This window comes from Calliphora vicina, chromosome 3, assembly GCF_958450345.1.
Source record: "Calliphora vicina chromosome 3, idCalVici1.1, whole genome shotgun sequence".
In the NCBI taxonomy this organism is placed as follows: domain Eukaryota; kingdom Metazoa; phylum Arthropoda; class Insecta; order Diptera; family Calliphoridae; genus Calliphora; species Calliphora vicina.
In genome coordinates, this window is record NC_088782.1 from 93124171 (window position 1) to 93254357 (window position 130187).

The window sequence follows — 130187 nt, forward strand, 5'->3', positions numbered from 1 at the left end:
GGCTTCAGAAAGTTGATTTCAGCACACAGACGGACAGACGGACATGGCTATAACGACTCCGCTATCTATAACGATTCAGAATATATATACTTTGTGGGGTCGCAAATGAAAAATGTAGAAATTACAAACGGAATGACAAACTTATATATACCCTTGCCACTCATGGTGAAGGGTATAACAAGTAAGAGAGCTATATTCGGCTGTGCCGAATTATACGTCAAAATAAAAATTTTAAATATTTTTAGGTAAACAAAATTTTTTTTTCCAAAGTTGTTTTTTAAATTTTTTGAGTAAAATTTTTTTTCGAATTGTTATTTAAAATTTTTTTTTTTTAAAAATTTAAAAAAAAAATTTAGTTTTTCAATTTTTTTTTTTTTGGGAAAAAAAAATCAGTTTAAAGTGGTCTTATATACGTCGTTGCAAAGGTCTTTGAAATATCTATCATTAGATATCCATATTGTCTATATTAATGACTTAGTAATCCAGATATAGGTCAAAAATCCAGGTTGTCCTGTTTTTTCCTCATGTCTCAGCCATTTGTGGACCGATTTTGCTGATTTTAAATTGGAAGCTTCTCGAAAGCTTGTCTGACAGAATTATTGAAGATTTGGATCCCGAAGATATCTGGGTCTTCAGAACATTGATTTCCACAGACAGACGGACAGACAAAAAAAAGACAGACAAAAAAAGTCTTAATCGTCTCCGCTATCTATAAGGATCCAGAATATATATACTTTATAGGGTCGGAAAATTATATTGTGGAAATTACAAACGGAATGACAAACTTCTATATACCCTTCTCACAGTAGCATTCTGTTAAGAAAAACTGCAGTTTTAGTTGAAATTATGAAATGACTAAAGTTGTTTATTTGTAAATTTGCTTAAATTTCATAAATACATTAAATTTTATGTAAATTTTATATTATAAATAAAGAAGAGATTGATGTTGGATTTTTATTTTTTAAAATTTGCTAAAATTGTACTTTTGTTGGAGTTTTGATGTGTTTTGTGAAAATGTTCGATGACAACATGAGAAAAATTTTAAAAATATGCTATATTTAAGATTTTCCAAATGGTCGTGTGTAACTTGCTTATATTATTAGCATTTTGTTAAAAATATCACTTGAACTAAGAGAGATAACTTGAAGATAATTTCAAGTACTATCTAAATATAGATATTCTTGACATTCGAATAGAACTGATCTTTTTTTTAAAATTTGTTATGCCCGAATTGAGCAGAATTGTATTTCATATTTAATAAATTTTCTCTAAATGTGTATATTCGTTAACTTAAATAAAACTCTCTAAGTTATTTTCACTATTATTTTTTCTGAAACCCTCCAAAAAAAAAAAAACTTTATTGCTAATTTAAAATTTCTTTTAGCTTTTATAGAAAGTTTTTACGTGGTTCATCTTTATTTTCCCTTTTCACTATTGCAATGCAAGCTAAAATGAATATTATTAAGTTTATTTTTTTTTGTTCGTTTTAAAGAATTGTAATAAAAGCCACTTTTTGAAAAGTTTGTTTCGATTTTTCTTTTGTTACTTTAATACGAAGGAGAACGTTAAATTTTAGCATGAGTTAAATAATCGAATTGCAAATTGTTTATAATTTATTGACAATATTCTTGATATTTTACTGACGACAAACTAATAAAACATTCAAGCTTATGGAAATTATATGAATAAAAATAGAAGAACTTAAACAAAATATTAATAATACTGACAGCCAGATAAAGGAAATATGAATTCTTGGAAACAAAATATGAGGGTGTAGGTTGTAATGTGAAATGGAAAGTTTACTACAATGATAAATTCGTTATTTAATGCAATTTAGACGAGTTTGAAGTTCTAAGAATTATGAAATATTTTTACTTGTACATGTAGTATGTAAGTGTGCTACGAATCATTTCTCATTTGTTAGCTTAGTGTACAAACGTGCTAAGTTCCTTTTCAGATATATTACAGGAGAGACAAACAACGTTGTGAAATCCTTAATTTTATATATTTTTAAAATCTGTTAATGCATTATGATTTATTCGTATGATTTAAAATGACAAATATGAAGAAATGCGTTTGCACTTTATAGATCCTTTTTTGGGACTTGGATCATTTTCTGTTCATATCAAAAAGTCGAAAATGATCAAATATTTAATTGAAAAATTTATGACATTTTTTGTTTGAGATTTAATGCATAAACCAATAATTAAAACATTTGACTTGGATAATAATTTTGAAATTTTTACAAAATAAAATAGACTTAGCACTTTTGCATATTTATAGTTATTATATATTAACCATTCCCAACTACTAAAAACTACAAACTTTAAAGCTATTAAAGCTTTATTGGATATTTTATGTTTTCTAAATATAAAATGTATTGCTTAAACTTTTAAAATAATTCCATTCAATTTCGGTTAACCGGGTTTTTCTAAGTCGGTTAACCTTTAATCCGGTTTTCTAATTTTCAGTTAACAGACAAACCGGTTTTTTCCAAACAAGAAATCGTTTTGTGATAATTTTTTACATGGACAATATTGTTTCTATAAGTCCTTCCCGCTAGGCCCTATTGTGCATTCAACAGACAGACTAACGCACACAGATGGTCTTAGAATTTTATACGGACTCATAATATACATACCTTTCGGTTCTACGCACAATATTATTACAAAAGGAATGACAAACTCAATATACCACCATATTTTTGATGGTGGGTATAAAAAATGATTTTAATTAAAAACATAACTGTCATTTTGTTACAATTAGCTCCTCTCAATCAGAATATTTCTGAGTGAAAGCACATTTATGGACACAGCATCAAAAGTGAAAGCAATAAATGTCGAATACTAAAATTTATGTTGAGATTACAATGTTTGCAATATAATCCTTTTCGTTGCTAAAACGTTAGTGGTGCTTTTGTTGATTTTAGAGTTGTTGCTTATTTATACACAATATTTTATCACAGTAACTAGTTACATGTAGCGATTACATCCTATAACAATTTTAATTTATTTTCATACACTTCAAAAAATTATGTGTTAGAGTTAATACAATATTATGGTATATGAATTTTCTTTACCAATTAAAATTTAAGCTTTAAAAGATAATTTAATTTACATATAACCATTTTTTTACCTTTTATAATTATTCATACATCATTAATTTACTATATTTTTTATTTTGTGAAGTTACCCTTTTACTTTTGACACATCCATTTGGTCGGGCTTGACTGACTATACTTTAAAATATTTTTCCTTTGGATGATTTTATAATAAATAAAACTTAATATCGTTCGTGACATACTGTACGCGACAGATTTTTTTATAGTAATAAAATATATATTTCTTTAAATATATCGATCCCTTAGCGCCAAATTATCGTATGCGACATTTTCTAAATTTTTTTTACTGCGTTCATAGAATATCAAAATTGTTAATAACTTCAAAATTATAGGGGGTAAGATTTTATCGTAAGTCAATGTTTACATTTTACAGTAAACGAATTTTATCGTAAGCGACACATAGTGGTATAGAAAAAAAAGGAAAATAAATCTGTTACTTCTAAATGGTTAGATTGGTTAGAATGAAATTTCACATGCGCAAAGAAGAAGTGTTATCGAGTTTAAGCGCGATCAAGGGTCCTCAAAGTAGGATACCTCGGGTATGTTACATTTTTAAAACGTTCCTATTTGTTCGTTTGTGTTCCGATTTCAAACGTAGCTATCAATTATCTCTTATAGATTAGGGGATATTCGCATTTGAAAATTAAATTTTCCAAATTTTTACCCAACCTACTAAAGTTTTTTAATAACAGCGTATTAAAATATTTCCCGATTTTCTCCAGTTTCCCTTCATTGGAGTAACAACATATGTATTCTCCTGTAAAATTTGTGTTTTGTCGCTTACGACAATTTGGAGCTAAGGGCTCGATATGTTTACAAAACCTAAAAAAAAAACGAATAAAAAAATATATTTTCGGTTTCAGAAAACAAGGTTCAGCAATTAAATATAGTAGGGCCTCATTTTATAAAACGAAACGACAAACGTTAAACAAATTTTGTATGGAAAATATTCAAGTTTCAAACCCTTTTCACAGTATTCTTCTTACAAATTGCTTACGTTTCTGAACGCTTTGTTTTACAAAATGAGGCCCTAAGTTTAAACTGCTACTTTTGTCCATAAAAAATTGTTTGAGTGTTTTTCCTATTCAACGCATCTTGAAAAATATTTAATGGTTTTTATTTGTCAGTCATATTCATGGAATTACCCATATGTAAATATGCTTTGAATAAAATCTTAGTCATACTTTTACCTAAGGCTTTAAAATTAAGTTGTAATATTAAATTAAATAGCATATTTAATGACAACTAATACCTAGGTAGTTAATAATAATTTAAATTCAAATATTTTTCATATTGCATGTAACAGTAAAATGTCAAAACTTGTTGAAATTTCCATAGATTCGTGCGTGTGCATAATCTTTTATTCGATGTTAGCATTGTACTAGTAGAATGTACTAGAGAGTAAATTATCTTATACATGTAGATTAGGGTGGCCCTTAATAAACGAAAGTTGGATTTTGGCCATTCTCACCCTCCAGTTTGGTGAACATTAGCAAAACAATCATCCTGAAAAAATTTTAGGTAAATCGGTTGGGGTTAAGACGTGCCACAAGCCCTCTGAAGTTTTGAGATGCATTTACAAGGGGAAAAAATGCATTTTTTTCAGTTTTTGTAAAAATTTTGCCATTAAAAAATTACTTTTGTAATTTAATTTAAAAGAATCGAAATGTGTACGTAATTGTCGTTCTAATGAGACATAAAAAACAGAAATCGGTCAAAAAATGTTAAAGTTATTAAAAATTCGCCAGGCCATTAACGTGTCTCAGGCCACTAGAACATGAAATGTAGGAACAAAATTAACATATTTTGAGAAATATTAAAATAAAAGCTCATTTTTACTTAAAATATGTCCATATTTACTTGTATATGAGTTTTTGTCTTCGTAGGATACCGTTAACCTATTCTTAGGTATGAACAAAAAAATTAAATTTTTTTAACGGCAGTTTCAAAACTCCATTTTCAAATTTTTAAAAATTTTGTTAAACAAATTTCAGAATTTTTTGATCATCTCATTGGGATTTATTAAGAGTATAATAGGGAATAAAAATGTGAAAAAATTATGAAAATATCTCTTATAGTTTTTCCGTACCTGCGATTTAAATTTTGAAATTTTCGAGAAAAACCAATTATTTGGCAATTTTTAGGCCAATGAGCTCTATTTCCTTACTCTTATGAATTTTAAGTAAAACCTATTCAGAATATTATAGTCCAGATAATTCAAAATATACTCTGAAACTTCTACTAAAATCGGAAGACGTTAACCCTTAAATCGTGAAGGTCAAAGGTAAAATTTTTCAATATTTGGAATTTCTCTTGGAAAGATTTCGAAATGATCGAAATGTTGTATATTTTTGGGCCGATTTTGATGAAATTTAACAAAAATATAACATAAACTCTAGGGTTTATGGTTTTAGAAGTTTGGGGTCATTTTAACACCAAGTGCTATATAGGGTTAATTTTAATTTTTCTGCTGCTTTTGTAAATACTAGGCTTTGTGTTATATTTTTGTTAAATTTCATCAAAATCGGCCCAAAAATATACAACATTTCGAACATTTCAAAATCTTTCCAAGAGAAATTCCAAATATTGAAAAATTTGACCTTTGACCTTCACGATTTAAGGGTTACCGTTTTTTGATTTTAGTAAAAGTTTCAGAGTATATTTAGAATTATCTAGACTATAATATTCTAATTAAGTTTTGCTTAAAATTCATAAGAGTAAGAAAATAGAGCTCATTGGCCTAAAAATTCCCAGTATGCAACATTTCGAGCCAGTTCTTTTTATCGAACTTATTTCGAATTAAAATCGAAAATATGAATTTATTATGATGCTCTATCCAATCTACATTTTTTAGAATATCGTATTTTAATATTTTATAGAAATGGCGAACAATGTTCGATTTTTTTTTTTAATGTCAAATTTTATTTTTTCACAAATTGACAAATTCATATCCATACATATTATTCTTTTGTCAATTTGTGAGAAAATAAAATTTTATTTCTTATCCTATCAATAACATATTCATAAAAATATAGATTAACACGAAAAATGGATCGAAGACGTCTTAAAAGAAAAGCGCAGCTAATTATTGATGTTGTTTTTGACAATTCGAATCTTCAAAATCAGCAAACATCAGAAATATGTGCAGAGTTTATTGCATTTGAAAACACATCTAACGCAACATTATTGGATAATAATAAAGGTATTGAATATGCATTATTTCAAGAAGAAATTGCTCGATGGTATAAAGTATACGAAATTGTTCATATATTTAATCGAAATCGAATCATTTTAGAACATTTTTAATACCGAAAAAGGTATAGTATATCGATAAAAATTAGAATCAGAATAATAAACGATTTTCGACTCTTTATCGCTCTGCACTCTACTTAGGAAAATACACACATTCTCGACATTATATCGAAATCGATATCGATAAAATTTTACGAAAAAATGATTCATTTTCGATATAACTTCGAATCATTTTGCATACTGGGTTGCCATATAATTGGTTTTTCTTTTTTTTAAATCGCAGGTACGGAAAAACTATAAGAGATATTTTCATAATTTTTTCACGATTTAATTCCCTATTATACTCTTAATAAATCCCAATGAGATGATCAAAAAATTCTGAAATTTGTTTAACAAAATTTTTAAAAATTTGAAAATGGAGTTTTGAAACTGCCGTTAAAAAAATTAATTTTTTTTGTTCATACCTAAGAATAGGTTAACGGTATCCTACGAAGACAAAAACTCATATACAAGTAAATATGGACATATTTTAAGTAAAAATGAGCTTTTATTTTAATATTTCTCAAAATATGTTAATTTTGTTCCAACATTTCTTGTTCTAGTGGCCTGAGACACGTTAATGGCCTGGCGAATTTTTAATAACTTTAAAATTTTTTAACCGATTTCTGTTTTTTATGTCTCATTAGAACGACAATTACGTACACATTTCGATTCTTTTAAATTGAATTACAAAAGTAATTTTTTAATGGCAAAATTTTTACAAAAACTGAAAAAAATGAATTTTTTCCCCTTGTAAATGCATCTCAAAACTTCAGAGGGCTTGCGGCACGTCTTAACCCCAACCGATTTACCTAAAATTTTTTCAGGATGATTTTTTTACTAATGTTCACCAAACTGGGGGGTGAGAATGGCCAAAATCCAACTTTCGTTTATTAAGGGCCACCCTAATGTAGATACATATACATGCAAAAAAATTACTTACATACAATTTCACATAAATAATTTTTATTACAATTAACCTAAAGGCAATTTTTCAATGGTTGTACCTAAATGGACAATTTATGTAGTGGTTTGTAAATTGTTTGTAAAATATTTCATCATCAAAGGCAAGTCAGTGAGGCGGTGTGAGTTGAACCATCACCATCCACAGCCACAAATTGACCACTTTGAGGTTGTTGAAATGGCCATAATATTGAAATGGCTTACTTTATACCTACGATATGTACAAGTGTACAAATGTAAGTACACTGTACATAATGTATACGTTATAGATACTATAATATTAATGTATAGATATGTACATTGTACATATGTGTTGCTATCTGTACAAATTGGCTTTAAGGCCTGTGATCATATTTTTATGTTTTCCATATATAGAAGAACATATGTATGCACGTACTTACTCGTTAGTTGATAAATATTTTATTACAACCTTCTGTTCATAAAACATGTAAATTTACGAAATATATTCTTATTAATAAACATTTATATACTAGAACAACTTCATTACTTTAAACATACATACATGAACACTCATCTTTGTAAATTAAAGGATACAAAGAATTATGAATATTTTCCTCAAAAAATGTTTGAATAATAACTTTTGAGGGCTTTTGAAGAATTAATTAACGATATACTCCCAAGATTGTTTTTTAATTACTGGTGGATCATTTTTTTGTAAGGAAATTTTGATTTGTTCATTCTACAAATACTTTTTCTGCGACACAAACAAGCATAAATATATTTAATGTCAATTTACGCAGTAGCGATTTAAATATTTAAATATGTACATATGTATTTGGATTGAAATGCTCAACAATTTGACCAAAGTAGAACAAAAAATTAATATGTAGATGTACAGTAGTGTCCAGCTAATTAGGGACAAAATTGTTTGCTAAATTCTATGTGATTCTCAATTAATTTTTCAACTATTTCCACAAATATATGTATATGGGCAATTCCACTATGTCGCACGGGACCATCGTACACATTTAAAGTGAAAACAGTCATAATCAGGGCAAGTGCCTGATTATGGTCGGGCTTGACCGACCATACTTTCTTACTTGTTTTCTTTTGGATATATTTTTATATTTTAGACATTAGACCGTACCTCAAAAAAAATTCCCCGTACAACCCCAAAATCACGGCAGTCTTGGTCAATAGTTGAAGGTTTACCTCAAGATGGTGTTGGATAGAAAAATAGAAAAACTATTACGGTGCGTAATTTGCCATGCCAGAGTACGTTGGCATTGCCAGAAATGCTTGAAACCACTTTGTGTCGAAAAATAATGTTTCGAAAAATTTCATACTTAAGAAGTCGGTGTACTTACTCATTTGAGTCTAAAACTCGTTTCCAAAAAAAAAATATAATTTTTTTTTCATTTTCTGTTTTTTATGCTTGTTTTTATAAATAAATAAATCTGAAATCAAAAACTTAAAGCCAGTTTTCATTTGACCTCTAATGGGTTATTCGCAGTCGCATGGGACATTATTTTCATCATGATATTTATGTAGCTTCTGTTGTTTTTTTTACGAAACAAGCTTAGTATACATTTTTTTAAATTAACAGAAGTATTCAATATGTTTATTTCAAAATATCAACTAACTAAAAACGTAACAAAAATATTTAGTACGAACAAGTTCCTGTCTATAATTCTCAAATACTTATCTTAGCAATAAATAACGTTTGTTTTCTAGATTAAGTTGTCTGAGCAAAAACACTAACAATTTTATCATAACGAAACAATAATACTAACAAATTTTAATTTTTTATCTGGACAACCATTTTGACGTTTATCATGCCAAAAATGTATCAAGTATAGACATAGGGTAAAGTATTGTGTAGTAAATACGATTAAAAAAAAATCAATTCATATGAAAGTAGTTTCAGGACTATCAAACGCAGTTTTTTCAAGAATACGCAATCCTATCTACTTTTCTTTCTTGACTATTGCAACAAAAGTAGTCCAACTGGGCTATACCTGGAATGCATTTCATTTCTCTCCATTTTTTGTCAAAATTATATAACAAGCAATGCTTTTCAATCTCACCAGACGGCATAAAATATATTTTTACCCCATTTATGTGATTTATTTATGTACGAAACAATAATTTTCAAATTTTTAAATTTCACACTTAGGATGTCACACAGGACCATCTTTATATACAGTGGGGAGCTCAAATGAGTACATGTTTCTATTTTGTGCACTTCTTATGGAATAAAAATAAAACTAATAAAGCAAATCCAAAACATTTTTCTGTCATTTATTTTATGTTTTAACAAAATGAATTACAATTCAAAACAAAAAACATCCAGTTCTAAATAAAAAAACAGACAAAACTAAAATAACTCGCATGTACTCAATTTTACACCCCACAATAACTTTGGGGAAGAATTGAATTTTTTAAAAAATTTTTCAAAATCCTTTATTACGTAAATAAAATTTTACACGCATTGGCATATTTTCTATAAATTTTTCATTAACTTTTTTTGGAATACTCTCTCTCTCTCGTGCTCAATCCGCTGTTAAAGCTCGTACAAATTGGTAGGAGTTAATCGGTATTGTTTCAACCGCCAATTCACGATTCACTAAAAATTCTCAATAGGATTGAACTCAGGACATTGAGCTGATAACTACATTAATAAGAAATTTTTCTAGGAAAACCATTTTTGACGACTTCTTCTGCAGGATTTTCTCTTTTATATACAAAAACGTGATGATGAGACTACAAAATCGGTATGGTGAGTCTGCAAAATACGCAGATGGTTTTATTTTGCCATTATTTCATTGATTCTTTGTATTGGTCCAAGGTGGCACCATATAAAGCAACCCCATATCATGATATATCATATATATATCATTACCGTGTTTTACTGTTTCCTTACTGTGTCACCAATTTTGAAAAAATCTGCGAAATAATGAGTTATGAAGACTATCTGCGTATATTGAAGACTAATCATACCGAATTTATAGACTTGCCATTCCGATTTTATAGGTAAGAGCTAATCATGTCGAAGAAGTTATTATACAGCAGGACGGCGAATTAAAGCACTCATCAAAAACTTTGAAAAATGGTTTAGTGAGCAAAATTTCTATCGAAATAGTGCCCAGTTCGATATACCGACCTCAATACGTAATCATCTTTGTATTTTTCACATTCATCTTTTGACATTGTAGATTATAACGCTTATCCTGTAGAAGAAGTAATTTTTCAATAGGATGGTGACCCAATACACACGTCAAAAATCGTAAAGAATGGTGTTCCTAGAAAAATTTCTTATTAATGTAGTTATCAACTCAATGTCCTGAGTTCAATCCTATTGAGATTTTTTAGTGAATCGTGAATTGGCGGTTGAAACAATACCGATTAACTCCTACCAATTTGTACGAGCTTTAACAGCGGATTGAGCACGAGAGAGAGAGAGTATTCCAAAAAAAGTTAATGAAAAATTTATAGAAAATATGCCAATGCGTGTAAAATTTTATTTACGTAATAAAGGATTTTGAATTTTTTTTTAAAAAAATGCAATTCTTCCCTAAAGTTATTGTGGGGTGCAAAATTGAGTACATGCGAGTTATTTTAGTTTTGTCTGTTTTTTTATTTAGAACTGGATGTTTTTTGTTTTGAATTGTAATTCATTTTGTTACATATTAAACATAAAATAAATGACAGAAAAAATTTTTGGATTTGCTTTATTAGTTTTATTTTTATTCCATAAGAAGTGCACAAAATAGAAACATGTACTCATTTGAGCTCTCCACTGTAAGTACCTACCAAGTTCATAAATCTTCTTATTTTTCAGTAAGGTTTCATTTATTTTAATTGTATACAAAACCTCTGTTTGGAATTTGATTAAGCTTTCAGCAAGTACTTTCGTCGCACTGATAACAGATGTTGTTTATCACTGTCGCACGGGATATCGAAATATGTGATAATAATGTCAAGCAAAAACTTACAGTTATTCGTAATCGCACTGTTTCTTATGCATTCTCTTTTGTCTCTTTGTACCCTCAGAAAGATTTTAGATATCAAAGGTCAATGTATAATGTCTCTCTTTAAGAACTTGTATCAAAACAAAACGTGCATTAAAAATATTCAAATGAAAAAAATCCCTTTGAGCGACTTTGCATTCGGATATCTCGAAATGGGTTATGAATTTAGATTGAAAATTTATTTACATATGAAAATATGATAAAACAAAGTGTTTTCAATCACCTCTAATATTCTGGTCTCGTTGCACCTTTCGGTGGAAATGCCCATATGCAAAAGGACTGTTTTAATACACAAATGTCTTTTATTCAGGTGTGTTAATTCATACTTATTCCCGAACCACGAACACATACGGGTTTTCTACAAATTGAAAATTTTTTTTTAAGTGAAAATATTTCCTAACTTTTATATAATTAAATTTTTATTTACAGAAAATATACAGACCAAATTTCGTATTTTTAGTTACATTTGCTTCGGCCATATCATGTTATTAACATCGAATGTTCGGTGAGGCTATATATGTTGTACCGAATTTTCCACACATTTTAGAGCAACTAAAAATATTAATACTAAATTTCATAACCCTTTGTTTTGGCACAATCGCACTTAAAATTCAGTCGATAAAGAAAATTAAAATATTTGTCTCTAAATAGCTGGCGACCACTGTATATATAAATACAATATCGATTAGTGGAGAATTTTGTAATTTAAACTGAAACGGAAATTAGTTGTTCTTTTACCAGGTGCTATAGTTCCAAACATTTACAAGTAGTTATGTGTCCGTATGTAAGTATATAATTTCATACATACACCCATATTTCTCAGCCATCTGCTTTAAATTTCTTATAAATATTTAATCAATACTCCTACAATATATGCCAGACACATAGATACATATGTACGTATACATTGATTATTCTCCTACTATCTGATTCCCTCATTCACTCACTCACTCTCTTACCTTTTTCTATAATTCTCTAGGTGGTCATTAAAGCCAGTTAAAAGTTCATATACTAAGAATTTCTTATTGGCTATACCAATTTGCAAATATAATTCAATGATACTTTTCAATGATTTTATAGTTTTCTTAAATACATGCATTTAAAAAAATATTTATAGATGTATATTCTGGGACTTAGATATTTGAATATATAAGTATTTAGACCAGAATTATTTAAGAAATAAATATAATTTATCTTACCTCATTAGATTTAAATTTTTTTTTGTTTCTTTTTTTAAGTATATGGGTAATTCCATATATAACCAACAAAATATACATTTTGGAGCTAACCCTCTACATGGGTAAGACAAATACAAACTTTTGGATTACTGGACCAAATGAAAAGTGAAAAATATTTATTACCGTCCGCGTGGGCGGTGGGCGTGACAGATTTTATTAAAATTCGATATGCGGCATGCGATATTTCTATGTTTCAGAAAATGTATGTACCAACTTTCAAGACTTTTGCTTGAATTCCTATCCAAAATTTTATGCGAAAAATCGGTTTGGATTGCATGGGCGGTATGCGGTAGGCATGACCGATTTTAATAAAACTTAGCATGCGTTCTTGTTTTGTTTCAGAAAATGTATGTAAAAGATGTCTAGACTTTTTCTTGGATAGAAAAAATTGTATGCGAAAAAATTTTTTGGATTTTATGGGCAGATTACTAAAACATACAACATACAATTATTTTTGTTTAATACATACCTTTTAATTAAAATGAAATCGTAAATCTTATTAAAAAATTATATATTTAATTATACTTGCTGAAACATGAGTTAAGTTTGAACATTAACAGCTGTGCGAATATTAGGAACAAAACAAAAAAGAAAACAGAAAAACAAAAAAAATTTATGACAAAAAAATTTTTTAGTTAAAAAAAAAAATTTATGACAAAAAAATTTTTTGGGTAAAATTAAATTTATGAACAAACAAATTTTTTGGTAAAAAAAATTCGGGTTAAAAAATATTTTTCCCGATTTTGACCCATTGTAGTTCAAAGCCTTATATACATACATCGTTGCAATGGACTTTGAAATATCTATCATTAGATATCCATATCATTAGTTACCCAGATATAGATCAAAAATAGGCCAAAAATCGAGGTTGTCCCGTTATCTCAGCCATTTGTGGAACCGACCCGGAAGAATTCCCGATATATTGATGTATCAATCATGTTTGTAAGTTATTTGGGGGCTACGGAAAGTTGATTTCAACATACAGCCGAATAGACGGCGATATCGACTTCGCTATCTATAACGATCCAGAATATATATACTTTGTGGGGTCGCAAATGAAAAATGTAGAAATTACAAACGGAATGACAAATTTATACCCTTGCCACTCGTGATGAAGGGTATAAAAATAAAAATCAAAGTCTAACAAAAAAATAAAAATCAAAAAATAACAATTATTTCTGACAAAAAAATTAAAAATCAAAGTCTGACAAATATTCCTGACAAAAAAAAAATAAAACTCAAAGTCTGACAAATATTCCTGACAAAAAAAAATCAAAAATAACACAGGAATAATTGTTATTTTTGATTTGATTTTTTTGTCAGGAATATTTGTCAGACTTTGAGTTTTATTTTATGAAAATGTTATTTGTATGCTTGACTTGACTCTCCGATATTATCCTGTGATGGATTTTTTTCTTAGAAATTTCAAGAATAATTACTATTTTCGGTACCTGCAATAATTTGATTAATGACTATTGATGTCCAATTTAATCATGATATTAATTATTATAAGACAATTATGAATGTTCAAGTCATTTTATGAGGGGTTAGGGACAAACACAGTATAATAGACATAGCGATATCGTCTTAGAATTTCATAAGGACCCAGAAAATATACACTTTTGAGGGTCTGAGCTAAATATTTCGATGTGTTAGAAACGAAATGACAAAATATAAAAACCAAAAATTACACAAAATTCAAATAATTTATTGGAAGACATAGAGTTTGCTAAAACTGGATACTTCACCAGTTTTCATTTAACGAAAACTTCGCATCGTTGTAAAAAAATTAAATGTCAAATTCTGTTTGTCCATCATTATTTTACTTACTAACACTTTATCAAAATATTTACTAAAATATAATAATTTTTGTTTTAAACAAAAATATCCAGTCATAATTCATTAAACTTAGTGTCACTAACTAAATTGTGAAAGAAGAACGTAGTTACTCTTACGAGCCAGCAAAAAAAAAAAAAAAAACAATCAAAAATGAAATTAAATTATGTCAAGCTGACATTTTTCAACTACTTACAACAAGCTGCAGGACATATTAAAAACTGTTATTGTTGTAGTTACGCGAATTTATGAAAAAATTAAAAACAAAAAAACTTATGTAAAAAATATGAGAAGAGCACGATGGTAACAAGGAAAATAGAGTATGTTTTTTCAGTTGTAAAAAGTTGTTACTTCGGTCAAATTAAAAGTTGAAAGATGACATTGCCACAGGGATATTGAACAGTTGTTGTCGACATTGTTAACACAGTTGTACGATGTTTTAGTTTAAAGTACATACATACATCTAATCGCAAAAACTCAACCAAAAAAAAACAAATTTTCAGCATTTCAACACTAGTCAGAAATTGTTACTAATCAAGCAGATTGCATGTACGAGTACATTTTCGTGTTTTCCAGTACCACCAGCTTAAAAAAAAATAATGGCAATTTTATGAAAAAACTGTGACAAGTGATATGAGGTCAGTATTAAATTTTCTACGCCAATTATCTAGTATGTACTTAACTCAATTGCTGTTAAACTCAACAAGAGCATCGGAAGCAACTCAACTAGTAATTTCAAAATGTTTGCGAGCAGCTGTATTCATCCAAAAGAACGAAAATTGATTGAAAATTGGATTGAAGTCGAGAGACCTTGAAAGACGATTTTGCATTTCGGCCAAACAGCCGAATCGACACCAAATCGAGCAAAAGGATCCCTCCTATCTATTATGAGCTGCTGAAATCTGTCCAGACCATCATAGCCATAGTCTACCAAACGTAACTGATTCGTTTGAATTTCTTCATGACAACGCTCAACCACATTATTCAATACCTATTCAAAATTATCTAATCAAAATGTGCAAAATTTAAAATTTATTCGATTTTGCTCAAATTTTCAGCATTTCATTTTCACATTAAGAAGATGGAGAAGAATCGAAAATCACAAAAGTTCAAAACAAACATTGATTACAAAGAGACTGTCTGATAACTGGTCCAAAGAAGTCAACGCGTGTGATTCATATACCGGTTACATAGAGTCAGTTACCATATTATTATACCCTTCACTTTCGAGAGAAGGGTTTATATAAGTTTGTCATTCCGTTTGTAATTTCCACAATATAATTTTCTGACCCTATAAAGTATATATACATATTCTGGATCCTTATCCTTAGAAATTTGTATTTTGACGTATAATTTGGTGAAGGATATATATATCTGCACAGCCGAATATAGCTTTCTTACTTGTTTTTATCCTAATATTAATTATATCAGTTGACCCGATATAATTAATATAAATTTAAGTGAAAATGATTGCACATACTGCCTTATATGCTTTATGGTGAGTGAAATGGATTATTCCTAAAGTCAAATAATTATTTTCTGAAGTGTAGTGTAAAAAAAAATTTAAATGACTACCCTCTAGATTACTAAGAGACACTAAAATGGCAACTGACTTCACATTAGATTACCTGGAAATATAAAGCAACTAATTGAATTCCCTTTGAGATAACATACTTGCCAAATGACCCAAAAATATATAAAATAATGTTTTTGGTTTTCTGCAATATTGTTAAAGTATTTCTCATATCAGAGCATAAAGTGGCGACAATAACAAACAACAAAATTGCGGTTGACAATTAAGAGCTCTTTAAATGAACTTAAACCGTTTCTTCTTACAATCTCTGTTATGTGAAATTGTAAATCCCTACATATTATCCCATTATCTATCACAAAATTTCTAAACACACATTCTTATTCTTATTAGAAATATTCATGCTGAGTTTATTTACAGAATAGCGAAACCATTAAATTGTTTAAATCCTTTGATGTGCAGACGAAATATGTATCTTGAAATGGTTTTTGGGCTGTCTGAGAAGTATTATGAGAAGCTATTAGCTGTATAAAATGTATATTTTAGATTTAATGTTTGGTATTTGATGTATCCAAACATTAATGTGCTGTTTTTCTATAGCGAACGAGTGCATTGAGTGGACGTTTTACATGTATTTTGTTTTTACAATAACAAAACACATGTTAAATTTCCACTCAAAGTACTCGTTCGCTATAGTAAAACAGCTCATAAGTTGCCTAGCAAAAACGTTCATTGTCAAGTAATGTATTCAAATGCTAAATTCTGGCCCTTCTCTACTTACGCAATATCATTTTAACCCATTATTTTAACACAGTGATGTTATTGGATGCAAGTACATACCACAACTGCTTATAGATCTAATAAATAAAGGATCTTCCGATAGGGACTTCCGAACTTTGCCTATTTCTTAGCCTATTTTATGGACACCAGCGACATGTGGCTTCAACAGGACAGCGCTACGGGTCACAGAAGCATGGCTTCATACATTTTCGTGCAAAACTTATAAGGAGTGGTCGTAGAGCATTGAAATTTGCACCGAGAATTATATGGACTCGTCCACGCCTAATGCCCATACAATCCAAATCGATTTTTTCGCATAGAATTGTTTATATCCAAGCAAAAGTCTAAAAATTTAGCACATACATTATTTGAAATAAAAAAAGAACGCATGCCGTTCGGTCACGCCCACCGCCCACTCGTACAAAGATAATAATTTTTTTGATATTTCGTTTATTATTCGACAAAATATGTTAAGTTTTCATCCTGTTTCGAAAACTTCCGAGAACTATTTTTTTTAAATCGAAACAATATACTCCCACCTTTCATTTTATTAAGACAACAGCTTGGGGGAAAGTGGGGCTACATTATTTTTACAATTGAAATTTTAGAGGCTTATAGATATGGCCACATCTTCTTAACGGTTTATGATATCCCCATAATTTCTTTTTTTGTATTTATGAAGAAATGCTATATATTTCTCAAATATGTTAAAAGTAAATTGTATTATCACGAAAATTATACACATATAAACCACTGACTTGCGTGAAAATATAAGTAAATTTTTGTTTAACACCCCTGCATGGATTTTACTTCAATTTTATAAAAATAAAATACAATTTTTCTTAAAACTATAAATGCACATTTCATCTTTAAACATTTCTCTACTAAACCACATCATTTGAGTTTTGGAATTGAGTGGTCGAAAAATAGGGTTTTTGATACAAAAATCCCTCTGTGCGGGCCACAAAGCTCATGCCACATTGAACATTCTGATATTCCATACATAATGGCATCGATAGGCCTTTCAAACGAATAAAAATCTTTGATGATATCTCACACATATTGTTGTATTTAAATTTATAGATAGGAAGCGCTTAATGAATGATCCTTTATAATAATAATAAAACTAGTTACAAGTAATGACTTAAATAACACATTGATAGTTAGGCCTCACAGAATACGTTATCAGTAAAAAGAAAATATATTCATGCAAATGACTAGAAAGTAAGCAGTTATTTAACAGATAATAAACATGTCATTATACAACTACTTCTAGGTAATGCAGACGGTATGTTGTAGTTATTGAAAAGTAACCTGAAACACATTACCAAGTTTTTTCTGGATAATGAAATCGGAAACATTTTTAATTTTAAGATACTATAAACTTTTTCAACAAAAATTATCTAATACTGACAGCCTGTCTGATGTATTCATTATGTATATGTATACATATGGGCAATTCCACGATAATGACTACCACTACCGAAAACCCAAAAACACTTGAAACTTTTTTTCAAGATGATTTGAATAGGAGAAAACACTAAAATATTATTATGTGTAAGTATTTAGAGCTTATTACATTTTATTGGCATAATAATAGTTTAAACTGACTATATTTAATTTTTTTATTTAATTGCTATGTTTTATGCTAAAATTGTAGTTAAAACTAAGTTCCGAATTAGCATATAGTATGAAATGAATTTGACTCTGATTGTTTATTTGCTATTATAAAGTTGTTTATTGAGACTGAATGTATATTTTCCATTAATTTTTTTAGTTTTTGTATACATATATTTACAGAATATGTATTGTTTTAGTTATTATAAGAGACAAATCTGTCACGTACGGTATGTCACGTACGATATTAAAGTTTATTTATTATAAAATCATCCGAAGATTATTTTTATTTAAATATGATAGATTTTTAACGAAAAATATTTCCTTTAGTGCAAGAAATTAAAAGAAAACTTAACGCCTCTCACGATTCGAAAATGTTTCCATATTTCTACATGTACTTCAAAATTACTTCCGTTTTATGTCACGTACGATATCCCCTATTTCGCTCGATATTTTTGACAACAATGTTTGAAAGAACTTTTTATTATTTTAAAATATAATACCCTCTGAATGGAACATAAAGACCAAATTATTTTTCAGATACTCTTATTTTTGCAAAATCTTTTTCACTCTATAGGCGTACAAATGTCACGTACGATGATATGGAATTGCCCATATATGTATGTTACTTATGTGTGTGTATTTATTTCAATTGTTTAAAGCATGTTCACCATTTAATACATTTTTCTCATTTTATTTTCTGTTTTGTTTTAATAAAGTATTATCCTTTTGCTAGTAGACATGCAAATTATTATGCAGCCTTCATTTATAAGTATTTATTTAATGTGTGCATGTATTTATGGAAATGTGTAAAACTTATATGTTACATATGAGCTGAAACATACACATTTGAATTATTTATGACATTTATTTACATAAAGATTATCTCTTAACCAACATTGCAACGATATCAAATATTTAGGTTAAATATCGTTTGTACTCTTCTCATTCGTTTAGGTTTTTTATACAAATTAAACGCAATAAAATATTTATTTTGATGTTGAAGTTTATAAACATTAAAATAAATATATAAATTCTTTAGTGGATTATGATGAACGGCTAACATGAAAGTGAATAAATATTGTTTTGTTTGTTTTTCATAATTGTGATCTATAGTTTTGAATAGGGTCTGAAAAGGGTAAATAGAATTTAAATGAAACCAAAATGAATTTGATTAAATGTTGATTTTATATGTTTATGTTCTTAATATCATATCCTATTATGGTTTGGGGTTTCCCGGATATTTTCATTTCCCGGGAAACGGGAATGAAAAATTTCATTTACCGGGAATCCCGGGAACTTCTTTTCAACTAGAAAAGTAAGTGAAAGGGAATATTACTTTACAAAATTGTTTCATTTTATTAAAAGAAAATGAAAAACAATACGTTACAATTCAATTCTACTAACATAAAACAAAAAAAAATTTTGGATAAAATATTTGGAGATCATTTGTTACTATAAAATTAAATATGGTATTCATGATGTAGAGCTCTAGTCCTTGTAATAGAGCAAAAGAGCAATTAAGTGTCAATTTTATAAATTGTGAATGATTGTGAATACCGCTATTATTTCATATAAATAATGTTGTATGTTCGTCATAGAACTGTTTTTTTTTTTTAAATTTAGTTTTCAAAATGCATTCAGTAAGTCATTTGACGATTTCTTATTTTAGTGGCAAAACTCTTTCGCTTTAAACAGGTGGTGGCTTTATCATTATTAAAGCATTATAAAGACAATTTAAATTTTTTCTCCGATTGCTACTTGCTTCAAATAATTCCAGCTTAAAACGACTTTCAGCATTTGATTTTAGATGTTTAGGATTTTCTTTTTCAATATTGATTGAATTATCTAATTCGTTTTTAAAATTTTGCTCCATTTGTATTTCGTAAACATCATAGTCATCGGTTTGAACTGATGAGGGAACATTGCGGTCAAATAGGCGTATGTATGAACATTATATTTTTGTATTATAATTTAGCTTATTATGTTGTGAAGTTATTAGGAAATTTACATAAGTCTGCTGTTATATTGTTTTACATTTTATTGCAAGAACTATTTTTTGAGAAATCGTAGAATTTTTAGATAACAGCTGTTCATAAAGAGTGCTCATCATAGCAAAATATCGGCTTAATGCTTCTACTGTATCCTTAATAGGGTTTAAAACCTCCACTAATATTTGGAACAAGCCATTCATCAAACAGATGTTATATTTAAATGTATTAAAGTATTTTTAATTAATTTTAAATTTCCCGTTTTTCCCGGGAAAAAAATTTAAATTTCCCGGGAATTCCCGGCAATAATTTTACGGGAATTCCCGAGATTTCCCGGGCGGGAATTCCCGGACCCCAAACCCTATATCCTATATATGATTAAGGTAGGAGTTAGGATTGTTTTTTACCAATGAGTTTGTCAATAATTTTAAAATGTGTACAATACTCATTTGCATCTATTGTAGATCCTTATAGATAGATAGGTTTATATAACGATACCCGTCTGTTGAAATTAACATTATTCGGAATAATACAGTTTTCGCAATTGAAATCACATTTTACTTATTGTTTGTGTTTTCAATTGCCAAAATTGTATTTTCAATAATCGTTTTATTAAAGTTCCGCCAATAACGAAAATTGTGTATTCAATTATACGAATTATCACATTCAATACTCAAATTTTAGTAGAAAATATTAGTTTTTGAGAACATGAATACTTGATTAAATTACGTAATTATTAAAACTGGTTGAATATCTGATAAATGTATAAAAGTGTAAAATATATGTATATTCAATTGTCTGTTTTTATCTAATAAAATATTCACCAATATAGTTTTCCACAAAAATAAAATTTCAAATATTTTATGTTATTTTTTAAAAAAAATGTGATTTTGTAAATTTGATCAGAAGTAAATTATCATTACTCGCAAACTATCATCGATAATTGGATGATTTTTTGTTATGTTGGTAGGATAATATTCTTTAAGAACTTGTATGATTTGTCACTGTACCGTTTATACCTACTGTGTTATTAAATTTTTTCTCAGGTACTATATTTTAGTCAAATTTTAATTTCAGTGGAATAAAAGTGCTTAGGGTCAAAAGGGGTCAAACAAATTTTACTACCAGGAGAAAGGCCAAAGTTTACTCTTTTAGCCCACTTATACTTGTTGACCTGTTTTGACATGCTTGTTGAACACTTTTTCCACTTGAATGAAATGAAATTACTCCCAAATTTTTTTCTACTTTTATTTTACTAGTTCATATGACTGGCGCAAAGTACAAGTCGCAATTTTGAAGATATTGCTATAAAATATACAAATGTTCTCCCGAAATTGGACTTTATCGGTCGTAAATGGTTAATTTATATAGGTATTTCCACAAATTATGCTCCAAATAAGTTTTATATGTACTGAATTCATGTCACCTAATTTTATGATGATGAGTTTATAATTAGTCATAGCTCCCATATAAGGCCCGCTTCCAAAAATCACTTTAACGAGCATAAATCTCTTAAAAATGCTGGTATAAACATAAAATTCAACAAAAAATACACTCAGATAGACATAAATCACACGACCTAATTTCATGGCTATAGGTCCATAATTAGTCATAGCTTCCATATAAGTCCCTCTTCCGAAAATCATTCACGAAAATAAATTATAGTGTAGGGTATTATATGGTCGTGCTTGACCGAACATACTTTCATACTTGTTTTTATCAGCTTTTAACTTTTTTATAAGTAAAGCTGATGCAAAAAACAAACAAAAAAATCCGCTTTAGCTTTAAATTTCGCAATAACTGCTGAACCGATTTTCATGAAAATATCTGTACATCAAAAAAAAATTCTAAATTATCTCTATCGGTTCAAAAGTTACAGAGTTTTGGCCGATGAAACGTATTAGGTCCAGCAATAGTATCCCCGAATGTATCTGTCCCAATATCATTGATAATTTCTTTAAATTTTCATTAAATCTTGGTGATCACGTTCACTTGACTCTCTCCAAAATACTGGAATTGAAAAATCGAAATATATCTTCTAGCCATTTGACCACTTGTATAAAACAGTTCTGCAACTATTGTAAAACATTGTCGGTGTCCAAGAGAATCTCAAAAATAAAAAAACTCGCACGCTAATTAGTCTCCTGGTTTTCACCAGTAACTCAAGATCTTGGGGGTGTTTGACAAATTTCCAAAAAATATTCTTGGTCTACTCAACAAAACCTACCAGAAAACAAGTACATATAACTTCATTCTTTTTTCACTGTGTTATTCTACTATCAGAAATTCTTAATTACTTGCATTTATTAATTAAAAATCTTTATTTTCGTCTTATTACAGATCACATCAATAACATGGGCTGTTCCTATGAAGCAGCCAATCAAACAATTCGGATAAATGAAACTTCTACAACAGCAATAGCCACTAGTTATAGAACAAGAAATTGCAACATAAAAACGGGAAAGCAACTCCTTCAACACAACAATAGTAAATTGAATCAATACTTTACAAATAATCACACTAACGACGACTGCCAACTTGTACGAGTACAACAACAACAAAAGCTACCAACTATTAATACCACAACTACAACTAAAGCCAATAAGACTTCAACTGCAACAGTTAGTAAAATTTACAACAATAGCAACAGTGACAACACTGACAACAACAAGAAAGAGGAAAATACTAGTAGAAGCAACTTTTATAGTTTAGAAAGGAACGAGTACATAAACCGGGGCAATTACACAGTTCCGCAAAAAGCGAACAATTTCGAAAAAGCGGAAGACAACCCCGTTCTAGCTCTACCAGAATCCTGCATACATTGTTATCCACTCGCCTGCCACAATAGATTTTGTTGTGAACTGCAAAATAAACAACAACCGCAATTTGTTGTCGACGAAATTGCAAAGCATACAAGACAAAACCTAAAGCCCTTAAATTATATCAACGCCAACAACAGTAACAGCTACAGTTACAGCAGCAGCAGCAACAGCAATAACTGCAACAACTGTACTAGTAGAAGCAACTGTAGCAACAATAATTACTGCCGCTGTCATTTATCTTTTTTCTATCCAAAACACACACAAAACACGTTACGCAATGGACAACAATGCGAAACGCATTTGTGTCACGGCAACTGTGTTGCCCCTCAAACCAACGACTATGCCACACTTGCTAACGCACGCAGTGCCACCGGCCATTGTTTGCAAAAGACAATTTCACATGCAAGAACCTCCTTAGCATCGAATGCCCTCGATTTAAAAAACAATTTAATGGAGGTGATGGCCAATTGTGCAACAGTGGCCGAGTCTTTGAAGGGCATTAATAGACTGTTTATAAAAAATTGCCTAAACGATGGCATCGTCAGCAACATTAACAGTAAGAGCAACAGCAACAGCATCATCAATGCAAACAACAACAAAAACAACAACAACAACCATAATAAGTCTGAACCATATAGAGGCTATAGTCAGCGAAAACATCATTTACTAAATAAATCCAATTACACCTCCTCCTACACTAGTTCTACTACTACTATTTCTACTTCTGCCACTACCACAACTACTACTAGTAATTCTTCTACTTCTATTTCGAATTCCTGCTCTCTCCACGATGCCATTAGCTCAAACAGTCGATGTAATAACATTAACCATGACATGAACATGAACATTAACATAAATAACACTAGCGACACTAGTAGTTGTAGTAGCAGCAACAGCAACAATAACAACAGCAGCAAACGTTTCAGTAACAACAACTACAATTGCCAGGCATCCTCTGCTCATACAGCTGCCTTCAATTATATTGGTCAAAATTATTATAATTTTCTACGCAATACGATCAATTTCTATACCGCCTCCAGTGTTATTCTGGTCTTATGTTATTTGACATCAACCACATCAGCTGCAACCACCAAATCAGATACCACATCCGTAGATAAACATCCCATGTAAGTTGTTGCCTCCATTTTCTTCCATTTACCACCACATTTGTGTCATTTGTGACGTGATCATCATTTTATAAAACAACAATTGAATTTAAAACACATACTTAATCGCCACTAAAGTTTAAATTACAATTAAAATATTGAATATGAAATACTACAACAAATTTTCAATAAATTAAACTAGTTATTCCAAGCATGATTAATGTAACGTATTCCTTTTTTTTCTTCTAAGTACTTCTATATTGAATTTAGATTATTGAAAAATGTTTCCGTTTAGTTTACATCATTTGTTAAGAGCACTTTTATAAATACTATTTCATTTCGTATTAAGTTTATTATTATTTTTTCTCATCCTACACTATTTTAAAATTGTATTTTTTATATTTTTTTTTTACATCAATTTCAGTAAAGGCATCGATTGGTCGAAGTAAGTGCACTCTACAAATAATTTCCAAAATTTCTAATCATTCTTTTGTTCGTAATTGGCTGTAAATTTGTACGCATGTAATTTTATTTAATTTAGTTTTTATTGTTTGTTGTCAATTTATACTTTTCTCAAATACATTTTCAATTTAACAGTGACAACGAATCGTAAATTTTTTTAACATTTTGATAATTCCTTATTTGGTATTCGGTATCAAAAAACAAGTAAGAGAGCTATATTCGGCTGTGCCGAATCTTATATACCCTTCACCAAATTATACTTGAAAATACAAATTTTAAATATTTTTAGGTAAACAAAATTTATTTCTTCTTCCAAAGTTGTTTTTTAATTTTTTGGAAATTTTTTTTTTTCAAATTGTTATTTTAAATTTTAAACTTTTCTTTTTTTAAATTTAAAATTTGTATTTTGTTTTTTAAATTTTTTTGGTGAAAAAAAAATTCGGTTCATCGATTAAAATTTTATAGTTTCGGTTTCTTGAAGATTGGGTTGAATAATAAATTCGGTTTTGGAAAAAAAAGATTTAAGTCGGAATATAATGATTGTCATAATCTTAAAAAAATCAAAAAATTCGCTGGTGTTTACTCACTTTTGAGGCTGTGTGTAGGTCAAAAATTCGATTCTGCTGATTTTAAATACGAAACATCTCGTAAGCATGTCTGACAGAATTATTGAAGATTTGGATCCCGAAGATATCTGGGGTCTTCAGAAAATTGATTTCAACAGATAGACAGACGGACATGGCTTAATCGACTCCACTATCTATAAGGATGCATAATATATATACTTTATAGGGTCGGAAAATTTTATTGTGGAAATTACAAACGGAATGACAAACTTATATATCTTTTAAACCAATCCAGCAAAGCGTCAAACTGTGAAAATTTTAGTAGAGTAGTTAATAAAAACATGTTTGATGGAGGATCAAGTCATATTTTTCAACAACAATTAGAAACAAATTAACAATTTTATAAATTTCTAAATTTTTCATTTGCGACCCATTAAATTATATACAGTAGCCCAATAAAGTCTACATACAGGAATTCAAATTAAATTTCTTTCGTTGAAAGCTGTATTTGTAAGTTAAAAGTAATGAAATATATTTGTTAAAAGAATAAATTCACACCAAAAAAATTAAAACAACATCACTTAAGTCGGGTTTAGCAACATTTCCTATCACGTCCAAAAAATTTCACCGTTATTTGAATTTTTGATTCCGAGTCAAAAACATTTTTTTTTGGTTTTTTGGGCTTTTTTATGAAACATAATAGCCCCGCCCACCCAAAAGTAGGCGTGACCGAGAATAATTTTTTCGTTATTTTACTCAGAATCAATAACTCTAATAACGGTGAAATTTTGGGCGTTATTTGAATTTTTTTTTGCTATAATCGACATAAGCCATGTATTATTATATATCTCACAAAAAAACTGCTTTAAATTAAAGTAACATAATAATTTTTACTGTATGTAGACTTTCTTGGGCTACTGTATATTTTGGAACGTTCAAGATAACGGATAACGTAGATATAGCCATGTCCATTTGTACGTCGAAATCACCTTTCCGAAGACCCAGTGGTTTATAATCAGCTATACAAAAAAGGTTTCGGCGGCGCACAGTGGTATGAGAATAAAAAAGAGGGAAATAAATCTGTAACTTCTAATTTATTTGACACGTAAAAAACATAAGGTAGACATGTTATATATCAATGGATAGAGGATTTTATCTACTTTTCAAAAATGTATATAACTTTTGACAATTAAATTCATGGAATACTTTTTTGAAAAATATGACAAAAATGCTTTTTATTGAATCTTGCATAGATACCAATATTTCAAATTGAAATAAAATTTTTATTTATGAATATTTTTTAATGAAATTCCACAGTTATGTAGATTTTTCTATTTAAAATGGAAAAATAAAAACAAATTTTGAAATTTGTAATCAAGTATCCCGCAATTTCCAAAAAAATCTTGAAAAATGCCAAAAATGGAATTTTTTCGTTTTTTGGCTATAATAGGCATTTTTTAATGGACCTGATCCCGTCGGTATCAAAAATTAGAAATGTTTTTTTCATTTAAAATATTTCGCGTAAAGTTAGCTTTTCAAAAAGTACAAATTCATTATACATCCTCTTAGAAAATTTTTAGATAACTTAAAAAGAATAAAAGTACTTTTTTTTTAAAATTCAAATGCATGTCACTTTGGACTCAGTCATGGGTTTTAAACACTTCTTTCTTTATTTGATATATAGATCTATTGTTAATCCTATAAAAGAAAAATGGATAAAATCGAGGAATATTTGGAACCGCGGTCACCAAAAAACTGGAGTAGGGTGGGTAAAAATGTTGAAAATTAAATTTTCAAATGCGAATATCTCCTAAGCTATAAGAGATAATTGATAATTGTAAGTTTTTTTAAATCGGAACACAAACTAAGAAATAGGATCATTTTAAATATTGAACATAACCGAGGTGTTCTACTTTGGGAACCCCTGGTCCTGCTCCTGGTGGGCTCATGAGGTCCAAATTCAAAACTTAAACTCGACTACACTTCCTCTTTGCGCGTGTGAAATTTCATTAAAATCGGCGTAAGGGTTTAGAAGTTACAGATTTATTTATTAAAATTTACCGACTGCTCGGTTAGCTGCCACACAGTGGCTCAGAATCGTTTTTCATCTGAAAAAACTCTCTAATATTAGAATTTTTTATGGATTTGATGGATATTTTCTCCAGTTTAAATGTTATAAAAATCGACTCAGCAGTTGTTGAGAATTTTGAAGCTGAAATTGTACTTTTAATTTTTGTATAGCATTTATTATGAAAATGCGATTTTTTTTGTTTTTTAATCAGCTTTACTTATAAAAAAGATATAAGCAAATAAAAACAAGTACATACTAAATTATGGTCGGGCTTGACCGATAACACCATACACTATAAATTATTTTCGTGAATGATTTTCGGAAGCGGGACTTAATGGGAGCTATAACTAATTATGGACCGATCGTCATAAAATAAGGTGACATAAATTCAGTATATGGGGGATTCCATGTCAAGTATACCATCTTTTAAAATCAGTGTCTTCCGATCAGGATCAAATTTGCAAAATGGTTAGACCTATTGGATAGTAATTCCGACATATTTTTTCAATAAGATCGGTCAAGAACTCTCTGATTACAGGGTGTCAAAATTTAAAATGTTGTTTTTTAAATATCAAGTTTTGACCCCCTCTAACTCAGAGTTCTTGACCGATCTTATTGAAAAATTGTGTCTTAATTAATATCCAATAGGTCTAACCGTGGTGCAAATTTCATCCCGATCGGAAAACATGGATTTTAAAAGTTGGTTCACTTAACATAAAACTTATTTGGAGCGAATCCTATATTAATAACCATTTACGACCGATAAAGTTTAATTTCGGGAGGACATTTGTATGGGTGCAAGGTGAAATATTCGACCAGTTTCAATAGGCTATTTACCAAATTTTATCGAAATATCTTAAAAATTTCGACTTTACTTTGCGCACTATATTTACATGGACAACTAGCCAACAAGCAAGCCAGTCTATGAACGGGTAAAATAAATATAGAAAAATGTTGGGAGTAATTTCATTCAAATGGAAAAATCGTTCTACAGATGGGTGCAAAAGAATATATGCGGTATAAAAGGACATTTTCGCCTTTCTGCTTTTAAAATTTTACTAAAATATAGTATCTAAGAAAACATTTAATAACACAACAAGTATAAATGGTACAATAACACATCATACCATTTCTTAAAGAATATTCTCCTACCAAAATAAGAAAAAAATGCATCCAATTTTTTTATCAAATTTACAAAAATCACAATTTTTGTGAAATAACATAAAATATTTGTCTTTAACAGAATGCCATGACCACAATTAAAAATATTTTTATCTAATTTTTTGGCTACATTAGTTTCAATATGATTACTATTGAATGACATTAAAATTTTGGAAAATGGTGTTAACAAAAAATTGGACTTTTGGCCGGTGAAATTAAGTTCTGAGTCAACGTGAGCCGGTGGCACGCCCCCATACATGACTGATACATCAATATATCCGCTTAGGCCGGTGAGGCCGGTGAAATTAAGTTCTGAGTCAACGTGAGCCGGTGGCACGCCCCCATACATGACTGATACATCAATATATCCGCAGGTTGCTATTTAAAATCGGCCCACAAATGGCAGAAATATAAGCAAAAAGCCGCGATTTGTTCAACAATTTTTGTTTGTGCACCACATTTTTTACCAATTTCTTTTTTTCAAACCAAATTATTTGGTGTCATCGAATTTTTTTTTCCAAAAGTTTTTCAATATTTAAGATTCGGCAGATCTGAATATATCACACTTATTTGTTTTTAAACATTTAAAGATAGTTATTATTGCGCAAATTTTGCGAGTCAGGAAGAAAAATAATAACTGACCAGTTCAAGACCCTAACCAAAGCAACAGCATGGTATAAAGTCGTCCATCCTTCTGACGTCCGCCTCCTTCTATAAAAGTCTATAAGGGAAATTAAATTCCTTTGACGATCATATGAAATTTTTATCAGTATTGTGGTCCTGCAACAGTCGTAATTGGACCAATGACCCTTGTTTTCGCACATGTAGTCTAAAGCCACCATCTGGTTTACGCGCAATTATAGACTCCATGCTGGACCATTCGTTTACACGATGAAAGCGTAAATAGCTAATGAACCTCCAATGCAGTTTCTAGAGATATTCTCGTGTCACGATATCCAGAAGAGTCGTGCTGAAGAATGTCTCATGTAGACACCGAGAAGAGATGTAAATCCGAATAACTACACTGTATATGTATTCAGTTCGCGGAGCTAACCACGACATAGATCTCTACCTGAGGAACACTACACTAGTTCGTTGTCTAAATGACACACGCATATCAGTCTGTGCGATATAGCCTTCTCTCCATCGTCACACACCACATACGATTACGGGGCATCAGTGAAAATTTCAAATCGGATCTCCTGGATGAGATAATTAATATGTCCGAGTTCGACATATTAATTAATTACACAGTGCAACAGTGCAAAAAACACACTATCATGATAGTATACATTCGACTCTACTACCAAAGGGTAGTAAAACCCTATACTCAGTTTGTCCATTTTGGTAACTAATTTTTTTTTTATGTGCCCACAAAGATTCTGAAAATCAGTGGGCCCTCAAAAAATGGTGTCATCAATTTTTGGCCAATAGCTAATTCAGACTTGGTGATACCGCTTAACTTTATATGGCAATAATATAGCTAAGAGTTCGCCAAACAAATTTGGTTAACATTGTTTCCCAAAAAAAATAGCTTTTTCGTGCTTTTTTGAAAAAAAAAATATAGGAAACATGTTTTTTTACAATTACTTCCAGGGACTCCTAATTTTTCACTAACAATATTTAGCAAAGTTGTAGCTACGGCAAAGCTGGATAACTCTTGTGAACATATCAATGCATTATGAACGTGCCTAGTCACTCTAAATCACTTTGTACCTTAACAATTTTCGTTTTTACTATTTTTTATGTTTGTGCTGTATTATTTAGACGGCTGAGGTGTTCGGAATGGGTATCAGTGGGTGGACACTTAAAGTCACACATTTAAAAAAACGTCGCCAAAAAGCCATTTATGATCCAAATGAGCTGAAATTAGATAGTCCTTGAGAAGGTCTACAAAAAATATGCATATATCTGTAGGTTATATCTTTTAGTTCAAGAGATATTTAGGTTTAATTTTTTTTTAAAATTTTGCTCGATCTTTTTTTCGTATTTTCGAAATTTGTTTTTTATATATGACGTATATTTGCGATAAAATTCTAAAGAAAATAAAACAAACCTGATAACAATTATCTCGTCCCTATAAAAAGTTACACACATCCAAAGTTGAAGCATCTTTTTATATATTTCAACTTTGTATGCGTGTGTTTTTTAAGATTTTTCCCAAAAAAGTCCCCATATTTTTTCTTTTATAGAAAACAAATTTTCTTCGGGACTATATACATTGTTTTATGATCTGGAAAGAGAACTTAATGTAAAAACTTATAAAGTAAAATTTAAATCACTTAAGCTGACCTTGTGCCCCCCAGCCCTATCCAAACTTGGCCAATTTTGAAACAAAATTTTGTGTTTGATTAAAAATTCTAAAAACGCAAAGCTCAGTTTTTGGAACACATTTTCCCCGTTTTAGGAATTTTGGTGTTTGAAAACAAAGAATGGCAACAATAGTAATGCAATTGACTTAAGAACATTTAGAACTATATTATTTCCAAATTTTATTTTGATGTCTGTAATGTTCAAATTTCACATTTGAGGGATTCAAACGGTCTGCTATTAAGTATGTCGTAAAATATTTTTTTAGTTTAAAAAAATTCTTGGTGTGCTGCATAAAAGTGTTATTATATGACAAACTAATAAACATAGTTCATAAAGTCTTATTAGTCACAACTTTTTTGTTTGGGCCTTCTCTCAGCCCTCTAACAGCAGCGAGTATGCAAGGCCTTGGCTCGCAATGACACGCCGTGTAAAATTGAAATGATTTTGCAATGCGGCAAAATGATTTTGCAAGTCCTTGTGTCTGCAAAATGAGGCATTTAGGAAGGCCTCTTTACTGCATCTTTTTCCCGCTGGGAATGAAACCAACACACATCCAAACATACGTTTAATTGTATAAAAAACAACAACAACGCCAAAAGAAACAAAACACAAAAGAAAAACAAAATACGCAAAGCATGCACATTCAAACATACGATTTGTTGATTTTTTGTCAAAAAAACCAACACACAACCAAACAAAAGTTTAGTTGTATAAAAAACAACAACAACGCCAAAAGAAACAAAACACAAAAAAAAAAACATAATACGCAAAGCTTGCACATCCAAACATACGTTTTGTTGTTTTTTGTCAAAGCATGCAATACATTGTGTTTTTTGATGAAATTTTCAGAGGTTGTCTCGGATTTTTGCTCATATCTCCGTTATTTATGGACGGATTTTGCTGATTTTAAATAGCAAAATTCTCGAAAGTATGTCTGACAGAATTGTTGAAGATTTGGATCCCGGAGATATCTGGGGCCTTCAGAAAATTGATTTCAACAGACAGACAGACAGACGGACATGGCTTAATCGACTCCGCTATCTATAAGGATCCAGAATATATATACTTTATAGGGTCGGAAATGAAAAATGTAGAAATTACAAACGGAATGACAAACTTATATATACCCTTCTCACGAAGCTGAAGGGTATAAAAATATATTTTAAGACATTATGACAATACGACCTAATAGGAGACCGTTTGAATTCCTCAATTAATTCAAATTTTATATTTTTCTTGATGGAAAATCACCACTTTAAAATCTTTTTAGTTTTTAAGGTAAATGACGTCCGAAAAAAACACAACATTAATTTATTTCACTAAAATGTCAATCTTCAAATCATAGGATTTCCACCGGTATCAAAAACTTATAAATTAAAGCCTTATATTAACTTTTCAGAAGCTCCACAAACCTTGCCCACTTTGAAAATTTTGTTCATATCTTGCATCAAGTCGGCCTTGCGTGATCAAGATTGGGTAACGTGATGGGCCCGGATCATACTGATAATTATTTGCCCACTCTTCGTTATTGCAGTGCAATACACTCTATACACTCGAACATACTTTTTTCACAACAAATCTTTGTTTAAGCCTAGTAATCTGTTCATAAATCATGGTTTTTTCATGCGAAAAATTTTATATGCTGTTTGACAGCTAGCTTTTGCTTTTAATTTCGTACGAAAAAAGTGCTGCGTATGTTATTTCGTGTGCAAAAATAAGGTTGCCAGATATATTTCACATGTTTTCCACAATAAAAACAGAGTACAACTTTTGCGAAATTATTTCGCATATATTTCATTCCAAATATTTTATATGTAGTTTGACAGCATTTCGCACGAAATTTTGAACAGAGTACCTAGCTTTAGCGTCAAAAAATAGTAAATAATGTGAGCTATTTAGAGTGCCTAGATGTGTTCAAATTGCATTGTTATGTTCACAAGAGTTATTCGGATTTACCGTAGTTACAACTATGCCAAATAATGTTAGTGAAAAATTATGGAAATTATTCTAAAAAAGTGAAAAATCTATTTTTCTTCCTATATTTTTTCAAAAAAGTGCACAAAAAAGGTATTTTTGGGAAAAAAAATGTTAACAAAATTAGTCTGGCGGACTCTTAGCTATATTATTGCAATATGAAGTTAAGCGGTATCACCAAATCTAAATTAGCTGTTGGCCAAAAACTGATGACACCATTTTTTGAGGACCCACTGATTTTCAGAATTTTTGGGGGCCCATAAAAAAAAATTCGTCACCAAAATGGACAAACTGAGTATAGAGTATATACTACCCTTTGGTAGTAGAATCGAACCTATACAGTCATGATCGTGTGTTTTTCCATAAGTCTTCATTTGTTGCATAGTGCTATCAGTATAGAGGTACATAGAATCCTTTGCCAAGATCCATATACTAGACGAGCTTGACGACCACGTCGAACAGCCATTTAGTATTCCTGGAGGTGATGACCCACCCTCGTATAATATGTTCATCGTCAGACGCAATACGCAAATATATATGAGTTATTTAATCCTTTATATTTTGTAAATAATAAGACATTAAATGAAGGGTTTATGGTTTATGATGTACATATAACAATTTTTGCTATAATATTTCGAATTTACAATTCGATTCCCGAGAATCAAAAAGGTCAGCAAATTAAGACCCCTAGTATGAAGACAAAATGTTTTTGATTTGATATTAACATTTGCAAAACAAAATATTTAAGTTTTATATTTATTTAATTTTTTACAATACTCTCTACTGTGTTTTAGCAATTTGTATACATAATTCATCTTTCTATCTTTCCTGTGCATCACTGTATATAATTTAATTTTATTTCATAATTACTACCTTAAAAATGTGTTTTTATTTTTGGCAAACTTTAAATGTATGTATTCACACATTAACTCTAACACATTGTATTTTTATTTAAAAACTGACAGTATGTAGCAGAAAAGTGGCCAGATAAAATATTATACACGATTATTGTTTTGTAACCTTTAAATATTTGTTTTATTTTATTACATTAAATCATAAGAATTACTTCTAAAGCTGGGTTACTCTGTTCAAAATTTCATGCGAAATGCTGTCAAACTACATATAAAATATTTGGAATGAAATATATGCGAAATAATTTCGCAAAAGCAGTACTCTGTTTTTATTTTGGAAAACATGTGAAATACATCTGGAAACCTTATTTTTCCACACGAAATAACATACGCGTCACTTCTTTCGCACGAAATTAAAACCAACAGCTCGCTGTCAAACAACATTTAAAATTTTTCGCATGAAAAAACCATAATTTTTCGCAAATATGAACAGAGTATGAACTAGGCTTAAGGCAAAAAAAGAATCGGTCATCAGTTTAACTTGACTTTAAAATATAAATTTTGAAACATTGAATTTTATTTTAAATAAGTCTATAGTTCGATTGTGATTATAAATGTTCAACTTTTAGTAATAAAATAAGAACTAGATCATCAAGTTATTCCATTATTTTATGTCTATTGCCTCAATAATCTCATTATGTATAGTTTGATATAAAAATGAATCTGGCCACCTTAAACTGTTTGCATTTGTATTCATATTGACTGTCATATCTTTTACCCAACTAACACTTTAATTGTTCAATTGTTAAGCTTTCAAATTTATGTTATTTTTTTTTTGTTTCGTCACTAACAATGGAACGAACTTTTTTCTTTTGCCATTGCCTTTCAATGATTCCTTTTCAGATTTGACGAGTCAAGTTCAGACAAAGAAATTTTGGATTTATTGTTGGAGAAAAAGCGTTATGATAAACGATTGTTGCCGCCAGTAAATGGTAAGTTAATATTGTGTAATATGTATCTGTGCAGTTTTGTGTATATAATTTTGAAAATGTGTAAAAGAAAACATATTGAAGTATGAAGAGGACATATTTCAAAAGAATTAATTGTGGGGCAAAGTGTTGTTGTATAGATATCATCTTCAACGCCATAAACTATTGTTTGCATTGCACAAATTATTGAAAAATGTCATTTACTTAAGTACTTGCTATTTTCATTATGTTGCTCTCTAGAAACTGCTCGAGTTAAAAGTGTTTGCACCTACACACTTACTTGTTTTGCGTATTTATAGAATACAACAAATATACAAGTTTTCAGTTGTATTTGCCGTAGACCAATGATATGATGGCATCCATTATGGTTACATTAAAATAAATTGACCGGATGTATTGTTATTTCCGGTTTCATGAGTTGCACATTGAAAATGCAGACATACTTAAAATGTCCATACAAAAATACAGAAGAACTAAGTACTCATGTTTCAACAATTATGAGAAAAACATTAAACAAATAATCAGCAATAATTATAAAATTTAAAAAATATCACCAGTAATGAAACCAACGTAATAAAAAAATATCTGAAGGTGCTTTTACACGCCAAGACTTTACTAAAAGAAAATTAAATGAAAATTCATCCGTATGACAAAAAACATATATTATTTATAATTACGTATGTATATGTGACACATGGTGGAGTATCAAACAGAACCCAAGTTGGATTTTTTTTTTTGAACTCAGGAGTTGAGTTCGAGAATTTCGGCATGCTATACGAAGGTATAGGTCGAGTGGCTGTTCCCGGACGAAATTCTTCTTAGACATAGGCCGTAATTGGTTATGGCGTTATGAATTATTCAGTAAAAAAATAAAACTTAAACAAAATTTCAAAAATTCAAAATTTTTTAAACGAAATTTCAAAAATTAAAAAATTGTTTTCGATTCTAATAAAATCTAAAAGATTAAAAATGTAAATTTCAACAATTTTTCCCATTTTGCATTATAGTGGGTACCAATTTGTGCGGAAATATTTTGGTAACAAATTAGTTACATTTATTTTTTTTAATAAACATAGATTAAATATGTAATAGATAATTGTGGAATTCCCCTTTTTTGATTTTTGTTGTAAGGAAGCACACATATTTACAGATGCTTGGTTCATTTTTTGAGAAGTTTTTTTTAATAAAACAGAAGTGTTTTACTTACGACATGGCAAATTTGAAAGAAAACCAAGGAAAATATACTATGGACCAAATGGTCCCTTAACCTAAGATTCGTAATTTTTTATTTTTCTCAGTCCTGTTTTAAGTCAGATCCTTGAATCTTTGTATAAGCATTGGTTTTTAAAAAGACCACATGAGCTAAAAAACTAAGTCAAAACTGGTAAAAATTGGACCAATTGGGATTAACCTAACAGCAGGTTTTAAGTATACCGCTCGACTCAGAGTCAATTTCTTAGACTATTTAAGATATTATCAGATATAGAACTAATCTCGGTGCAAATTTCAATCCGATAGGAAAACATCGGTTTCAAAACTTGGGTCACTTGAGATGATATACATATGTATGTATATTTACTTTTGATGTGTTGAACAATTTTAACACCAGTTATCAATATCCTAGAAAATAGAAATACTTTTAAAAAATTTGTGACCAAAACAAAAATTACATCGAAATCCGGCAATTTCAGTTCGTTCCCCACGGAATTTTAAATATCTATCATATTTTATGAATTGTTTCAGTATAAAGTTATAATGGCTTAACGATGTCAGAAATGTTTATATTTTATTTTTAAACGTCTATGGATAAATGAAATAAAATTAAATAAAAATAATTTTTAATTCGATTTTTTGCAATATTTAGTTTTTTAATTAAAACTTCAAATAAAATGTGTTCAAATTAAATGTGTTAGCTGAAATTTTCAGTACTTGATTTTTATATTACTGCGAATTTTATGCATATTTTTCGCTTCAACCGGAAATTTTTTTTTTAGAATTTCCCGGAAAATTTTAGGAATCTCTTTATAAGTATTCTTTTTTAAATTTACTGTACTTTTAACTGCACAGAAAAGCTAGATTTGTTGCTATCGCCAAATTTGTTGGAAGAAAAATTCCATTATATCGGTTCTAGTAATCGATAGTTAGTTGACAAACATTGAAATAACGGAATTTTTGTCACCCCACCTAAAATGTTTCATCCACAACAAATTTACACAGGCAAATCGAAAAAATTTTGGAAGCTTTCTACACAATTTTGATGTATGTGGTTCCAGTAGTACAAAAATGATAAAATTTTTTAATTTATAGATAGATTTATTTTAAATTTTTTTTTTTGCTAAAATTGTGAACTTTTTTAGATGTTTCTGCACATAATTTATGATAACTCAAAAAGGGTTAGTCCGATATTATTAAAGTAAACTTAGAAAAGCTCAAATTAACATAGCCTTTAATATGTTTATTTATTGCGTTTTAATCTGTTCAGTAGTTTCGGAGTCACAAATTGAAGCAAAAATATATTTATATTTTTAATATGTTTATTTATTGCGTTTTAATCTGTTCAGTAGTTTCGGAGTCACAAATTGAAGCAAAAATATATTTTTTATGTGAAAATATAGATTTATTGCTTTATCGGAAAGCCACATGTAATGGAAACAAAATGAGATATCGATCATAAAAATCGATGGATTATTTTGGAATTTATTCATAATTACGTGAATTCGCTTATTTTCAGAAAATTGTATGTGCATACAAGCGTGTACTTTGAGTGTACATTAGGGTGGCCCTTAATAAACGAAAGTTGGATTTTGGCCATTCTCACCCCCCAGTTTGGTGAACATTAGTAAAAAAAATCATCCTGAAAAAATTTTAGGTAAATCGGTTGGGGTTAAGACGTGCCGCAAGCCCTCCGAAGTTTTGAGATGCATTTACAAGGGGAAAAATGCATCTTTTTCAGTTTTTGTAAAAATTTTGCCATTAAAAAATTACTTTTGCAATTTAATTTAAAAAAATAGAAATGTGTACGCAATTGTCGTTCTAATGAGGCATTAAAACCAAAAATTGGTTAAAAAATGTTAAAGTTATTAAAAATTCGCAAGGCTAGTTGTCTCAGACAACTAGAACAAGAAAGTAGAAAAAAAATTAACATATTTTGATAAATATTAAAATAAAAGCTCATTTTTACTTAAAATATGTCCATATTTACTTGTATATGAGTTTTTGTCTTCGTAGGATACCGTTAACCTATTCTTAGGTATGAACAAAAAAATTAAATTTTTTTAACGGCAGTTTCAAAACTCCATTTTAAAATTTTGTTAAACAAATTTCAGAATTTTTTGATCATCTCATTGGGATTTATTAAGAATATAATAGCGAATAAAAATGTGAAAAAATTATGAAAATATCTCTTATAGTTTTTCCGTACCTGCGATTTAAATTTTGAAATTTGCGAGAAAAAACAATTATTTGGCAATTTTTTGACGAATGAGCTCTATTTCCTTACTCTTATGAATTTTAAGCAAAACTTATTCAGAATGTTATAGTCCAGATAATTCTAAATATACTCTGAACGTTTTACTAAAATCGGAAAACGTTAACCCTTAAATCGTGAAGGTCTTATCCTCAACCGATTTAACTAAAATTTTTTCAGGATGATTTTTTACTAATGTTCACCAAACTGGAGGGTGAGAATGGCCAAAATCCAACTTTCGTTTATTAAGGGCCACCCTAGTGTACATTTTACATCTGTTTTGTTTTTGTTAAAATTACAATAACAAAATTTCAATTTGGCGATTAAAACCAATAGTGTGACATTATTTTATTCGAAAACTTTGGACCAACATTCGACAAGCAAACAAATTTTATAATTCTTTTTAAATACTGGCTCACAACTTTTTGGTTTAATTTAGTATTAATAAATTCCCGAAAATTAAATTTTGTTTTATTACTTCGTGAGAATGGAGAAAGTCATATTATTTATATTCATGTCAAAATACACACAATAATCTCTTTGATAACTTTGAAATTAATATGGTTATATTTGGAAATAGATTTATTTTCCCTAATAGTTGCAGATAAACGAAGATGCCATTTATAAAATAGATTTCTATTTTTTTTTTAATAAAATATAAAAACGATTTTAAATAAGTTGAATTTTGCAGATGAAGACTTTTGCTGTGGATTGTCATCACCAGATATGGCTACAGAACTAAATTCAAGGAGACCACATAGACGCGGTTTGTTAATTTTATGATTAACTTGATAAATTTTAATTAATTTGTACTAGAATCTCACAAATTACGTCAATTTAATATTTCTGCCATTAAAATTTTATTTAAAATTTGACACTTTTTAACACTCTAAATAAATTATATTAACATTTAGATAAATTTTAAATGGAACTATAAGTTCCGTATAACTATCATTAAGATAAACTTAGTAATTCTTCTTAATTCCATCATTAAATGCGGCATTAAAACTTTATCTTTTTGTAATCCATATATTATTTGTAACTTTGTTTTGTTTAATTTCGCATTGGGACGAGTTTATTTCTTTTTGATTTGAGTTTTGTGGCAATCCACAGCAAGAAATTTAATTATGTAATTGTTTTTTATCTTAAATAACCTATAGTGCATATATTATTTATTTGTTTGTTTAATTTATTTACCACTTCGTAGATGACCAAATTATGTTTGTACCATTCGTATTTACTCGTATATATTGTGTATCCATGTGTATTTTTCTTCTTTTAAATATATTTACTTTAAAAATATTTAATTCTTAGAAATGAAATGTAATGAAATTTATTAATAAATTTACAAATTTTTCTTTTTCTATTTGTAATCTGAAAATTAACACCAACAACTACGACTTCGAATAAAACATCAACAACAACAAACAGGTACTCTTACGGTAAATGTGAACGTTTTACTACTTAGTTTAGCATCACCCGATGAGAGTAGTCTGGTAACTATAATTTATTCATTCATTCATTGTTGTCTCTTTTAAAAAAATATTTAAATTTTTAATTTGATGTGTATTAATTTTTTTGTTTTTCAATCTCCTTGTTTTATATGTAAAACTGTATTTAATAAACAAATTTAATTCGTTTAGAAATATGAAGTGGAATTTCTGTTGAATCAACAGTGGAATGATCCCCGTTTACAATATGGCAACAAGTCACATTATGACTTTTTAAATGCATTGCATCATCACGATAGCATTTGGACGCCGGACACTTATTTCATTATGCACGGCGACTTTAAGGACCCCATTATACCCATGCATTTTGCTTTAAGAATTTACCGGAACGGGACCATTACGTACGCAATGAGGTGTGTATAAAAATCTTGCTTCAACTTTTTGTTTCTTTATTTTCTTTTATGTTGTTTTTATAAAAAATACTTACATATGAATCTAAGTATTTTGTTCTTATTTGCTGTAGTTTAAAATCATGAATATGTATTTATTTCTTATACAAGTACTTACTTTCATCCATATATTACTCTTGTCAACACCCTTACTATTTACTACGTACTATACACTGTGGGGGAAATGAAAAAAAGAGGAAATAAATGTGTAAATTCTAAACGGATAGTCCGATTTTAATAAAATTTCCATGGCTATGTAGCTAAGTTTAAATTTAGAATTTAAACACTAAGTCGATCCTTGTTCTCGATTCGATATGAAAGATTTTTATATATGGGCAATTCCACGAGAATGACAAAACACTAAAATGTTACTATGTGAAAGAATTTAGAGCTTATTAAAACATTTGAAGGGAACAAAATAATAGTTTAAACTGACTATATTTAATTTTTTTAATTCATAGCAGTTCTGTATTCTCATGAGAAGCAGACGTAAAAAATAAGGTAATTTTTACATGTTCCAACTTAGGGTGCTTGCAACTTTTTATATGAGCGAGATAACTGTTAGCAAGTTGTTTTTATTGTATTCGAAATTTTATCGAAAATATATGTAGATGATATTTTTAAAAAAATTTGATCATCCGTAGCCCCGACATATCTAAAAAACTAAAAAAAGATCTGTAGATCTTCTCTAGGACTATTTATGTATATTTTAAATATCAGCTCATTCGGATTATAAATAGATTTTATGAATAGATTGCAGGGTCCGAAAATAATAATTATTCTTGAAATTTCAAAGAAAAAAAATATCAAGCATACAATTTTGATCGTTTCAACTACATATATTTTCATAAAATAACATGCTTTTTTATTTATTTTTGTCATAAATAATTGTTATTTTTTGATTTTTATTGTCAGAAATATTTGTCAAGTTTCGATTTTAATTTTTTTTGTCAGGAATATTTATCAGACTTTGATTTTTATTTTTTTTGTCAGAAATAATTGTTATTTTTTTGTCAGATTATGATTTTTATTATTTTGGCAGATATAAAAATTAATTATTGATTTTTATTTACATATGTATGTATATGTAAATAATATATAAGCAAAACTAAATAATTAATTTTTATATCTGCCAAAAAATAAATAAAAGACATAAGAATTATTTCTGACAAAAAAAAAATCAAAGTCTGACAAATATTCCTGACAAAAAAAATAAAAACCAAAACTCGACAAATATTTCTGACAAAAAAAATGAAAATCAAAGTCAGACAATTATTTCTGACAAAAAAATAAAAATCAGAAAATAAAAAGTATGTTGTGATTTTTATTATAAATCTTTGGTAGCCCCCACTGAAATTTTCCGGCAAAAATTTATGTCGAATATTCTAATCCTTAAATGTCCTTTTTGAAAGGACTTTTTTGATTTTCTGGAAAAAAAAAGTCAAATTGACCCCTAAGGAGAGGAGCTAGAGCGTTAAGATCTTCCACAAAAATGATCCCCATAAAATTCCATTATATAACTCTCACAATAAGAATTCTCTTAGACATTAACTTACATTTTTTTCAGTTACTGCCCCTTCGATCAAAAAATGAAAACTTTGACCCACTGTACAAAAAAATTCAGACCAGATGGGCTATAAGTTTATTCTTCAAAAATGATCTACTCAACATGCCCTTTCAGAATTATAGGGTTGCTATTCTGTTCCAATCAAAAAGTCTCAATTTGTTGGACAGTCTAATTAATATCGTGATGAAATTGTCCATAAACAAGTTTTATATGAACCATAATCTATCTACCAATTTTTGTGAGAGTCTGTCCATAATTGACCCAAACCCCCCCTATAATTCCTGATAAAATATTTGATTGTCAATAAACAAAATTAGTTATGGTTGGTCAAGCCCGACTATATAATACCCTACACTAAGTAAATGAGCAAAAACATTTTTGTTTGAAAATTTCAATAATTTTTTTTTATTTTCGTGAATGATTTTCGAAAGACTGCCATATATGGGAGCTATGACTAATTATGCACCAATCGCCATGAAATTAGGTCATGTGATTTATGTCTATATGAAAGAAATTTCTGTTGAATTTTATATATATGTATACCAACATTTTTTATGAGATTTATACTCGTTAAAGTTATTTTCGGATCTATTATATGGGAGCTATGACTAATTATTGTCCGATCATATATGAATTGGAGTCAGCCAAAATATTAGACATTAGTGACAATTACTGTCTCTAAGGGAGACATTAAGTACTTGTTAAACTGCTTTACAATACATTTCAGTATAAAGAATTTATCAAATTTCTATTTATCTGATAATTCTGAAGAGTTTTACATCCTGAATTTGTTATCAAACCAGAATGATTATAGGGCATTTTATGAAGGTTTTCTTTTAGTTGTAGTTATATCCCCCTGTTTCTTTATTTTTATTTTATACAAAAATAATATTTATGTAAATGTAAATTTTCCTCGCATATACATACATACATACATACATACTCATTCATTAACACATAAACAGTCTTACCATGAAAGAAGATACATATTTTCAAAAGCAAAAAAACTTCACTATAAAAATAATTTTAATATGGGGCATTTCATTTTGTAGAAAATAAATAAGGGTTAAATTTATTTAATTAAAAGTACGTATATACACTGTACATACTTATACATACATATATATGGGCTGAACTATCTGGCAGTTGTTTTTACATAATTTAAGTAGAGTGTAAATTATTAAACAAATTGACAATATATCAATAGTCAACTTAAAATTTATTTTAAATATTTACTTTTACAAATCCGTGTTTAATAAATTTTTGAATTTGCATTTTTTTTCAGACGACACTTAATATTATCCTGTCAGGGAAGTTTACACATATTTCCATTCGATGATCCGAAATGTTCGTTTTCAATGGAAAGCAGTAAGTATTTACACATTGCACAGTAAATTGTTAAACGTAAAATATTTTTTTATTCAAAATCATATGAGGCGATATTAGTTCGGCACAAGTTTATTTACTATAATAGGAACATATGTACATTAGAGTGACAGCCGATTTTTTTTTTAGATTTCAAAGAGTGCCGGGTGGAATATTGTGACACTAGGCCTAAATGTTAAGTGCTGAAAATTTGAGCCAAATCGGGCAACGATTTCTGGACGGGCATCGAGGTCAAAGTTCAGATATATATATATATATATATGCAAAATTTTACTGTTAATATGGAATAAATAGGTGAAACTCGTTAACTTTCTGCATTGTTTTCTAGAAATATGTAGATTTATTTATATTAATGAATATTACATTAAAAAAAATTTTCGAAATTAACCCTGTATCTCCTTTGGTTCAAAATGACCCAAAAACTGTATTATCGCCAAAATTAGAGAAAAATGCAAATTCTTCAGTTTTTGAAAAAATTTTGCTACTAAATAAATACTTTTGCAATTGAATGTAAAAGAATCGAAATATGTACGTAATTATCGTTGTAATGAGACATAAATGACAAAATTTGATTAAAAAATTTTAAAGTTATTACAAATTCGCCAGACCATTAACGTGTTTCAGGCCACTTGAACAAAAAATTTAGGAAAAAAATTAAGATATTTCGAGAAAAATTAAAATAAAAGCTCATTTTTACTTAAAATATGTCCATATTTACTTGTATATGAGTTTTTGTCTTCGTAGGATACCGTTAACCTATTCGCAGGTATGGCCAAAAAAAATAATTTTTTTTAACGGCTGTTTCAAAACTCCATTTTCAAATTTTTAAAAATTTTGTTAAACAAATTTCAGATTTTTGCGATCATCACATTGGGGTTTATTGAGATCAAAATAGGGAATAAAAATATGAAAAAATTATGTCAATACCTCTTACAGTTTTTCCGTACCTGCGATTTAAATTTTGCGATTTTCAAGAAAAACTAATTATTTGTCCATATTTAGGCGAATGAGCCCAATTTCCTTACTGTTATAAATTTTAAGTAAAACTTATTCATAGTATTATAATCCTGGTAATTTTAAATATGGTCTGAAAGTTTTACTAAAATCGGAAAACGTTAACCTTTAAATCGTGAAGGTCAAAGGTCAAATTTTTCAATATTTTGAATTTCTAATGAAAAGATAGCGAAATGTTATATATTTTTGGGACGATTTTAATGCAACTTAAGGAAAATATAACATAAAGTCCAGAATTTAAAATAACAGCACAAAAATGGAAATTAACCTTAGCAGCACTTGGGGTCCAAATTACCCTCAACTTTTAACCTCTTAAAGGTTAAAATCCATTTTTTCACTTTTCTTGTAAATGCTAGACCCCAATATATATTTTCCTCAAGTTTCATGAAAATCGGCACAAAAATATATAACATTTCGCTATCTTTTCATTAGAAATTCCAAATATTGATAAATTTGACCTTTGACATTCACGATTCAAAGGTTATCGTTTTCCGATTTTAGTAAAACTTTCAGAACATATTTAAAATTACAAGGACTATAATATTATGAATAGGTTTTACTTAAAATTTATAACACTAAGGAAATTGGACTCATTCGCCTAAATATGGACAAAAAATTAGTTTTTCTGGAAAAACGCAAAATTTAAATCGCAGGTACGGAAAAACTGTAAGAGGTATTGACATAATTTTTTCATATTTTTATTCCGTATTCAATAAGCCCCAATGTGATAATCGCAAAAATCTGAAATTTGTTTAAAAAAATTTTTAAAAATTTGAAAATGGAGTTTTGAAACAGCCGTTAAAAAAAATTATTTTTTTTGGCCATGCCTGCGAATAGGTTAACGGTATCCTACGAAGACAAAAACTCATATACAAGTAAATATGGACATATTTTAAGTAAAAATGAGCTTTTATTTTAATTTTTCTCGAAATATCTTAATTTTTTGTTCAAGTGGTCTGAAACACATTAATGGTCTGGCGAATTTTTAATAACTTAAAAATTTTTTAATCAAATTTTGTCATTTATATCTCATTACAACGATAATTACGTACATATTTCGATTATTTTGCATTCAATTGCAAAAGTATTTATTTAGTAGCAACATTTTTTCAAAAACTGAAAAATTTGCATTTTTCTCTAATTTTGGCGATAATACAGTTTTTGGGTCATTTTGAACCAAAGGAGATACAGGGTTAATTTCCAAAAAAAATTTTTTAATGTAATATTCATTAATATAAATAAATCTACATATTTCTAGAAAACAATGCAGAAAGTTAATGAGTTTCACCTATTTATTCCATATTAACAGTAAAATTTTGCATATATCTGAACTTTGACCTCGATGCGCGTCCAGAAATCGTTGCCCGATTTGGCTCAAATTTTCAGCACTTAACATTTAGGCCTAGTGTCACAATATTCCACCCGGCACTCTTTGAAATTTTAACAAACATTTTTTTCCATACAACTGATTGTCACTCTAATGTACATAGGTTGTAATTTTGATCGTATAAAAGTTTATAATTTTTGTTAGAAATCCAGGGCGTCTAACAATATTTATTTATTAAGAAAGAATGTATTAAAATGAACAGGTTTAATTCTGTTTTTATAAATATTTTCATTTATCTCCCTCACGAAACTCTAACTGTTTTTGAAGCTTATTGAAAAATTACTAATAATAAATTTGTAAATCGAAAACTACTTGATTTAACTTATTTCATCATATGTATTTTGTTTCATATTCTCATTTTGGAATTTATTATTGTAAAATTCGACTTTTGTAGTGTTTTCATTGGCAATTTATTTTATTAGATATGGTTTTGAACTATCTAATCTATGTTCGTAACATCTTTATTTTTGAGAAAAATTTCTTGAATCTTGAATATGAATCTGCTTCTCATTTAAATTTTTAAGAAATACTATATTTATTTTCTATTTTTCTACAGTTTCGTATGAAGAAGCCCAAATAAAATATGTTTGGAAAAATGATGAGGATACTTTACGCAAAAGTCCCTCATTGACGACATTAAATGCATATTTGATTAAAAATCAAACAACCGCCTGTGATCAAAATAGCTGGAGAGGTGAGTCCACAGTGAAAATACTTTTAATTTATTGTTTAATTGTTTATACGTCTGTTCAAATTTTAAAAAGTTAGTTTGTCGTTTTATTTTCTGTATAATTTACATTTGTTTATTTAGATTTTTTTGGTTGTAGCGTAAAAGAAGTATTCAATAATATTTATGTTTTAACAAAATATCTATTGTCTAATTTGTTTGTTAAATATTTTTCTATTGTATATTTAATTTAATTATGTTCACATGTCTGACTTTATGTTTTCGATTAATATTGTTTTATAGTAATTAAAATTCTCTTATTGAATTAAATTGAATTCCTTGTGTTATTTTAATGTAGATTTTTCGTTATGAACAACTTGAATTTCTTAACAAATTCGCAAGTAATTAAATTGCATTACAAACAAAATACGTATTTGTATGAGTAATTAGATTATTTTTATTAGAATGTTATAGAAAAAGAAAATCAATTGTTTATTTTGAAAATGGATTTTAAATTTTTAATTAGCTTTTGCCACAAATGATATGCCGTCGCTGCCTACTAATGAATTGGAGATTTTGAAATTTTTATGAAATGTTGTACATTATTCTTCTGTTCGTTTAACAAATTAGAATGGCTTTTGGATATTGTTTTCAAAACAATATTAATTATTTAAAAAACAAAAAAACATTTTGCGTTTGCTACCTTTTATTAATACATACATACATACATATATTTTTTACAACATTCAACATATGCATATAAATATTTACTTATATACTTAATTATATTTACAATATAGAAATCAGAAGTATTGTTATAATTTTCAGTTTTAGATTTGTTACTTAGTTTCGTTTCTTGATCGTTGATTTGGTAAAAATACATAAAACTAAAGAGTTTAATGAATTTAAGAACGCGTTTTATTGTTTGTTTGTTTGTCATTAAAAACAATTATACATAACTATCTATCTATCACTTTCTACTATTATTCCAATTTTAATTATGAAGGGAACTACAGCTGTCTTAGAGTCGATTTAATATTTACCAGAGATCGAGCATTCTATTTCACCACCGTTTTTATACCTGGCATTATATTGGTGACGTCATCATTTATAACATTCTGGTTAGAATGGAATGCTGTACCGGCTAGATCCATGATAGGTAACAATTCACCAACACCATCTAACTATTATCATTTATCAAAAGAAAAACAAAAGAAAAATATATAAAAAAAACAACCACAGCAATTTACATAATTAAATATGTAGTAAATACAACAACAACAACAAAAACCAACAACTGAAAAATCGAAATCAGTAAAATTCAAACTGAATTTTCATTTCAAACCATCTGAGAACCAACCCATCCCAACACCATTTCCCTTTGCCAACACAATAAGTAAAATTTACCTCATTTTATTATTAGATCTTGATTTGCCGCCGCTGCCACCATCTTCAAATAATTACATAATTATTTTGTTTATTCCTTTGTATTTCATATTTCTTAGTTGATTTTAGTTCATTTTTCCAAATTCACCATTTAACTATTTGACTATTTTTATTTGCAATATCTACAAATTCAAAAACCAATCAATCAATCAATCAAATTCACAAACAAATATTTGAAACATTAACAATGTGCCTGGTAGCCCCAAGTAACATTTTTACAAATATTTTTCCTAAAAACTGTATTCATTCTGCATTAACAATTTTTTTTACCTTAAAAATTTATCTACATTTTTACTATAAATACTTTTTCAACATTTCTATTCTCGACGTTTTCATTTGAAATCTTTTCCTTATTTTTTCATTTCTTTAATTCAAAATACCTCCATAAACCAATGAATGGAATCTCTGACATATATATATTTTTTTAAATTAAATTACCCCTTAAGTATTTTGTAGTTTACATTGACATTCTTTTTTAAGTACAATTGATAAATAAAATAAAATTATTTCGAAATCACTTTCTAAATCACTGCAATTTTTTTTATAATTCATTTTAATGTGTTTTGTGCATGAACCTCTCTCCCAATTAAACAATCGTATCGTTTTTAATTCTATGAAATTTTAAACTGGAAGAAGCAAACATATAAAAAAAAATTTAGTTGTAAAAAAAGTTTTAGGTTAAAAAAATTTAGAATCTGAGATGATTAGTTATATAGCAATAGGGATGTATTCGCAAGGAATCTATTACATTCAGGGCGTTAGTATGTATTTGTTTATAATGTTGAACATTTTGCAACGTGTCTAAAAATTATGTACACCTTGTTAAAGTCCTACGTGCTCTACTACACCGATAAAATAAATGCAATAATATTTAAAAAAAAGAAATACTTCTATATACACTGCCCAAAATATTTGTAAGATCAAACTATTTTCTCAATAACTGCTTTCAATAAAGAACCCTACATCTGCAAACAAGTAAATGATTTAACACAAAACTACGAAATAACAATCTCACATGTCAACAGCAAAAAAAGGCTTGATTTGATGCATCATGGCTATCTAAGTACAAAAATGGTAAAAATTGTACATAGCAAGGGGAAAAAGTTTTTAAAATTCAATCAATCGAAAGAGGAAAATTAACTACACAATTTTATTTATATCAAACAAAAAATTAAAATTTTTGTGAATAAATTCGAATAGAATCAATCGATTTTTATGATCAATATCTCATTTTGTTGGCTTTACGATAAAGCAGTAAACCTGAACAATTTCTGCCATTTTCTATTTTTCAAAAAATATATTTTTTGCTTCAATTTGTTATTATATCTCCGTAACTACTGAACCGATTATACAGTAATATATAGACGGATTAAATCAATGAAAATTCACAATTTTACTTAAACATTTTTTTTAAAAAAAACCTCTTCAAAAACCAACCACAATACATCAAAATTGTGTAGTGGTTTAAAAAGCCTCTAAATTTTTTTTTCTATTTTGCTGCCCTGTGCTGTGTTTTGTCTTCAGGTATTCAGGTATTCAAGTCTATAAATCTTATTTATAAATATTCCACACGTTTTTTTGTGGTACACTTTTAAGTATGTTATTGTCCCCCAATATTGATGAAACATGTTTTTTTCTCTAGATGTCCACAATATAAAAAAATATTTAAAAACGCTTTCCATAAAAGTGGTAAAAAGCGTTTTAAAAGTAGTCGAATTTCGGCCACTAGGCTATCCTAAATTAGGAATTTAACGGCTAATATAGTAGCAATTGTAAACCCTGATCCTAATATACATAAATATACAAATAACTAGCGCTACGTAGTAAAATAAATGAATATAAATAATACCGAAATTTAGTTTAGTTTAAAAATATAAGAAAGTTATTTAGAGAAAGGTTAAAGATATTTGAGAATATTTATTTATTTTGTATATGAGGTTGCATGTCCACTAATAATATCCCGCCCATTTTGAGACAAATTAAGTAAAATTATAAAATATGTTTCAGACTAAGTATGAAGAATCTAACAATTTTAGTTATCCAGATATTCGAAATTGACTATGTACTTTTTATGTGCCACACCCACTGTTCCGATCCAGACCATTTTTAGCTAAACTCCGTACAGTGATTAGAAATTGATTCAAACAAAGTTTATATACTTTACAATTATTAGATATTCGAAATTAACTATTTATTTTCTACGGGAGGTTTAATAATCTTGCAATTATAAATTTGAAGACTTTCACCATTATAGTCCTCCAGATATTCGAAATTACTATTTACTTTGTATGGAATGTGACACGCCCACTAATAAATTCTGTCTATTTTCAGCTAAACGCCTTACAGTAATAAGAAATTTATTCGTAAAAAGTTTAAATGGTTTTACAATTATAGTTATCCAGATATTCGAAATTAATTATTTACATTATATGGGAGGTACCATTCCCACTAACAAAATACCGCCCAAACTATGTAAAATAATAAGGGTGATATTCGGGCAAAGTTTGATGACTTCCATTATAGTTCTCCAGATATTCGAAAATAACTATTTACTTGTTATGGGTTGTGCCATTCCCATTTATCATGGCAAATAATAAATTCCGCAAAGTTTTGCGACTTTCACAGTTATAGTTCACCAGAAATTCTATAATAATTATTTACTTTGTATGAGAAGTGCCACGACCACTTGAAGTTTGAAAATAAAATTCCAATTTCTTTATTCTTAAATTGATTTCATTCTTAGCTCACATCAAGTAAGGATTCAAGATGAAGTCAAGCTGAAAATTATAGGAACAAGTAAACTAGGATATCAGTTTACTTAATCCCTGAGATGGCTCAGCGAGAGATACAATTTATAATTTAGCGCTAAGGGAATCAATTATTTTGTACGTGATTTAAAAATGTTCACATTTACTGTAATTATGACACGGCTAAGGATCAATTTAAGGTCAGATTATACAATTTTGGAATACCAAAAATGGATTAACTGCACAACAAAAGTCATAGAAAATGCAAACACATGATAAAGTCTATATACGTTTTAAACTACAAACTTTATACATATCTGTGGTCGTTTGGAAAAACTAGAAAGTACGCTTCATTTGCTACCACTCTGTCAGATTTTTAGTTTTTCATTTCGTTATGGGTAAATGGATATCAAACGGAATAGAATTGTCTAATCTAAGTGACCAATTTGTTTTAATTTATCAGAATAAAAAAACTGCAAAAAATTTATAAATTGTTAATGCTTTATTATCCTTGAAAGTTGCTATTCCTTTTATCTAAAAAGCCATATGTTACTAAAGCAAAAATGTCATATTTTTAGCCATTTAAAATTTGCTTATGGAGAAAAGTTTACTAATCTTTATATACGTATATAATAGGGTATTCAATTAATCGGGTTTCTGGTTTAATCGGTTAATCGAGCAAATAATTAATCGAGGTTAAGATTTAATTGGTTAAATTAATCGATTAACCGAATAATTTCTATTTAAATTTTAAACTGAAAATATATCCACGAATTTTCTGTACTTAAATACAAAATAGACAAAATATAACAATTCAACCAAAAAGTAATTAATTTTCTTTAGTTTTAATAAAACTCGACTTGGAAAAAACTCTCGCGCTGTTTGTAAATGTTAGTGAAATTGAAAGTAAGGCATGGTAAAGAATATCCAATATCTCAGTTATTTATTTATTTTCTTATTTCCGTAGTCTCCAGTTTCGTCTATTATCCAGTGTTTAAAAAACTAGACTATAAGTAGCAGTAGCAACGAAAAAACACAAGTAGTCTAGTTAAAAAATTAATAAAAACTCGGAGTCAATCAATTACTACTACCACTGCTACCTTCACATTTTGGTAGCAATAGTTGTAGTAGTACCAATAAAAGAAAAAATTAAAAGTAGCTGAGTAATTTATTTTCTATTGCTACCTTAAAAAAGAAAACGTTTTTATGTAGCAGAGTCATTTGTTTTTTATTAATTATGCTACTTTTAAAATTTAGTAGTAATAGAAGTAGCAGTTGAGGTAGTAGAAAAAGTAGCAGCTAAGTAGCAGTTGAGGTAGCAATAAAAGAAGTCAAAAATAAAAATATTCAGCCAAAAAAGTATATTGTGTGTTGTTGTTGTTAATGATCGGCTTTTTTGTTACACACACAGAAAATAGGATCTTCCTGTTAGCAACACGAACATCTGAGACGACTAAAAACGAATAATTCTTTCAAACACTCTCAAAACAAAAACAACACACAGTGTTTAATTCTGTAAATTTTGGTGTTATGACTGGAGATTTTCTTTTTTGACTACTTCTATTGCTACCTCAACTGCTGCTTCAACTGCTACTTTACTGCTACTTCTAAATAATAACAAGTAAGAGTGCTATATTCGGCTATGCCGAATCTTATATACCCTTCACCTTTGTTGTGGATGCATTATTATTTTTTATAATTAGTATATAGGTATGTATGTACATTGCCCACTTTCAGCGTACAGCATCCTAAATTTATCAAGAACACAAAAAACAACAACGCCAAACGAAACAGAACACCGAAAGAAAAAACAAAATACGCAAGGCAATGAAACCAACACACATCCAAACATACGTTTAATTGAATAAAAAACAACAACAACGCCAAAAGAAACAACACACAAAAGAAAAACAACAAAAAAACCAACACACAACCAAACAAAAGTTTAGTTGTATAAAAAACAACAACAACGCCAAAAGAAACAAAACACAAAAAAAAACAAAAATACGAAAAGCTGCACATCCAACCATACGTTTTGTTGCTTTTTTGTCAAGGCATGCAATACATTGTGTTTTTTGATGAAATTTTCAGAGGTTGTCTCGGATTTTTGCTCATATCTCCGTTATTTATGGACGGATTTTGCTGATTTTAAATAGCAAAATTCTCGAAAGTATGTCTGACAGAATTGTTGAAGATTTGGATCCCGGAGATATCTGGGGCCTTCAGAAAATTGATTTCAACAGACAGACAGACAGACGGACAGACAGACAGACAGACAGACGGACATGGCTTAATCGACTCCGCTATCTATAAGGATCCAGAATATATATACTTTATAGGGTCGGAAATGAAAAATGTAGAAATTACAAACGGAATGACAAACTTATATATACCCTTCTCACGAAGCTGAAGGGTATAAAAATTAAAACTCGATATAGAGCAGTAGCATTGATTTGTTACTACTCCATTTACAGTTCATGTTTTATTACTACTGCTCTGTTAAGAGTTTTATATTTTGAAGGTAGCAGTAGTTTTTAAAAAAACAAGAAAACGAAAAAAGACAAAAGCTACTGCTACATACACTTTTTTGAAGCAGTAGTTGTAGCAATAGTTAAAAATTTGTTAGTTATCGTAGCTTTTTAAACACTGCTATTATCATGTTCTCAACCGAAAAATACATGTAAATTAAATATGTCAGTTTTATACTCACTAAACATGATTCTTGGATGTTCGAACAAATACATAACTTTACTTTGACATTTGAAATAAAATGCAAAAAAATATGTTAAAGTGCAAAAAAAAGAAATTTCGGTTAATCGGCACAAATTAATCGGTTTATTTGTTATTTGAAAATCGCCAATTTTGAATTATTCGAACAGTTAACCGACAAAAATTAACCGTTAATCGGTTAACCGATTGAATACTCTAATATATAATTCTTCTGTACGTGTGTTAGTAACAGAACTCCTCCTTAACGGCTGGGCCGATTTCGATGAAATTGTTTGTGTGTGTTCGAGTGGGTGCCCGAATGGTTTACATTCACAATTGACCTATATAGGTACAATGGGCGTGGCACCTCCCATACGAAGTAAACATTTATTAATAGCTACCGAGCTAAGCCGGTCAGCTAGTTTACTTATAAAAACTAAAAATATACAGATACGAGTATAAGAACCACATTTAGGAATCAAGTTCTCCATGATACATTAACAATGATTAGAAAAATTTAAGGATCTTAAGAATATTAAAGGATAGAATTTTTGAAGAACATTGATTTCAATATTTGTTTCTGAAATATTGAAGCAAATAATTGTATCGAAATAGCAAAATCCTCCTCATTAATTCTTGAAATTTTAAAGTCCTTCAAAAAGGACAAACGATGACGATATGACGAATTGATTATATAATCCTATTAATTAGAGCCAGTACTTTCATATTAATATGGTGCGGTTCGTGTGTTAAAATAAACGGTAAGTCCGATTTGTCAAGTTTAAGTTTTGAACTTGGACCTCATGGGCCCACAAGGGTTCTCAAAGTAGGACACCTCGGGTATGTTACATTTTTAAACCCATCCTATTTCTTCGTTTGAGTTCCGATTTCAAAAACATTACACATATAGAATCTCCTCATCGAACACTCTCAATTATCTCTTATAACTAATTGCTATTCGCATTTTAAAATTAAATTTTCAACATTTTTACCCACCCTACTCCAGATTTTTGATAATATCGGATCCAAATATTTCCCGATTTTCTACAATTTTCCTTTATTAGAGTAATAACACACGTATGTGTCAAATAGAAAAAGAATTGTTTAAAGATAATGTCTAAGTTCAAATTTAGAACATAAACTTTAAATTTTAACAAAATTTAGACCTATAAAAATTGGAGTTACCCGGAAATTACCATAACTTTTAGTTTTTGTATATGAGCGCAACAATTTTTATCCAGTCTAGAGGATTTTACTATTCTGAATAGGCAAACAGAACATCTTGTTATCTACACTATATTTCATCGGAGGTGTTTTTGATTGTTCCTTCAGAATAGCCTTGAGAAGAATATACTAGCACCAATAATAATATCTTGGTTATGTATTAAACCACCCGCTCTAAATATATTATTTGATTTTGAGAGATTATTCCCTACCAGGGACTAACTAAATCCAGCCAAAAATATTCGCCAATAAATTATTTTATATGTCGTTGACATCAGCACTTCTCCAGATAATCTAAACTTATTTTGCATTGTCTATCATTGAAGCTGAATTCCGAAAGCCATATCGGTTTTATAACTGTTTTGTACAAAAGCACTTTGTATTCCAAGTCTAGATAAGACCGTGGGCCAATTAGCCAATGCATTTGATCTGACTTTAATTTTATTTGTGTAACCTTGGCTTCAATAAGGTGGGTCCATGTTAAACGGCAATCAAAATGTATACCGAGATATCTGAAATTTTGATATTGTTTATCTACTATTTAATAAAACTTTTACCACAAAATTATGCTTTCCACAGAAAGGAAAATAAATTTAATTCCATATCTTGAAAATGTGCCATCATCACAATATACTATTTAGCATATATGTATTGGAACCATATGGTTCTAAAAACAGAAGTTATTGAGAGATAAATTTGTTTGGTCTTGCACTTTATTTCGCGTGTAGTGTATTTTTTTATTGTATTATTTCTGTATTACAAAATCTATGTTATAAATTCTCTCAAAAAAAACCAAATAATAAGTAAATAAATAAAGCAAATCAAATCAATCTATGTACTAACTTACAATTTTTGATGATATGCCAACATGGTGTCTTCTTCTGTATTCTGTATGTGTTCTTTTAAAGGTAATTACAGTTGTCTACAAGTTGAATTAACATTTACCCGTGATCGTGCGTATTATTTTACAACCGTTTTCATACCTGGCATTATATTGGTGACTTCATCGTTTATTACCTTCTGGCTGGAATGGAACGCAGTGCCAGCCAGAGTTATGATCGGTACGTAGAATACAACTTTCTTCCTTCCTTAAAAAATAAAAAAATAAAAAACTATACATACTACATATATTTTGTTTTCTCTCTCTCTTTACTTATATTGTAAATGTAGCAACTAGATATAAATACATTAACTGTTTAAAGCAAAAGTATCTGTGTAAAAACAATATGAAAATATCTTTCATAAATAGTTTATAGTTGTCGTTATATCGTACTTATTCGTTATCAATCTATTGTCTTTCCCTCTTATGTACATACAAAAAAAAAATAAAAAATAAAACAAATAGAATCAAAAGGAAACACTTAAAAAATAATTGATATGTATTTACATCCGCTCCCTCGGATGCTGGACTGAGTTTTAGGTTAAAAGTTTTGTTTTTAACTTCTTGTGTCTAACAAAAATAAAATAAAACAACAAAACAACAATAGTTAAATGTTTCGATTGTTTCATTGTCTATCATTCTATTAGCAACAACAAAATCTATAGTTTTAACAAAATGTGTCAGTGTTTTTGAGGTTTTTACTATTAGAGTAAGAAAAAGTTTGTTTTCGTTCTTGTAATTTATTTAACAGCAGTTCAAGTACAAGCTCTTTGAAAACTCAGTAGAAACTTTTTTTGTTGTTATTTTGTCTAGTTTTCACATTTATCTCATTATTTAATTGTATTTTATTCCAATTACTTGATGTTTGATTTTATCTGCACCATGCATGACCTTATTCCACTGCACACAATCACTCACTCACTCACGCTCACGTTCACATTCAGTCATATTTATAATTCCACTCACTGGCAAATACACAATTACACACAATTACATATGATAACTGTAATAATAGTAATAAAATTAATACATACATACATATATTATTCCAATAAAGGCATTAATTACAGTAGTTTACAAAGTTTTTGTTCATGATGTAAAACATACTCGTATATGGGTTTGTTATTTTAGGCCGTCTGATAATTCCGTTTAAATTCTGCACAGTGTGGTTGATGGGTAGAAAAAGGGGCTATGAAACTGTCTCTTCTAAACTGCTGGTCCAGAGGACGTAGTAGGCTTTTCGAAAATTAAATGTGTAACAACCCTATTAGAATACAAGGTGAAATGAAGTGAAGGGTATCAAAGTTGACCACCTTTAGTTTGCAAAACTTTGTAGAGCTCTCAATTTGTATAAATAAGGGCAGATATTAAATGAATTTTCGTTGTAAAGCAAATAGGACAATAAAATAAATCCTGTTTATTTCACTAAGTTATCTCTCATATACTTTAAAAGATATTTAGCTTTCAATTTTGAAATTTTCGATCTTAACCTTGACTTCATTTTATTTTTCGCAAATAAGTATCTTTCACAAAAGTTGTAAAAAAAATGTGTCTGAAAACATTATTTTATTTCTAATAAACTACAAACTAGCATGAAAAAATATTTTCCAAAATCACAATTTCGTGAAAAATAATCAAATTCAAAATTTTGAAATTCATATGAAAAATAAAAAATACATTTGACAAAAATTAAAAACAATTTTTTTTTAATTATAATAAATCTATTTATTGCGATAGATCTACCAGTTAACTGTTCTCAAAAACATTGACAGTGAAGCAGATTTTGAGAAAATAGTCAAATTTTTAGTATCATTTTATTGATTTGCATAAAAATTATACTCAAATTTTGTTTGTTCAATAAAAGCATAACAATCTTTTTTAAATTTCATTAATTTTGATCATACCTTAAATGAGCATTTTTAATAATCTTTCAAATCCAACATAAAATATTAAAAAAAATTAAAAATTTATTATTTTCACTACGCTTAAGTATGCTATCAAAATTATATGTATGGAATGTACAGTGGCGACCAGCTAGTTAGGAACAAATGTTTGATTTTTTATCGACTGAATTTTAAGTGGGATAGTACAAAATTAAATTTAGTATTCATATTTTTAGTTGCTCAAAATTTTTTTCAAAAATCGGTACAACATATATGAACAAAGATATGTTGTGATACGTTGACCTGCCACAGCGAACATCCGCTGTTAACCCTCTAATACTTAAGCATGTCTCAAGGCACTCATCGCAAAATGCCAATAAATGCAAATATAACTGATATATCATTTCAAAAACTTTGAAAGCTTTTTAAAATAATTTAAGTGCGCTTTTCAGCAACTGTTACATGAGTTTTTTAAATACAAAATCAGTTATATTTGCATTTATTGGCATTTTGCGATGATTGCCTTGGGTATGCTTGGGCATTAGAGGGTTAATAACATGATATGGCAGAAACTTTGGTCTGAATATTTTCTAATAATAAAAATATAATTATGGGGGATTTCACGTCAAGTGAACCAAGTTTTAAAATCGATGTCTTCCGATGATTTGCACCAAGGTTAGACATATTGGATAGTAATTCAGACACATTTTGGCCAAACATGTGATTTTTCTCATCCATGTAACTTATTACCTATTGTTCTTAGCAAAATGTGTCCCAAATAGTTTAGATGGTTATTACTTCAATCTTTCGAAATCAAAAATAAATAAAGCTTAGATATTTTCCTTGAGGACCTATTTGGTCGCTTAGTGGGATGCAAATACGATTTCTATCAAAAAAATGTTTTGTAACTCAAAACATGTAATTTTTGACTTTTTTTGCAAAATCAAAAACTTTGTTGACTTTTTTTTCGAAATGAGACCTCTTTTTAATTTTTTTTGTGTTTCAATTATAGAACCCTAGCAATAATATCGGACGACAACTTTACTCAAATTTTGGTTATACCAACGCACAGTGGGGAACAATCAAAATTTTTTGGAAATAAATCTGGCATTTCTAAACGGCTGATCGTTATAAAATTTTGCGCGGTCATAACCAAGTTATTAAAATAGGACCTACATACTCTTCAGGGCTGCACTATGGGTGCTCAAAATAGGGTACCTTCGACAAGTAAAATTTTTAAACATGTGCCATTTAAAGCGCTCGGCTAGGTCTGGAAAAAACATGCTTGCGTGTTTTAGAAACTCAATAAATATGTAAATATGTTTTTTTCTACGTAAAGATACCTTACAGAAAAACTTAAAATTGTTATATGTTCTTAAAGAAAGTTTTTTTTTGCCCAAAAAACAGCAAAAATCTATTATTTTTTAATTTTTAAATTGAAAATCGTTTATTTTTGGAACCATAATTGATATTGCTCTGCAATCTTTTGCATATTATTGGTAATTCACTTGCCTAACTAACAAATTCGAGTCCATTCGGTCCAAAAGAACGACCTATATTTTTAAAAAAGCGGACCAAGGTCTGGCAAAATTTTAAAATTGAAATTTTGAAATGCCTATAACTCGGAAATTATATGGGATAAATAGCACACATATTTTTTCAAGACCTAGCCGAGCGCTTTCCCAAAATATAAAAATCTTTGAAATATGATGGGAAAAAACGGCACATGTTTCAAAATTTTACATGTCGAAGGTACCATTTTTATATCCTATATTAATAACTTAAACTCGAATACTCCTTGGCTACGCCCGCGTCAAATTTTAAATGCCAGATTTATTTCCATAAATCTTAAGGTAGGGTCACACATGACAAATATTTGACGAAAAAGACGTAACCACTAAATAAAATACATTTGAATTCTTTTATTTATTTCGAAAACTTATTTTACTTAGGATGATTCAAAACAAAAAAAAAAATTAGCAAATATTTGCCAGGTGTGAGTGACCCTACTTTTATGGAGATGAAAATAATGTTGGAATGAGTGAAATTTGTTCTTGCTCTTTCCTAATGGTCGGTGGAACTTTTACTAACTCGAAAAGGTTTCACTTGTAAACGTATTTCTAAACTTCAACTGCACGGAATATTGTAGGATTAAAAATAATTTTTGTTAAAAGTGTACATTTGTTAACAAAATTTAAAATAATTTGTATGAAAAACTGAAGGCTTTTATAGTGATTATCAGAGGTTATACAAAGTATATTGCGATCAGAAACTACTTGTGCATAAAGACTTAAAAAATACTTTATACGTATGGAAGAAATTATATCCCCTAAAGCCTTATGCCCAAAATATGTCCGTTCATATAAAGTAATACATAAAAGCGACAAGGTTTTCAAACTGCAAATAGGATCAAAAACTGAAAACATTTCAATCGATCATCTTAAACCAAATTACAACTATCTCAAAAGATGCAAGGCCTGTTAAAATTATATCATTTAAGTCTGATTAAACTAGGAAGGGGGTAATGTGGTATTATAAAACAAATTTTAATTTTATATTATATTGTTTTTATTTCTTTTAAATTTGTCTAGTAACTTTAGATTTTTATTTTAATTATAATTTTTTAAAATAAAATTTGATTGTTGTTAATTTTGAAACTATTTGAGTGGGACTTATTTTATTTTATTTGTGTATTACCCCACAGTATGTCAATGAAAGGGAATATAAACGCATACAATGCTTTCGCTTTGACTGCGACTGACAGCTGCAGTTAAATACATGTCCAATCAGAACAGCCAACTTCAGTGGAAAATACAAAGGATGGGTTATTTTTAACTTTGAAGTATGTAATTTATGATAAAAATGTATTGCTAGCGGACTAATTGAGTTACATTTGTTTCACCACTGCGTAGCTGTCAATTGCAGTTGAAGCTAAAGTATTGTATGTGTTTGGGCCAGGATACCTGCTGCCAGTGTTGTTAATTTAGAGCTTTTCGAGCTACATTAAGCAGTTTTGAATTACTATATACTCAAAACTTCTATTAAATAAGTTGGGAACAATCAAATTAGAATACAAGATCTGTGAATCCCGAAAAATCGTGGAATTGGAATCCCTAGTATGTATTTAGTGTTGTTATTAAATTTAAGTTTTTCGATTTTCGGCGTTCTTCTTCATGTAAATACTGACAGTCTAATTCATAAAACTTTAAAACAGAAAAATATTAATTTATTAACTACTTAAGTATAAAGTAGTTAATAAATTGATATTTTTCCATTAATTTTTTTTAAATTTTAGGCTTCATAAAAAAATAGTTATGAGAACATAATATTTAAGTTTAATTGTCAGAATCGCTATGTATATAAACAATTTGTAGTGCAACTTTCTCTCATAAAATAGCAAATGGTTACAGATACAATTGTCCAAATGGTAATTTATAGGGAAAGAGTGGTTATTTTACTTTATGTATATGAAATCGACTTTAAGAATAAACAAAACAAGATAGTGATGCATAAATAATATTAATAAAGTAAGTATTTGAATACTTGTTGCACTCGGCGAAGCTTTTAAAAACATTTTGTGATTGCGTTTTAATCTGTTTCAGCTGCATTTGGAAATTGAAAGTAATACGATTTAGTTTGAAGTTATTATTTTTATTATTTTACAGGTGATTAAATTTGGTTTTATTGATTTTAGATACCACAAGGCGAAAGAAAAAATTTTATATTCTTTTTAAACCACTACACAATTTTGACGTATTATGGTTCCAGTAATACAAATATGCTCCAAATTTTAAATTCTATGGAGAAGTTTTTTTAAAAAAAATTCAAGTAAAATTATAAATTTTTTTAGACGTTTCTCCGCATAATATATAGCCTTATATATATCGTTGCAATGGAAATATTTTTGAAATATCTATCATTAGATATCCATATTGTCTATATCAATGACTTAGTAATCCAGATCTACATCAAAAATAAGCAAAAAATCGATTTCGCCCGATTTTGTCGATTTTAAATAGCACCTGAGCCGAAAGAATTTCCGATATATTGATGTATGAATCATGTATATAAGTTATTTGGGTGCTACGGAAAGTTGATTTCAACATACAGATAGACAGACGGATATGGCTGTATCGACTTCGATATCTATAACGATCCCGAATATACTATATATACTTTGTGAGGTCGCAAATGAAAAATGTAGGAATTACAAACGGAATGGCAAACTTTTGGGTATTTTTTTTTTGGAATTTTGGAACGCATACCATCTATTTTTTTTATATATATATAACTATAGTTAAATATGAAATTTTGACTTGCGATTTAGTTTTGAGGTGCATTTACAAGGGGAAAAAAATATATTTTTTTTAGTTTTTGTAAAAATTTTCCCATTAAATAACTACTTTTGCAATTTAATTTAAAAGAATCAAAATGTTTACCTAATTGTCGTTCTAATAAGATATAAAACACAAAAATTGGCTAAAAATTGTTAAAGTTGTTAAAAAATCTCCAGGCCATTAACGTATCTCAGGCCACTAGAATATGAAATGTAGGAACAAAATTAACATATTTTGAGAAATATTAAAATAAAAGCTTATTTTTATTTAAAATATATCCATATTTACTTGTATGTGATTTTTTGTCTTCATAGGATACCGTTAACCTATTCGCAGGTATGACCAAAAAAAAATATTTTTTTTAATGGCAGTTTCAAAACTCCATTTTCAAATTTTTAAAAATTTTGTTAAACAAATTTCATAATTTTTTGATCATCACATGGGGATTTATTTCCAACAAAACAGGGAATAAAAATGTGAAAAAGTATGACAATTTCTCCTATAGTTTTTCCGTACCTGCAATTTAAATTTTGCGATTTTCGGGAAAAACTATTTTTTTGGCCATATTTAGGCGAATGAGCCGAATTTCCTTACTGTTATGATTTTTAAGCAAAAGCTTTTCAGAATATTGTAGTCCATGAAATTCTAAATATAGTCTAAAAGTTTTAATAAAATCGGAAAACGTGAACCCTTAAATCGAGAAGGTCAAATGTAAAATTTTTCAATATTTGGAATTTCTCATGGATAAATAGCGAAATGTTATATATTTTTATGCCGAGTTTGATGAAACTCAAGAAAAATATAACATGATGTCTAGTGTTTATAATAACAGCATAAAAACTCATATACAAGTAAATATGGATATATTTTAAGTAAAAATAAGTTTTTATTTTAATATTTCTCAAAATATGTTAATTTTGTTCCTACATTTAATAACAATTTTTTACCAATTTTTGTGTTTTATATCGATTCTTTTAAATTAAATTGCAAAAGTAGTTATTTAATGGCAAAATTTTTACAAAAACTGAAAAAATTGCATTTTTTTCCCTTGTAAATGCACCTCAAAACTAAATCGCAAGTCGGCACGGGTTGCAATCATGATAGAAAGACAAAATTTCATATTTAACTATAGTTTTATATAAATATAAAAAAATAGAGGGTATGCGTTCCAAAATTCCAAAAAAAAAATTTTTTGGGACACTCTAATACATATATAAGCCACTCTTGGTGGAGGGTATAAAAATATATTTTTTATGTGAAAATAAAAAAAATTTTTTGTTTTAAAAAAATCATGAAAAATTTATAACGGCTTAAATTGTTCAGATTTATTACTATCGTACAGCCACATGTAATAGGAACAAAATGAGATATTGATGTATAACCTCTGATTTTGCTAAAGTACTTAGTCGACATACAGTGGTGGCCAGCTATTTAAGACAAATACTTGAATTTTTTTTCATCAACTGAATTTTAAGTGCGATAGAGCCAAAACAAAAGGACCTAAGGGTATGAAATTTATTATTAATATTTCTAATTTCTCAAAAATGTTTGGAAAAATCGGTATAACATATATGGACAGAGATATGTGGAAATACGTTGACCCACCTCAGCGAACATCCGCTGTTAATAAAAATACGAAATTTGGTCCGAATATTTTATAATAATAAAAATATAATGATATAAATGTTAGAAAATATGTTTATTTAAAAAAAAAATTGGTCAAGTTGTAGAAAAATCGTATATGTTCGTGGTGAATTTGTATGAATTGGCACAGTTGAATAAAACACACTTTCCAGCAGTTAAGCAAGTAGTCAATGTATTCCTTAAAGACAGTAATTATCACAAATGTCTTATCACTTGGCTGACTCCATTTTATATATTTTGGTCATTTGACACGTGTGTGCACTTTGTAGTAAAGAGAGAAGGCAATTGGTTACTTTATGCATCCCAAGCAATCTAGCGTGAAGAAGATTTTCACTTAAGTGTCTCTAAGTAATCTGGAGTGTAGTCACTTTAAACGTTTTGTGAGTAATCCGTACAAACTGTTTTTTTACAAATTGTGTTGATATAATTCTCATACAGTTTATTTTTATTTTTGCTTAAGTATACTGATATCCCATGTAACATAGCATGAAGTCAATAGTTACTTTAGTGTCTCTTAGTAACCTATGGTGAAGTCACTTCAAACTGCACTTTATTTTACTCACCAGAAGCGTTGACTACTTTCGATCAGTTATCAGATTGTAACCAAAAGGGTTAATTGACCCCTTAGTTAGGATAGCCAAGTAGCTGATCAAGAAACCAGTTACAAAGCTAGCAAGGTAACTGACGCTATATAACCAGTATGTGAATCCAATGTGTTGCCTACTTTGGACCAGCTATTAGACAGTCCCATTGTAATCAAAAAGAGACAATTGACCCCCTGCCTAGAACATGCACGTGTTAAAATGACTAGTCACGTGGCTATTGAAGTAACTAGCTCCCACCCTAAATGATGGGAAAAATCACTAGTTCGGTACTGTCTCCTAGAACTACTGGGTTATGTGTTAAAACAGTCCTCATGCATACATATTTGTGGAAATATTTGAAAAAATTATTGAGAATTTTTGTCTTAATTACTTGGCCACCACTGTATAACAGTTTTAGACTTTAGAGCGTCGAAAAAAGATTTACAAAAAATACATATAATAAAATAAGAACAAATTTTGCAATAAATATTAATTTTTACATATGTATGTGTATGTGTAATTGTATTTGCGTCATGTCCTTGAGTACACAAACATTATTTATATCTACACTTATGAAAATATTGTACATACATACATAAACTACATAATTTTGTTACATATTGTAAGCACTTTTATTTATTTTCACCAAAATCTATGGCACAATTTATATAAACATATAAACATACATACAATCAGTACATCCATGTACCTTTGTAGAGGTATTTATCCCATTTTTTTTGCTTTTGCCAAATCCAATTGCGTTCACCTACTAAGTATAACCGTACCCACACAAACATTCACAGACATTCGAAATTCAATCAATTCACACTCATATATTGTCCAAACAAAATATTTAATATAGTCAAATATTGAAATACAATCATTGAAATGTATCAGCAACATTGAGATTAAACATAAAACAAAAACATATTCAAAATATATCAACAATATAATACTATAGTACTAAAACATACATACAACATATTGATTGTATTTTACAGTACACTGCATTTTTATTTATTGTATTTGGAAATAATATTAATCGATTTTTAATTTCTTTCTCGTGTTGCGTTTAAAATCAAAAACAAAAACAACTACAACAATGTCCAATTGATGGCTGATAAAGGTGTAACAACAATGTTGAATTTTTTCACAACATCCAACGGTTTCCGCAGCACCCTGCCAGTGGTCTCGAATCTTACAGCGATGAATGTGTGGGATGGTGTTTGTATGTGTTTCATTTACGCGTCCCTTCTGGAATTTGTTTGCGTCAATTATATGGGACGTAAGCGACCACAGCACAATGTTGTCTATCGACCCGGAGAGAATCCTGTTACACAGGTAATGTATACAACCAATCAACCAACAACAATAGCAATAACAATTATAAATTGTATGTAGAAAAACCAATCAAGTACAGTTAGTTGTTAGACTATTGATTTACTTATTTATTCATTTATTTATGTATGTGTGTGTACGACTTTATGAACTCCAATCACTCTGTGAACTGAACACATAACATACACACCCAAAGAAAAAATATATAATTGTACATGATCACCGCAATCATTTTAACATGATTACAAGTTTATTTTTTTAATATTAGGGTCATTGTAATTATATGATTGCGGCAACCATAATATTTTAAAGTAACGATTAACATGACTGCAGCAAACATATATATATATGATTGTGGTAATTAAGTATAGCCTTAATTTCACCGTACATTGCCCAAAAATTTACCATGGTTCTTCAGATTTTTGTTAAATTTTGGCACCAGAATAATTTTAATTCCCCTGTGTTAGTGAAATAATGGACCGTTTTCTTCCTTGGACCGAACAAAACGAATGTACCAAATTTTGTCGAAACATCTTCAAAATTGCGAACGAGCTAGTCGGACAAACGGACATCGTTTAATAGGCTCAGAAAGTGATACTAAGTCGATCATTATACTTTAAGATGGGTGTTAGAATAATATTTTTGGACGTAATAAACATTAACACAATCGCATAATACTCTTCCCACTATGGTAGGGTATAAAAACCGTAAGAAATTATTTCATTACATTTGCATTATGAATGTACTTTTATATTAAAATACTCCTTTGTTTTACAACAATTTAAGAACATAATAATTGTTCATATTGTTCCCGAATTAACTAAATCGGTCCACAAATTTTGTCTTTCTATCATGATTGCAACCTGTGCCGACTTGCGAATTAGTTTTGAGGTGCATTAACAAGGGGAAAAAATGCAATTTTTTCAGTTTTTGTAAAAATATTGCCATTAAGTAATTACTTTTACAATTTAATTTAAAATAATCGAAATGTGTACGTAATTGTCGTTCTAATGAGATATAAAAGACAAAAATTGGTTAAAAAATTTTAGAGTTATTAAAAATTCGCAAGGCCATTAATGTATCTCAAGCCACTAGAACATTAAATGTGAACATGAACAAAATTAACATATTTTGAGAAATATTAAAATAAAAGCTAATTTTTATTTAAAATATATCCATATTTACTTGTATATGAGTTTTTGTCTTCGTAGGATATCGTTAACCTATTCGCAGGTATGACCAAAACTCCATTTTTAAATTTTTAAAAATTTTGTTAAACAAATTTTTGAATTTTTTGATCATCACATGGGGATTTATTGACAACATAATAGGGAATAAAAATATGAAAAAAGTATGATAAAACCTCCTAAGTTTTTCCGTACCTTTTTTGGCCATATTTTGGCGAATGAGCCGAATTTTCTTACTGATAAGAATTTAAGTAAAAACTATTCAGAATATTATAGCCCAGGTAATTATACCAGATAGGTATATCTAGTCTGAAAGTTTTACTAAAATCGGAAAAACGCAAATTATTTATTAAATCCTGAATTAAAGTTTTTCACAATTAGAAATGTGAAAATAGCTCCATAGACTTTAAGTGTGTCAAATTTAAAAAAAAGTCTGAGTACTCACGAACAACAAAGTGTATTTGATATGTTTGGGGCAATCATTTTTATGAGCAATATATTATGATGTAATGATTGATCATGAATATGATTGCCACAAACATATACTCAATTACTACACATATATGATAGCTGCAATCATATGAATTGTAACTCATATAAATAATTACAGTGACTATAATTATGTAATCATGTTTGCAATGCTTGCGGAGAAACTACATTTTCTCTCTGGGTGCATAGAATAAAACAAAACAAAGCAAATAAAAAATGTTTTAATCAAACTTGAATGCCTTAAAAAAGAATATGTATTTACATGCATATCTTTTGTGTGGCATAAACAGAATTGCAAAAATAAATTTAATCAGAATCAAAAATTTCAAAACAAAAAAAAAACGGATCAAAATCGAACAATTCATAAAACAACAAAATCAATCAGTCAATCTATCTATCTTTCTCTCTCTCCCTCTATCTCGTTATATTTTCCTATATTACCCTGTATTCTTTCTATAAAACAGTCAATCAATCGATTTTACGTTTACTTCCCTTTATCATTTCGTTTTGTTTTCACTTTCATTTGATTGCATTTTATGTTTTACTCAAACGATCGTTCTTTAGAGATCACAAACAATCAATTAATTCACTTCTCTATAAAATAATATATCGTACGCTCTCTGTATCTCTATATATCTCTCTCTCTCTTTAATGTATCGTCAATTATTTAATAATAACAATATTATCTTCATATTTATAAATAATTCTCTTTTTACCTCTTAAATTTAATATAAATATTATAAAACCTATTTATAATCCTACAACTTTTTCATTTTGATTTACTATATATTTAAAACAACAACAACAACAAACCAAAGAACCAAAGTTTTATTTTATTCAAATTCCTAATAATTTTCTGTTCACTTTGCGATAAATTAATTTAAACCAAAAAAAACATTTCTAAATATTAGTAGCATTTTGTATTTTAACAATAAAACAAAAAATACAACAAACAATTATTTATGTGTTTCTATTTTACATAAATTTAAAAATATTTAAATTTATTTCAAATGTACAACAACACCAGTTCTCTCCTCTTATTATTATTATTATTGTATTTTGTTTTCTTTTTTAGTTTCCCAAAAGAAAAATTATTCGTTTTTAGTTTAAATTGTTTCATTTAAATTCATTTTGTTTGTGTTCTGATTTCTGATTGTTTGTTTTTGGTATGTGTGAAAATGTTTTCTTTTTTTTCTTTTTCGGTTTTTACTCCTTTTGTACTGCAACAATAAACAACAATAAAATAATATATTAATAATTAACTCCTTTAATTGTTTTTGCATCAATTAACCAATTAATCAATAAATCTATCAATAACAATATTTAGTTATTAACGATCTAATCAAAATTGTTATTAATGTGTTCATGTGTGTGTGTGCGTGTCTAATAAATTCTCATTTAATCCATTTGATTTTTGTTTCCCGTCTATTGTGAGTTTTTTTCTTTTTTTTTTTTTTGTTTGTAATATTTTATTAAATATTTTTGGAAAATTTTATTTTTTTTTTTTAAAGTACTTTAAATATTGTTATGATAATGTGCAAGTTGACTTCAAAATTGTCTAAATTCTTAGGTCCACTTACAGTAGTTTAGAGGACTTAGGTATGTATTTCCATTGTATATAAAATGTGATCAAGCTATAAACCAATCAATGAACTACAAACACATCAATATAAAACTATGAAATGTATGTTAACATTAAACTTATTGTAATTATATTAACAGTGCACAAAAATAATCAATGTTATTAGTTAATATCTAAAATTAATGTAAAAAAAATCTGTAAGAATCTGTGCAATTTCGGCCGACGCAATGTTGCCAGTAAATTATTTTTAAAATATATACGCTTCACAGTTATTCGTTCCCATATATTGACTCACGTATCGCCCATATATTCTAATATTTAAAAGTGTAATATTGTTAACAAAAATATTTAAAAAATTCTGAAGCTTAGATTTTCTTTAATTATAATTCTACGGATATGAATATTTCCTATTGTTTTTTTTTTAAATTCAATTAAATATAGTTGAACCTATATATATATAATTTTTCTAATGGCTATAAAACTGCTAACTGTTGCAACATGTGTATATGAATACTTGTAATTAAAGATCAACATTATTCATCCGCTCACATAGCTCATGCGAAAAATACAACTGTAACTGAGAAAAACCCCTTTGTTTACTTTTTTCTCATATTTTTTAGAAGAATTTAATTCGGAAAGATGAACATTCGTTTGATGACACTGTGCAATACTCAAAAATAACTTGGCAAATATATATTAGGTGTGTTCGCGTACTTTCCAGTAAAAAATATCCAGTAACTTTATTTTAGAGAGTAAAAATAAATTACTCTCAATCTGAAAAGTAACAAAAAAAAAGTACGCGAACAACAATTTGTAAAAATGAGTTGTATTATATTATAAATCAATCTAAAACGTTTGTTTTGTACTATTTTACTTCTTTTCTTTGCAAAACTTGTAAATTGTATTAATTTTCAACTTTTTAGTTTTGTTTGCATTCGCAACCATATATTTTAAACGTATTTTTATGTTGATATGTTCTCTATCTTCGAACTGTCACTTTTAACACTCTCTTGCTCTCTCGTTACAAGTTTTTAAAAGTAAACGAACGGAATCCCGTAACATCCAGTGATAATTTGTACAAATTATTACGCGAACACAACTATTAATAGAATAGTGAGAGTATAGTTGGAAAGACTTCGCTTGTACCTTTTTAATTTCGTTTAAAAACATAATTTTGCCTATATCTCGGAAATTTGAGGGTGTATTGGAACTTTTCAGACCGGTTTTGCAATAGACTCAACTAGACCTACAACCTGCACTAGGTAATTCGCCAAGTTATTGTAATTTTTTTTTGTCGCACCGTATAATTTTTCACCACACAAAACGAACGACCTAATTTTCGAGCTACTTATTATTCGTGTCTCCAATTAATGTTCGAAAATTCCCTTATTAAACCCTTTTCAAGTTCAGATAAATCTTTCCCTGTCACATTGTGTATCAAAATTAACAAAAAAAATTTTTACAATTATCTATCATTCTATGCAGATTTACTAGCATTGAGCCACTTCAGAAAACACATTTTTGATATTTTGGTTTATATGTAGAACTAACTAAAGAAACGACAGGATTCTTATCTGAACAACGTTTGAGCAAACAAGTAGTATTTTGCGACAAAGGCTCATCAAGATTCTTGTTTTATGAATTTCGAGCCCCTGGATTTTTCCAAATAGTTATATAATATTTTGGATATTCAAGAATTAAGGTAAAAGAAAATGTTACTTCCTCTAGCCAAATGTGTATGTTGGGGTTTTATTTTTGAGTGTCGCCATATAGGAGATTTCATGTCAAGCAACTTTTGAAAACGATGTCTTCCGATCGGGAATGCGCTAATTTGCACCAAACTTAGTCCTATTGGATAATAATTCAGATACAATTTTTTAACAAAGAACTCAATCAAGAACTGTCTGAGTTAGAGCGGATACAAATTTTACATTTTGGCCAAACAGGCGTTTTATTCTTATCCTTGTTACTTATTACCTATTGTTCTTAGCAAAATGTGTCCCAAATAGTTTAGATAGCTATTTCTTCATTCTTTTAAAATAAAAAAGCTGTTAAAGGAAAAGACCAAAGCTTTCTTTTGAGTAAAAAGAATTTAAAAAAAGTTGCCACTTTGAAAAAAAGTGAAAACTGTTTTTGATTTTGCCAAAAAAAGATAAAAAAAATTGCATCCCACTAAGCGATCCAAAAGCTCTTAAAGGAAAGGACTTGAGTAAAAAAGGGCCCATTTTGAAAAAAAGTCAACAAAGTTTTTGATTTTGCAAAAAAAAATCAAAAAATTTATATCTTGAGTTACAAAACACATATTTTGATATACATATATCCTACTCGCATCCCACTAAGCGACCAAAAAGTTCTTCAAGGAAAAGACCTAAGCTTTGTTTGGGAATAAATTACGATTTTGAAAAAAAGTCATAAAAGTTTTAGATTTTGGAAAAAAAAAATATTTTTTTTTTAATTTTTCTTTCGATAGATTGAAGAAATAGCTATCTAAACCAGTCATGCCCAAGCCCTATACTCTTGGTACTCTTTTGTTTTTGTAATTGCTCTTAGCTATAGGCTGTGTGTTTTGTATACTCACTAGAGCACACAGCACTAGCAATCAAGGTTGCCAATTTAGCCATTTTCCGGCTAGATCTAGCGATTTTATTTTCATTTAGCCATACAAAAATGGCTAGATTTAATCTAGCCGGAAGATCTAGCCATTTTATTTTGTCTTAGCCTTTTTTATTTTATACTTTTCTTGAACATTTTTGTAATTTTTTAAAAATTTTTTAGTATTTTTTATCAAATGACAAAGAAACAGTCTTTTTAAACAAATTCGTCTGTTGATGATTTGATGAGAATATTATTGGTTTTATGAAAACAGTCTTCTAAATTGTTTCAAAAAGGAAAATTTATCAAAAAGGAAAAAAAAATATTGATATTACAATCTTTAAATCTGCTAAACCCCATTAACACCAAGTCGGTAAAAATTTGTTTTGAAAACTGTCAGTATAACTATTAGTTAACACATAATCTGACTTCGTGGTGATGGGGGGCAATAAATGTAATATTTTTGAATTTGTATTCAGTTATTTTTGGGTTTTAGCCATTTCTAGCCATTTTTAATTCAAAATATAGCCATTTTCTGAGCTGAAGAGTTGGCAACCTTGCTAGCAATACAAAATACACAAACAACTTTGTCTTATTATTTTTTTGTCGTTCTTCACTGAATACACGCATGTTGAAAGCAACAACACTTTCGTATGCTTTGCTGGTAAACATTGACGACTGCGATCATCCATGTAGATTTTGTTTTTGTTTATCGTATGATATTTTAAAAATGTGTGTGTTGAAAGTGAGTTTTTTTTTTCTTTTTTCTTTGGATGAATTGGTTTTAGCAACAACAAACATTGAATAAAAAGTAGCTTTTCTTTAAATGTATTGGAGTTTACTCTTCCATAAAGAACTTGTGGGCACCCCTGATCTAAACTATGTTTTGCTAAGAACAATAGGTAATAAGTTACATGAATGAAAAAAGCCTGTTTGACCAAAATGTCAAATTTTGACCCCCTCTACCACAGAGAGTTCTTGACCGATCTTGTTAAAAAAGTGTGTCTGAATTACCGTCCAATAGGGCTAACTTTGGTGTACATCCCGATCGGAAGACATCGATTTCAAAAGTTGCCCATATACAGTCAGACACTAAAGTTTAAATACACCTCAAAAATATTTAAACTTTTGTCGACTGAATTTTATCGTATTTTTAAGAATTACCGTTATGGAAAGTCTATATTTTTTGTTATTGTATTTTGTTATTTATGGAACTAAATAAAACTGTAGACTTTAAGTTTTCCTTAAACGTTTACTTTTCTTTAAACAATCCATATTTGAGATTGTATTTAAACTTTAGTCTCTGACTGTACATATGGGCAATTCCATGTCATCGTATGTGACATTTGTACGCCTATAGAGTGGAATAGATTTTGCAAAAATAAGAGTATCTGAAAAATAATTTGGTCTTTATGTTCCATTCAGAGGGTACTAGAGTAACTTCGGGTAATGTGGACTACCGTTTTGTTTTTTCTAAATTTTGGCCACAATATATATGGATATTAAAAATGTTGTGAAGCAGTAAATTAGTTAATGTATTCTCTAATTGATTTTGCAGTTGAAAATTTTTTCTGTCAAAGGATAAAAAAGTTATGTGAAAATATTGTAAGGAACCCAAAAATTAGCATTAAAAAAATTGGAGGGTAATATGGACCACTATATGAGGGTAATGTGGACTAGTATGTAATACATAAAATTCATGAACCAGCTAATCATGAATGATTAAAAAATTTTATTTCAATATATTTTTATTAATACAAACTAAAAAGTCGTGATCTTGGCTTAGATAGATTGCTTACAAAGTACATAGTTATTGTCGGGTAATATGGACCAGTAGTACATAATCAAGTAATTTAAGTGGTCCACATTACACGAACTTGGGTTACAGTGGTAACAAATTATTTTTACCTAATAATCTAAATGCGCTTAAATTCTTACCAAATATATGCAAACCTACGTGTCCACTTTAACTATATAAAACAACCAAACATTAAATTCTACCAAGTAACTGTACCAAATTTTGTTTCTTACTTGAGCCGAAAAAAATGTTGAGCAGGCGCATTAATTTCAATACAAGAATAAAAAGCCAACATATCAATTACTCATGAAAGCAAATGTGCAATTGTCGTTTCAACCAAATTGTAAAATGTACGACAAATCAGTTTTATCATACCTTCAATAGTTTCTGAAAAAAGACACTGGTCCACATTAGACGCATAGTCCACAATACCCGAAGTTACTCTATATTTTAAAGAAATAATAACCTCTTTCAAAACATTGTTGTCCAAAATATCGAGCGAAATAAGCGAACATGAGGTAGATGCCGAAATACGCGAAAATTTGCGAATCGTAAGGGGCGTTATGCTTTCTTTTAATTTCTTACACTAAACTAAATATTTTCCTTTACAATCCGTCATATTTAAATAAAAACAATCTTTGGATGATTTTATAATAAATAAAATTGGCAAATAATCTGAGTTAAATTCATTTCTTACTACATGCTAATTGGGAGCTTAGTCACAAAGTATACAGAGGCGACACGCAAAAAAAATATATTTGTCTCTTTCGCTCGAAACAATTTCAACTGGTTTGGTTTTGTGCTTATTTATATAGTTGTTTGTTTTGACGCACTTCTGTATTAAACCGCAAATTTGTTTTCTCTTTCTATCGAAACAATTTCAAAAAAAGCTGATTTTAGTGTTTTGAACTGTCAAATTTGACGCCTCTGTATACTTTGTGGCTTAGTTTTCGCCGCAATCTTAGGCTAAAACATACCAATTAAATTAAAAAATTAAATATATATAGTTAATCAGTTTAAACTATTATTTTTGCCCTTAAAATGTTGTAATAAACTCTAAATACTTTCACATAGTAACATTGTGGGTATTCACACCGTCTACTATTTCGTCATATTGTCATAATGTCCTAATATATTATGATAGTTTTAACAACTTTTTGTTGTGTTTCAAACAAAAAAGTTCTAAACTAATAACACTATTTGAACTGTGTTTATTGTTTTGTCATAAAATGTTTAAAACACAACAACAACTATTATAATATATTAGAACATTATGAAAATATGACTAATAGTAGACCATGTGAATACCCCATTTGTAAAGAAGTGGCCACTTAAAATATTAATTTGGCTGGCAATCTGCAGCTGCGGTTTGAAGAGTCAAGCTTTACAGATATATTTTAAAGAATTTGCAGAATTATATATAACACGTAAGAGAGCTAAATTCGGCTGTGCCGAATCTTATATACCCTTCACCAAATTATACTTAAAAATATTTTTTTTTAAATATTTTTATTTAAACAAAATCAAAATTTTTTTTTTAATGTTTTAAAATTTTTTTTTCCAAATTGTTTTTTAATTTTTTTTAAAAAAAAGTTTTTTCAAATTTTTTTTTTTTAATTTCTTTAATTAATTTTTTTGGAAAAAGAATTTATGACAAAATAAAAATGTTTGATAAAAAAAAAATTGGGTTAAAAAATATTTTTTTCCGATTTTGACCCATTGTATGTCCAACTTACTATGGTCTTATATACGTCGTTGCAAAGGTCTTTGAAATATATATCATTAGATATCCATATTGTCTATATTAATGACTTAGTAATCCAGATATAGGTCAAAAATAGGTCAAAAATCGAGGTTATCCTAGTTTTTTCCTTATATTTGTGGACCGATTTTCTCGATTTTAAATATCGACCGATCCGGAAGAATTTCGGAGATATTGATGTATGAATCGTGTATGTAAGTTACTTGGGGGCTTCGGAAGTTGATTTCAACACACAGACGGACAGACGGACATGGCTATATCGATTCCGCTATCTATAACGATCCAGAATATATATACTTTATGGGGTCGCAAATGAAAAATGTGGATATTACAAACGGAATGACAAACTTGTATATACCCTTGCCACTCATGGTGAAGGGTATAAAAAGAGAGTTTGGAAAAGCGATTGCTGTCATTTATAAGACATCACACATCTGATACAAAGTTTTAGCCAAGTTGTCATTACTCAATGACAAGTTGTCATTACTCAAATACAACTATGAAGTGGTTTAATGAGAATAATATTGATGTTATACCAAAACACATCAATTAATCAAATTGCCCAAATCTTTGTCCAATCGATATATGTATATTAGGGTGGCCCTTAATAAACGAAAGTTGGATTTTGGCCATTCTCACCCCCCAGTTTGGTGAACATTAGTAAAAAAATCATCCTGAAAAAATTTTAGGTAAATCGGTTGGGGTTAAGAGTGCCGCAAGCCCTCTGAAGTTTTGAGATGCATTTACAAGGGGAAAAAATTCATTTTTTTCAGTTTTTGTAAAAATTTTGCCATTAAAAAATTACTTTTGTAATTCAATTTAAAAGAATCGAAATGTGTACGTAATTGTCGTTCTAATGAGACATAAAAAACAGAAATCGGTTAAAAAATTTTAAAGTTATTAAAAATTCGCCAGGCCATTAACGTGTCTCAGGCCACTAGAACAAGAAATGTTGGAACAAAATTAACATATTTTGAGAAATATTAAAATAAAAGCTCATTTTTACTTAAAATATGTCCATATTTACTTGTATATGAGTTTTTGTCTTCGTAGGATACCGTTAACCTATTCTTAGGTATGAACAAAAAAAATTAATTTTTTTAACGGCAGTTTCAAAACTCCATTTTCAAATTTTTAAAAATTTTGTTAAACAAATTTCAGAATTTTTTGATCATCTCATTGGGATTTATTAAGAGTATAATAGGGAATAAAAATGTGAAAAAATTATGAAAATATCTCTTATAGTTTTTCCGTACCTGCGATTTAAATTTTGAAATTTTCGAGAAAAACCAATTATTTGGCAATTTTTAGGCCGATGAGCTCTATTTCCTTACTCTTATGAATTTTAAGTAAAACCTATTCAGAATATTATAGTCCAGATAATTCAAAATATACTCTGAAACTTCTACTAAAATCGGAAGACGTTAACCCTTAAATCGTGAAGGTCAAAGGTAAAATTTTTCAATATTTGGAATTTCTCTTGGAAAGATTTCGAAATGATCGAAATGTTGTATATTTTTGGGCCGATTTTGATGAAATTTAACAAAAATATAACATAAACTCTAGGGTTTATAATAACAGCACAAGAATGGAAATTAACGCTTAATGGCACTTGGGGTTAAAATGACACCAAACTTTTAAAATCATAATTTTTTATGGTTTTAGAAGTTTGGGGTCATTTTAACCCCAAGTGCTATATAGGGTTAATTTTAATTTTTCTGCTGCTTTTGTAAATACTAGGCTTTGTGTTATATTTTTGTTAAATTTCATCAAAATCGGCCCAAAAATATACAACATTTCGAACATTTCAAAATCTTTCCAAGAGAAATTCCAAATATTGAAAAATTTGACCTTTGACCTTCACGATTTAAGGGTTAACGTTTTTTGATTTTAGTAAAAGTTTCAGAGTATATTTAGAATTATCTGGACTATAATATTCTAATTAAGTTTTGCTTAAAATTCATAAGAGTAAGAAAATAGAGCTCATTGGCCTAAAAATTGCCAAATAATTGGTTTTTCTCGAAAATTTCAAAATTTAAATCGCAGGTACGGAAAAACTATAAGAGATATTTTCATAATTTTTTCACATTTTTATTCCCTATTATACTCTTAATAAATCCCAATGAGATGATCAAAAAATTCTGAAATTTGTTTAACAAAATTTTTAAAAATTTGAAAATGGAGTTTTGAAACTGCCGTTAAAAAAATTAAATTTTTTTGTTCATACCTAAGAATAGGTTAACGGTATCCTACGAAGACAAAAACTCATATACAAGTAAATATGGACATATTTTAAGTAAAAATGAGCTTTTATTTTAATATTTCTCAAAATATGTTAATTTTGTTCCTACATTTCATGTTCTAGTGGCCTGAGACACGTTAATGGCCTGGCGAATTTTTAATAACTTTAACATTTTTTGACCGATTTCTGTTTTTTATGTCTCATTAGAACGACAATTACGTACACATTTCGATTCTTTTAAATTAAATTACAAAAGTAATTTTTTAATGGCAAAATTTTTACAAAAACTGAAAAAATGCATTTTTTCCCCTTGTAAATGCATCTCAAAACTTCAGAGGGCTTGCGGCACGTCTTAACCCCAACCGATTTACCTAAAATTTTTTCAGGATGATTTTTTTGCTAATGTTCACCAAACTGGAGGGTGAGAATGGCCAAAATCCAACTTTCGTTTATTAAGGGCCACCCTAATGTATATAGGGCAATTGTTAAACGTAAATTTAAAAAGACTGCAGGTACAGTAAATAACCAGATTTTGATGAGATCAAAGAGGAATAAAATTTATTCGCAATAAAGACACATAAACCTTTAGTTATATTTTTTTTAAAGCTTAATAAATTACTTTTAATTTTATGTATAAAATGTTAACATACGTTATTTCATTTAAAAGTTATGGTCGCTTTAATCCGTACCGATTTTAAGTGGCCACATCTTTAGTGTTTTGTCCTATGAAAATCATCTTGAAAAAAAGTTTCAAGGGTTTTTGTTTTTTCAGTCGTGGTTGTCATTTTCGTAGAATTGCCCATATGTTGAAATTTAAAAATGTTAGAGTATCGTTGAATCTAAAATCAGATAGATTGTATTTCTTTTGTTTTTGAAAATTAAAAATCATTTCGGTAGATCATAGAAAACAACAAATGTGATTGCGAAATTTTAGTTTATTTAAGTTATGATCATTTAAAAATTGAAAATAAGATGTGAAACTTACATAAAAATGTTTTCAAAATTCTTTCTATAAAAGTGGTAAAAAGCGTCGAATTTCGGCCACCGGCCGGCCGATCCTAGTAAATATAAAATTGTGGCGGAAATTAGTTTTTTAATAGATTTTCTGTCTGCGCGCTATAGTCAAATAACATTTTGATGAACGATTTTAACTTTTTAACCAACATAGATATTCACTAAAGATTTCTTCAAAGCATTGCAAATTACGACTAATATTTGAAATTTAAAAAAATTAAAAATTATTAACGAATTCATCGAATTTCGAGCACCGGGCGATCCTAGGACCCACGGGCATTACGGGCACAGGAAATTAAACGAACAAAATCAAAAATAGTAAATATCTTTGGGACGTCCTCTATTTCATATTTATGTACTTTACTTTGATAATTCTATGACAGAATTTTGTTCCTATTCAGCATTTCAATGTTTAGTTTATTTCCACTATTTATTCAAAACAGATTTTATTAATTTGTCCTTTTCAAACAACCAACAAGTAAATTTTGTTAATGTTTAGAGCATTATTTTATAAATGGTGACATTAAAAGTGACATGTTAACATACATTTCTAAATATCGAAAGAAAATAAAAAAAAAACTGAGCAAAGACAAGATATACTTAGATAGATATTTTGTAAAAAAAATAGAAAAACTCTATTAAGAAATCCTCTTTAAATAAGTAATTAACATACATATTTAATATACATATAGAATACTAATTTAGTTGTTGTTTAAATGAAATTTTCGATTTAAACGTACTCGTATTAAAAATTTAAATAAAATTTAATGAAGAAAAACAAACTGAAAATATTTATATATAAAATCAAAATCTATTTATTAACATTGTTCCCAATTTCAGTGATTTACTTAAAAAAATTACCATTAAATCAATCTGTGTAACTAACAAAGAAACATTTTGATTTTGAAAAATGTGAAAAATAAACTTTAAAAAAACATTCATTACATTTTCATGAAAATTAAAACAAACCCAAAAAAAAAGAGCAATTTATTTTTCTGTTTCTTTAGTTTGGAAAAGTGTTTAGTTTTCATTTTACTCGTATTATTTGAATTAATGTCAAGAAAAGTTGAAAAACCTAATTTAAAACAGATGAAAGCAATTCAAAATACATATACATATTTGATTTAACACCAATCTTAAAGTGTGTTTTAGTATCAACAATATTTTATGTAAATTTTCCAGCGTCTTCCAGCGGTTCTAAGCAGGATTGGAGTCATTCTTGCAAGTCCTTTGGTAAGCTATCAAATCATGCACATCCTCTTCTCTTTTCAAAACAACACAAACATACACATATAAATTTAAAAAAAAAAAAACTCAAATCAATTCAAAACAATTCATGTTTATACACAAAATGTCATACATAATTGTGAACAAAATACAAAAAGAAATTAAAATAATACATATATGTATATCTATGCTAGCCAAATTTCAAATTCCAACACCAACCATCTTCAGCCATCCATTCATCCATTCATTCATTCACCCACTCAGTCACACTCATTCATTCTCTCACTCACTCAATTCACACATCACTTTGAATCACTAACAAACAAAAAAAAAAACGCTGCTAAATCTCTAGAATTCGAAATTGTGAAAACAAAAACTGAATTCGTTTGAGGCAACAATTTATAGCAAACTAAAACAATTAAATATAAATTGAAACTTGATTTTTAATATTAAAAAAAAAACGCTTAAACTGAAACAAAAACCAAACAAACAAACCAAAAATGGCATGTGAATTTCGCTTGAATTGCAAACTGATTTCTTATGGATTTTCCGTTTAATCATTTAGTTGATTTCTTTGTAGACGCACGCTTTGAAAGTATTTTTATTATTTATATAAACAAATTTATTTAATGCCATTTATAGTTATTCCTCTTTTCATTTATTTATACAAAATATTCTGGTTTCTTTTTCTTTACAATTTCAACTCAATTCAAGATTACGGACCATTTATATGTTCAAATGTACTTCTTTTGTTAATGTTTTGTTTTCTGAAACATATTGACCATCAAATCCGTTCATTAAAAATGTTAAAAAAAATAAAAAAAAAAATAAAATATTAATAAAAGACAAACCAAAAAGAATAATGAAAAAATCAAAAGAAATAAAAACTTGAAATTAATAATTAATAACAAAAGAAAAAAAAACACACTTTAAGGTCACTTATAATTGGGAAAAATGTTACGTGTGTATTCGTTTTAATCGTATATTTATCGTATTCCGTAGTAGTTTTTAATTGTATGTAAATAAATATTAAAAAAACCTAGTTTAGTTTATTTTTTAATTACATTTATTTAGAATGCTTACAGTTACTATTACAATTACAATTACAATAATTAGAATTTGAATTGTATTTAATTGAATTGAATTTACACTTACATACATACAAAACATGTAAATAAAAATATAGTATTTATAAAAAAAATTAAATAGAAATAAAATAAATAATAACAATGTCAAATATGAATTATAATACACACAGACACCACTGTCACTCCTGCACACCCACTGTAGTGTGCGGTGAGCTAGTTGCAAGTATCTACTGTCTCACTGTCTGAACTGATTTCTTTAAGTGCCAATTTCCTCCTCTCTATTTGCAATACGAATTTGAAAAGATGAAAAAAGCCAAAATGATGTAATTACAGTTATCCTGTGAAGAAGGATTCGTTATGTTGTTTACTAATTTATACACTTTTCTGTTATTCATTGTTTCTGTTAATTTGAGTACGTACAATTACTTACTTACTTACGTTACATACATATTTATTTACGCTGTAATTGGCTTTATATTATTTTTATCTATTTCTTGCTTTGCGCATTTTCACATATCTTATGTTCGTTCAACTTGCTAAAATAATTAGTTGTGTTAAATATTGTTGGAACTTTACACTCAAAATTAACTTGTTGTGATAAAATGGGTTGGTTCGTTTCTTGTTTATACATAGGTGTTATCCGAATCGAATTTTGTAATTCGATTTAAATGACAATGTATTATGTATAGAAATTCGAATGAAATATAAATTCGAAAATATTATAAATTTACCCATATAACAATACATGAATGAAGAATGAAGCCAATTTCTCACTCAATATTTATACTACAAACTTTGGGTCATCTTCTTCAGCCTCAAAAAACCCAAATAAATGTAAAATATTAATTAAATGATCAGAGTACAATTGGATGTACTTATTGTCCTATTAGATGTATTCGGATGTGACGAACCTTATTTACCCGGTCCGCGTTGATGGCCCTTATTGCATTTTGAAATCGATTTTAATATACAGTGTGGGACAAAACTGACTTGATGTCATTGGCGGTCAAATGTGAAAAATTTTATTTTTCGCACCTCCGCCCTGACTTCACAGTGTTACCCGCTAGGCTATTCTGAAGTTTCCCTGAAAATTTCATCAAAATCGGTCCAGCTGTTTTTATATATTTTCCAGCAGAAAATTATTTAGTCCATTGCACAGTAATTTAGAAACATTATATGCGTTCCAAATAAATAACTTGTATTTGTTTGTACTCACAACTTTAAGGCCCAACTATAATATGCATAAGCTAGCTTAAGTTAATGTCAAAACCTAACGAAAAGGCTGTCAAATGCTTAAGAAAATCCGAAGAAATTTTTAGGTGGCCATTTGCACATTTATGTACAACACGTAATTAAAAAAATACGTATTTCTTATTATTTTATGAAAATAAATTAATTTTCTTCATCCTTTTCATTTTTTCTTTATTTTCTTTGTATACAATAAACAAACTTACGGAATGTGCGACCAGCTTCGCTATTTGCTTAAGCAAATAAAATTTGACGAAACTCTCTTAAGTACATTATAGTTTGTCACATACGTTTTATGTATATGTATTCGAACAGTTGCTTAAGTTGACTTAAACTAGTCACTAGTTATTATAGTTGGGCCTTTAGAATTTATAACAGGTAACATTTTTAATGTGAAATAAAATTGTGACTGAGACAGATAAACAGGGTTTAAAAAAAGCATTTATGATCGATTTTCATAATACTTTCAGCTCAAACAATTCAGTTCTGAAAGTTTTATGTATAAATTTTGGGTAAACGATATAGGTAGTCGTGAGGGTTGATTGGAGACTTATTTTAGAATAATGCGACAGTTTAAATATTTTACTTTAACAAATGAAAATCATAAATTATCGATATTCTTAGACATAGAATATTTACCCCCGTATTCATAAAAAAATTTAAATTTAAACAATGTTTTAAAGCAAAATTTCCATATACAATTTGATTTTAAAACATGAACAAACTATATTTATTAAAAAATTATCTGTTTTGTTAATCTTTCATGGAATAAATGCTATATATTTTCACCGAAAACAGTTCAGAATGTGTGTGCCATTCATATGTATTATAATATTTTGTGAATGGGAACTTCCAAACTACTGAATTGATTTTATTGATTAGAAACCTCAATAGATTTGATTTGGCTTTTAGGCGTAGAATAAAATATACATAGTTAAAACCTAAGTCTTGCAATAACAAAACACATGTAAATTAATGTATTTTGTTGTTGTGTCATGCATTAAACACATTCAAAACAGCAGGCTACCAACTTCAATCTGTCAAAAATAAAATACCCACATTTATATGAAGATGATTATTTTGACGACAGCATAGCTCAACGGCCACAAGACTTCTCATGTCGATGTAGCCGAATTAGACTAATTTTTATTTTTGTCAACTACAAAATAGAAATAGTGTTGGTAATATAATAAAAAATGTAAAGCAAATTAGTGCTTAAAAAAATATAGTTTTTTACTTAATAAGAGAAGTTTCTGATAACCATATTGAAATAAATTAATAACAGGTACATAATTAATTATAACCATATATATATTTTTACTCAATATAATTGTTTAAATCATAATTACTTTGGAATTTTGTACGGTTATTTTTTATTAAAGTGGCACCACTGAATTATAAATCAGCTGTTTATTTTGTAGCTGTCGTCTTTAAAATAATTCAGTAGCTGCCACACGACTACAACTCCAGCGAGCAGAATTTGTGTTCGTGTAGCCTGTTGTCTTGGATGTGTTTAATGAATCACCTATCAAATTTGGGAGAGAGTAATTATTTTTACTCTCAGTTGAACATCTAATTCTACCCTATGCCTTTAGGCATATTATTGCCAAAATAAATGTGCGAAATTAAATTTTTTTAAAAAACTGTTTTTAAATGTCGGACGGATAAATTTTTTGTTTAAAAATTGTTTTGGTGCAATTTCAATACTAAATATTTCAGTGAATATTTGGATAAAATTACATACCCCCTAGGTCTTTTCATCTAGGCCCCATCATAACTTCAACAGACAGATGAATGAATGTAGCCAGATCGTCTTAGAATTTTATTTCGATGTGTTACATACAACTGGTACGACAAAATTAATAACACAGGGCAACAAAATCGAAAACATTTTTTGAGGGTTTTTAAACCACTACCCAATTTTGATGTATTGTGGTTCCAGTAGTACAAATATGGTCTAAATTTTAAATTATATGGAGAAGTTTTCTTTTAAAAAATTTTTTAGTAAAATTGTGAATTTTTTTAGACGTTTCTACACATAATTAATGATAAATCAAAAACGGTTATTCCGATATTATTAAAGTAAATTTGAATTTACATAACCTTTAATCCGTTTATGTATTGCTCAGTAGTTTTGGTGTTATAATAACAAATTGAAGCAAAAAATATATTTTCTACATGAAAATAGCATTTCTTTTTGTTTTAAGAAAAATCATGAAAAATCGAAAACGCCTGAAATTGTTCAGATTTTTGGCTTTATCGCAAAGCCACATGTAATAGGAACAAAATGAGATATCAGTTATAAAAATTTATGGATTCTTTTCGAATTATTCACAATTAAGTGAATTCGAAAAATTTTACTTAAAAATTTAAATAAAAAAATCTATCCATAGAATTGAGAAATTTTACAATTTTTGTACTTGGGTAGCCATGATGCATCAAATCTATATAGTGGTTAGTCAAGCCTTTTTGCTGCTGACCTGTGTAATAAATGGTAGGTGCAAAAATATTATTCATTAAGATCAGCCAGTATCGGGCGAGAAATTAGTATCCATAATTTTCAGATTAAATTGGCAGTCTTTCGTCCTTCTTGTCTTCAACATGTCTGCTGACTCCATTATTCTAAATGAGCACCATTGTTTAATGTATTGCGGGTTAAGTGATTTGGATGGAGTTTAACTATCCTCAAATGCTGACTAAATGTATGATATTCCAGATATAATAGTACATGTACTTTAAATAATATCAACTTTAAGTATGCTATGTTTGGCTATTGTATATTAGAATTGTATAATTTATCTATCAATAAAAATAGGAAACTTCGGGGTAATCAGACACATGAAATTTTTAATGCCATTTTCTATTCAGTTAATCAGTTAACATTTACAATTGTATATCTGAGGAAATATAATAAGAAGAGTTATTTGCTATTATTTGAGATACAATTTCATATTGAACAGTGTAGTAAAAAATGCTTTTATGTCACATATTTCTTAAACCATAATAGATAATATGACACGGTGAATGAACATGACTGGAAAAAACTTTTCTGTATCGCATCTTGCATTAACTTGACATTTCTTTAATATTATGAAATATAAACTACTCTTCTATTGATGATTCAAATTACAAGCATATTGGACAGTAAGAAGTTAAGAAAAAAATGTTCACGATTAGATGAAATCTTAGTTTACAGATTATTTAATGCACATAACAACTGGTCTGATAACAGTTTTCTTTTGTAAATTGTTAAGAACTCTATTGTTAAGAACGCTATATATTATGTTTTAAAGAAAAACACCCTAGAAGATATACAAAATTGCGTTTCCAACTGATTAATTGCGAAAAAAATACAAAGTTTGTATCGGACTTATCAATAAGATAAAAAAAAATAATTTATCAGTCCCACGATATTTTGGTGGTCGCCCACCGAATTTATCTTCTGTTGATTCTCGAATTGCAAGGCGCATAACCGTTTCAGGAGCCACGAATACTGCTCTGGAAACTAATTAAGTGCTTAGAGATGGAGTCTAAGTCAGTGACAAAACAATTCCTTCGAAATGTCTTAAAAATAACCGACTTAAAGCCTGAACGATTATAAAAAACTTTTTTTAAGTTAAAGGCATCGTAAGGCTCGATTAAAGTTCGCTAAATCGTACGGAAACTTCACCATTGACGATTGGGAACAATTTACTTGGTCTGATAAAACTAAAATTAACCCTTTGATGTCAGAATAAAAAGTTGTCGTGGTTAAAAATATTTTGAATACATTTGGTCATTGGTTGAGCCTTGAATATAAACTGATATCAATTTCCAGCCTCTATCACTTATGGTTTTACCGTTATGAGATGTTGCTTATAAGCAACTTTGCGCCATTGTGGTATATTTTAAAACACAAATAAAAATTGATATTTTATGTTATTTTAATTAATTTTTAATGCATTTCATGTGTGATATGAAACAAAACAACATAAGTGCAACTTTCATTTTGAACATTTTGATTTTAGCTCGCCATTCAACCCAATGACAGGCTTGATGAAGACGCATGGATTTTGGAGGTTCTGAAATGTATGGTCGTTTGGTTGACGACGATGAACTTTGTGATAAAACGTTTGAAATGTTAGATGGTGCTGGAGACGATGGTGACGGTAAATCTGATTACATGCTTGAAAGGATTGCTGATGGGCGATCTTTTTTGCATTGGTTTCTCAGCGTAATATCAGGGGCCGAATTACCGCATTCGTGATCGAATAAACTATCGTATTGAAAAATAATTTCGATATCGTAATTATAACAAAATGTACTAAATTTCATACTCGATATCCAATGCGGTAATTCGGCCCCAGATGTAGAATCTCGTTTGTTATCATCAATTGAATTTAACAATGACATATGTTTCGTTATTCTGTCTTGATCTACGTATATTCATATACTTATTTTATTTACGACACCAGCGTTTGAATTCTGAAACTGGATTTTCATATAACTGATCAATTGTTGTTTGAATTACTCTATCCAAATTGGAATCATATAACTCTTCTTCATCTTCTGCATCATCAGAATATTCCAATCGAAATCGATTACTTGTTTTATTTATGATTTTGTGAGACCTTTTGGGCGCTTTTAAAAGAAAAATAATTTCGACTATGGACAAATGTTGCCTATAAGCAACATTCTGTTCATGAAATTCCTGACATAAAATATATTTTTTTTTTAAGTTTTTCATTTTCTTATCTGTTATTTACAGTAAAATTCACTTTTTATAAAATAATTCTTGCGTGATTAGTTTTTATTTGAATTTTTGTGGAACAACTTTTTCCACTGTCTTTTGCAAACATCTGAACACCACTTCAACTAGCTCGCAAATGAACACTTGTAGAGCTTTTAAAAATATAACTTCGTAAACGAATGCTCACACATATTATTTTCAGTTGGAAAAAACCGTAAGCAAAAATAGTATAAACTACAGAACTATGACCGAAAATATACAATGTTGCCTAAGCAACATTTGACATCAAAGGGTTAATCAGGTGGTGTTAGATGGACACACATGGACATGGGTTGTTAAACGCGTAGAGGTACAAGATCGAAACATATGTCAAACTATGAAATTCGGCGTATCAATGGAATTGTGAGAGCCACAAACTATATACCATACTGGAGGACACTTATCTCCCAAGTCTTTATTTATTCGGTGTTGAACGTGGTCAACAAAAAATATTTATGCAGGCCAATGATTAGAGTATCCAAAACCGAAAACGAAAACCGGTCAACCGGTTTTTTCCACCGGTTTCGGTTTTTTTAACTTTTCGGTTTTTGATAATCCGGTTTTTGTAAACCGGTTTTAATGAAATATATTTACTAAAGCTCATTCAAACATATTTATGAAAAAAACATTGATACCATTTTTAAAAATATTGATTTATTTTATAGACAACATTTCTTAAAAGATATAAAATAATTACATAACGAATTCAAAAATGCTAAATTTCCATTAAATAAAAATTTGATATAAACCGGTTAATCGGTTTTTTTGAAAACACACTTTTTCGGTTAAACCGGAAAGCGGTTTTTTAAATTTGCCGGTTTTTTGGACACTTTACCAATGATCCTAAGAACACCGCAAGAATAACTAAAAAATGGTTTGTTGATAATGAAATCAAACTGCTAGAATGGCCTTCCCAATCCACACATTTAAAACCTATCGAGCACCGAAAAAGACTCTCCAAGACCCGTAGTTGAATTGTGGGAGCGAGTCCTTCTAGCATGGCAAAATATAAGCCCAAACATTTCGCAAAATCTTGTAAATAGTATGCCAGAAAGAATCAATGCTCTAAAAAGATCAAGTGGTGTTCATACAAAATATTAATTTTAAAATTACTCTGTTTTTGAAACAAGTGACAAAACCGACTTTTGTTTTAAAAATAGTATATTGTATTTAATCCAATTTTTTAATTTAGTTTTTGTGTATTGTTTATGTTAGTAAATTGATACTCTATTAAAATGAATTAATATTTTTCATATATAAGAGAAATTAACGTATATTATTTTTGAGTATACTTGTTATGTATGATCAATAATACTCATACGCTCATATGGTTCATGAGAAAAATAAAACTGTAAAGAGCCATAACCGCAAAAATATCTTAACCAACAATACATTAGATTTTAATTAATAACATCGATAAATGAATATCATTGAAATAGTATGTTAGAATTTCATAGGTGTAGCAAGTATCGTTACAATTGTATAGAAAAAACACTAACAACCGACTGTGGACTACAGCATAAAACCAAGAACAACATTTTTGAAAATAAGAAAAGAATTCACACACATTGTGATCGTATATAAATTTCGTTTCATTCATAACATGTAAAGAAATACGAATTAGTTTCTCCATAATAGTGAGTTAAATATATGATATTTCCAAAAGATCTTGGGTAATGAAGATTGTTAATAACGCTCTTGGCAAGGTAAAAAATGCATTCCAATTTGTCAATTGTCTAAATAACATTGCATTACATAGTAAAATTGAACTCAAACTAGAATAAATTAAATTCTATTAATTTAAATTGAATTAAAACATTCAAACAATCACAAAAAAAAGCATGTCCTGTAAAGTTTGTTGTTATGTACTTAAGATATTTTTGCGGTTAGGGTTCGATTTGGTTTAATGATTCAAAACTGTTAAAAGGTAACAACATCGCTAATTTGGGTCGTAAATGTATTTTGACTTATTTCGTTAACAGTAATTTAGTGGAAATGGCATTTGCTGATGACGATTGTTGAATCCACAGCCTACGGCGCAAGCTAAAATATAAGAAGAAACAACACGACTGCTTCGAGTCTATTTAGGAACTCATTTATTTACAACAATATTTTTCTTAAGTAGTAATTATACAATTGGAAATGTGTTTGCCTGAAACTATTTATATTTTCAATTTACCCACACTTAACATCAGTGTGAGGGAAAATATTTAATGATCTTATCTTTTCCATACACAATGCACATTTTACTACCTGCTTGTGTGTGTTTTGTCAAAGATCGTCCATTATATCAAAAATAAAAGACCAGACTAAAAAGTACAGTTTCACAAAACTGAACAACGATGATTACATTAAAAATAATTTGACATAGTTTTTATTATATTATATTTTGATGGTGTCATATCTTCACTACTGTGGAACCTTGTCGTAAATAATTTACTTTTCGTGCTCAGTAGGAAAGGTGCCAAATTAGTCATATATACTGGCATCGCGACGTTTTGATACTTATTAAAGAAAAATGTCTTCCCAAAAAAAGTGAAAAAACACAATATCGAATTTAGCTATTGAAAAAAAATTAAAACATTTTTGAACTTGTTCCTCAAAGTTTCATAAACTTTCGGATTTTTTCATATTAAATATGGTAGTAGCTTTCAAAAAAAATTATTATTTTTTTAAGGAATGAATCACTGTGGTGGATAGGTGTGGTAAAATGTGAAATTTTTAAATCTTTATCAGCCCAATTATGAATAAAAATTCAGCAGGAGTTTGTTCCCTTTTCTTATTTTTAACATTGAATTTGAATAGGAAAAATGGGAAAACATTCCCGGGCTGTCTATATACAAGTGAATGTGTGTTTGCATGTATGTTTATTATTATTGGTTTGAAGTCCATAGACGGCTAAACAGCGAAACCAATTTTAAAAATCAAATATCTAGGAAACTATTTAGCAACTCCACCGTTTGTATAAATATTTGAGGCAAAAATGGAACAGAGAGCGCACAATTGGGGAACTGGAAAAAAAGTGGAAGTGCGATCCGATTTGAAATATTTTTACATATATGAGATCTACTATTCCCAAAAAACTTTACAAAAATTCCAAAATTGGGGCTATGAAATTCCTTTGAACAATAATGAATTGCATATTGGGACATACAAAAAAGGTCTTAACTTTTTCAAAACAGGTATGCGATTATAGAAAATGTTGTCTAAAGTTGAAATTTATATAGAAAAATTATAATATTTCCCGAAATGTTATCTTTCAGAAAAATATAAATACATTATTTATTTTTCTTATTTTCTGTATAATTTAAAATTAATGTAAGTACTTTTTTCGAAAAAAATGGCGAAAAAATGTTTTCTCCCACGGTTATTAATAAATTTGTTGTTAATTCAAAAAAAGATATTTCATGAAAATCGGGAAAGAGTTGGATCTGCAATTAACAAAAAATCAGACCAAGGTATGTAAAAAAATCAAATTTTACTTTTCAAATGCTAAAGCAATGTTTTTTGTATATCTCGTCCAGTAGATTCTCCATTTATAAAAAACTTTCAAATCGGATAGCAAAATATAATGGAATCATTTTTAATTTTTTATATACCCGAGGTGCTCTACTTGGGGGCATTGTGGCTCGACCCCCTTGGAGTTATAAGTCCAATTCATTCATGAACACCGCCTCTATAGTCGTTTTTTTAATCGGGCTATTCGTTTAGAAATTATAGATTTATTGCCACTTCTTTTTTTTCAGTTCCCCCACTGTAAGGCGTGGCACCTCCCAAATGGTGTTTATTAAAAAATTCTAATATGTAGGATACTATTAGAGATAGAATGCACAAATTTGTATGCAACCTTCTTATCTATATACTAGCTGATCCGGCAAACGTTGTTCTGCCATAGAAATTATTTCTAGTGAATATTTTGGTTGTTAAATAAAAAATAACGAATGTATTCTAAGTGAATTTCGCATTAAAGGTATTTTTGATGCCAAAAAGAAAAATATATAAAAAATGGGTGGATAGGGACATCCTAATGCCCTAGCGGTATGAAATATAATATTCTCGTACCTACCAAAAATATGTACAAAATTTCATAAAAATAGGTAAATATTGATATTTGGATATTGCTCATACAAAATACTTAAATATCGGCTAAGAAACGGGTGGGTGAGGGTCGGCTGATGAAAATTGAGGTTATAGGTATTTGTTAATGCCAAATAAATAAAATGCGAAAAAAAACTTTTGGTCAAAAAATTTTAAAAATAAATTTTTGATAGGGTCACCCTAATGACCTAGCGGTATGAAATATACTTTACGACCTATTCTCATACCTACCAAACATACATACAAAATTTCATAAAAATCGGTTGAGCCGTTTCGGAGGAGTTCAAACACTAACATTGTGACACGAGATTTTTATATATTAGAATTTAACAATTATTGTATGTCTGTTTATTTGTTTGTCTGTGGAGCCCACTGAACTGATGCTCCCGAAATATTTACTGCATATTTCTCTATATCTGGAAGGAACAATAGAATACTCTCTATTTTGAAATTTCATGTGGGCGTGGAACTTCCCATAGTAAGTAAATAGTTATTATGGAATATCTGGTGATTATTGTGAAGTATAATTGTGAATGGCGCAAAACTTCGCGAAATTTTCATTAGTACCATTGTGCGCTTCATGGCTAAAAATGGACGGAATTGAAAAAAATGGGCGTTGCACCACCCATAGCAAGGAAATAGTTATTTTATAATATCTGCAGAACTATAATTGTGGCAGTATACAAACTTTATACGAATCAATTTCTTATCAGTGCATAAAGTTGAACTAAAAATGGGACAGATAGGAACAGGGGCTGTGCACCCTCCCATACAAAGTAAATAGTTATTTTCAAATATCTTAATATTTTGCCCGAATATCTCACTTATTATTGTACATAGTATGACTTAAAATGTGCGGTATTGCATTGGTGGGCGTGTCACCTCACATACAATCCTTAATTTTGAATATCTGAAGAACTATTTATAATGCAAAATAAACAGTTATTTTTAAATATCTAGAGAACAATAATTACAAGATTATTCAAACTTCGCTTGAATAGCTCTATCATTTTAATATAATTGTTCAATTCACAACTGACGTTGTACAGTCGTATGAGTTATAAGTCGTCTGAATCTACAATAGTTGTACAAATGTAGTTGATAATTTCTATATAAATACTAGCTGATCCGGCAAACGTTGTTCTGCCATACAAATTATTTCTAGTTAATATTTTGGTTGTTAAATAAAAAATAGCGAATGTATTCTAAGTGAAGTTGGCATTATAGGTATTTTTGATGCCAAATGAAGAGAAATACAAACAAAATTTTTTGGCGAAAAATATTTTAAAAACATTAGGGACATCCTAATGTCCTAGCGGTATGATATAATATTCTCGTACCTACCAAAAATATATACAAAATTTCATAAAAATAGTTAAATATTGATATTTGGATATTGCTCATACAAAATACTAAAATCTCGGCTAAAAAACGGGTGGGGTTATAGGTATTTTTTAATGCCAAATAAATAAAATGCGAAAAAAAAGCTTTTGGCCAAAAAATGGTAAAAATAAATTCTGGATAGGGTCAAACACTAACATTGTGACACGAGATTTTTATATATTAGAATTTTGTACAACACCTACAACATTTTTACATATGTTTTTCGAATGTTGTATGAAAATTTAAGTGTTACCAAAAGTTCATATTTATACATAAACAAAAAAATTTGTTAATTTTAGTGTAAAATAACAACCAAACGGTAACACTGAAATCAGTTGATTTATTTAATTTATGAAAAAACGATAATTTGTTTTAAATATTTGTCAATTGTTTGCATTTTGAAACAATTCAGACATCAGTTTGCTATTATTCGCTGCACTATTAATTTTACATATTAATAGACTTTGGGATGTTTTGTTTTTATCTGTTTCTTTTGGCATTTTCAAGGCTAAAAAATTCCGAATTTAACCCTTTGTCGACCGACGGTACTTATAAGTACCATAACAAAAATAAGCTTACAAAATGGAAATAAATCATATTTTGATCCTATTTGCCCAAAAGTACTTTGAAGTACACTATCATCTTTGGAATAATATATTTTTTTTGCTTATTGGCAAACTCGCTTCCCAGAATAACGGTGAATTATTTCATGTTCTCATTGTGGTGTTTATTTATATTGTAATGATAAAAAATACTGTTTCGGAAAATACAATAAAATAGACTTGTAATAGAAAATGTTGTAAAAGTTACAAAACTATTCAATAAATTAATAAAATTTAAACATAATTCTATGAATTTAAACCTAAGCTTCTAGAGAAAATTATCTTTCTAACAAGATATAAAACATGAACATAAGCTTCTCTAGAGCTTAGATTTATTGAAAATGTTAAAAAACTGTATTTAAATAATGAATTTTTTTAAGTCATCGAAAAAAGTCCCATTATTTACCCAAATTTACATCTTTCAATCGGTGCACATAAATTTTGCAGTAGTTAGTTATAGCTGCTAATGAACAAAATAAGACCCATCCAAAGCAAATCTATTTTTTAAGGGCATGCCTAATGTACATATAAACCTAAATTTGCAAAAGTATTATTTTTTTCTCCACCTGCAGTTTCTATTAGATTGGTCATAAAAATAATGTTAATGTCAAAACTAAGTGGCATGTTTGCAGTCAATGGCCCTAATGTTTGCTCAATGGACTTGTTCTTAAAAAATAGATTTGTCTTGGATGAGTCCAAGAGACATATATTTAAAATCTGCATTCATTAATTGAATCAATATAAGATTGTGAGAATGGAAAGGTCTCATCATTATTATATTTACTTGTAATATATCTACATATCCTTACACGTCCTATAAATTCTTATCAAAAGTGACTGGAAATTGTTAGGAATATATTATCGTTGAGCAATCAAATGTTTATGTTTAAATAATATGATGGTCAATTTCATATAGCAAAACTTTTACTAAATATTTCCAAAAATGTTGCATTAAGATTATTTAATTAGAAATTGTATGTATGCAAGGCGCTAGCAACTTGAATGAATGTATATGATCTAATATACATTCGACAGCTTTAATTTAACAAACTCCTTAACAGCAGTATGCATAAGCTGGGCATTACATCAGCTAATACATTGAAAAGTGCCAGCAATATTGTTAATTAAGTATGTGTGATGTCCACAGAAAATAATAAAAACATATATTTACTAATACGAATATTCATATTTCCACGATGATGCATACATTTTCTAACAATCGCACCAACATTTTCCCTTCCACATACTTCATAGACAAAAACTCAAATACAATACCAAAAAAAATATAAATATCATCATGACAATATTATATTTGGTGTACCAAGTAACTGTACAAAAATGTAGGAAATAATCGAACGAGAATTTCATGCTGCTTTATCGTCTGAAAAGGCTGCAGCAGGTATTTCGAGTGCTGGAACAAGCATGGGTGTAACGCCAACACCAGCAACACCCACATCAGAACCCCTAACACGTGTTCACTTCTACCAGGAGCCATCTGGAGGAATAATTGCAACGGCTGTTCAAAATCTACGCTCCAGATCTATTAGACGCAGATCACATGTAGACAAACCCGTTGAGATGGCCACCAGAGAAACAACCAGTCAGGTGTACGAGCACGTTTATACGGAACCCGGTGGTGTAACAACATTTGCAGCTGTACCTTCTATTACAACTACAACTGTAACCATTGAAAGTGATACCACCGACGATGTGGCCGAACAACCTAAATTGCGTCGTACCCAGTCAATGTCGACCAATACACCGCCATTAATTTGCAAAAGCGCAATTCAAACGGACATAAATGGTGAGACCAAATCAGAACCAGAACCAGAACCCAAGCATACAGATGTAGAGCAAATGCCTATTAAGCCACCACGTAAGAAATCGTCACGCTCAACTTCGCCCAGTGCACAATACGATGTTTTACAAAGAGAAATGATGGAAATTTCCGGAACCGGAAATCTTGTAAGTGCAATAAATGTTTTGCCAAACTTCATATAACAAATTGTTTGCGCTATCTCCCTCTCTCTCTCTGTCTAACTAACTTGCAAAGAAATACTGCTGCTTCGTGTGTTTTGTCCCCAACATCTTGCCTTAATAATGATGGCGATGTTTAATCTTGAACTTTGTACAAACTTTTTATTTGTGATGAATTTACTTATATTAGTTTTAATTGTTCTTTTCTCACACTTACTAAACAACAAAGTACTAGATATGTAGCAACTAACACCCGCAGTGTTTGGCTTTTCATTTTTGGCAATGGGAGTCTTTTAATTTACTCTTTAAAACTTTTACTAATACAAGTGGAAAAGGCAAAAAAAAAACTTAAATTTATAACCATGATGGACAATTGTTTTGAATTTTGTATTGTATGATAACAATTATTTGGTATATTGTAATTTGTGTGTTAAAAAACTTTAACAAAATGTGATTGTGGTTGCAATTTAAATGCAAATTTAATGAGTTTGTAAAATATGCCAAACAATATAAATGGTCGAACGTCTTAAAAGTAAGTACTTCACTTAATATAATTGTTTAATAACATATTTATTCAATATAAAATATTTAAAACTAAGAAAATTATATTTATAAGTAGTTTCTCCTAATTCGTATTACTTGAATAATTGATAACTGGTAATTAGTTCAATAAGTTGTTACTGCTTATAATAAAATTATTGATGGATGCACCCATGGACAAAAAAAAATATTTATGATTCCAGTATAGACTAAGTGAGGATTTGAAATTTGCTGGATGAAGAAAGTTAGTTTTTGCTCACAAATTTATTGAAACTATTTCTTAAAATAACATTTGCGAAACTATTTTCTAATAATTATATTCAGATTGTTTCTTTGAGATGCAAATTCACGTATGAGTCATTTTAAATTTCTAGAGCAGGGTTAACACTCTTATACCTAGGGTCAAAATTGATTATTCGATGCAAACAAATATTATGCAGTAAGGCTAAAGTTTTGTAAAACTCGAAGTTGTTTTTTAATTTGGTCATAATTACATAGTTTTACAATATCTATAGTCTCATTAATATGTATTAGAAATTGCTTTGAAAATGTCCATGTAAAAAACGTCATAAAAAATTGGAAAATGCTATAATGCAGTGCTCAAAAATATATTAGAAAACGACAATATTCTATAAATTTTCTGTTTGTTGTTGATTTTAAATCTATTAATTTGACTAGTAGAAAATATAAGGTATACAGTGTTGGAAAAAAATAATAGAAACGAGTGTTTTTTTTTCTAATTTTGTAAATATATTAGTCCAGTTTAGTTTTGTTGAAAAAATTGTGCAGTTTTGTTAATAAGACAAACAACATAAGAAAAAACATAATCATTTATCTTTTCATTTATATTTTAATACATTATGTGACTAACAATGTAAAAAGTCATTATTTTTAATGGAAAAAACAATAGAAACGCGAGGCACATCTTTTTATTTTTTGTTAAAAAATAATTTTATTTTAATATTTTTTTTTTAAATGGAGTCAACAAATTGTTTGCAAACGACCTTGTCAATGGAAACACACTCTTCCTGGATTTGTTCCCACAATTCGTACTTATTTTTCAGGCTTAAGCCCTCCAGTTTCCTCTTAAGCACTCCCCAAATGTGTTCAATTGGTATAAGGTCAGGTGGCTGCGAAGTCATTCCATAATAGGTACCTTGTTGAGAGCAAACTAGTCCTTTGTCAATTTTGAGGAGTGCTTCGGATCATTGTCCTGCTGAAACTCCCAACTCAAGGGAATTTCTTCCTCAGCATTATGCTTTGCAATATATTTACGTAGTCCGGGGTGCACATTTTGTTCTTAATCCAATATATTGGACAACAGAAGAGGAGATACACCCCCATATAATGTTTTGATTATTATTTTTTATGCCGTTTTAAAATACAAAATTTTCGAAATTTGACTAAAAAATTAATTTTTTTTCCAAAAAAAAATATATTTCCAAACGATTAATAAAAAGTACCAGACTTCAATGGTAATATTATTGCGGAATTTCGTTTTTTTTAGTTTAGTCAATAAGCTAAACCATTTTTGAGTTACGCGAATATATGTTTTGCAACCTCCTACATTTTCGAAATTACATTATATCTCGAAAACAAGAGCTAACCTAAAAAAACCACTGGAGAAATAAAAAGGGTACATTTCGAGCACAGTGTTTTTACTGTAGAGAATTAACTTTCCTGTCTAATTTTGGTCCCAAGTTTGAAAGGGTTAAAAAGTGTCCTTGAAATTTAAAAATGCAAAATCGTAAATTAGCAATACAAACAATCTGACATTAAATATTACAAAATTAGACTACGAAATGTTTATTTAAGAAATAATTTTAACAAATTTGTGACCAAAATCAAAATTTCCTCGAAATCTACCAATTTTAAATTAGTACCCACGCTAACCAAAAATAGGTGTAACCGTTAAAATTTTAATAATTTAATGGTGACATAAAGTTTGGAAGTTCAAATGTTTAGAAAGTAAAAAAATTAAATCTGGTAACCTCTATCCAAAAAATGTCCAATAATGCACTATGTACAAAATTATAAAAAATTGTGTCTTCAGAATAAAGCGAAATATATTTTGTATAATAGCTAACAACTTACCTACTAAAAGAGTTTTTAAATTGGTTGTTTAGTTATCACGAGTGTAGTTCAACAAGTATTGGCTCATATTTTGGCTTCAAAATTTCTATCAAATTTAAGCTCAATTATAATAATTTAAGTGTTTTAGCACATAGAAAACCATACATTAAAGCTTATATATACATTGAAATAAGCTTTCATTTACTGTATATTTTATTTTATTGATGCTCAGCATTGTCCTGTTTTAGTCCTTAAAAAGTTTAGCGTGTCAAAAAAAGACCACCTCGACCCCTATAGCGACTACGCTGATCTCTAAAAAAATCTCGTCCCACCTGGGCCGTCCTTTTATTTTATTACCACTTTTAACAGAAACGATTTTGTACCAAATTAGTTAAAAATGTTCTACTTAAATGGATTTTATTGTAGAGAATAATATTTTTGAAAACAAGGTCTTTATAAACCATTAGTTTCAATCTAGTATTCCAATTTTTTGTTGCTTATATGTCGAAAAATATATAACACAGAACTTTAAAAGAACAGAATAATAACACAGAACACATAACTATACACAATTTTTGGATTCAGAGACCCCAAATCGTATATATAAATAGGCCACACGTTTTTTTTCGTGGTATTTGTTTCATCACCAATATTGATGAAGCAAGAGGTTCTTTTATCTGCATATGCACAATGTAAAAAATTTATTTAAAATTCTTTCCATAAAAGTGGTAAAAAGCGTTTCAAAAATGTTCGAAAATGTTTAAAAATGCCACCAATTTCTCCCATCTAGATTTTAATTTGGAACCAATGCGATGTTGACGTTTACACCGAGGAAAAATAATTTTTAAAATAAAGTTGTATAATTTGAGCTAAGGTGATTTGTTATCAGTGACTGAATAATAAACAACATATTTGACGTCGCCGCCAAAACAACCAGGATTCTAAATACTGTCAACATTGGCCGACTCTTATTGGAAAACTCTTTTGGGCAATTCGATTGTTCATATTATCATTTGTTTAATTAAGCCATGTGTCTTTGCTCAGAAATAATAAATTATAAAACAAAATATTCTATTTTTTATGGTGACTTTTGTAATTTTTCAGGAATAAATCGTTTTTAAAATTAGATAATTACACTCAGGGAAAAGCTGCAATTTAAAAATATGAATGCGTCATATTAATAATAATGTTCATTATAAAAGAAAAACCATATTGAAATAAAAAAAAATCAACATTACTAGACTTTCCTTAATGTTTCTTATTGATTCAATATGGTTTTAAGTTGTTTTTTCTCTGGGTGTAAATTGTAATGAAAAAATTATTTAGACTATATATTTATTAAGCGACCCAGTTTTGGGATAGTTGAGGCAGGTTCAGAAAACTCATAAGCTGATTCAGGCACTTATCCAGATCAACCATTTGTGGTTTTTAATTTATTTTACATTTTTCTTTTTTCCTTTTTTATATTAAAATTTTCGGTTTTTATTGGGGAAATTTATTTCCCGCTCCTGAGCTGATTGAAGATTTGAAAGCATAGATGGTACTAAATGCAATTCCAGGAGGAATTATTGTGTAAACATCAAGTTGAGATCCTCTATCGGAAGAATTTTAGCTTTTACTATTTTGGATGCATTGATTTTCGAATCAAAAGCACAAGATTTTAAAATCTAAACTTAGGTAGGAGTAAAATTTATACCGGTGTGGCCTGAATAAACTTTGCACAAACATTAACGATATATTTCAGCATCAATATAAAATGTGTTTAGAACAAATTTGAAATAACGAGTATAGTTAACCCAAATAAGTGCAATTGTAGGTTTCAAATTAATTTTGGTCATCTAAAATATTAAATAATTAGTATTTTATAAATTTGTTTGCCAAAATAAACTTAACAATTTTGTATATAATACATAAATAGTATTAATTATTCAGTAAATGTAGTGTTATTTCTAAATGTTATGCTTATAAATCTGATTACAAATATTTGGCACATGGTTGAAATCAAAATATAAATCAACATGATTAACAAGAACGGAAACGGAACCAACACTTACTAGAGTCTGACAGGCAAAGCAGCATCACAAAATTGTATGTTTAAATGAAAATCAGTGAGTAGATAAATAAATCAACAGATAAATGTTAAAAAAAAAACACAAAAATGACAAACATTAATTTGTATCTGTTCTGTTTGGCTAAATTGTTTGATATTTTTTGTTATTTATTTTAGAAAATCGATATTACAAATATACACATACATACATGTCTACATACACATGTAAATCTATGCATAGATATGTATGTATTATACAGATATATATACATACATGGATGTGCATACAAATTTACTTACATCACATTGATTTTTATGTGTTTGAATGTTGGTGTTAATGTTTGCGTTAGTGTTTGGGTTTATGTCTGTTTTTGTCTTTGTGTTTTTTTTTTTATTTAGCACAACAAGATCTTTGAATCTGCTTTAATGCTGCACATTAGGGTGGCCCCGTTTGTTTAGAGACAAATAATGTGTCGATGTTCCCAAATAAAAAGTCCATTTTATGGTTTTTATGATTTTATGTTTCACAAAGGAAACATAAAATAATGGTATCATGCGAAAGGTTTTTGAAAAGAGCCATATCTAAGTGCTCTTGCTAGTTAAAAAATATTCGATGTTTGTAGTTTTAAGCAAAAAAATTTATTTTTTTTAAATTTTGACATAGAATTACTCGAACTAATATTTCCAGTAGTTTTAGATATAGCATTGAAAGACCCTTTCAAAGACCTTTCACATGATACCAACATTACATATGCTTCCTTTTAAAGAAATATGAAAAAACATTAAAAAAGGTCCTTTTTATCCTTTGATCCAGCTCACCAAATACTGAACCCAGTACAAACATTTTGAGAAACGGGTGTTTAGAATGAGTTAAACTTTTATTCTAGTCGGGGCCATCCTAATGTACATACAAACACACATAAATATTTTATGTAACTGCTAAAAACATGATGTATGAAACACATTACACATTATAATTTATATTTTTCTGCTAATTATAAACATTTAGTAAATGTTTATGTTTCTGTTGTTGTCGTCATCTTTTTATTTTAGTTACTGTCTTTGCTGTTATCATTTAATTATGTGCGTTATCTACGTTGTTCATGTAGTTGATGTTGATGTTGCTTTTTTCTCTTTATTGCTTCGTTAATGTGTCTAGTAAATTCAGGGCAACATGCACAAGTCTCCATTCATACATATCCATCCATGCATACATACATATACGCATCATTTAGGGTGTCTCCTGTAAGATATTTAAACCTCCGTTACTCGCAACTGATCTGGTTGATACAGCAAACATTTTTTTATTGTAATTTTTTTTAAACGCCCTAAATTTTAAGCTAATTTTTGATAAAATAATATTTTTACTGCAATTTTTTTTGTAATACTCTTTTAAATAAATTGCATTTAATATTTTTTTTATGTTTTCGAAATAAAAAGTGAAGAGATTATTTTTGAAACACGCCTTTTTTTATTAATATCAATTTGATACATTGCAACTAGTCTCGATTTAAAATGATTGCGACTAACGGAGGGTTAAGAAAAACTAGATTGTTTCACTGAATTGGAATTATGCAAAAATATGTTCTGAATAACTACTTTTAGGGTATCAAAAATCTTCAACTCTAAATTCAGACTAAACCTTTTATTAAATATAAAAATAATTTATAATGAAATTAATCGTGGAATTTAACAAACAACCTACCCTAGATTCGATCAGTGAGTGATCTTGACAGTCGGGAGGAAAAAAAGATGATTTTTCAACAAAAAAACTTGTCAAAATAAAAATGAACACGCAATGAAAAATTTTACTTCACTTCAGACATAGTAAGGGTACTCATTTAAATGCTTAAGTTTCCTATTTGTGCAAATGTGTAAATTTTCGCGATGTGTTTCATTAACTTACCTTTTCAATTTTGTGCAAGTTTATACAGAAAATTTATATTTGATAAAAATGTCAAATCAAAATAAATTCAACAAAATCTTTAACAATTGTTTTGTCAAATTGTATACATTTTAATTCAAAAATTGTTGAATGAAAGTTAAATCTTTGGAACAAAAGATGGTATACATATTTTGGAAGATTTTGTTTATATTCTAGCTGTTTGTTAATATTTTCATACACAATGCCATTCAATCCAATCATTCTGTTCCAAAGTTCACATTTCTTATAAATAAAAGCAGCTGATACATCAAATGCACAATAAATTCAAGTTTACGAGCCTAAATTGTCGCGCAAACTTATCGGAGTTGTGCAAACGAATTTCCATACATTTTTTGACAGTTCATTTGCGAGAGTGTAAAAATCCACAGATTGCACAGTTTACGGGGCATTTATGCGTTTACATGAGGACTAGAGTGTCCCTTAGAATTAAATTATTTGAAATGTTGAAACGGTACCCCTGAAAACTTTCGTAATGACCTAAAATACCACCAAACAATTTTTTAGCTTGTTCTAAGAAGGGCAATCCGTGCCGACTTTCGATTTAGTTTTGAGATGCATTTACAAGGGGAAAAAATTAATTTTGTTCAGTTTTTTTTTTTTTTAAATTTTGCTATTAAGTGATTACTTTTGCAATTTAATTTAGAATAATCGAAATGTGTACGTAATTGTCGTTTTAATAAGATATAAAAGACAAAAATTGGTTAAAAAATGTTAAAGTTATTACAAATTCGCCAGGCCATTAACGTGCCTCAGACAACTGGAACAAGAAATGTAGGAACAAAATTAACACATTTTAAAAATATTAAAAGAAAAGTTTATTCTTGCTTAAAATATATCCATATTTACTTGTATATGAGTTTTTATCTTCATAGTATACAGTTAAAAATATATTTTTTTTAACGGCAGTTTCAAAACTCCAACTTAAAATTTATACAAAATTTTGTTAAAGAAATTTTAGAATTTTTTTATCATCACATGTCGATTTATTGACAACATAATAGGGAATAAAAATGTGAAAAAATATGTCAATACTATCCTATAGTTTTTCCGTACCTGCGATTTAAATTTTGCGATTTTCGAGAAAATCTAATTTTTTGGCCATATTTTGGCGAATGAGCCGAATTTCCTTACTGTTATGATTTTTAAGTAAAACCAATTCAGAATATTATAGTCCAGGTGAATTTAAATATAGTTTATTCCCTATTATGTTGTCAATAAATACCCATGTGATAATCAAAAAATTCTGAAATTTGTTTAACAAAATTTTTGCCGTTAAAAAAAATATTTTTTTTTGGTTATACCTGCGAATAGGTTAACGGTATCCTATGAAGATAAAAACTCATATACAAGTAAATATGGATATATTTTAAGAAAGATTAAACTTTTCTTTTAATATTTCTCAAAATATGTTAATTTTGTTCCTACATTTCTTGTTCTAGTGGCCTGAGACATGTTAATGGCCTGGCGATTTTTTTAATAACTTTAACATTTTTTAACCAATTTTTGTCTTTTATATCTCATTAGAACGACAATTACGTACACATTTCGATTCTTTTAAATTAAATTACAAAAGTAATTATTTAATGGCAAAATTAAAAAAAAAAACAAGTAAGAAAGTATGGTCGGTCAAGCCCGACCATATAATACCCTACACAAAGTAAATGAGTAAAAATATTTTTCTTTTAAAATATCAATAATTTATATTCGTGAGTGATTTTCGGAAGTGGGCCTTATATGGGGGCTATGACCAATTATGGACCGATCACCATAAAATTAGGTCGTGTGATTTATGCCTATATTAAAGTAAACTATGTTGAATTTTGTGAGTATACCAAAATTTTTAAGCGATTTATGCACGTTAAAGTGATTTTCGGAAGCGGGTCTATATGGGAGCTATGACTAATTATGGACCGATCGTAACAAAATTTGGTGACATGAATTTTCTATATACATATAAAACTTATTTGGAGCGAAATTTGTGTAGATACATAGATAAATTAAACATTTATGACCGATAAAGTCCAATTTCGAGGGGACATTTGTATGGGGGCTAGGTGAAATAATGGACCGATTTCAGCCAGATTCAATAGGCTTGGTCCTTAGACCGAAAAAGTAATATGTACCAAATTTGATCGAAATATCTTCAAAATTGCGACCTGTACTCTGCGCACAAGGTTTACATGGACAGCCAGCCAGCCAGCCAGCCAACCAGACGGACGGACGGACGGACGGACATCGTTTAATCGACTCAGAAAGTGATTCTAAGTCGATCGGTATACTTTAAGGTGGGTGCTAGACTAATATTTTTGGACGTTACAAACATCTGCACAAACGCATAATACCCTCCCCACTATGGTGGTGTAGGGTATAATGAAACACTTTGATTCTTCTTGTGGATTATTTTTATTTGGTCTTTTAATTTTTTTTACATCAAGTCAAGAATATGATGTCATGTAAATGGCCGCCGCCACTGACCAGAACTGACATTAGGGGCCAATCGCAAAATTTATTTTCTGATAGGAGGATTACTTTTGCGCCACCTTGTAAATGCACCTAAAAACTAAATCGAAAGTCGGCACGGGTTGCCCTTCTTAGAACAAGCTAAAAAAAATTTTGTTGGTATTTTAGGTCATTACGAAAGTTTTCAGGGGGTACCGTTTCAACATTTCAAAAAATTTATTCTAAGGGACACTCTAATGAGGATCCTAAGTATATTTGAAAATATGTACATAAATATATTTTAATATTACTTATACTAAGATTGTAAATAAAATTTAGGCCATTAGCACAAAAGTGGTGTAACCCAAAATTTTTGAAATTACTCTTTAATGAATTCAAAAATGCGAATTTGTTATGTTAGATGATTTCATTTTATTATTATGATTTTTATACAAAATTTTTTTTTTCAAAATTGGACCCATTGTCTATGTAAAAAACTTAGTATCCGTGAAATAGGCAAAAAAACACAATCGTGGTAGTCGTACATTCTCTTAAATACATCTTATTTATTGCTTCAACAAAAAGATATGTGACTGCATCATTATCGATGTCGTTATGTATGAAATATAATATCGTGCAAATTTCCGCTGCAGGTTCTCAAAGAGAAGTAGACTAAGGAAATTAATGCCTATATATTAATTATGTTACTTTCTTTGGAAAGGAATGGAGAACAAAAGCTTTTTGTTTGCCAGATGAATTTGGGAAAGGTTCATCAATATCCCGATAAAATGAAAAAACGTAATTTCGAATTTTAAATATCGTAAAAACAATCGGAAAACTTCTAATATGAATTTTAGATTATTATTTAAATAGTAAACGGAAACATAACTATTCACCATTGCATAGTAAATAAGTTGTTTTAATAAATGACAAAGTCTTGTGAACTAGCTTCTAAAATTTTGTCATTGTATTGACCATAATTAATTAGAAGATATAAATTTTTGAACATGATATCCGATAAATAAATATAATTTATTTAAAAATGCAGACATGGAGCTCAATTTCTTGTATTTGTTATAATTCACCCTTAAAACGAGGCCACACAAACACTTTTATTTTGCCTTATTATTCACATTTACTTTATACACACGGTTACTATAGTAACTATTTAGATATTTAAAATGCTATGCTGTTCTTTTGAAACTTTTAAAAATTCCTGCACAATTCTATTGGCCCTACACAAACTGAATTCTGCTACCCCTCAAATCATCTGTAGCTTCTAAATGTTCCTGTCATTATTTTTACATTAGTTTTAAACTATTTAATATTTTATTCAAACTTATTCATTTTCGTTTATGTTTTTTATTCATTTTCTTCTGCAAATTATCATCGTTTTGATGGAAATACTTCATTGCCATAAAGTTAGGGAAATCATATATTTACATTCAAATGATGTGTTGAATTCACTTTCTGTCTTACTGTATGTATGTAAGAGCAAAATTTACAAATTTATAAAATTCAACAAAAAACAACCTTTTAAACTTTAAATCAACAAAGTAATATTACAAAAAAATGTGAATAAGAGTCCATTAAATACAAATAAATAATGGGTAAGAATAGCTCATACATACATACATACAAAACTTAATATATACTTACATACATATGTAAGTAAGTACATATATTTTTAAACGGTTTTATTCATAGTTGTCGTAAATACATTCATCCTACATCAACTTTATGGTAATTTGTATTTTGTATAAGCGTCTACATACTGTCATACCATAAATACGTCTTACATAGGAGTACAACTAAAACATTCATTTAAATCATGTACATTTCATAAGCCTTGTAAAACAGTACTTAGCTAAATTCTCATGCCAAACTCAAAATAATAATTTGAAACATACAAACTGCATATTTAACAAAATAATATAATAAAAAAAATACATACATACTTACTATATAAATATGATAACTTACACTGAGAATATTTATATTGAAATATTTTTTTAGTTTTAGCAATTAAAAAAATATGTTTAGTCAAATTTTTCGACCTTTTTTTATTAATATTTCGTATTTTTGTTTGTTTGCTACACAAAGGAGTAGCGAAATAACTATTGGAAATAAAACAAATATTAAATATATTTTATGCTCGTGAGTAGACGTTTTTTAACGTTTTATTTATTTTTTTGAATAAGACTAATGATAAGTATCCAAGTAGTTATAAGATTTGAAATTCAAATTAAAGCTAGTTGCTATTTAACGAAAGCCACAATGGATAAATTGCCACCATTTTAGCGGGGTGGTTGTTGTTCAGTGCTCTAGGAAGCCTAGATCACGTTTGGCTATATGTACCAAGGTGCCCCCGTCATGGTCCTAAGGATTTGTGAATTTTCCCTGTATATAAGATTAATACTGGAATGGCTAGCCGTTCCCCATAATTGGATTCCATATGTCCAGATTGGTTATAAAATGGTTATATAGTCAAGTCTTAATTTTAATTAGTCAACAAATGATGGCTAGAGGATTTTAACTTCATATGATGTCTCTAGGTTTGTAAAAAGAAGTGCATTTCGACTGACTAATTTATCGCCATCTCTTGTAAATTGTAATATAACTTATTAGGGGTACTCATTTAAACGCTTAAGTTTCCAATTTGTACAAATGTGCAAGTTGCGCGACGTGTTTCATGAACCCACCATTTCAATTTTGTGCAAGTTTATACAGAAAATTTATATTTGATAAACATTTCAAATAAAAATAAATTCAACAAAAGCTTTAACATTTTTTTTTCAAATTGTATAAATTTTAATTCTACAATTGTTGATTCAAAGTTAAATCTTTGGAAAAAACCATGGTATACATATTTAGGAAGATTTTTTTTTATATTCTAGCTGTTGGTTAATGTTTTCATAAACAATGCCATTCAATCCAATCATTCTGTTCCAAAGTTAAACAATTTTCACATGCACAAAATATTGAAATTTTATTTGATTTTTATTTCTTATAAATAAAAGTAAACAAAAGCAGCTGATTCATCAAATGCACAATAAATTCAAGTTTGCGAGTCTAAATTGTCGCGCAAACTTATCGGAGTTGTTCAAACGAATTTCCATACATTTTTTGACAGTTCATTTGCGAGAGTGTAAAAATGCACAGATTGCTCAGTTTACGAGGTATTTAAGCGTTTACATGAGGACCCTTATTATGTATTCGAAATTAAAATATTATTAAATATAAAAATATGTGAAATATTGCTGTATCATTGTAATTTAAACGAGTGATAAATTAATAAAATGTGTACAAGGACAATGACTATTGGTTGAAATCGGTCCATAATTTTACCTATTCTCCATTCAATTGTCTGTCTTTAAATACGTTAAATACACTGGAACCACAACTTTGTTTTATATACCCCAATAGGGGTATAATAGGCCGAAAATCACTTTACCAAACAAAAACTTATTTTAAATATTGGAAACTGGGTAAAATTCAGTACTAATAAGTTTTGTGTAAATATAAATTACTTTACTAAATTTAGCGATGCTCATTGTCATTTATTTACTCGTAATATTTACAGTTCCTTTTATTTAAATAAAACAATACATATCCATGGAATTGGTTACATTTCAAAAATATTATTTTATGGAATTGCCACAGCCGCACTTGAAGCGTAATCTGGAGATCAAATTCTTCACATCTGACTAAATCTGACAGTATTTTGGTAATAATGAGTCGAACGTTAGTTGCCAGGTGCCCACTTTCTGGTCTATCGGCTTAAAATGCAACTTTAAATATACACAGAGAAAAGAATATGTAAATAATAATAATAATAATGACATCAAATCGCCAGTTAATAAGACCATTTTGTAAAGGTAATCTTTCGGTAAATATTTATTTTAGTAAAATTATTGTATATCGCACAGTGGTTTAGAAACATGCACAATTTCTTGAAATTGTAATGTCTTGGCCCGAGGTGACGAGGAGAGTTTGGGAGGAGCCCTTAGCCCTTATTCAAATCATGAGTCAACTCGGCTGTATTATACGACAATGTTATCAAACACGCAGATTATGTAACAATTACATAAAGGCTGGATTGTGTGTAAAGTAGTTACAACAGTTATAGTGATAAAATGTAACGTCACTGTAACGTCTGAACTTAAAAACTACTTTCGACAGCTAAAAATGATTTGTTTGGATTTTTATTTAAAATTCATGTTACAAATTTTTAATATTCTATAAGCGCACTAATAACTTACGTTAAGTTAAATACCATCTGACTAGATTTTCCAATCAGAGTAACCGTTTGTAAACCCGGTTCTGAATCTCATAGAAAACCTCAACAAATCTTTAATAAAAGGCTTAATATTTTCACAAAATTTGTTTATTTAACCAAAGTTGGTTAATGATTCGAACCAACGTATGTTAATGATAACGGTAATTTCGCCCTGACTTAAATTACACTGTCCTACAGCATTTTTGTAACAGAATATTCCGAAAGGGTATGTTGAGTAGATCGTTTTTGTAGTACAAACTTATAGACCAGCTGATCTGATTTTTTTACAGTGGGTCAAAGTTTTTTTGGGCGAAGTTAATGTCTGAGAGAATTTTTATTGTCAGAATTATATGGTGGAATTTTATTGGGATCAATTTTGTGGAAGATCTTAACCCTCTAGCTGCTCTATTTAGGGGTTAATTTGAGCCTTTTTTCGAGAAAATCAAAAAAGTCCTTTTAAAATGGACATTTAAGGATTAAAATATTCTACGAAAATTTTTGTTGGAAAATTTCAGTGGGTGTCACCAAAGATATCAAAGTTGTAAATAGAGGTATTTACGCTTAATTGTCAAAATTACACGCCACCTTTTCGGTCTCACATATTTTTAAAAAATCACCAAAAATCTATTTATGATCCGAATGAGGTGATATTTAACATATAAATAGTCCTAGAGAAGATTTGCGATAAAATTTAGTTATAAAAAGTCAATATAAAAAGTTACACGCCTCCAAAGTTGGAACATGTAAAAATTACCGTATTTTTTAAGTTTTTTCCCAAAAAAGCCCATATATTTTTTCTTTTGTATAAAAAAATTCTTTCAGACATTAACTTACAAAATTTTTTCACTTCGATGAAAAAATAAAAACTTTAACCCACTGTAAAAAAAATTTTGACAAGCTGGACTATAAGTTTAATCTACAAAAATGATCTACTCAACATGTCCTTTCAGAATTATAGAGTCGATATTCTGTACCAATCAAATAGTCTCAATTTGTTGGACAGTGTTAATAAAATACAAAATTAATTTCTTTTGGTGAGAATTAGCCTTTTGAGAAAAGGTTTCCTGATGTTCTGGCCTAATCAACCAGTGAAATGCGCATAGGAATTAGCTTATACCCAGCAATAAATTTCAGTGAATTTAACAATAATTTGGCACACTAATTCTTAACAAAAAAACTAATTAAAAATATAAGCAAATGAAATTAAAAATAACAATAACGGTTTTTTCAATTATTTTGGTAACAGTAATTTTAGTTTTCGGTGACGATATTTTACGGTAAATGGTGGCTTAGCAGTAACGGAAGCTAATCTCGAATTTAACACACATCTCAGAAGCCATTCTGAATCATGATTAGATATAATCATTGAACGATGTTGCTCAATTCAGATTAGTCGATATCTTAGTAGTGGTGATTAATATATTGATTCTAATATTTTCAAAAAAATATTTATTAAAACCGCTTTTATATACTTAATTACTAATTTTACTATCTAACTTATCAAATAAATGTAATAATATGTAATTCAATTATAAATTATTCTCAGTGTATGTTAAATCATAAATCATAATTACAGTGTAATTGAATACATGTTTTATTAAATTCCCATATGAATTACATAATTTTCTTTAATATGTTTGTGTGTTTTGTTTTCTCCTCTTCTAATATTTTAATGCTTCTCTGAATCGACATTTACTAAACCAGCCCGTAAGTATAAAACTCCTAAATGTATTTGCTTAAAAGGCTTTAAGAAAAAGATTTTCTTTTAAATTTGTAATTCTTGTATTAGTATGATCAAATTGTATTGTATATTAAGAAAAACAAAAAAGAAAAAAAGCAAAGAAAAGAAAAGAAAATATATGTATTTTGTTTATTTATTTTTTTGTCTTTCTACTTTTTATTGCTTTTTTGCTAAAATTTTGTTGTTTACTCTGCTATTTAATCTCGTAAATACATATAATGTATATTTTAAAACAAAAACTACATACTATTAATAAAACTAACAACAATTTATTTAAATGCTATTCCATATTACTTATATATAAATGTATAAAATATAAATGTGTATTATTATTATTATTAACCATGATGTATTTCCCAAAATGCCAATTTTATTTGTTCTTCTATTTTGTAATTTTACTTTTTATGGTCTAATTTTTTTCACGTATCAAACTAAACTATGTACTATAATTTATGTATTTCTTTGTGTGTAATACATGCAACTTTGTAAATTTTTTATTGTAAAAATTTTTGTTAAAATTACTAATAAAAATAAAATATTTTTAACAATAATTCTAAATTTATATACGTATTTGTACGTGATAATTTGTACAAATATTTTTGAAACGTAAATATGAAATTATAATTAAAGTTTTTTAAATTTACTGCCGTCTATCAGGGTGAAAAGAAACGTGATGCCGGTGGACCCAATGAAATTGTTGCTTGTACCACATGTGGCGGAAGTAGTGGCAGTCCTTGTACACATTCAGCCAATAATGGTTGCGCAACAGAGGTAAGTACATGCAATTACTTCAATCAATAAATGAACTGAAAGTATAGTAAAGAAAATAAGTAAATGTACTCAAAGTTTCTTTTGGAAGCATTTTAATGGAGAATTTTTTAGATTTTTCTTTTTAGTATTTTTGTCTATTAATTTTGATAGAGGAGACAAAAAAAAGACACGTGTATCGGCGTTTTGAAAGTTTACATCTGAATTTCATTTGAGGATGGGTTAAAGTTTCCCAACTCTGGCACATTCTTATTGTTATTCGTCATAAGAAACCATGTTATTACATTTTAGGTATAAAATGTGTTCAGCTAAGTTATGTAAAATGGTACGGAGAATATTTTTGTAGAATATGTTAACCCTCTAAATCCTCAAGTGCAACAAACTCCATTAAAATAGGGATTTAAGGGGTTTTTTGCGAAATTAGCCCTCGGCTCTTTATTCTTATTTTTGACATTCTGATTGAATTTTCCGTTTTGGTGTATTTAGGGACTTATAGTAAAATTTCACGTATAATTTTTTTGCAGAACATTTTAACCCCTTAAATCGCTGTTGTAATGATGTTTTTTGCTCATTTTTAAAATAAGGACAAAAAATACCCATGCCTTGAGGATTTAGAGGGTTAACATATTCTACAAAAATATTCTCCGTAACATTTTACATAACTTTGCTGAACACATTTTATACCTAAAATGTAAGGATCACATGGTTTCTTATGACGATTAACAATAAGAATGTGCCAGAGTTGGGAAACTTTAACCCCCCCTCAAATGGAATTCAGATGTAAACTTTCAAAACGCCGATATACGTGTCTTTTTTTGTCTCCTCTATCAAAATTTATTGGTCGGACCACGTAATTTTTTTTGGTGTTGTATAGTTTTATTAGATTTCAATAAACACAATTATATCTCTAGATTATTTAAGTAACTGTATTTTTTTGGTAACGGAAATTTAAGGGTACCGGTAGCCAATCTTGAGATCAACTATATTGTTTAACTAAACGTATCTTAAACTTAAAATGCTGGTTTGTAAACATCTGCAACTAAAATAAGTAAGAAAGTATAGTCGGTCAATCCCGTCGTATACCCTACACTAAGCAGATGAGCAAAATAATTTTTCTTTTAAAATTTCAATAATTTATATTCGTGAGTGATTTTCGGTAGTGGGCCTTATATGGGAGCTATGACCAATTATCGACCGATCGCCATGAAATTAGGTCACATGAATTCCGTATATATAAAACTTATTTGGAGCAAAATTTGTGTAGATACCTATAGAAATTAAACATTTATGACATGGACAGTAGTGTGTCCCAAAAAAAGTTTTTTGCTTATTTTCATGCGTGCTCAAGCATAATTTGAAAGTTTATAGGGTAGAGTACTTTTGAGATTTTTTTCAGATTTTTCGGAAGTGGTTTAGAGGTCGCTCAAATCGAGTTTTTGCCAAAAATCGGTTTTGTCGGTCTTTTTTTGAGTTTTATTCATAACTTTGTCAAGATCCACGCAAAAACTCGACTTGAGAGACCTCTAAACCTCTTCCGAAAAATCTAAAAAAAATCTCAAAAATACCTTACCCTATAAGGTTTCAAAAATTTTTTTGGGGACACGCTACTGGACAGTCAGCCAGCCAGGCGGACGGAAACTGTTTAAGAAAGTGATTCTGAGTCAATCGAGAGAGGGGGTTTGTGTTAGACTAATATTTTTGAACTTTACTAACATCAGCACAAACGCAATATACCCTCCCCACAATGGTGGTGTAGGGTATAATAAAATTCAGTTTGGCAATTGGAATGAAAAATACTAGTATTACACGATAATGATTTTTACTATTTGTTTAGTTAAAAGATCAAAAAATTCTAACTCAAATACCAATAGAATTTTTGAATTTGCTTTAATTAATTTCGGAGATATTCAGAAAGTTATAGGCAAACTTATTAAGAACCATAAATGCAAAAATCATATACATTATGGATTATTGCAATATTAACCCTTCTGATCCTAGAAAAATCCCTGATCTAATAGATTTTGACATATCAAGGAATTTGAATAGAAACTCCATTACTACAGAAATATCATACGAACTATTTTCTGATCATTCTCCAATATGTTGAAATATAAAAAATACATAAGCAGCCATATCCATACTGAATTTAACACACAGTGTGAGGAAGATATCAATAATTGTATCAGAGTCTTCAAGAGCCTAATCGTTTCGGCCTTATATCTCTCTAAGTGCCAAATTCCTCCCAAACCTTAGAAATAGAAATTAATAGACTCCTTCACGAAAAGAGGAATGCTAAGCAGAGTCTGTCCACTGCAAGTAAGAAACTAAAAAGAAATCGAAACTATATTGAAAGTTTAACCGGTACCAAGCACACAGACATCTACCTTTGGAAGGCAGCTAAGAACATCAAGTCAACGGTAAAGGGCCAAAGTCCGATAAGAAAATGTGATGGTACCTGGGCACGTAGTGCAAAGAATAAGGCCATAGATTTCGATGAACATTTAAGTAATGTGTTCCAACCAAAATATAACAAATAATTTTGTATTAGGGAACTTACCTGTTCACATAGAAATAGATTCAGAACTAATCAATGTTAGTCTAGAAGATGTTCAGAAAATCATAAAAGATAATCTTAAACCAAAAAAAATCCTGGTTATGATTTAATTACACCTTCCATGATTGGAAACCTACCAGATGTAGCAATTATTGTGCTCACAATATTATTCAATGCGATCTTGTCTCTAGGAGTTTTTCCGAATGATTGGAAAATCTCCCAAATTAAATAATCAAAACATTATCCCAGATCAACAATTTAGATTCCGTGAGCATCTCGAAACAATTGAGCAAGTTAACCTCCTAAGAGAGATACGGAAATCTTTCGAACTAAAAAATTACTGTTAGGCAATATTTCTACATGTTGTCCATGCTTTTGGCATAAAGGTACAATACACAAGATAAAATACCTACTACCTTCTAGTACACACAAAATATTAGAGTCTTACTTATCGGATCGCTTTGATAAAGTGCGGCTATTATGTGACAAGCGACTAAGCGCTCAATGCTTGTGTAGCTCAGGGACGTGTTATAGCACCAAACCTATACTTATTATACACCTCTGATATGCCCGAGTCCGAAGAATTAACAATTTATACCTTTGCAGACGACCCTGCAATTCTTAGTTCTATGAGGACTTAAATGTAGCACCTAGAAACCTATATAATTAACTAAGATGCGTGGTTAAAAAATTGGAGAATGCAAGTAAATGAAATCATAAGAAAGCACAAAACTTTTTCACTTAGGAGAGGAAGTTGTCCACCAGTGTCACTAAACAGTGTGAACATCCCACAATCTGATCACGTTACATACCTTGGTATGTAACGTGATCAGATTGTTTTCTGTTAAGCACCAAGTGTCATGTTTCCGTCTAGGTCGGGCATACCTCATGTTTCTTAGAAGCATCAAGGTATTTGTTCCTTGTTATATCCCATTCACATGTTATCTGCAAACTTCTATAAAATAAGCACTGGATTTTTCATGTATTTTTCCATGGTATATTTTATGTTTCTGAACTTCATTATTTTTATAGCTGCTAACTTTAGATCTACTAATTAAGTTAAGTACATACTTAATATTTTAATTACATTTCCATAAAACAAAAACTATCCATTAAAATGTTTCTGAAATTCATATCTAAATAAATCGTTATTATCTCAATAAAACTCAATATTTTTAATTACATTAAATTTTATTTTTATTTACAGACTTGTTTTGTCCAAGTACGCAAGAAAGAGCCTCCACATCCAATACGTATCGCAAAAACCATAGATGTAATTGCTAGAATTACGTTTCCAACAGCATACTCCATTTTCTTAATATTTTTCTTTGTACACTATAAAGGATTTTCATAAAATTATAAAAAAGAAAGCAAACCAACAAAATTATTAAAGCAGAAACAAACAAAATCAACACTAAAGCTGTTTATTTTACCGTAACTCACTGCAAATAAACTAAAAACAAAACCGACATTTAACAAAAAAAAATTATTTATCAAACTGCGAAATAAACATTAAAATAAAAACAAAAACTAAAGATATTAATGATAATTGAAAATACTACATACGATTAATAAATATGCAATATTTCAACATAAAACTAAATTAAAATTTGCCCCTAAAATCCCAATTCACAAATATTTGAAAGAAATATTTTCAAAACATCATGAGGAATTCATATAAATGCATTTTACAATTTATTTATAATATAGATGGAATTAATAAAAAACATAATTAGCAGAATTTCTTAAACAAAACTCAAGCTCAAGTTAGGGTGAACAGCTCAGGAATAATTTAAAAATGTTCGAGCAAAAAACCAAAAAAAAAATATATATATATGTTGCCAATATTATTTCTAAGGCATTTTCTAACAATAATTTTTAAAACTTTATGAGATAATCATATTTTATTTTGTATTATATATTTTGCCTTGCAAAAAATAAATATTATTTTCTATATAAAATTGCTGTTCTAGAAGCAATTCTAAGATTGTGTTGAATTTAGAACAGGCTTTAAGCACGATTTATACATCAAACTAAAATCCAGGAATTCGATCCAATTTCTTTTCGAAACGAGTTACAAAATTATGAAATAATCATCCAATAAATTGTCATGAATATTAAAGTACTATATGTGAATCTAATTTAAAATTCACAAACAAATTTCCCAAAATTTCAAAATCTAACTTTTTATTCTTCGCTGGAATTATTTATTTTTCATTAAAACTTAAGAATATTTTTTCAACTCTCCTCACTTTAATTTAATTACTACAACTGCAAATATTTGTTGAAAACATTTGAATTTTATTCGGAAACTTTTTTTAATAGCAAACTAATTTTATTGTAAATTCCACATGATTCCAAATAAAAAATGCATCTATATGAATTTCTTCCAATAATATTCTAAATACATAAAAAAATAAAACATGAATAGATAATTAAACAACTTCATATAAGCTCAGAATACGAAAGTGAAATTTAAAAAAATACATTATTGCACCATTCTAGAAAACTTATCATCAAAATATAAATAAAATTAAATTCTTACAAAAAAAAAAACAAAAACCAACATAAAAGAAATTATTAAAAATTTAATTAAATAATTTTACATTCTAAGCATTATTTTTAAAAGTAACAAAGGGAAACACAAACAACGTGATAAAATAATATAAATAAACAAATTATATAAATAAATTATTTAACAAACAACAAAACAAAAGAAAAAAATAAAAATAAATTTGAAATTTATGTAAAACCCTCCCAATTATGTAATTAATTGTAATATTATTTTATTTAATTCATCAAATTATTGATATTTATTTAACAAAAACAAAGAAAGAAATGTTAACTTGTTTATTTATTAAAACATTATATAAGTTACGAGGTCTTAACTAAATAAAATTAATTTAGGACACAACAAAGATAAAACAATTTAAAATAACTTTAAATTTAATTAATATTTTCGACTGCCTTTTTTTAAACATAATACCAAAAACAAACAAACAAATAAGAATAAAAAACGTAAATATAAAATTAAATTATAAAAGTTTAAAAATAATAAATAGTTATTAAAGTTAAACATTAAATTTGTATCTAATTAAATGACGGATTATTTTTAACAAATCATATTGCACTGTTTCTGATTTTTCTCTGCAAAATAACATTTTGAATATTGAAATTTTTGAGTCGAAAAGTCCACTTCAGCTTTAAAAACTATTGTCGTTGAAGAAACAGAAAAATTAAAATATTTTTATGAGAAAAAAAGAAACGCTTAAATCAAATGTTAAATTAGAGGAATCAAGTTTTGTACCAGTAACGTTTAATGGAATATAAACCAAATTTTCGTTTTTATTATTCCATAAACATGGAAATAATTTCCGAAATACTTGGTTATGTGGCAGCTTCCAAAGTACTTCTAAAAATATTGAAATTTAAAATTTATTAGTATTCTGTGGTTTAAATTATGCCTATGAGCTATAAATTAAAGAATAAAATATATGAGAATTTCTCAAACAACTCGCATAATGGAACAACAAATTTCCAAAACAGACTTTTCAGTGGCCAGAGATCGGAGCCGAACAGGTGTAAGCCGGCTGAGCCTAACCGCCGCTAAATTTTAAAAGCCGCCGCCGAAAGTTTTTTCTACTTAAGTCGAAGACAGTGCTGTGTCTATTATAGACACAGCACTGTACAACAGGTCTGTACCAACGAGGAATCAATGAACCGGTTCCCTTCTCTCTAGAATTACAATAACTACATCAAATGAAATTTGAAAATTCTTGGGAAATTTTTCTCTTTTCCCTTATTCTAAATGAATTTCGAAATGGGAAACTCTTCCCCGGGAAAAAATAGGTTTAACAAATGTCAAAATAGTCAGAATGTGATAACAAAATTTGGGAAAAATTCGGCCAAAAAATTCAAAAGGAGTTGTAGCTTAAAATGTAAAAAGTTATCCATCTTGGGCATAAATGTTCTTCAAAAACATTTATAACTTCTGCCAGAACTTTGCTAAGACTTTCCTGAGCCACTGATATATCACAATCCTTCCCTATACCAATTTGATACATACATTCGGCAAAAAAGCGTAGAACCGCACTGAATATTGGTCGTTAACACATCCAACAGATATTTGAAGGCCGGTTTATTTACTCTATAATATTGTTCATACCTTCAGAATGACCACTTTTAATAACTTTATTCCTTGGGAATATTTAGAATTGGGCTGAATATTTACTTGTAATCAACAAATGAGAGCCTATAATATATACAAACTTGATGGAAGATAAAATGCCCATTAAAATAATTTTTAAACTTTTTACTACACTTGAGATATATAGATTTTATAAAGTTTATTTTTCCCATGATAGTTTCAATATTTTGCATATTATCCTTCGTAAATTGGAATAATTGGTATTGTGTTGGAAAAGTCTTCTCCTTTATGATTGGTTCATGTATCAATTAATCACATACAAAAACTATCAATAACTTTGTACTAAATATACATAAATTAAATTTTCAGGAGATGGTTTGTAAAGAACCAAAAATTCAGGGTAAAACTCGGAATTTTTTTCTTGAATCCAGTCAACTGTAATAAAAAAGCTCCCTAAAGTATGCAGTACAAATTTAGATATTTTATTTGCAAATAAATAAGAACAGGCAGGTGTATGTGGGTTGGAGAAACTTGAAGAACTTACATTAGTAAATGCTACCGGACAAAGCCGGGGCGGTAAACTAGTTGTAAATAAGTAGATAAATTCACCTTGGAGGTAAATTGTCATTCGTTTATTAGAGCCTTAAAAATTAACTATCCTTTCGGAAACATAACGCTTTTCAACACAATGCAAGCTCTTAACAGTTTTAAGAACTAAACAGTTTTAAATAACCAAAAACTAAAATTTGGAAATAGTACATTTTGAGATATTCTTAAGGATATTTTCATGTAACTTAAATTCATTCAATAAACGTTATTGGTATAATATGTATGTACAAAACTGCATATTAGTATGCAACAAAATCATTCACATATTCTAAAATAACACACGTGTGAATTACTTTTTGAACATACTGTAAAAACTCATACACACATATTCATACATACAGACAGACATACATTGTAAACATACATGTAAAAAGTGAAATTAGTTTAAATTTAAAAAAAATAATTGTTAATACTTATACGAAATACCAAAAGATAATGCCAGTGTTTAATAATAAAAAAAACTCTAGTCACTTTTGGAGTAAAACCTCAAAATGCTAAATGTACCAAAAAAACGAATAAACCCTACGCTTTATTAGTTAAATCAATTTTTGAATAAAATTATTATAAAATTAAGGATCCCAACCAATACATTTAGTAAATAACAATGAAATCATACAAACTGCGTAAAAGTTAAATAATTTTTAATTAATAATATTTATTATTATTATAATTAATGTAAAAAAAATAAGAATTAAAATGGCCTTTTATAAATAAATTACAATATTTTTCTGTTAAAGTGTGAGAGTTTATGGAGTATTTTATATTTGTAACCATTACTTTTAGCAAATGTTTATTTGATTTTATAAAACTGTGAAATTTTCAAAAGTAAAAGCTGTTCTTAAATGCATATGTTTTTAAAACCAAGTAAAAACTTTTAGAAATATTTAATTGCACTCAAGAGGATAGTTATATAACATTTTCTTTAACCTTAACTGAGAACCGCAAACTCATATATTTGATATCAAATCAAAATCATTTTGACTCCAAATCCTTTCCAATCCAAAAATAGGACTTCTTGAAAATTTAAAAAAAACGTAAACATAAATTTTACCTCTACAGTTTCGATTTCATTTTGAAGATATAGTTACTGCTTTAAATAGGGTACGAATCTTTAAATAGGTCAAAGGTCGTATCTTGAGATACGGTTATCCAAAATTCATTATGAAGCTTGTTCTTCCCACAAATTCCTATTAAAAATTAACAAACACTGGACAGCAATGAGTGGGTCTGAAAACAAAGTAAAACGAAAAAAATATTTGTTTTCTAATAATTTGGTTCAATTAAAATGCAGTGCATGAAATATTATTATATCATTATATCATATAGTCATTCAGAAAATAGAAAATAGATGTAATCACACAGTTTAAATACATGGTATGTTGAAGGGAGTCACAGCTAATAAGTCCTTTATTAGATGAAGGTGCACTGCCGTTAATAAATAGATTTGTCAAAAACTGAATGGGTTAACAAGAACACGAGCCGGAAATCGACATACAGTTTAAAAAATGGTTATATATATTTTTTTTTTGGTAAGATTTTGAAGAATTGACCTTCGAACTATACAAGACGTTAAAATTAGATTTTTATTGCTAATCATAAAATAATCATATTATAATAGAGTTTAAAAAAAAACGAACAATTTAATAACCGCGGTTTTGGTTTTAAAAAAATTAAAACTGATCGGTTTCGGTTTTAGACTTCTTCCTATAATACATAATACATTAAGTATTATGTATATGTATATAAAAACGTTCCTCAAAAAGGGATAATATGTCTTCAGAAAATCGGATTAAAGTTGGACTATAATTGTACGAATTTGGTGTATGAACCATAAGGATCCATAATCCCATTATTTACTGTTATGACTATTTTACTATCCAAATTTAAATTTTTACCTTATCATATAACAAAATACTTGCTCTAAAGTTCTAAATTTTGAATTTTTCTGCTAAATGGGAGGATCCATGTGAAAGCGGACAGCAGTCGGATTTACCATCTCCGATTTTAATGAAATTTACCACAGACATAATATATCCAATATGTTTCTCATATCAGTGACTTTTTCAATGGATACTCATTCCGATGTAAAAATATCGCTATTTGAAAATTGAACAATTTGTTAAAATTGTCTAAAATTATATACACATAATTGTCCATAACTTTGAAACTACTCAAAGACCAGCTTAATTTCTGACTTCATTTTAAAGCCAAAGATATTGTCCTTAAAATGGTGTGAATAAAATTGCTTACTTCCAAAAGGTTAAAGGTCAATTTTCGGAGTATATATTTCATGAAAAAAATATCAAAATTCTCGGTGTTAAAAATTCAAAAAGAAAATGGTATGAAGACACCTAAACCCTCTACTATATTCGTGTAAAAAAATGTCAATGGAGACTTGAATAGTTCAGAAGTTATAAAGAACTAGCTGACCCGGTGTGCTTCGCCACCCCAAGTAGAAGAAAGAAATAGTACTATCAAGTCTCACTTTGTGAATCTAATTGTAAATGTCTAATTTCATATTTCTGGGTCCATTATTATAGAAAATGCAAAATGTGTTCCCAATTTAAAATTTTTAGGTTTATTATTATAAAATATTCAAAAAGTACCATTGCAATAAGGAAATAGTACCACTGATTATCACTTTAAAATTCGCATTCACTAATCCATAACCCGTCAAGTTTGAATTTTAGATTTGTATATCATTTCCTATATTATCAACTAATTTTGTTTCTATAATACTGAAGATTTAATCAATTATCACAAAACCGAAACCGATCGGTTTTTAATTTTTTAAAACCGAAACCGCGGTTTTGAAATTCTTCGATTTTTTGGAAACTCTAGGTCCATTATTATAGGAAATTCAAAAAAGTACCATTAGAATATATAAAAAGTACCATTAGAATATATAAAAAGTACCATTAGAATATATAAAAAGTACCAAAAATCCCCCACTTGTGGTTTCCCACTCACTCGGGTCCATATAAGCTTAATTTCATGGCTTTAGGTTCATTGGTGAAGAAATTACAAAAAGTACCATTCGAATAAAGAAAAAGTACCAAAAAGTCTCCCCTGGTTTTCCAGTCACTCGGGTTCATATAAGCTTTATTTCATGATTCTAGGTTCATTGGTGAAAAAATTACAAAAAGTACCATTCGAATAAAGAAAAAGTACCAAAAAGTCGCCCCCTAGAATTCTTACTCACTTAGGACCATGTATGCTTAATTTCATGTTTTTAAGTCCATTGCTATAGAAAATTAAAAAAAGTATCATTAGAATAAACAAAAAGTACCATGAAGTATCCGCTTGAATTTTCAATCACTTAGGACCATATACGCTTAATTTCATATTTCTAGGTCTATTATATTATAGAAAATTCAAAAAGTACCATTAGAATATAGAAAAAGTACCAAAAAGCACCCACTTGTAGTTTCCCACTCACTCGGTTCCATATAAGCTTTATTTCATGTTTCTAGGTTCATTGGTGAAGAAATTACAAAAAGTACCACAAAGTCTCCCCATAGAATTCTCACTTACTTAGGACCATATATGCTTAATTTCATGTTTCTAAGTTCATTGTTATAGAAAATTCAAAAAAGTACTATTAGAATAAACAAAAAGTACCAAAAAGTCTCCCCCTAGAATTCTCACTCACTTAGGACCATTTATGCTTAACTTCATATTTCTATGTCCATTATTACAGAAAATTCAAAAAGTACCATTAGAATATAGAAAAAGTACCAAAAAGCAGTCACTTGTAGATTCACACTCACTCCGGTCTTAATTTCATGTTTTTAGGTTCATTGGTGAAGAAATTACAAAAAGTACCATTCGAATAAAGAAAAAGTACCAAAAAGTCTCCCCCTAGAATTCTCACTCACTTAGGACCATATATGCTTAATTTCATGTCTCTAAGTCCATTGTTAAAGAAAATTCAAAAAAGTACCATTAGAATATAGAAAAATACCAAAAAGCCCACACTTGTGGTTTCCCACTCACTCGGTTCCATATAAGCTTTATTTCATGTTTCTAGGTTCATTGGTGAAGAAATTACAAAAAGTACCAATCGAATAAAGAAAAAGTACCAAAAAGTCACCCCCTAGAATTATCACTTACTTAGGACCATATATGCTTAATTTCATGTTTCTAAGTCAAAAAGTACCATTAGAATAAAGAAAAAGTACCGAAAAGTCTCCCCCTAGAATTCGCACTCACTTATGACCATATATGCTTAATTTCATGTTTCTAAGTCCATAGTTATAGAAAATTCAAAAAAGTACCATTATAATATAGAAAAAGTACCAAAAAGCACCCACTTGTAGTTGCCCACCCACTCGGTTCCATATAAGCTTTATTTCATGTTTCTAGGTTCATTGGTGAAGAAATTACAAAAAGTACCATTCCAATAAAGAAAAAGTACCAAAAAGTCTCCCCCTAGAATTCTCACTCACTTAGGACCATATATGTTTAATTTCATGTTTCTAAGTCCATTATTATAGAAATTTCAAAAAAGTACCATTAGAAGAACAAAAAAGTACCTATAGTACAGTTCACACATTTTGGTACCTAAATATTATCCCCTATTCCTAACACTAACTTCACTCAAATACATATCAGCTAACTTTAATGTCGATAACTGAAATAATTTAAAATGTTAAAAAAGTACCATTAGGAGAAAAGTACCAATTTCCCTTTTCTTACTTGAACACCCCTCAAGTTTGAAATTTAAAAATATTCCATTTTGCCAAAATTGTTTATGCTACAGGCATGTATCAAAATATTAAAATCTGTGTTAATGTGCCCAAGAATAAATATGTTTTAAAAAAAGTACCAAACTGTTTACCCGGATTTGGCCCAATACACCTTGGTACTCGAGTTAGTTAATTTTTGTATGAATCCTGGAACCAACGTTAAAAAAATTATCAAAATTGGCTTAATAATTTCAAATATAATGTATTTTCCCGATTTTATCCCCTTTTTGGTACCTTTTTTATCCCCATTGAGGTGGTACAATTTCATTCAAATAAATTTCTGTAACGTGGTGGGAGCTCATAATAAAATATTCGTATGTCTATGTCAAATTATAGAAAAACATATTTTATGAAAAAGTACCAAAAATTAACACAATTTTTATCCCTTAAAGGTTCGAATTTCCAAAAAGTACCAAACTTATATTTTTTATTTTTTGTTAATTAAAGAATACGATTTAAAATTTGTTTCTATGTTTATTGGTTTAAAAGATACATAGGGTGCAAAAAAAGTACCAAAATACAGTTTTTACCCGTTTTCTCCCCTAAAAGTTTCGAATTTCCAAAAAGTACGAAACACCTGTCAGCTTATTTTTTAAATGGAGTAACATGCTGTTTTAAGTTTTTTTGTATCTTTATTAGTTTTGAAGATATAAGGTTACCGAATTTACCCGTTTTTACCCTTTTTTACCCCCTAAACGCTCGAATTTCCAAAAATCCCTTCTTATCGGATCGTTTTGGGGAGGGAGGAACCCACAGTTAAAATTTCGTGATTCTAGCTTCAGCCGTTTGGGCTGTGCGATGATGAATCAGTCAGTCAGTCAGTCAGTCAGTCAGTAACGTTACTCTTTTATATATATAGATAACGTTATTAAAATTACTTTTTTTCATATAAATTCATATACAAATTTTAGCACTTGTGTTTTACCATATAAATTCAAATTGATTCAACTGTTCTCTAATTGCTTAAATTTTTATATGAATTTATATGAAAAAACGTACTTTAAATAACGTTTTCCTTTATAACTGAATGAATCAAACCATTATTGAATTAAAATTTATTTATCGATAAAGTTGTTTTCGTAACTATATCTTTTCTCTGCGTGTAAATAATATATAATAATACTTTAATGAAAAATACGAAATATTCAAAAAATAGAAGGGATATATATCCATCCCTTCTTGGTTTTGATCAAACGTTCATTCTCTGCATCAATTTATTCTGAAATTTTTTTATTAAAGTTGTACAAAAATACAAACTATTGCCTGAGGTCCCTTGAAAAAGAAAATCGAACAAAAACTTGTACTTGTTGTGTGAAATTTTGTAATTCAAGACCTTTTAAAGATTCATACATGCTCTAATATGATGTTTTCCAATTAAGATATCTGCGGTAAAAAAAAAGCGAACAACAGAACATCTTAATACTTATAATTTGCCTAGTTATGTTATCTGGTAAACTAGACTCTAAAATTCATATTAGAAATTGTAAATCACATCACATAAAATGTCTTACAAACTCTTACATATAATTAAAATTAAAGCAAATTTATTTAAATTTTTTTAAAATAAGTATTAAATAAAAGTGTGTATGATTGAATTGTGTATTTAAAAATAGTCCTTTACTAAAAACAATGCCTAAGGAGAAATACTCACATGTAAAAATTTATTATTAAATTTCTTTTTTTTTAAATTATATATAAACTGTTATCATGTATTAAACTATCTATAGTATATTAATATGTTTTATTTTATTTCAATTTTGTTTAATATTATCATGAAAACATAAATAAAGAGTTTCATACATTATGCAATTTAAAATGCCCTATACATAAATAAAATTATTTTTTGCATTTTAAATTTTATCTGGTCAACAACAACAACAAAAAATATAAATAATAAACAATACCTGTAGAGATTTTTTATAAAAAAAAAATAGTAGATGCTAAATGAAAACATCAACGATATTTTGCTACAATTATTTTGTGTTAAATTCAAATTAAATATTTATTTACCTTAACCCTTTCATGGCCGAATTCATTTGACAGTAAACTAATATCACTATGAAATCCCTACGTGCTCTGGTACATTTATTTACAGCAGCAATAAATTTATTGTTTGATATTTTAGAAACAATATCAATGTCGCTTGAAGGGATGCTCGGTCGTGAATGGTTTAAAATATGTACTTGCAAATTTATTTATGCACTCTGCATAAATTAAATTAACCACTTTTTGTGCTCTTCAATATAAAAATATCAAATTATAGAGCAACATATTGTTTTAAATATGCGTTTATTGTTTTTTTTTTTTATTTCACAATGAATGATGTTAGTTTGTTCTTATAGAATTTATTTGTGTGAATTCAACTTATTTTTGAAGCAATATTCTAAGCATTTACAAATAGATTGAGGGTATTTTTCAAACGATTTATCTCTTTTACATCTTTTTATAATGATAACACTATGCACGAAATTGACACTTTTTTTCTGTCAAGAGGGGCACCCAGCGGCTTAAACTAATTCGGGTACTCTGAATTCAGTGGTGCTAACCGTTTTTTAGGTTAGCTCGTATTTTCGAGATATACCGTTATTTCGAAAATGGAGGAGGTTGCACAACATATATTCGCGTAACTCAAAAACGGTTTAGTTTATTGAATAAACTGAAAAAACCGAAATTCCTCAACATCAAGCTAATCTTAACATTTTTATAATATTCGCAGTCGTTTTAGAAATATATTTTTTTTTGGCAAAAAAATTAATTTTTTAGAAAAATTTAGAAGTTTTTGGTTTTTAAAACAGCATTAAAAATTGAAAAATGCATATACGCTCTTAAATTTTTTTTACACATTTATAAAACGAAGTTCCAAATAAAAGCTCTAAATAAATATAAATCTGTCCACAACTTTTCATTTTATTCACAAAAAATTATACAAATATCCCCTAATATTTTATCATAACTCGTAGTAAGTAGCTACATCGTGCAGTGCACAGTGGTAGAGAAAAAAAGAGGAAATACATCTAAACCCTTAGTCCGATTTGAAAGAAATTTGACACGCCCAAAGAAGAAGTGTTGTCGAGTTTAAGGTTTGAATTTAGACTGCATGAGTCCACCAGAGGTGCGGCCAGGGGTCCCCAAACTAGGACTCGGGTATGATCAATTTTTAAAACGATCCTATTACTTCGTTTGTGTTCCGACTTACACATATAGTATCTCCTCATCGAGCACTACAAAAAACCTCGTCGTGGATATCAACTATCTCTTACAGCTTAGGAGATATTCGTATTTGAAAATTAAATTATCAACATTTTTACCCACCATACTCCAGTTTTTTGATAACAGCGGGTCCAAATATTTCCCGATTTGCTCCTTTTTTCTTTTATTGGACTAACTACAAATGTATATGTCAAACAAAAAAATAATTGTTTACAAATCGTGACTGACTCATGATGGGTATACGCATTTTCCAATTTTTAATGCCGTATTAAAAACCAAAAATTTCGAAAATTTTCTAAAAAAAAATTATATTTGTAAAATAACTGCGAAGATTAAAAACATGTCAAGATGTGGTAGTAAAGGTAATTTTGTGGAATTTCGTTTTTTCAGTTTGTTCAATAAAATAAACCGTTTTTGAGTTACGCGGATATATGTTGAGCAACCTCTCCATTTTCGAAATAACTGTATATCTCGAAAATACGAGCTAACCTAAAAAACGGTTAGCATCACTGAATCCAGCGTACCCGAATTAGTTTAAGCCGCAGGGTGCCCCGCTTGACAGTTTTTTCAACTAGCACAGTGTAATTAAAATATTTTCTATAAAATCACTTACATGATTTCTTGCCAAAATCATGTAAATTACAAAATTAATTTTAAATGGCTTCAGTGTGAGTATTATATACTGCTGATACACAAGGGAGTTGGTGGAAAATATAACATATTCGAAACCAAAAATATTCTGATATGGATTCCTTATAATATATATAGGTAAAGCTTGACAGATTATTGCAGATTATGTGGTGAAAATGTGAGGGAAATAAAAATAATTATAAGGTTGAGTAGTAATAGCCAAAGCTTTTTTGTCAATATAAAGCTGTTATAACTTATTTTGCTATTAAAAAGACAATCTTAAATATTTTAGAGAATAGAATTAATAACAATAGTTTAATAGACATTTTAACAAATATAACGAACATTTAATTGGAATGTACTTTTTTTGTTTCCTTCCTAATGTACCACCAGAACTTCAAGTTATAGTTATATTTGTACCTAAATTACTTAAATCTTAAAGAATTTAAAAATGTCAGTTATTCATTCCATAAAATTATTACTAAATAAATTAATATAATTTACCACCAATCAATGGCTTATAGTTGAAAAGAATTCATACATTGCTGAATTAATTCAATCTAGGAGTAATAACATTTGTTATAATGCAAAATAAAATAATCTGTTTTCTTTTTACTTCTTTATTTTTATTAGATTTTATCTAATGTGGGCTTCTGTTAGTCATGAATAAAAAATATTGTTTAAGGTCCTAACCCAATAAATTTCGAGTGTTATTCATACAAACATTTTAAAACTGTTTTCTGGCCGTGTTTCTGAATCAGGTCTTAATTTGTAACATGTTCCCAATAAGCAGCAAAAAATTCAAGTACTTGAACATTTTGTTGGAATTTGACTTGACTTGAATGCAAATGTAAAATTGAAAAATATTTGAAAAAATTAAATATTTTCAAACTAAAATTTATGTTTCCTTTTATGTTTCCTTTTTACTGGAGTTTATTGAAATAAAGTGTAATACAGCTGTAATACAATTGCTTGACTATAAATCAAGTCTTGAATTACACTTGCTTTCAAATTGAATTTCAATGCTTATTGGGTTTATATTGAATACAAATTCAATGATTTAGTAAATTTCATTAGACGAATTTGTAATAGATTTGAATTAAAAAAAATGTATGATACACTAAGGATTTAATTCTATAAAGATCGAATAGTTGAAAGAATAAATTCGTTATTAGCGCTTTGATAAAATGGTTAAATGGTTTGATAAAATGGTTAAAGCGATACCAAAATTAGAACTTTTATTTTTATAATCGAATATCGGGTACGGCTGAAGCGCCAAATTGTTTTAAAATTATCTATACGATTAATATGAAAAATGATTTTAAAAGGGACACAAATGTGCAATACTATTACATTTTATTTCATTTATTACATCAATTCAATGATGAATTTATTCAAATTTAGGTTTTTTGTTTAAGTAACTAAATAATTTACTGTATGTTATGTAGCTTTGATTGACCTGTAGCTCTTGCCGTTGCACAGTGGGTTCAAAACTACACTAAGGGAAAAACTGCAACTTAAAAACAAAAACGCGTCATATTAATTCAATAATGTTCATTATAATAGAAAAACCATATTGAAATACGATAAATCAATAATTTTAAATTTAAATTAATATTGTTCCATATTGAAATAGAAAAAATAAACATTACTAGACTTTCGTTAATGATTCTTATTGATTCAATATGGTTTTTATTGATTTTAAGTTGTTTTTTCTCTGGGTGTACTGATCCGATTGCAAAATGATGTACGAACGAATAGTAGAGAATGACATAAGCATTCAGAAAATTAAATGTATATTGTTTGTTATGAAAATTAAATAGAGGTGGTCGTTTTTGACACCCTCTTGGTTTAAATGATGCAGATGTGTTACTATTTTTTTCCGATCACTGTGCGTTGCAGAAAGTGGGATTGCAAGTTTTATTATGTATTTATAGACTCCTGTGAAATTTTATAGATTGTTCTCAGTAGTAAAATTAACTTGCTTTATGAGTTGTTAAGCAAGTAGTCAATGTATTCTTTATAGGCAGTAATTGTCATTAATTTCTGACGACTTGGTCATGTGTCATGTGCTCTTTGTAGTGCAGATGACAGTAAATTGGGCACTTTATACATCTCATGTAATCTAGCGTGAAGACAATTGTCACTTAAGTGTCTCCAAGTAACCTAGAGTGAAATCACTTTAAATGTTTATTTTGACCTGCGCTTTAAACGGTAGTTGTTATTTTACTCACCAGAAGTGATATATTAGAGAGGAAGTTTTGTTTAAAGCAATCGGATATTGGACTGTCTCACAGTCAGTCTAACTGACTATTTGAGGTCAATAAGCACCCGAACATACATAAAATATCTAGTTATATAGCTTATCAAGTAACCAGCTAGGTAGCTAGTAAGGTAACTGACTCTGTGTAACCGTGAAATCAGCTATTAGACAGTATAATTGTAATTTAAAAGGGACAATTGACCACCTGCTTATGACATGCACGTGTTAAAATAATTAGTTACGTAGCTAGTTATGTAAATAGTTGTCGCCGAAAAGGACAGGTAAAATCACTAGTTCGGGAAAGTCTCTTAGAACTGCTGGGTGGGCTTACTCCATGTTTAAACAGAGGGATACAAATTTTATTCAAACACATTAACATTTTTCATATACCAAAAGTTTTGAAAACCATTTTTTTAGTAACGGTCCACAGTGAAGTTTTTAAAAATGTTTTCTAATTAGCGTTTATATTAAAAATAAATTTGTGAATTTTTAAACATTTTCGCAGTTTTGAAACGAACAATTTCGGAAACTGAGTAAATTTAGTTTTTGTATAAATTTAAAATTAAATTTAAATATATTTTGATAATTTCCATTTTACTAAAACATTTCGTTGCTCAATTGTTGTTTGCATTAGTGGGTTTTTCCAACATTTTAAATTGCTATTTTATAATTTTTTTTGTTCGAAATACTAACAAAATCATTAAAAACCTCGAATAACAAATTCTTTAAAAAAAAACATCAAAATTCACAACGAAAAAAATTTAAATCTAAGTTATTTCCCAATATAATTTATGTAAATGTGTGCCTTTTCTCTAGAAATAATATTAAGAAATTAAAAAATTAAATTGAAAAAAAAACATGTATAATAAATATTAAATACTTTTAATGATTTGCAAATGCCTTGTTCAATTAAAAATTTCTTTAAAATTCATACTAACAACCAACTCTCTATCAATGTATTTTTAATATAAAAAAAGCACCGCCAAAAATATTTTAATCAAAAATTTACAACATTCACTCATATTTACAGAAGGTTTATCTACAATAATCACAAAAACCATAAACAAATATTTAAGGAGCGATAAAATGCAATTCATGAATACATAGCTACACAATAAACACAAACATAGATAGATACTCATATTGTGAGTAATAATAACAGTAACAAAACAATAAATGCATAATAAATACTTAGAGCACAGAGCTTATGTTAGATATTTACATAAATACTTACATACATATACCTAATTGAATAACAACAACAATAGCGAAGAAAACAATAACAAATAAATACACAAAGATAATTTACATGCATTGATCAATTGACAAACATAAACATAAATTCACGCATACACACTTCAACATGCATTTCTAACGGAAATGTACGACAGACATTTTGAAATGAGAAAGCGGATATAAGCAAAACAAAATAATATTTAAGAGAAGAGAGAAAAAGCCTTCTTTACCAGAATACTTACCTGCATACAAATAGCAGTAAATACACACGTATATGCACACATTCATTCATACCAACTTAATATAAAGATAAAACAAACAAACAAACAGACAAACAAATGTAAAATCTAGACAAATGTATGCTGTAAATACTATAATACATAGTTTACATACTTACATACACGCCCCCAAGACAAGATCGGCATTTAGACAGACATAATGTCGATTTAAATTGTTTCGTTGAATAAATATTTAAAACTTTAATTAATTTTTATACAAAAAGAAGAGAAAAAAAAACTAATATTTAATACCTATATTTGTTTTTTAATAATTACGTATGTATTTAAAATAAATGATTTTTGTTACAACATACTTATTTACGAGTAATCTACTTTATACACTTTATACAATGATTTCCCCTTTTACATTTAAGTTTTAACATTTTTCAATTGTATTTTTATTGTTAAATATTTAAATCCTGAAAAACAATTTGAAAATGAAAAAAAATATAACAAGAAAAACCATTTTATTATTGTTAAATAATTGTTTTTATGTTGATCAAATAAAATGAGTCTATTATTAATTGTTAAAATAAATACAAAAAAAAATGAGAAAAGAAAAACATAATATTGAAATTATTTTTAATTTAACTTAAAAACTTAACAACAAAAAATATAATAGAATTTAAATTAAAAAAAATGGAAAGAAGACATAAACATCAAGTAACAAAGATTATTATATTTATTTTATAAAATTATTTATTAGTAAATTTCAAACTTCAAATTATTGTAAATACACCAGAAAAAGCTTGGCATTAATAAAAAT

General features: G+C 28.6%; 1 protein-coding gene across 1 annotated transcript; it reads left to right on the top strand.

The window, feature by feature from the left end:
• Positions 1–23560: 23560 nt before the first annotated feature.
• pHCl-1 (pH-sensitive chloride channel 1) lies at positions 23561–113764 on the top strand. The gene is made up of 14 exons (XM_065503171.1): positions 23561–24309; positions 24713–24733; positions 34590–34678; positions 38833–38907; positions 39573–39637; positions 39785–40005; positions 42894–42976; positions 45952–46089; positions 47069–47221; positions 64643–64857; positions 78703–78753; positions 93279–93899; positions 109636–109749; positions 113508–113764. The coding sequence occupies exons 1-14, from the start codon at positions 23633–23635 to the stop codon at positions 113652–113654; spliced, it is 2670 nt and encodes an 889-aa protein (XP_065359243.1). The 5' UTR covers positions 23561–23632; the 3' UTR covers positions 113655–113764.
• Positions 113765–130187: the final 16423 nt, after the last annotated feature.

Bases quoted from the DNA above. Each gene is read 5' to 3' on its own strand.
- pHCl-1 (XM_065503171.1), top strand. From the start codon at position 23,633: ATGGAGGTGATGGCCAATTGTGCAACAGTGGCCGAGTCTTTGAAGGGC. The intron at 46,090-47,068 runs GTGAGTCCACAG...TTAATTATGAAG, and splicing joins TGATCAAAATAGCTGGAGAG to GGAACTACAGCTGTCTTAGA. The intron at 93,900-109,635 runs GTAAGTGCAATA...GCCGTCTATCAG, and splicing joins TTTCCGGAACCGGAAATCTT to GGTGAAAAGAAACGTGATGC.